Source organism: Cryptomeria japonica, chromosome 11, assembly GCF_030272615.1.
Source record: "Cryptomeria japonica chromosome 11, Sugi_1.0, whole genome shotgun sequence".
Taxonomy (NCBI): Eukaryota; Viridiplantae; Streptophyta; class Pinopsida; order Cupressales; family Cupressaceae; genus Cryptomeria; species Cryptomeria japonica.
Genome location: NC_081415.1, coordinates 217,616,001 through 217,760,179, shown reverse-complemented (window position 1 = coordinate 217,760,179; position 144,179 = coordinate 217,616,001). Strand labels below are relative to the sequence as shown.

At 35.8% G+C, this 144,179-nt stretch overlaps 1 protein-coding gene and 1 long non-coding RNA gene across 7 annotated transcripts; one reads left to right on the top strand and one right to left on the bottom strand.

Moving 5' to 3' along the window:
- The first annotated feature begins 54,919 nt into the window (after positions 1–54,919).
- LOC131063818 (probable LRR receptor-like serine/threonine-protein kinase At1g56130) lies at positions 54,920–132,417 on the top strand. 6 transcript variants are annotated; one of them, XM_057997769.2, is made up of 25 exons: positions 54,920–55,895; positions 57,069–57,218; positions 57,319–57,487; positions 58,058–58,129; positions 58,339–58,410; positions 58,630–58,701; positions 68,079–68,150; positions 90,279–90,350; positions 90,467–90,538; positions 102,540–102,611; positions 102,758–102,829; positions 102,921–102,992; positions 105,978–106,049; positions 106,197–106,262; positions 122,555–122,620; positions 122,884–122,928; positions 123,211–123,275; positions 128,928–129,304; positions 129,594–129,789; positions 130,013–130,195; positions 130,334–130,452; positions 130,646–130,856; positions 130,960–131,197; positions 131,507–131,666; positions 131,770–132,417. In XM_057997769.2, the coding sequence occupies exons 2-25, from the start codon at positions 57,119–57,121 to the stop codon at positions 132,154–132,156; spliced, it is 3,102 nt and encodes a 1,033-aa protein (XP_057853752.1). In that variant the 5' UTR covers positions 54,920–55,895; positions 57,069–57,118; the 3' UTR covers positions 132,157–132,417. The 6 variants fall into 6 exon arrangements, with proteins under 6 accessions (XP_057853752.1, XP_057853751.1, XP_057853749.1 ...); XM_057997768.2 differs by having other exon boundaries at positions 57,059–57,218; XM_057997766.2 differs by lacking the exon at positions 54,920–55,895 and having other exon boundaries at positions 56,841–57,218.
- Positions 132,418–132,963: 546 nt separating this feature from the next.
- LOC131063819 (uncharacterized) lies at positions 132,964–136,189 on the bottom strand. The gene is made up of 2 exons (XR_009111166.2): positions 135,908–136,189; positions 132,964–133,393 (listed from the first exon to the last, which is right to left on the bottom strand). It is a non-coding gene; the product is annotated as an uncharacterized LOC131063819 (long non-coding RNA).
- Positions 136,190–144,179: the final 7,990 nt, after the last annotated feature.

The window sequence follows — 144,179 nt, the reverse complement described above, 5'->3', positions numbered from 1 at the left end:
GATGTTCTGATAGGTGAAATAAAAAAATTCATTGGTTTGTAGGTCCAATAGCTAGAAGGTGGAATTTTTATCAATCAATCTAAGTATGTGAAGGAAGTGTTAAAGACCTTTGGAATGGAAGACTGTAAACCGGTTGGAACACCTATGGTTACAAGTTGTAGATTGTCTAAAGAAGATGATTCATCCTCAGTGGATGAGAAGGAATATAGATCTATGGCTAGGAAACTTCATTATGTTGTTCATAGTAGACCAGATATTGCCCATGCAATTGGTTTAGTAGAAAGATTTCAGAAGAGCCCTAAGGAGACACATATGACAACAGTGAAGAGAATATTCAGATTTTCTTAGAGGGACAGTTGATTATGGATTGTGGTATCCATATAAAGGCAATTTTTCTTTGCAGGTATTCACTAATTCTGATTGGGCAGGAAATGTGGATGACCGGAAGAGAACAGCCGGTGGTGCATTCTTTCTAGGTGGAAGACTGGTATCTTGGACCAGTAAGAAACAAACTTGTATTTCTTAGTCTATAGTAGAAGCAGAGTATGTGGCTACATCCATGAATTATACACAAGCTATATGGATGAGACATGTCATGGAAGGATTCTAGTAGGATATGTCAAAATTGGTGATCATACATTGTGATAACACTAGTGCTATAAACATTTCAAAGAACCCAATATTGCATGCTAGGACTAAATATATTGAATTGAAGTATCACTTTCTGAGAGAAAGAGTACAAGAAAACAAAGTAAGATTGGAGCATGTGTCAAGTAAGGAGCAATTGGCTGACATATTTACTAAGCCATTACCTAAGGCTACCTTTGAATATATCAGAGGCAAGCTAGGGGTTATACCCCTACCCAAGGTCAACTAAGAAGATGTGATGCTTCAATCCAGTGGACTTCTTGAATATCTTTCACTATGGATTGATGAGAAGTGGATTACTCCTCATGGGGAGCAGCAGAGATGAAGCGGTGGAAATGAAGAAAGAATATGCCTTTGAACCTTTGGCATCGCTATCAAAGGGGGAGAAGAACAATGATAGGGAGAAGTAATGCAAAGGAGGAGAAGATCAAGTGAAGCATAGATCAGTACAACATGGCATGATGAGTTCTTGGTATTTGTCATTAGTTGATTGTTTTGGTTTTGTATTCTTTTAGTGTTTCCATAAATGCCAAAGGGGGAGAATGTTGACATATTGGCATAACTGATAGAGATGATGATGTACCGGTAAAGGATGATGTTGATATGATGATATATTGATGGATTGTTGGTGATGATATATTGAAGGATTGTTGGTGATGATATAATTATGATATGATTCTCTATGATCAGTTATTTGTGTTGTCATTGATGGCAACCATGTTTGTTTATGTTTGGTATATCATCTAAGTTATCTAAGCCTAACTTGTAATGGAATGACTGTTAAGTTGACAATGAACTGGTAAGGAGAAATAGTGAAGCAAATGGTTGTGGTAGAGATCTGTATTGAGTTAGGTGTTGTGGTTTGGAATGTATGCTTATGAGATTGTAATGAGTATATGACTAGAACCACATCATATTCGGAGAATCGGAAGTCATGTTTATAATTGATTGTTGTATATTCAGTGCATGGTTTGAGAACCGATAACAAGATCTTTAACCGGTGATATTTTATGGTTTGGCGGTAAATCTTATCATGTTCATTACTTAGTGATGATGTGTTAGAAACCATGTGTGATGATAAGATTGCATTTAAGCATGTACAAGGAGTGAATTTCTTGGGAAACAATGAAGTGCTTAGTAGAATGCGATAAGGGTTTGACAACTTATCAAATCGATGTGCGGTGATGTGTTATGATCATTCAACACTTGTAATTGTATTGAAATTTGTTGCAATGATTTGTATGATGATCTGAAATGATTTGTAATGATTTGATATGATCTATGATGTAAATTCAATGTATTTTGAATTTGGTTAGGGTTATATAACCCACCTAGCTATAAAGTGTATTTAGGTCGATTTTGGGAAAAGATTTTGTGTCGGTGATCAGAGAAGGAGAGTGTGTCGAACCAGATTGAGATGTTTGCATGTGTAAAGAAAATCTGATCTAAAATGGATCTGTACTAGCAAGCAGAGAGTGCATTGATTAAATCATTTACCTGTTGTTTCCTAATAGTTGCAACAATATCAAAATCCCTTCACTGGGTGACTCATTAACTTGGGTTTAAATCCTTTAGCAAGGTTACTCCTAATAGGGTGGAGCTCCTAACAAAGCAGAGGTTAAAATCCCTTCACCGAGTGACTCCTAACATGGTCTTCTCTTAATCAAGCATTATTGTAAAGCTCCTAACCAGGATAGGCCTTTAACAAGGCGCATTTCAAAAGAGTGCAAATTTTGTGGGTACCAATTCCCACTATGGTTTTTCCCATTTGGGTTTACACGTGAAAAATCTATGTGTTCATATTGTGGATGGATTGTTGAGTTATCTATTTGATGTATTTACTATGTTTCTTAATGACGAACATTTAAGTAGCTACCGGTAATAGTTTGGTAAATCTGGTTTGAAGACTATTTGATCAGCTATGGATACTAGTTTTTGAGAAGTGTTTTCAGATTGGTGAAAGATTTTAGTTTAGTGTTATCACTGATTCACCCCCCCCCCCCTTCTCAGTAATAATTGGATCCTCACAATAACACCTTAGTCTGCTTTCCTCTTACTAATTCATCACAAAATATGCTTGTCAGTTTGATGACTAGTGGTATATGTCTCACAAAGCCCTTTTTTCTTACTTTAACTAGATTATCAAAATTTATATGGCCTAATCTCTTGTGCCACAATGAGGTCTCATCCAATTGTCCCATCATGCATTGGGACTCAAAGCATTCCTTCAAATTGTACACATTTTCATATTTCCTTTTTCCTTCTGCTACAATCTGTCTGGTACTCTCTTTTCTTATCTAGAAACTAGTAGAGTCAAAAGTGAATTCGTATCCTTTATCACACATTTGACTTATACTAAGTAAGTTATTCTTTAAACCTTCCACATGATATAAATCATGTGCCTTCAATTTTCCATCTATATTCAGAGTACCTTTTCCTTTTATCTTGATGGAAGAGTTGTCTCCAAATCTTACTGAACCTCCATTCCAATCTTCTTAATAAATTTCTTTTTCTCTAGTCATGTGATTGGAACATCCACCGTCTACAACCCACAAGTTTCTTCTTTTTACATACAAGGCAGTTTGCACAATCATACTTGATTCTACATTATTTTTGTCCTTCTCAATCCAAACCGGGTTGGCTTCTTTCTTCTTGTTTGCTGCAATTTCATGCTCTCGTTTTGCTAATGGTTTTTGATCTGATACTGACTTCTTTTGCTTGGTTGTTCTGAGTTTGCAATGTTTTGCAATGTGCCCAAACTTTTGACAATTATAACATTTCACATTGATATCAAATGATGAATTTGAAAACCTATTGTAAGATACCGGTAAACTTTTTTTATATTCATAACTCCTATGACCTAAATCATTACACTGATAACACACAACATTCATCTCCTAGAGTGCAACAAAATAATTTCTACTTTCAAAACTAATAGGGGGCTTATCATCAATTTACAATCAACAATTTTATGTCCAAACTTATTACACTGGTAGCAGTAACCATGGAATTTGGGTACATACCAGTCTTGTTGCTTTGGACCGGCAAACCTTTGTCTAACCAGATGTATTCCTCTCATGCTACTGACTCTATTTAATCATCCATAATCTTACTTAGGCTTTCCTTTATGATTTTCATTTTGGTATAATGTGTGACCCTTCTATTCAAGTTCACAGGATGATTTCTTGTAGCTTCAACATAGGTCTTCTTTCCATTATCTTTGCTGACTGTAAAGGTTTGTTTCTCTTTACTATCACTTGAGGAAGTGAATTGTATCTCCTTGCCAGATGTGTCTTTGTTGTTTGAGCTTTGTCCTTCTTCAAATCCTATACGATCGGTGTCTTTTGAATGCTTCTAATTGCTCAACATCTTGTCTAAGGCTTCAATGCTTCCCTCATACTTGCTTCTCATCTTCAATTCATCCTTTCTCTTTTCAAGATCCTTTATGAGCCTTACAATCTCTTCTTCTAACTTCTGATGCCCCTTCTCCTTCTCTAATGCACTAGATAATGTGACCTCACATATCCTTTTAGCTTCTTCCAACTGGAGTTTTAAATCAGATATTGTTTTCTTGGATTCCTCCAAAGATTTCTCCATCTATTCTTGTTCCTCTACAACACTATGCTTAACCTTTTTGAGTTATTTTTCTTGCTTTACTTAACTCATCAAGGGAATTTATGATCTCACCTTCTAGATCCACCTCAACTTCAATATCTTCATCTTCATCATTTTCATCAATCGGTTCATCTAGAGCCATAAAGAGATTAATTTATCTTTCATCCTCACAACAGTTATCTTTTGGGGCACTTTCTTCATCTGTGGCATCATCTTCAAAAGTGTACAAGTTGTTCTTCTTTTGGTAGCTTCTTCTTTCTTGCTAGTAGACCTTCTTCTCTTTATTCTTGCCCAAGGGTATGTTGGTGCTTTGTAGATCCTCTCCACCATTCTCACCATAGGAACATTTTGAAGTAAAGTGTCCAATTTTACCATAGTTAAAACATTTGAGAGGTAGTTTTCCTTTATACTTACCGGATCCTCTTTTGAGATTCCTTACAGAGTTTTCCACCATTGTATCTGAGTCTTCACTATATTCTTTATGAGTACTTTATTCCTTACCCTTTTTAGTGGAGTTGAAAGTAGCCTCTTTCTTGGAAGTTCCTTCACTAGTTGTCCTCATCTCATAAGCTGTTAGGAAACCGAATAACTCATCCATTGAAAAAAATTTTAGATCCTTGGCTTCCTCTATAGAAGAGACCTTTGTATCATACTTAGATGTGAGTGATCTAAGTACCTTTTTGATAATAACTTAATCATATATATCCTCTCCAAGACCTCTGATGGTGTTCACAACTTCATCTTCTCTCTGAAGATAATCTACAATCTTTTCTTCATCTTTCATCTTCAAGCCTTCAAGCTGACCTCTTAGTGTTTGCATCTTTTCCTCCTTGACCTTGACATCTCCTTCAAATAATTTGTGTAGTTTATCCCAACTCTGCTTGGTGGATGACCAGTGCATAACCTTAACAAACTCATTATCAATAGCCCACCATGAATAGCATGTTTATCCTTTGTATTGTTTTTGTACTCCTTCTTAGCATCTGGATTTCTAGGAGGAACACTAGGGACAATATATCTATTTTTAATAGACATCCAAACATCAAAACCTAGAGAGGACAGATAGGTTTCCATTCTTCTTCTCCAAAAGGCATAGTTGGTTCCATCAAAAATGGCGGCTTTGGAGGAGGAGGATTCATCCCTTGCCATTGTCTTCTTAAACCATAATCTACCCAAGCTAGAGAAAGCTTTAACCAATAGGGAACCTAATGCTCTGATACCAATTGTAAAACATAAGATATCACTGAGAGGGGGGTGAATCAGTGATTATAAACAATTTTAAATTGTGTGTGTGCAACTAGTAAAGTAATGAAAACACTAATATTAAATCTCACACAAATAATGCATCACACAACACCGGATATACAAGGAAAACCCAATGTGGGAAAAACCTCAATGAGAAATGCTACTGGAGTCTACTACTCCAATCCAGCCTCACAATGGAATAAAAATTATACAATAGTTGAAGGCATCAACCTAAGGAGCACCAACCCCTAGCAATTTATGGGCACCAACTCAAAGGAGAACCAACCCCTACACAATTTTGAGCACCAAATCAAGGAGCACCAACCCCTGCACCAAGCACCCACTCAGTGAAATACAATGAGATAAAGCAATACAATAATCTACACCTTGTTACAAATGAATTTTGTAACACCTCAAATCAATTTTCTCTACTAGTTTATCTCTTCACTTCTTCTTTGCTTCAGTCTTACTGGTTCAGACACTATTAGTTTGCTTGACTGTTAACTCTGTGACAACTTACCAATTATTCTATTTCTTACCGGTTGAACCTCTCTTACCAGTTGAACCTCTCTTGTCGGTTCTCGTTCAAATACTCAGTCATTTCAATCTTTTCTACCAAACTCAGTCTGATCAAGTCTCTATTCACTCAAAAACCCTCTTCTCCAACAACTGGCATCAACAACAACACTAACTTAGATCTTCAATCTGCATATTTATATTCAGGTTTTCCAGCTAAAATGGAATTCAATCTTTATGCACCTAGGGTTTTCTTCATGGACCCAATCCGTATCAAATCAAATTGGATCTCATCTCCGAGATTGACAACCTACAATAAATCAAACAAAACTACCATATTTTATTCTTCCAATACACATTTTCAATTTTTAGCAAGACATCGGCCCTACTTTTGTCAGTCACAATAATGATCTAGTTTTTTCCTTCTCCAAATCCGATCTACAATCGGACGTCCTTCATCGATCATTGCATCACAAATCTATGCCTTTCAATCTACTTTGAGCCGCAAGCCTCTGCAATCAATCTGTGATTTCCACAGTCAACATTAATGCGGACTTAGTCGGCAACTACCTCATCGACGCATCATTCACCAACCACTGCATATTCACCACCTGGAGTCCACGTGTTATCATTGTCGACATCCCACTCCATTGACTATGTCAGTTCAGGATCAGTCACCAACCAAAAACACCCTATCAGTATTCACCTTATACTACTAGTTCATCTTTCCCTACCGATTATACAATAACTGGTTAACCTTCAAGCCATGCTCTTCTTTGTTTAGTTGGTTAAGATAAAATACCTTTCCACTGCATGCAACTTGATGCCTTGTTCCTCTATGTTCTTCCCATCCCTTCCATGCTTACCAATGGACATGTTTACCGGTTGATACAACACCTACCTACATACCAGACCGGTATCCATTCTTCTTCATAGAGTTCATATCAGTCAATTATAAGTGTGCTCTTTAGTTCACCAAACTTGATGTGGTTTCAATCACAGACTTGTTCCAATATTATGAACAAATATTTTGAACTATAACACTTGAATCCTCTCCAATCATCTGTACCAGTTGCAAGAAACACCTCTTTGTTAGTCCAACCAGTGCCGAGAGGGGAGGGGTGAATCAACACTATCAATTTTTCACAATTAAAGTTTTTAACTCAAATTTGTACTAACTTAATATTCATCAATATACTTAATTACTGTAGAATAATATGCATGCATGAAAAGATATACAGTGACACCAAGATTTATCTCGTGGAAACCCAAATGGGAGAAAACCATGATGTGAGTAGGATCTCACAAAATTTGTATTCTTCTAGAGTACGCTCGATGAGGAGCCATCCTTGTTAGGATATTACAAAGACATTGTTAGGTGCCACCCAGTTAAGGGATTTTGTTTAAAGCCTATTAGTGCCTTTAACCTATTAAAGGTAGCCTGATTAAAGGACTTAAGAACATCAATTAAGATGTCACTCAGCTAAGGGATTTTACAAAGGGACCTGTCAAAGTCCACCTAGTTAAGGGATTTAAGTTGCAATGGTTAGAAAGAAACAAAATGATGATCTGTTTAATTAGCTACTGATAGCTTGATTAGATTAGAATGAGAATTATACTCTATCCATACCGGTTGTGTTTTCTCTGCACAACATCAGTTTTCTACTTATACCTTCAGCTCTGCACTCTACCGATCCTCTGACCTTTGACATTGCACTCTGTCAGTCCTTTGTCCCTCGTCTCTACACTTTGTCAGTCTACCTCATACACTCTTTGCTCTGCTAAATCCTTTGAGCACTTCCTCTCACTCTACTCTTTACTTTGGATTGCCTTCTATAGGATTTTCTTTTTGCAAATTTTACAATCAAACTTTTTTGAAGGAACTCAAAAATACTTTATACATTTTCTATTGTCACCTTCAGGTGTTTCCTCAATCAAAGCAATCACAGATTTTAGAGGATTTCAAATCCAAAATCTCCCACTCTTTCTCTGTGTTCCCCGCAACAATTTTGCCAACTGTTCAACTAATTCTACCACCGCATCCCCCAAAAATAGTGACTTCTGGGTTGAGTTCAGTCATTTAAATGTGAACTAGAAAATCCACAAGTAATCATGGCTTGGCTACATGATAACTGAAGTTGACTTCACCAACTTTTAGTTTGGCATAGACATGAACTCACCAACTCACTTTTTTCCACCACAACTGAATAACCAATCATCGCTTTGAGATTTATGGTGATCACCTATCTTCCTTTTGCCTTACCGGTGTACCAGTATACCACTGTGCTCTATATTACCGTTTATCCTTTGATTGTCGGTTTGTTGTGCTAGTTGCCAATGAGGTTCTGGTTTGCATACAACCTCAAGTCTTCTTGCCTAATTCACCTTTGCTACTGAGATACACCACTCCATAGATACCACTTCACCAGTCAGTGTTAGACATCAATGACAAATCTTAGCTCATATACCGATTCTCTAGATTGACCGGTTTTGTCAATGCCAACAATCTCCCCCTTTGGCATTGATGGAAACACTTCAGAATCTGTCTTATCAGTTGCATGTACTTTCTTTATTTCTTTATTTATTTATGTACCGGTCATTACTTCTACTCTGAGTAATGAATATCTCCCCCTAACACCGGTAATACTCTGTTTCAGCAGCTTCAGCTCAATCACTACTTACCAACGCTCAAACACTATAATCATATCTCCCCCTTTGACAACAATGCCAAAGATGTATTTTAGTACACTTACAAGACTTCTCCCCCTAACCGAAGTATTCCACACTTATCAATCTAGTCTTAGAATTGTTTTTTGAAGAAATCAAACCTGATTGATATAGAGCCATTTTTACTTAGTTTACTACAAGTAGGGGCATAGGCCCCAACTTACCTCTGAGATATTCAAAGGTATCTTTTTGTAGTGGCTTGGTGAAGATATCAACCACCTTCTCTTTTGTTGGTATATACTCCAACATCACTTCCTTTTCTTGAACTTTCTCCCTTAGATAGTGATATTTGATAGCTATATGATTTCTCTTGGAATGCATCACCGGATTCTTGGATATGTCAATGGCATTGGTGTTGTCACAATGAATCACTACTGGTCCAGTCACCTTTTCTTGGATGCCTTCCAATAATTGCTTGATCCAAACTATCTATGTGTAGTTGATTGCAACAACTACATACTCAGCCTCAGTTGTGGATTGAGATATGCAATTTTGTTTCCTGCTTGTCCAAGATACAATCCTATCTCCAAGAAAGATTGCACCTCCACTAGTGCTCTTTCTATAATCAATGTTCCTTGCCCAATCTGAATCAGTGAAGACACTTAAGCTAAATTCTCCCTTATGTGGATACCAGAGACCATACTCATCACTCCCCTTGAGGTATCTAAATATTCTCTTGACTGTCACCAAGTGAGTCTCTTTTGGATTTGTAGAAAATCTGGCAACCAAGCCAACAACTTGTGCTATGTTCGGTCTACTGTATACTGCATACTGTAACTTATCGATCATGGACCGGTAAAGTGTCTCATTAACTTCATGAGCCTCATCATATTTAGAGAGCTTGCAACCTATAACCATTGGAGTTCCAATAGGTTTGCAATATTCCATTCCAAAAGTTCTTAGAATTTCCCTTATGTACTTGGTCTGACTAATGAAAATGCCATTCTTTAGCTGTAAGACTTGCAGACCAATAAATAATTTTATCTGGCCAATCATGGACATCTCAAATTCTTGCTTCATTTGTTCTACAAAACCTCTGCTTATCTCATCATCTCCTCCAAATATGATGTCATCTACAAATATCTTAGCAATTAGATGTTTTCTTTCATCTCTAGTCTTTAGATACAAGTTACTATTATCATTGGTTCTTTTGAACCCTATGCTTAATAGATATGAGTGCAACCTCTCATACCAAGCTCTTGGTGCTAGTTTTAGCCCATATAGAGCCTTCTACAACCTGCATACCATATTTCTCCATCTTCATATGCAAACCCTTCTGGTTGCTCTATGTATACTTCTTCCTCTAACACACCATTTAAGAATACCGATTTAACATCCATTTGGTAAACTTTGAAATTTTTGTAAGCAGCATAGGCCAGTAAAATTCTGACCCCTTCTAGCCTGGCCACTAGTGTGAAGGTCTATCCATAGTCCAAACCTTCTTCCTGAGCATAGCCCTTATAGACTAATCTTTCTTTGTTTCTTATCACTTTACCGGTTTCATCCATTTTGTTTCTAAACACCCATTTAGTGCCTATCTCATTTTTTTTTACCAGTATGGGCACTAGAGTCCATGTTTCATTTTTCTCAATCTGCTCCAGTTCTTCTACCATGGATTTGATCCAATCATCATCTTTTAGAGCCTCCTTTTCTGTTTTGGGCCCAATTATGGAAAGCATACAAGAATTCTCTCTTTCTCTTCTTCTGGTTAGTACTCCTGCATCTTTGTCACCAATGATATTTTCAGCAGAGTGATTGTTTTTGACATAATTTGCTAATACGGTTCATTTCTTAGAGCTTCTTCTATCGGTTGTGTAGGTTCTACTTCACAAGCTTCTTCATTTGCCACTTCAATAGGATCCTCTTCATCAGGTTCCACTGGTACAATGTACTCGAACCCTTCATAGTCCTCTGGTTCACTCTTGCTATCCTATTCATTTTTCTCAGAGTGCTCATCTACTCTGACATTTGCACTCTCTACAATCTTACCGGTCCTTTTGTTAAAACATCGGTATGCCTTACTCTTTCTAGAGTAACCTAAGAAGGTTCCTTCATCACTCTTGGGATCAAATTTTCTAGAGTACTCATCCCTCTTGATATAGCACCTACTTCCAAATACTTTGAAATAATAGACATTAGGTGAGTATCCACACCATAATTCATAGGGATTTTTATTCGTCCCTTTCTTTACCTGTATTCGGTTCAAGGTGTACAGAATAGTTCTCACTACTTCTCTCCAAAAAATATGTGGAATATCCTTCTGTGTCATTAGAGTCCTTGCACAATCAATAAGAGTTATGTTTCTTCTTTCATCAACCCCATTCTGCTGAGGTGTTCTGGGTGCAGACATGTATCTCATAATCCCTCGTTCTTCATAGTAATTCATGAACTCTTGAGAGGTGAACTCTCCTCCTCTATCTGATCTCAGACATTTCAGATTCTTACCGGTTCCTCTCTCTACTCCAGCCTTAAAGACTTTAAACATGTGAAAGGCTTTAGATTTTTCTTTCAAGAATACAGCCCACATCATTCTTGAGAAGTCATCCACAAACAACATTAAATATCAGTCTCCATAGAAACTCTTGGTTCTCATACGACCGCATAGGTCTGTATGAGCTAATTCCAACACAAATTTAGATGAAAAAGATTTTTTATTGAAACTAGACCCGGTCAACTTTCCTAGTTGACACTCTTTACACATAGCATTTTCAGGTTTCACTATATTAGGCATACCTCTGATAGACTTCGTCTTACTGACTTATGTTATGCTATCAAAGTTAACATGACACAATCTTGTGTGCCACAACCAACTATCTTCTACCTTTTCCATCAGACAACTGCCTATGGTGGTGTCTAGGTGAAACAGGTTGCCTTTAGACTGTCTACTAGTAGCAATCAGACTTCCTGATTTGTCATTTATTTTGCATATTCCTTCATTGAATTCTAACTGGTAACCCTTATTGTTAAGTTGTGCAGCACTTAATAGAATATATTTTAGCCCTTCTACCCAATAGACATCTTCACAATATGACCTATCATTTAGGGATATATATCCCTTACCTTTAACTGCACAAGGAGAATCATTTTCGAATCTCATAGTTCCTCCATTGCAATCCTCCATGATGAGGAATTTGTTTCCATCACCGGTCATGTGGTGAGTGCAACCACTATCAATTACCAAGTCTCCACACTGGTTTAAACTTGAAATCAGTGCCATATCACCTCCCTCTGTGTTATATTCCTTAACTACCACAAATGCAATTCCATCTCCATTAGATCCTTTTGATTCTTCATCAGTGACTCCTTCTTCTGCAAGATAACACTCCTTCTTTCTCTTGTCCTTGTAGCTTCTGAAATTATCCTTCCTATCTCTATCATTGTCAGGACATCTGGAAGAAATATTATAGGAGAAGCACTTTAAGGGTAATTTACCTTTATACTTTCCTTTTCCTCTTGGCAATCTTCTTTCCAATAGAGCTTCAATTTCATCTTGTTCCTATTGTTCAAATAATAGATTGTCACTTTTATGAGAATGACCGATTCTTGTAGTACAACTACTTCTTGTTTCTTTTCTTCTCCTTGTTGGTGCATGCATCATGGAAGCTTTGAAAGAAGCATCAATCTTTGATACACTATTTTCATAGTTGCTCAGTTCAAAAGCAGTCAACTTATCGATCAGTGAGTCAAGTGATACATTAACTGTTCCCAAGGATCTGAGTTTCGGGATTGCAGAAACCCTTATAGCATATTGTGGTAGCAAGGTTCTCAAGATTTTTCTAACCACATCATCCTCTTCAAGATTTCCTCTAGCACTTTTAATGAAGTTTACTATATCCTTTATTCTTTTTCTATACTGCTCTATATTTTCTCCTTCCCGCATCCTCATCTCATCATTTTTTCCTCTCAAGCTATCTACTTTAGCCTTTTGAACATGAGGATCTCCTCCATAGACTATCATCAGCTTATTCCACATATGAAAAGTTGTTTTCAAATCTTGAACCTCAACATATTCATTATCGAAAATAGTGCTAACAATCAGATCCATAGAAACAGTAATCTCTTGCCTTTCCTTGATCTGATCTAGAGTGAGAACCCCTGAAGGTTCATTGTACTCTGTGATTACATGATTCCAGTAATGTTCTCCTAGGGATCTTAGATAAATATTTATTTTTCCACACCATAAGGTGTTATTCTCCTTAGAGAACTTAGGACCCTCCTTTCGCATCATCTTGGATCTTTCCTTAAGTTGTTAATCTTCTTCTGAATCTAAGGACCTGTGCTCTGATACCAATTGTTAGTCCCAACCGGTGCTAAGAGGGGAGGGGTGAATCAACACTTTATCAAATTTTTACAATTAAATTTTTTAACTCAAATCTACACTAACTTAATATTCATCAATATACTTAATTATTGCAGAAGAATATGCATGCATGAAAAGATATACAGTGACACCAAGATTTATCTCGTGGAAACCCAAATGGGAGAAAACCACTGTGTGAGTAGGAACTCACAAAATTTGTACTCTTCTGGAGTACGCCCAGTGAGGAGCCATCCATGTTAGGAGATTACAAAGACACTGTTAGGTGCCACCCAGTTAAGGGATTTTGTTTAAAGCCTATTAGTGCCTTTAACCTATTAAAGGTAGCCTGATTAAAGGACTTAAGAACATCAATTAAAATGTCACCTGGTTAAGGGATTTAAGTTGCAATGGTTAGAAAGAAACAAAAGGATGATCTGCTGAATTAGCTACTGATAGCTTGATCAGATCATAATGAGAATCATACTCTATCCACACCGGTTGTGTTTTCTCTGCATAACATCGATTTTCTGCTTATACCTTTGGCTCTGCACTCTGACGGTCCTATGACCTTCGGCTCTGCACTTTTTCCCTCGGCTCTAAACTCTGTCGGTCTACCTCATACACTCTTTTCTCTGCTAAATACTTTTAGCGCTTCCTCTCACTCTACTCTTCACTTTGGATCGCCTTCTACAGGATCTTCTTTTTGCAAATTTTACGATCAAGATTTTTTGAATGAACTCAAATAATATTTATACATTTTTTGTTGTCACCTTAAGGTATTTCCTCAATCAAAGAAATCACAAATTTCAGAGGATTTCAAATTCAAAATCTCCCACTCTTTCTCTGCGCACCCTGCAACAATTTCACCAACTATTCAACTAATTTTGCCACTGCATCCCCCAAAAATAGTGACTTTTGGGTTGAGTTCAGTCATTTAAATGTGAACAAGAAAATCTGCAAGTAATCATGGCTTGACTACATGATAACTAAAGTTGACTTCACCAACTTTTAGTTTGGCATAGACACAAGCTCACCAACTCAACTTTTGCCACCACAACTGAATAAGCGATCACCGCTCTGAGATTTATGGTGATCACCTATCTTCCTTCTGCCTTACCGGTGTACTGGTATACCACTGTTCTCTATATTACCAGTTCATCCTTTGATTGTTGATTTGTTGTGCTAGTTGCCAATGAGGTTTCGGTTTGCATACAAACTCAAGTCTTCTTGCCTAAGTCACCTTTTCTACTGAGATACACCACTCCACTGATACCACTTCATCGGTCAGTGTTAGACATCAATGACAAATCTTAGCTCATATACCAGTTCTCTAGATTGACCAGTTTTGTCAATGCCAACACTCTTTGTTCTTGTTTACCAATTGACAACAATTTAGCAGTTATGCCAACAACAACTTATTTGACAAGCTTGTTTACCGGTTGACATCAATGACAATACAATACCAATAACAAACACTCTAAAGTGGTTAATTGTAGGTTTTCGACTAGTCCAAGCTTGGAAAGGAGTTACCCCCTTCACAACTTTGTGAGGAACTTGGTTTTGGATGTAACATGCACAATTGATGGCCCCTACCTAATTCTAAGGTGCCAAAGACTTGGACTAAGTCATACAATTGGCCATCTCATTTAAGGACCTATTCTTGCATTATGCGACACTATTATGGTAAGGATTGTATGGAACTATGTGTTGCATATTTGTACCTTTTGAAGCATAAAATTGTTCAAACTGATTATTAACATATTCACCCCCATTATATGTACGCATAATCTGAATGAACTTCCTAGATTGTTTCTTTGCAAAAGATTTGAAATCTAAAAATTTCTCAAATACTTCAAACTTTTTTTTGAGAAAGTAAACCCATGTATATTTGGAAATGTCATCAATAAATGTTAAGACATATCTAGTCATGCTGAAAGATGGTTGTAGAAATGGTACTACCAAGTCAGTGTGTACCAACTCCAATAGCTGTGTAGCTCTTCATGCTTTACCTTTATCATACTTCTCCTCGGGATACTTACCAAGAATGCATCCCTGGAAAACTCCATTAGAAAATCGAATAGAAGGCAACCCTAAAACCATGTCCTATTGACTGAGTTGTAGCAAGTAATGGTACTTCAAGTGGTCAAATCATTGATGCCACAAACAACTCACCTCATCTACAAGAGTGAGTAACACTATCGAAGAAGAGTCGAGAACAAAGTGAGAAAACTAATATAATCTAGAATGATGATCTACTTTTCCCACAACATTGAGTAACACTATCGAAGGAGAGTCGGGAACAAAGTGAGATAACTGATATAATCTAGAATGATGATCTACTTAACCCAAAATGAATAGTAGACCCATTATTCATTTCACTGATTACCACTACATCTACTGTGAACTCAACTTGCTTGCTAGAAATAGTGTGAGTGATTTGATAAATAGATAGGAGATTATTTGATAAAGATGGAACATAAAGGACATCCTCTAATGTTCCTTCACCCACATCAACAGATCCTCTCCTATGCACTTCAATAGGAGTGTCATCAACCATTAGGATGGAAGGCATAGAACATGGCTCTAAAGAGGTGAAATCATCTTCTGAAGAAGCCATGTGGTGAAAAGCAATTATCCAAGAATTAGGTTGTGAAGCAACAACAACTAGGGCCTTACCCTTTCCTTTCCCCTTACTCTTATCTAATTTCTTTGAAGATCCTTCTGATGAACTCTATTTGAATAAATCAGGCAGCTTGATATTATTCTTTTCAAGATGTGAATGGTGATCAATTTATTTCTTTAAACACTTATGTTCATCATGACTAGGCCTCCTACAAATTTAATTTTTATACATTCATCAAAATTTGAAGCAAATTATATTTTTATACTTTAGACTATAATATATACACATACAAAAAAATTGATTTTTGGTTAGTTTTCTAAAAAATTAGGGAGAAGTATAATCAATTTTTTTTTCATATTAAAAGCAGCTTGTAGGCAACAAAACAAGGGTGTTAACCGTATACAAAATCAGGTTGAACAAGCCATTAACAATAGTTCAGAAGACCAATACTAATAAAACAAAGGCTAAACAAACCATTAATGACACATTAGCAAAAAGATAGGATCCCAACTCAAAAGTGGGAAGAATCACCCACAACTCGACTCAAAAGAGTTTTGGGGGAGGGGGGGCAAAGAATCACCATTTTTCCTACAACAAACAATAATCTGAGAAATACTACTATTAGAAACATCATTGCAAGTGAGATCAAGGGGGGAAATCGCCTCAAAGTGTCTATCAACACCTAAAGCAAACTGTTGTTACAAAACAAGAGCTATAGGAGTAAAAACCTCAAGGCCAGAGGAGGCCACACTAGTAGGAGTAGGATCCAAGGGGACAGCAAAGGCCACAACAACACTAAAAGGCACAACCTCATCTTGAGAGGAGTCATCATCGGCATGTGAAGAGTAATTAGAATTGAAAGCATTGACAATCAAATGATCAACATTCACATCTTTCCACCAATTTGTAGTACCTTTATGACATGAGAGAGAACAATTTGTAGCTAACTGGCAAGTTGAGAAGCATTTGTGATAGTGAAATGAGAAGCCCTCATAATCTAGTGATTGTGTCCATGGTCTATCCCCAACCATAAGAACCGCATCCCATGGGAGAGGCATAGTGATGTCAATGTTAATTAGAATGCAAGCAAAAGTAGACTCCTTAAGTTAGTTGGGATTCTCCCACCTTTTTCTCAAGGTTCCTCTCTTATAAATACTTGAGGGGGTCTATTGTAATTGATATCTTTTGGCAATGTAACAAAATTTTGCCATTTTGTATGTGCACTCTAAGACTTTGAGCTTAGATGTAAATCAAATTGCTTTCGATAAAAGAGGCAAGTTGTCTTGAGACTTTGTGCCAATTCAAGTTGTTATGTGATGATATTCTTTGGAGTTGATTGTGATTTTTATTTTATTGTTCAAGAGGGATTCAAGGTCAATCTTGCAGACTTTGAGCTACTTATTGCATTTGGAGTTTTAGATTGGTTTTCGGATTTGACACTACAGACTTTGAGTTGCTTGTCACATTTGAAAATATTGTAGGACGCTCAAGCTAAGGGGGTAACTTGTAGATTTTGTGTTGCTTTTATTTTCCATGTTTGTGCATAAGAGGTGTGTCATGTAGTTAGACTTTGAGTTGCTACATATTGTGCTTAGTTACCATAAAATCATCTATAAAGGTTGATAGGACAGTAGAAGTGTTGAAGACTTTGTGCTTTCATTTCTATTTTCCTATCCCGAGGAAGTGACGAAAGTCTTTGTGCTTTCATGGAAACTTTGCTTCCCTTTATTTTCCAAAAATCCTACAAAAAAGTCTCCTTTTTGTATTTGTTGTTATTTATTTCCAATTGCTATTACTTTTCTATGAAGAGAAAAGAGTATAGTTTATCTTGAAAGAAGAAGAAAGACTTGTCCCACCCATATTAGACTAGTTTAGTTTGTAGATAGGGGGAGCCTTCCCTAAATTAGGAGAGTATCATACTCACACACTGTGGTTGAAACCACAATTTTGCACATCCCCCAGGTGTACAAAATTTTCAACCAATAATTTTTGGCGACTTTGCTGGGGACACGAATGTATTTGAAAGCCTCGCACTTTCGCTTGAAGTCTAGTGTCTTGTTATTTTGGGTTTCTGTTGAGCAAGAGATTTGAAATATTTTGTTAGGATCTATATATACATTTTTTGAACCATTACATAGTAGATTTACCCATCTGAGTCACCATTGGTGACTCCGCTGAGATACGATATGCATCCAAAGGCCTCACCCTTTTATTTGAACTATACTGATATCCTATTCATTGAAATTTATGTTCTTGTAATTTCTCAATCTCTCACCAAGGACATGTAATATGGTTGTTCAAGGTCCTTGGGGGAATTATTTTGGTCCATTAAATTTGACTCCACCTTTGCATGCTCAGCCTGATGGTTCATGGAAGAACTTTCCCAAGTTCTTTGGAGATGGAAGTCAACATCTCGATGAGCACATCGTTGCCTTCTATATGGTGTGGTTGGTGTGGAACATGATGATGTTTCAATGAGACTTTTCATTGAGACACTCCAAGGTATTGTTACAGATTGGTTCTACCACCTCACGCCACAGACCATCACAAATTGGGCTACACTCATAACAAAGTTTGAAGAGAGGTTCAAGCTTGTAGAGGACATGCATGAATTGTTGGCTCAGCTAACTTAAATGAAAAAGGATTCACATGATCCCATGCGGGATTTTGTGGCTAAATTCAACAAGTTGTCTAACAGAATTCCAACTGTTGCTCAGTCTACTGCAGAAAATTTGAAGTTCTTCTTCATCAACGCTCAATTGCCTAAGGTGAGTTTCTTGTTGAGAAGGGTTGTTCCAAGAGACCTTGCAACAACACAAACCTTAGCAGTTAAGGTTGAAGATTATCTTATCCCTGCTGGTAAGATAAAGATAAAACTAAATGGGTCTAAAGAAAATTCTTTGTTGGGATCATGGTCTACCAAGAGAAAAGATCCCACGGTGTAGAGGTTTTCTAATGAGTTGATTTCCCTCAAAAGGAAAATAGCTCAAGGTGTATTCTCTTCCCCTTATGAAGAAGACATTCTAATGAGGCCATTTCCAAATATTGCTCCTAGTTATGTAACTAGAAATCAAGACAAGTTCCTTCCTTCAACACCAGAAAATCTTACTCTTGAGGCATGACCAACAAATGTAGCAGTGGAGGATTCTGAATTTGAATAAAGTGATCTTGTTGGTCTCTTCCAGGAAGAGGAGGAAGCAGACATAGCTGGCGACTCTCAAATCTGGTCTGTGTAGTTCCATAAAGTTGATGAACAAAAATAAAAGACCATATTAGATACCATGGACAATACCCAACAACAAGTTGAAGGCCACTTTTCAAAGGCATTGGTAAAGGATGGCAATCATCATATCATGAGATATCTAAAGATGAACATGCATGAAGGAACCATTTAGGTTGAATAAGATGAGAAGACTGCATCTATATTTCAAGGTCATGAACTTGAACATATTGTGCATAAAGATAGAAAAGAACTTGATGAAGATCATTTCACAAACATAATAGAGGAATATATTGTTCAAGTCTTGATGACAACTCTCCCAAATATGAACTTTGTGAACAACATGTTGAGGTATGAAATGCAATCATGTTTTCAATTGACTCACATGAAAAAACTCATTCTTTTTAGCATGAGGTTGTAATTGAAGAAGCATTTGATAAAGGTATAATGAGCAAGAAGAATTTTGTTTTTGTCCCATCAAGAGAATGTCCTATCAAACATCTTTCTTGGTTGGAAGCCAATGAAAGCCAGAGGTTTCACTTGTTCCTAAACATGAAGATACAGTTGAGAGTGAGGCCAAACATAGATTGGTAGCTAAGAAAGAGTAGTCTGGTTTCAAAAATCTACTTTGGAGAAGCAGCACATATGATTCATTTCAATAGGAAGGTCAATTTTTTCATCTTTTCCAAGGAGTTGTGCATCAAGTTCTGGTACACTTGTCCATGCTTCAATTGGTTGTGGCTGCTCATGATCATGCAAGGTACCATAAGATATTGAAGAAAGGCAATTATTTTGTTGAGCCAGTGAATGGTTTCATTTGAAAGGTTTTCATTGTGGCTAGTTTAGGATAGGTAGGTTTCTGTTTTCAATAAGTGTAGTTGCACAAGTTAGCATCTTGTTTTAAGTAGTTTCTTTCGTCAGTCATATCATCCTTCTTGTCGTCTGTGTATTTATTGCTTGACTCTATAACCCAATGGATACTAAGGTACTTAGAGTTCTGGATCCTACTCCCTTCAATAGTTCCAACAATCAAAGGAAGTTCCCTAGTCAAAGCCAACTGTTGACCTCATTTTTGAATTTCCAAAATGCGACAACCCTTACAAAATTTTGGTTTAAATGTGTTGTTTTTATCTCCAACGCATGTTTTACAATGTAAAAAACTCACATTTGTTAGTTTCAAATCATTGGGGGTGTCTTTTCCATCATTGTACAAGTTTTGGTAAGTTTTGGCCTTCATTTTCCTATCTTTTTGTGCAATTTCGGGTTTTAGAGTAGTCACTGCAAGTTGCAGATTTTACTCTTAAGGCATGCTTCTTTTGGAAATTTTTTTCTTCTTATTGAACTGGACTTATCTTCGGTTCATCTTCAATCTGCGTTTCAAATTTCATCGTGTTTTGAGTTTGTTTGGTATGTTTTTTATTCAAATTCAGGTTTTTTCCTCTTGACTGCTAGTGGGAAATTTTCCTTCTTTTGCAAGTTAGGAGTTTTCTTTTGTTTTTGTGTTGTAGGGGTTTTTTCAAGCAATTAAAAGTGAACTTTATAACTTGTAACTTTCTTTTTATTTTCTCTTTTCCCTTTTTGTCTTTTAAGTTGTTTGTAGGAACTTTTTAGACAAATTACAAGTTAAATTAAAGATACAAGTTTAATGAGAACTTTGAACTTCACATAAACGTTCCTACTTTGTGCTTTTAAGTTGTAATAGGGAATACAAGTCTTTTAAAGTTTTTAAAGTGATTTTATGTCTTGTGTCTTACTTGTAATGGGAATTTTATTTCCCTATTACAATTTTGTATGTTTTTATTCCTTTTAGTTGTTGTAGTAGGGGTTTTATTGTCCCATTGCAAGTCTATTTGTCCTTTATTTTGTGCTCTTCTTCCCTAGAAACCCGAAATTGCTCAAGTGAAGGAAAAGTAATGCAATTTAAAACTTGTAGAGGGGTTTTAAAAACCCGATTGCATCTTTGGAGGGCACATTTGCTTCTAGTTTGAAAGGAAGAACCCGACCTACATTTTTGCTCCCACAAATCCAATTTTGGTGGCATTCTTCCCCTAAATCCATTCCACATTCATGCTACGTTGTTAAGAATCATTGCTTGTGCCACGTTTATCAGCAAAAATAGTTTTATGAAACACGTTAGGTGTTTTTGAAGGCATTTTTGAAGGTGTTTTTATTGGTTCTTACCATGTCTTGGAGCATGAGATTCACCCACCTTGCCACATTGCAAAAACATCTTGCATGTCCTCCATTAATGAGTGTTTGCAGTTAAATCTTTTTCTCTTTCATAGCCATTTTTTGTGGAAGGGTTTAAAGGAAAAACTGATTTTTTTTGTTAATTGCAATCACAATGTGGTGGCTTCCTTATCTATTATAGAGCATTTCGGTTCTTCCCAAACTCATTTGTTTTGGTCTAGGGCATTCTTCAAGCAAGGTTCATTGAATGCAAGGTGTAAATGTGCAATATTTTTCCCTCTTTCATTTTTCCTATTTACTTGTATTCAGGTTTTCAAAACCCGATTACAAGTAACCATGGTAATGTTGACCTTCCCCCTTCGATAGAAGGAGTTAATCTTCTTTTTACAAAATTTATAAATGTTGAAGAATTTCCATGAGACTCATTTATTTGATTTCGGGTTTTACAAATCTGATTACAAGTTGAATTTTTTCCCTTTTTCCAAGTTATCAAGCTAAAAATATTCCTTCCCATACATGTACATGGTAATCCAAATTTGCCATCTTCTCCTTCATGTCAAAATACCATTCCCACCATTTCATCCACTCATTTCACACCTTCATCCATTTTTCCCATTTAAAGTCTACCTGTAGTCAAAATTTTAAAACCTGATTGCAGTTGTGTCTTCACTTGCAATCAGCCTACCAGAACCCAAACTTGGTACAAAATGCCCTCAAAAACACTAAAAAATGAGTCTTAAAGGTCCAATTACAAGTGCAAACTTGTAGTTACCCATTACACATATGAAGTTGCATGTTTATCCTCCACAATTATAATTTAATGCTCTTATTTTTCCACACATGTAATGCAGTCTCCAAAACCCAAAATTGAGCTTTGGACCCACTTTTGCAGTCCCTTTGTCTCACCCATGTCAGTCCTGTTTGCACACGCGACCTACCAAATCAATAAATTAAGGTATGGGCCTTATTTTGCAAGTAGATTCCAAGATTGGAGGACGACACAAAGAAAGAAAAACAACATGACAAAGCCACACAAGGAGATGGATAAGTGATATGAATGTTTAAGAGCATAGAATTCTTTCAAGACAGAGATAGGCTTCTTACTTCAGCTTTGCAAAGAACTTCTCTCTTGAAAAGCCAGTACTACCCCAAGCAAGAAGATAAGATTGAATTTCATTGGACAAGTACACATATATCATTAAGGATGTAAGTTCTTGTTCTGATTCGATAAGTCTTCACCAATCCTGAATATCACAAAGTGTGAAACATCTTGCAGCAACATGAACATTTTCAAAACAGAGGATGATGTAGTTAGAGTCGTGTCTTTGAACACATAGAATAGTTTCAATTATGTATTTGTAATTTTGTTTTGACAACTTTACTTGTAAAAAACAATTTTGTAATTACAAGTTTATCACTTGCACTTTTGTGATTACAAGTAAGCTACTTACAAGTCAATTTAGAATAGGACTTGTAATTTTGAATAGATCTTAATTAGTAGTTGGAATAAGTCATGGTGGTTGAGAGAATTTCTCAAGTTAGTTGGGATCCTCCCACACTTTTCTCAAGGCTCTTCTCCTATAAATACTTGAGGGGGTCTATTGTAATTGATACCTTTTGGCAATGTAACAAAATTCTATCAGTTTGTATGTGCACTCTAAGACTTTGCGCTTAGATGTAAATCAAATTGCTTTCAATAAAAAGAGGCAAGTTGTCTTGATACTTTGTGCCAATTCAAGTTGTTATGTGATGACATTTTTTGGAGTTGATTGTGATTTTTGTTCTATTATTCAAAAGGGATTCAAGCTCAATCTTGCAAACTTTGAGTTGCTTATTGCGTCTGGAGTTTTAGATTGGTTTTCGGATTTGACACTACAAACTTTGAGCTGCTTGTCACGTTTGAAAATATTGTAGGATGCTCAAGCTGATGGGGGGATATTGTTGGTCATTGCTACTGCTAGGATATGTTGTTGTCATTTATGTCAACATATTCCTAAGATTTTCTCCGGTGTGTTTGGGAAGATCTTATGATCCGGTTTTGCATTATTCTTTTGTTGATCATTATTTTGCAAAGTTCAATATTTCCTCTGGTATATTCCGGTGTGATCAGATCTTGTGCTGTGATTTTGGGATATTGTTTGGGACGGTCTTTTGTATCTTCATTTCAGATGGTTCATGATATGGTTCTTTCCAAGCTATCTTTCTTCATGATAGTTGTTGATTGGCCGTGTTCTTGACTTTCAAACATTGACAGATGAAGATTTGATAAGTGGTATTGGTGCTGTTGTTTTTGATGATTCTAACGTGCTTGTTGGTGATTCCTAGTCATGTCCTATCTATTTTTATGATCCGTATTGATCATTGTGCATTTATTTGTATGGTTTCTATCAACTGGTGATGGTTTTCATGTTATGCGGTATTCCTAGTGGTGTAGCATGTTGTGGTTGATCTAGGCATGATTTTCGGTGGAGTTGTGTATTTGGGAATTTGATTTAGGTCCATGCTATGCTCTGTAAATCATTATATTGGTTTGGTGGTCGATCTTTGTATTGTGTGATGTAATTTTGAAATTGTGAGTTGAGGGTTTAGTCGACCTTGTTGTCAAGGTTGATGATTTGTATAAATAGTGATGGTGTCATGTATTTTGAGTGTCAAAGTTGTGTCTGCATTATCAGATAGTGGTGTATGTGTGAACAATAGATTTATCCTTTGGTTAAGTATTGAGAGAGATTGGTGTTGCAGAGAAAATATTTGTACTTAACCAGAACTATAATCAGGCATTTGGAGATGTTATTCTTTCATTTCATTTCTTTCGGATTGTAGTCTAAATCTTATTGTAAGTCAGTGAGACTTCCTTGAGGGTTGTAGCTTTCCGAGCCATTATATTTGAGCAATGAGTTTGAGGTAGTGTGTCTAAATGCATGTGCATTCCCCATTGTAATATTTTCACATACTACTGCAAAGTATCATCTTACTGTGGGTAGGTTCCCACTGTGGTTTTTCCCTTAACCGGGTTTTCCACATCAAAATCTTGGTGTTGTGTGTTGTGTCATTAATTTACTTATTTCTATTATTGTTGTGGTTTATCAGATCATTTTTTGTAGTTGAGTTTCATATAACCAGTGAAGACCGATTCAACCCCCCCCCCTTCTCAGTCTTCCTTCTTGGTTGCTACTAACAATTGGTATCAGAGCTAGATCATCGGGAAGTAGCTTGACCACTTGAGGAGATCCGGGATAGAAGCTCAAGGTGTTATCTTTCAGGACAATCTAAGATTTGATGGAAGTAACTATGCTATATGGAAGAACCAGATGGAAGTGCATTTGAAATGTCTTGGTGAAGATTACTGGAAGATCACAAAGAATGCTTATATTTTTCCTCAGAATGGACTGTTTAGTCCTGATGAGATCAAGGAAGCTGAACATAATATTAGAGTGAAGGAAGCATTTCTTAGTGCCCTGACTGATTCAGAGATGACAAATGTGATGGGACTTCAGACTGCACATGAGATTTGGAAAAACTTTAAATCTTGTATGAAGGTGATAAACAAGTGAAATTTGCTAAGTTGTAGAGTTTAGAAGGAAAGTATGAGACATTGAAGATGGGAGATGATGAGAACATATACTCTTTCATGGATAAGGTGAATGACCTCGTCCTAGGTATCAGATGTGTCAGTGGAACTATTGAAGAAGATGAAATAGTTGCTAAGGTGTTGAAATCTTTGCCTCCTGCTTATAAACATAAGGTTGCTACTATTGATGAGATCGAGAGTGTGACTACTATGACAAGAGATGTGTTGGTTGGAAAGCTCGCTGCATTTGAGCTAAGTAAATTTGGAGAATCACATGGAAAGTCTGGGATGGTATTTAGAGCATCAACATCTGTATCCAGTAAGAAGAAGTATGATTCTGATGAGTGTAGAATATATAGATATGAAAGAGAGAGAAGAGAGATGGAAGAGCAAGAAATATAGTTGGATGAGCTTGAAGCATTGATTGCTCGAAGATTGCCTAAAGGAGTTAGTAAGTATGATGAAAAATCGTCTTTGAAATGTTTCTCTTCTAATTAGATAGGACATTTTGCTTCTAGATGCCCGGAGAGAATGGCTAAGTATGACATGCATAATAAGTTTGATAAGCATGATAGAAATGATATATATGAGAAGCATGAGAAGTATGATAAGCCTTACAAGTCTAACTAGAAGTATAGGAGCCAGAAGAACTATTATTATGTTGCAGATGAAGGTGTTACAGATGAAGAATTAGAAGGAGATGAAGTTGTGTTTATTGTCATTAAGGAAGATAGACTGGTACCTATTAATTCCACAAGTTGTTTTGTTGAGGAGAAAGCTTTAGCTGCTAAAGTTGAAGATAAAGATGAATGGGTGATTGATAGCAGTTGTTCACATCATATGACCGGTGACAAAAGAAAATTTATAAGCATGGAAAGGTATGATGGTGGAATAGTGAGATTTGGAGATGACAAACCCTGTGTGATCCAAGGAAGAGGTTTTATTTCTTTTGATGGTAAGCATAACACTGATGATGTCTTGTATGTTGAAGGATTGAAGCATAATATTTTGAGTGTTGGATAGATGGTTGATAAAGGTTATGATCTACAATTTAAGGATGGAAAATGCAAGATCCTAAATTCCTCCAGTGTAGTAATTGCATCTGGAACTTAGACAGAAGGTAACATTTTTCATTTGAATGCCTATGAGAAGAGTTGCTTGATTGCTCAGATTGATGAGAGTTGGTTGGGGCATAGGAGAATGTGTCATGTAAATTTTGATTCAATGATTAAGATCAGTTCTACTCAAGTTGTTAGAGATCTGCCTAAGATTGTTAAACCTACTAAACTGATATGTAAGGAATGTCAGTTGGGTAAGCAAACAAGAATTTCTTTCAAGAGCAAACAATATACATCTGATAGATTACTAGATATTGTGCATACTGGCCTATGTGGACCTACAAATATAAGAAGTGTGTAGGGTGATAGATATTTTATGCTGCTAATTGATGATTATTCCGAGATGGTGTGGGATGTCTTTTTAAAGGAGAAATTAGAAGCATTGGACAAATTTAAAATATTTAAAGCAAAGGTTGAAACTGAGTCTGGACTAAAGGTGAAGTGTTTGAGATCTAACAGAGGTGGAGAATTTTGTTCTGGTGAGTTCAATTCATTTTGTGAGAAGTGTTAAATTCTGTGAGAAGCTAGAATTGAGCCAGGATCTGATGTCGGTCATAGATCACATGCAACTCCAAGCAACGGATGATCGAAGATCAAAATAGCTGAATGAAGATAAATCTGATATGAGAGAAAAATAGAGATAAAGAAGAGAATTTAGAGAAGACTCTCACCGAGCTATCACTTCCCTTGTGAAGGTGAGAGTATATTTCTTATTATATAGAAAAATAATAGCATATACAACCAAGAGGTGCATTAACTCCCACCTCCATAAAAAGTGGGAGGTTTTACCTACTACCCCATAAAAGGTGGGAGGTTTTTACCTACTTGGTAAATGCCAAAACATGTGGCATAACCTCCTTACATGAAGACAAAAAAGGAGTTATAAGAGGTGGCACATAAGGCCAAAAGAGGGTGAGAAACCCAACTACCCCATAACCCACTTAGGAAATGACAAAATAGTGGTTATGAGAGGTGGCACAACAAGCCAAAAGAGGGTGTGTAACTCAACTACCCATGTGAGGTGGAGAGTTACACATGTAGCTAATGTATTCCGCCACGTGTCCTCATATTAACCACACCTAATAACCTAAGAAAGCTTAATAATATATGTGTAGGAAAAATAAATACCCCCTAACATAAGGAAAATAAAAAAACCTACACTAACACCCCCCCTTAAGCGTAGCTTAGGTGGGTGAAAAGATGGGTCCCGGCAAATGAGACCATGTTAGGTACCCATGTACATAAATATCCCCCCCAAAAGAAGAAGCTCCCCATAAGAGGAATAGACCCCCCCTAAATAGAGAGAGAAAGAGTGAAGGACTAAGAAGCCCCTCCTAAAGTAGACACCTTTTGCATCCCAAGCAAAGATCGCAAATGAAGGAACTTGCTTTCGGTGAAATGTTTGGTGAAGATGTCCGCAGTTTGCTCCGATGTAGAACAATACTTAAGATCAATGATGCCTTCCTGAATGAGCTCCCGAATATAGTGCATGTGTATCTCAATGTGTTTCGTCCTCTGATGATGAACTGGATTTCTTGAGATCTGTATAGCACTCTGATTATCACAAAAGATGATGGTAGGCTTTCTAACTGGAATACCAAACTCAGTAAGAATATTTTGAAGCCAAATAGCCTCAGTGGTGGCATTGACTGCCCCTCGATACTCGGCCTCTGTCGATGAAAGAGCAATTGCAGACTGCTTCTTGCTCGACCAACAAACTGGACCAGAACCAAGTGAGAAGCAATACCCAGAAGTAGACTTGCGATCCTGAGAATCACCTGCCCAATCTGAATCCGTATATCCTACCAAGTCAATATCCACACCTGCTACATACTGAATTCCATAATTGTGAGTACCCTGAATGTAGTGGAGGATCCGCTTAGCTGCTTTCCAATGCAACTCATGTGGCTCCTGCATGAATCTAGAGACCATGCCCACAGCATAAGAAATGTCGGGTCTCGTATGAGTCAAATAAATGAGGCTTCCAACAAGCTGTCGATATAAAGTGCCATCAACCAAGGGTGAAGAGCACTTAGCCTCAAGTTTGACTCCTGACAAAAATGGAGTAGGTGCAGGCTTACAATCAGCCATGTGAAATCTAGAGAGCATATCAAGTGCATACTTGGGTTGTCCAAGGAAGATTCCTGAAGATGATTGAGTGATCTCAATTCCCAAGAAGTAATGCAAAAGACCCAAGTCTGACATCAAAAATCTATCATGTAGAGCAATTTTCACTGCTTTGATGGTGGATGAGTGACTCCCTGTGAGTAACAAGTCATCAACATAGAGAACTAGAAATGTGAGAGTTTCATCCTGTTGCAGAATGTATACATTCGGATCAGAATGGCACCGAGTGAAACCAACTGTCAGAAGGAATGAGTCCATCTTGGCATACCAAGCTCGAGGAGCCTGTTTGAGGCCATAGAGAGACTTTCGAAGTCGACACACAAGTGAAGGATCTTGAACAAACCCCTGTGGTTGCTCCATGTAGATTTCCTCCTGAAGGTCACCATGAAGAAATGCACTCTTCACATCCATCTGATGAACTTCCCAACGATGGGCTGCAGCTATAACAAGAACAAGTCGGATGGAATTCATCTTAGCAACTGGAGCAAAAGTCTCAGAGTAATCAACCCCTGGAACTTGGGAAAAACCTTTTGCTACCAAGCGAGCCTTATACTTATCAATCGACCCATCCGCTGCAAATTTTGTTCGATAGATCCACTTGCATCGAACAAGTTTCCTTCCCTTAAGAAGAGGAACTAAATCCCATGTGTGATTCCTTTCCAAGGAATTGAACTCTTCTTGCATTGCAGCATCCCACTCAGGAACACCTGAAGCTTCTCGAAAGGACTGTGGATCAGAAGCTGAAGCAATGAAGAGATGTGGAGCTTGCTGAAATTGTGACCTTGTTCTTCTAGTATCTAATGGATCACCAAGCCAATCTCCTGCTGACTCAAATGTTTGTCGATCCCAAAGAGGCACTGAGGCTGGAGAGTCTGGGGGAGAATCATCAACCTCTGAATGATGACTATGAGAGGAATGTGAATCCTCATCATCACTGTCACCATCTGAAGTAGAGGAAGAAGACTCCTCATCAAAATTAGGAGGATTAAGATCCTCTGAAGAACTGTCATGATAATGCAATTTCTCCAATGTGATAGTGGATGGAGAGGTGGTATGAGAAGAACTAGAAGAACTCTCCTCAAAACGAACACTCCTCTCAATGAACAACTCATGAGTAGTGGGATGGAGAAGCCTATACCCTTTGACATCATCTGGATATCCAACAAATATGCAAGGCTTACTTTGCGGATCCATAGCCTTGCGTTTTTCAGCCGGAATGTGTGCCCATGCAAGAGAACCAAACACTCTAAAGTGTTTAACTGTGGGTTTTCGACCAGTCCAAGCTTGAAAGGGAGTTACCCCCTTCACAGCTTTATGAGGAACTCGATTCTGGATGTAACACGCACAGTTGATGGCCTCTGCCCAATACTGAGGTGCCAAAGACTTGGAGTGAATCATACAATTAGCCATCTCCTTCAAGGACCTATTCTTTCGTTCTGCTACACCATTTTGTTGAGGACTGTATGGAACTGTGTGCTGCATGTTGATACCTTCTGAAGCACAAAACTATTCAAACTGATTATTAACATATTCATCCCCATTATCTGTATGCAGAATCTTGATGAACTTCCCAGATTGTTTCTCTGCAAAAGCTTTGAAATCTAGAAAATTTTCAAAGACTTCAGACTTTTGTTTGAGAAAGTAAACCCATGTATATCTAGAAAAGTCATCAATAAATGTCAAGACATATCTAGCCTTGCTGAAAGATGGTTGTGGAAATGGTCCTGCCAAGTCACTATGTACCAACTCCAATAGTTGTGTAGCTCTCCAAGCTTTACCTTTATCATACTTCTCCTCTGGATGCTTACCAAGAATGCACCCCTGGCAAACTCCATCAGAAAATCGAATAGAAGGCAACCCTGAAACCATTTCTTGTTGACTGAGTTGTTGCAAGTAACGGTAGTTCAAGTGGCCAAACCGTTGATGCCACAAACAACTCACCTCATCTGCATGAGTGAGTAAAACTGTCGAAGGAGAATCAGGAACAAAGTGAGAAAACTGATATAATCTAGAATGATGATCTGCTTTTCCCACAGCAACAGTAGACCCATTATGCATTTCGCTGATTACCACTGCATTTGGTGTGAACTCAACTCGCTTGCCAGAACTAGTGTGAGTGATCTGATAAACAGATAGGAGATTAGTTGATAAAGATGGAACACAAAGGACATCTTGAAATGTTCCTTCACCCACATCAACAGACCCTCTCCCATGCACTTCAACAGGAGTGTCATCACCCATTAGGATGGAAGGCATAGAACATGGCTCTAAAGATGTGAAATCATCTTCTGAAGAAGCCATGTGGTGTGAAGCACCTGAGTCAATTATCCAAGAATTTGGTTGTGAAGCAATAGCAACTAGGGCCTTACCCTTTCCTTTCCCCTTACTCTTATCTATGTCCTTAGAAGATCCTTCTAATGAACTCTGTTTGACTGAATCAGGAACCTTGATATTATTCTTTTCAAGAAGATTTGAAAGGTGATCAATTTGTTTCCTTAAACACTTATGTTCATCATGACCAGGCCTCTTACAATAAGAACACTTGACCTTCTCCTTCTTAGGTTGTTCACCTTTTGATGAAGAGGTCTCATTGTCTGCTTTTGAAGTAGCAGATTTCTGATCTTTCTTCTTCTCTCCTTGGTTCTTTTGTTTCTTATCTTGCTTACTAGACCCTTTATGTTCTTTTGTGCCTTGATTTACAACTAAGGCATGTGACTTAGAGGGCTTTATTGTACCCATTTGAACCAATTTGTCCTGCTCCCTAGTGAGTTCTATAGCAAAATCATCTAAAGAAGGCATTTTGAATGTGGTACCTAGGGCACATTTGGTAGCATAGAATGTAGAAACAAACACTGAATAATTAGGACCAAGCTTAGAAAGAATACTCAAGATCAGTTGCTTATCATCTTTCTTAGTTCCACACTGTTCCAACTGCAATCTTATAGACTTAAGTTTAGTGAAGAAGTCTTGTATAGTATCAAAATTGGTTGGATTCAACCCTATGAGTTCATTCTCCAATTGATGACCTCTTAGTTCATCCTGCTTACCAAAGAGGTTTCCCAAAGTAGTCCATACTGCATTTGGTGTAGTAGCAGATTCAATGTGAAAAAGAAGGTCAGGAGAGACTGACATGCACAATGTACCAAAAGCTTCATCACATTTATTAAACCATTTAATCTTTTCTGCAGCATCTTGAGGTTCAGTTTCAAGTCCCATAGTAACACGATGATATCCATGTCTTTTCAGATATATTATCATCTTAGATTTCCATTCAAAGTAATTATATGGTGTTAAAAGTGGAACTGTAGATGCATCCATGATAGCAGAAAAGAAGATTGCAAAGAGTCAAGAATAGTGCAAGAAAGAAGACACAAGAGACACCCCCCCTTTTCACTAGTCTTTGAAATCACCCCCCCCAAATATTACAAGGTTGGCACTTTATAATTAGTGCATTTACAAGGCTTTTATCAGATTACAATGCTTTCTAAGGCTTTAATGGCCAAAATAGAAAGTTTAAATACATATAAATTTAACACAAAATCTGAAAAAATTAGCCTTACAGCTGCTCAATGTATCTTAATACCTTTCCAACAACTATTCGTTTTTGTAAAATAGAGTTGTGAGAAGAAAGATATGATCTCTAGAAGGGAAAAAAAAACATGCAGCTGATTCAACTTGCAATATCTAAAAAAGAAGGGTAGAATATTTCAATAAGACTTGCAATTATGAAGAGTGCTCATTTCCAGCTTTCCGTCAAGTACTCTGATTTTTTTTTTTTTACTGTGTTCTCCAAACTCTGAATTTGGTGAAATAAAAGTCACTTATGATTTTTACAAGCCTTCTGGACACTCTGGAAATGCTAAAGAAGCCTCCAATATTACCAAAAATGCTGCAATCACCCAGATCTCAAAGAACACATATATAAAACCAGATTTAACTAGAAGCTTATTTTCCTTTAAACTGTTCTGATTCTCCAGATCACACGAAAATGCAGGAGAAGAGCATACTTGGTTTTTAAGAAAAATATTAGCTATCTAACAATCTCAAATCTCTCAAATAAATCAGAAAAGCAATGAGCTATACTAGACAACACGGCTCTGATACCATGTTAAATTCTGTGAGAAGCAAGAATTGAGCCAGGATCTGATGTCGGTCATAGATCACATGCAACTCCAAGCAACGGATGATTGAAGATCAAAATAGCTGAATGAAGATAAATCTGATATGAGAGAAAAATAGAGATAAAGAAGAGAATTTAGAGAAGACTCTCACCGAGCTATCACTTCCCTTGTGAAGGTGAGAGTATATTGCTTATTATATAGAAAAATAATAGCATATACAACCAAGAGGTGCATTAACTCCCACCTCCATAAAAAGTGGGAGGTTTTACCTACTACCCCATAAAAGGTGGGAGGTTTTTACCTACTTGGTAAATGCCAAAACATGTGGCATAACCTCCTTACATGAAGACAAAAAAGGAGTTATAAGAGGTGGCACATAAGGCCAAAAGAGGGTGAGAAACCCAACTACCCCATAACCCACTTAGGAAATGACAAAATAGTGGTTATGAGAGGTGGCACAACAAGCCAAAAGAGGGTGTGTAACTCAACTACCCATGTGAGGTGGAGAGTTACACATGTAGCTAATGTATTCCGCCACGTGTCCTCATATTAACCACACCTAATAACCTAAGCAAGCTTAATAATATATGTGTAGGAAAAATAAATACCCCCTAACATAAGGAAAATAAAAAAACCTACACTAACAAGAAGCATGGAATTAGAAGACAATTATCTACTCCTATAACCCCTCAACAAAATGGAGTTGTTGAGAGGAAGAACAAATTGTCTTGGGTGCTACAAGGACTATGCTGATTGAAGGGAATGTTTTGAAGATCTACTAGAGAGAAGCTATTGGCACTATTGTTTACACATTCAAAAGAGTTCATATTAAAGGTGATATTGGTAAGACCCCTTATGAGCTATGGTTTGGTCATGTTTCTACTATGAGATATTTTAGAGTATTTGGTGGCAAATGTTATATCAAGAGAGATGAGGATATAGGATAGTTTGATGCTAAACATGATGAAGGAATTTTCTTGGTATACTCTACAAAGAGAAAAGCCTACTGGTGCTACAATAAGAGACAGAAAGATAGTGGAAAGTGCAAATGTGAAGGTGGATGAGAACCTTGCGAATGAGATCAGAGCATGTGGATATGATGATGGCCTACATATTATTCTAAACCCTATTCAGATTGAAGAACCTAAGCAGAGTGATCCGCTAGAGAAAGTTAATCCAAATGTTGCTACTATCGGTGAAGAAATACAGGAACCTAAAAATTAGATATATCATAAGACTTTGAGGTATGTAAGATTAATCATTCTAAAAATCAGATTATTGGTGATGAGAATAAAGGTGTGATGACTAGAAGAAGGTTAGTTGTTGAAGAAGTATGTTTGATTTCCAAAGTTGAACCTAAAGATATTGGTGAAGCTTGTAAAGATGAAAGTTGGATGAGAGCTATGGAAGAAGAATTAAATCAGATTGAAAAGAATAACACATGGGAACATGTGCCTAGACCTAAGGATAATAATGTTATAGGTACTAAATGGGTATTCAGGAATAAAATAAATGAAGCCGGTGAAGTGGTCACAAATAAGGATATTCTCAGAAAGAAGGAATTGATTATGAGGAGACTTTTTCTCTAGTGGCCAAATTTAAAGCTATTAGACTATTGCTTGCATATGCTACTTATAAATATTTCAAGGTATATCAGATGGATGTCAAATCTACCTTTTTGAATGGTGAGATAGAGGAAGAAGTTTGCATTAAGAAACCTGATGGATTTTTCATTATCAAATGATGGGGATATGGTATGTAATCTGAAGAAAGATCTTTTATGGATTGAAACAAGCCCCTAGAGTCTGGTATGCTAGATTAGATAAGTATTTGTTGAAATTGGGATTTACTAAAGGTGTTGCTGACAGTGATTTGCATTTTAAGACAGAAAATGATAACATCTTGATTGTTGAAGTATTTGTTGATGATATTATCTTTGGTGGTGATGATGACTTGAGCATGAAGTTTCTGGTGATATGCAGAAAGAATTTGAGATGCCTATGATTAGTGAGATAAAAAATTTCTTAGGTTTGTAGATTTCTCAGACTGGAAGAGGTACATTTATATCTCAACTTAAGTATGTGAAGGAATTGTTGAAGAAGTTTGGGTTAGATGAATCCAAACTGGTTGGAACTCGTATGGTGACTGGTTGTGAATTGTCTAAAAATAATGAATCTCCAAAAGCTAATCAAAGTTTGTATAGGTCTACGGTTGGTAGACTTCTATATCTCACTCAAACTAGATTGGACATTATGCATGTTGTGTGAATGGTTGCTAGATATCAAGTTGATCCGAAAGAGAGTCATGTCACTATAGTAAAGAGGATATTTAGATACTTGAATGGAATTGTGGACTATGGTTTGTGGTATCCGAGGAATGATGATTTCATACTATGTGCTTACACTAAGGGTATGTGCTGGATCATGGTGTGCCAAAACAGGCCCTTAATTGGCAATGAAATTTTAGAAAAATCAGAGTTATGCAACTTGACATGAAAATTTGAATAAGTTGTGAACATTATTTTAAAAATATGTAAGAAGAGAGTATAAAGAAAATTGAATGTAGTTTCTAAGGTACTAGTTGTTTTTTGGAAAGAAAAAATCCTATTTGATGAAAATTTCAAATTTCAATGCAGTGGTACTAAAATTTCAGGAAAAAACTAAGAAGTAGATGTATGTCTGACCACCCTAATCACAATCAAATCTTAATATTTTTTTATAGTATTTATAATATAAGTATTAGACTCATGTTCGGATATGACACGTATTTTGTTTTAATTTTTTATGAATTAAATAATTATTTATGATTTTTTTACTACAGCTTTTCAGAAATTCAGAAACTCCTATGTCTAACCACCTTAACTTGGTCAAAACCTTATGAAATTTTTTTATTTTTTTTTCCCTATAGTAGACAAAGCATAGGATGTGATGCATATTTCGGTTTCAAAAAATGTTATACCGTTTGAAAGTTATGAGTGTTTTTCAATCAATATATCAATCGGGACTATTGTCAGAATTCAATTAGAAAATAAATAATAATTATTTACTAAAGTCGAAATAAGACAAGCCTTATATTGTTGGAAAGCTGGGAATGTCCTTAAAAAACCCTTTTCGTTTTATCAATTTTGGCTATGAAAAAAGTCGTCAGCCACCAGTGTAAAGTTTGGAAAATCAAGGAATACTGAAAAACACATTTTTTCAGTTGACTTTCCAGGCTTGTCACTTCCAAGCCTAATACCAAAGCATTCCCGAGTCGAAATTTGAAATTTGAAAATTTGAGTACAAAAATTGGATATCAGATTTTATTTGATATCCGATTTTTGTATAAAAATTTGCGGTCCCCAAAGAATTTCCCTTTGCCACCATTTATGAAGTAAACTGCCACATGGTAGAAATCCGATATCCGATTAAATCGGATATCAGATTTTATTGGTCATATTTTAGAGAGAGAGAGAAGGATAGGGAGAGAGGGATAAAGAGAGAGAGAGGAGGAGAGAGAGAGAGAGAGAAGGAAGGAGAGAGAGAGTATATGACCCCTAACGACACAATTTGGTGTCTTAAGGGGTCCTATGGTGTTGTTAGGGGTCATATGGTGTCTTGGGACACCATGGGACCCCTTAAGACACCAAATCATGTCGTTAGGGGTCATATTGTGTCTTACGACCCATAACTATGACCCCTAATGATAGTTATGTGATATGGTGTTCCATGAACCCTTATGACCTCTCAGGACACCATATGACCCCTAATGACACCATATTGGGTCGCTTTGGGTCATATTGTGTCCTAAGGGGTCATATTGTGGTCTATGACCCCTTAGGACACCATATGACCCCTAATGACATGATTTGGTGTCTTAAGGGGTCCTACGGTGTTGTTAGGGGTCATATGGTGTCCGTAGGGGTCCTATGGTGTTTTTAGGGGTCATATGGTGTCCGTAGGGGTCATATGGTGTCTTGGGACACCATAGGACCCCTTAGGACATAATATGACCCCTTAGGACACAATATGACCCAAAGCAACCCAATATGGTGTCATTAGGGGTCATATGGTGTCCTAAGAGGTCATAAGGGTTCATGGGACACCATATGACCCCTATGAACGCCATATGACCCCTATGGACACCATATGACCCCTAACGACACCATCTGACCCCTTAAGACACCAAATCATGTCGTTAGGGGTCCTATTGTGTCCTACGACCCCGTAAGACACAATATGACCCCTAATGTTATGATTTGGTGTCTTAAGGGGTCGATTGGTGTTGTTAGGGGTCATATGGTGTCTTGTGACACCATAAGACCCCTTAAGACACCAAATTGTGTCGTTAGGGGTCTCATTGTGTCCTACGACCCTGTAAGACACAATATGACCCCTAACGACATGATTTGGTGTCTTAAGGGGTCCTATGGTGTCATATGGTGTCCCATGAACCCTTATGACCTCTTAGGACACCATATTGGGTTGCTTTGGGTCATATTGTGTCCTAAGGGGTCATATTGTGTCTTAAGGGGTCCTATGGTGTCCCAAGACACCATATGACCCCTAACAACACCAAATCATGTCGTTAGGGGTCATATTGTGTCCTATGACCCCGTAAGACACAATGTGATCCCTAATGACATGATTTGGTGTCTTAAGGGGTCCTATGGTGTCGTTAGGGGTCATATGGTGTCTTATGACACCATAGGACCCCTTAAGACACCAAAACATGTCATTAGGGGTCATATTTACACCATAGGAGCCCTTAAGACACAATATGACCCCTTAGGACACAACAATATGGTGTCATTAGGGGTCATATGGTGTCCTAAGAGGTCATAAGGGTTCATGGGACACCATATGACCTCTATGGACACCATATGACCCCTAACAACACCATAGGACCCCTTAAGACACCACATCATGTTGTTAGGGGTCATATTATGCCCTACGACCCCGTAAGACACAATATGACCCCTAATGTTATGATTTAGTGTCTTATGGGGTCCTATGGTGTCGTTAGGGGTCATATGGTGTCCATAAGGGTCTTATGGTGTCTTGGGACACCATAGGACCCCTTAAGACACAATATGACCCCTTAGGACACAATATGACCCAAAGCGACCCAATATGGTGTCATTAGGGGTCATATGGTGTCCTAAGAGGTCATAAGGGTTCATGGGACACTATATGACCCCTAACAACACCATCAGGCCCCTTAAGACACCAAATCATGTCGTTAGGGGTCATATTGTGTCTTACAGGGTCGTAGGACACAATAGGACCCCCAATGACATGATTTGGTGTCTTAAGGGGTCCTATGGTGTCGTTAGGGGTCATATGGTGTCCATAGGGGTCATATGGTGTCCCATGAACCCTGATGACCCCTTAGGACACCATATGACCCCTAATGACACCATATTGGGTCACATTGGGTCATATTGTGTCCCAAGGAGTCATATTGTGTCTTAAGGGGTCCTATGGTGTAAATATGACCCCTAACGACATGATTTAGTGTCTTAAGGGGTCCTATGGTGTCACAAGACACCATAGGACCCCTAACAACACCATAGGACCCCTTAAGACACCAAATCATGTCATTAGGGGTCATATTATGTCTTACGGGGTCGTAGGACATAATATGACCCCTAACAACATGATTTGGTGTCGTTAGGGGTCATATGGTGTCTTGGGACACCATAGGACCCCTTAAGACACAATATGACCCCTTAGGACACAATATGACCCAAAGCGACCCAATATGGTGTCACTAGGGGTCATATGGTGTCCTAAGAGGTCATAAGGGTTCATGGGACACCATATGACCCTTATGGACACCATAGGACCCTTAACGACACCATAGGACCCCTTAAGGTCCACCAAATCATGTCGTTAGGGGTCATATTGTGTCCTACGACCCCATAAGACACAATATGACCCCTAATGACATGATTTGGTGTCTTAAGGGGTCCTATGGTGTCATTAGGGGTAATATGGTGTCCATAGGGGTCATATAGTGTCTTGGGACACCATAGGACCCCTTAAGACACAATATGACCCCTTAGGACCCAATATGACCCAAAGAGACCCAATATGGTGTCATTAGGGGTCATATGGTGTCCTAAGAGGTCATAAGGGTTCATGGGACACCGTATGACCCCTATGGACACCATATGACCCCTAACGACACCATCGGACCCCTTAAGACACCAAATCATGTCGTTAGGGGTCATATTGTGTCCTATGACCCTTTAAGACACAATATGACCCCTAACAACATGATTTGGTGTCTTAAGGGGTTCGATGGTGTCACAAGACACCATATGACTCCTAACGACACCATAGGACCCCTTAAGACACCAAATCATAACATTAGGGGTCATATTGTGTCTTACAGGGTCGTAGGACACAATATGACCCCTAACGACATGATTTGGTGTCTTAAGGGGTCCGATGGTGTCGTTAGGGGTCATATGGTGTCCATAGGGGTCATATGGTGTCCCATGAACCTTTATGACCTCTTAGGACACCATATGACCCCTAATGACACCATATTGGGTCTCTTTGGGTCATATTGTGTCCTAAGGGGTCATATTGTGTCTTAAGGGATCCTATGGTGTCCCAAGACACCATATGACCCCTAACAACACCATAGGACCGCTTAAGACACCAAATCAAAACATTAGGGGTCATATTGTGTCTTACAAGGTCGTAGGACACAATATGATCCCTAACGACATGATTTGGTGTCTTAAGGGGTCCTATGGTGTCGTTAGGGGTCATATGGTATCCATAAGGGTCATATGGTGTCCCATGAACCCTTATGACCTCTTAGGACACCATATGACCCCTAATGACACCATATTGTTGTGTCCTAAGGGGTCATATTATGTCTTAAGGGCTCCTATGGTGTAAATATGACCCCTAACGATATGATTTGGTGTCTTAAGGGGTCCTATGGTGTCACAAGACACCATATGACCCCTAACAACACCATAGGACCCCTTAAGATACCAAATCATGTCATTAGGGGTCATATTATGTCTTACGGGGTCGTAGGACACAATATGACCCCTAACGACATGATTTGGTGTTCATAGGGGTCATATGGTGTCTTGGGACACCATAAGACCCCTTAAGACACAATATGACCCCTTAGGACACAATATGACCCAAAGCGACCCAATATGGTGTCACTAGGGGTCATATGGTGTCCTAAGAGGTCATAAGGGTTCATGGGACACCATATGACCCCTAACGACACCATAGGACCCCTTAAGGTCCACCAAATCATGTCGTTAGGGGTCATATTATGTCCTACGACCCCATAAGACACAATATGACCCCTAATGACATGATTTGGTGTCTTAAGGGGTCCTATGGTGTCGTTAGGGGACATATAACCCCTTAAGACACAAAATCATGTCCTTCCCTCTCTCTCTATCTCCTTCTCTCTCTTTCCCTCTCTCCCTCTCCTCTCTCTCTCTCTCCTCATATCTCTCTCTCTCTCCCTCTCCTCTCTCTCTCCTTCTCTCTCTCTCCCTCCCTCTCCTCTCTCTCTCTCTCTCTCTCTCTCTCTCTCTCTCTCTCTCTCTCTCTCCCTCCTCTCTCTCTCTCTCTCTCTCTCTCTCTCTCTCTCTCTCTCTCTCTCTCTCTCTCTCTCTCTCTCTCTCTCTCTCTCCTCGTCTCTCTCTCTCTTTCTCCCTCTCTCCCTCTCTATCTCCCTCTCCTTCTCTCTCTCTCCCTCCCTCCCTCTCCTCTCTCTCTCTCTCTCTCCCTCTCCTCATCTCTCTCCCTCTCCTCATCTCTCTCTCTCTCTCTCTCTCTCTCTCTCTCTCTCTCTCTCTCTCTCTCTCTCTCTCTCTCTCTCTCTCTCTCTCTCTCTCTCTCCCTCTCCTCGTCTCTCTCTCTCTCTCTCTCTCTCTCTCTCTAAAATATGACCAATAAAATATGATATCCGATTTAATCGAATATCAGATTTCTGCCATGTGGCAGTTTAGTTCATAAATGGCGGCAACGGAAATTTTTTTTGGGGACCACATATTTTTGTACAAAAATCCGATATCTGATTTTAGTACTAAAAACCAAGAAAAAAAGGGTTTGTGGGCCATTCTGTAGATTCCAACGGCTGACAGTCTGGGTCCTATGTTTTCTATCGAGGATCACGGGGTTTCAGACAACTAGAGACAAATTTGTGCTTTTGGGAGATTCTTAAAGTGAAAACTTACATTTTCAATCATGAAGGAGCATATGTGTGGAGGGAAATGGGGAGTAGTAGTCGTCAGAAGTCTAAACGCAAAAGAAAACTTTCAAATGACCAAGTTGAAGCGTATAGAGAAAGAGATAGAGAATGTCATAGGAGGAGAAGACAAGGTATGTTAAATATTGCTAATATTACTTCAACTAAAGAGGAAATTGAAATTGAAAATGTGCCACAAGTTATTGAAAATGTGCCACAAGTTATTGAAAATGAAAATGTAAATTTTGAAAGTGAAAATATTGAAAATTTTGAAAATGTTGAAAGTGATAATGAAAATGCTCAACATGTGGAAAATTTTGACATAGGAGGTGAAAATGTGGAAAACTTTAACATTGAGGGTGGAATTTCCTCACCAAGTGAACCATATGTAACACCTAATTACTTTAGAAATGAAGACCCTCTCATGGATGAAAGACAAAGTCCAAATCCAAGACCTTCAAGAACCCCAAAATGGTTATTTGAAATCGATGAGAACATTATTGTGAATCTTGAAGGCAAGAGGTCAACAAGAACCATTTGGTTGTGGGCTATGAAAATTTTCAACCAAAATTTTAGCAATAACACATTGACCGAGCAATGCCAACTCTTTGTTCAATTGCTAAAGATGATAAAGATGAGACCATTGCTAAACAAATTGAAGATTCGTATGAACAAGAAGACGGAGAGAAATTCTATTATTGCAAAAAATCTATTTGACGCTCTCAATTCTATTGGAAAGAATACCAAAGAAAGAGATAAGAGAGCCGCTCGAAGAGTGATTACAACCTCCTTAGTAAGCCATCAATTGAGGAAGGCTCGTTAAATGAGACAAACTTGTGTTGATTTTAACATAAACCGTAAAACTTTGGATAGAGCACTTGCACGAAGACAAAGACTTGATGATCCACTTCAACAAGATACATGGGCATTTGGTGGGAGGCTTCCACAAGTTGATAGAAAGTTGACTGACAATGTGAAGGAAGAGATTCAACAATTTTGGCACTCTAATTCTAGAGTGTCACCCAATGTAAAGGACATTTTGAAATTAAGAATCGGCAACCAAGACCGCACACCGCATCCCAAACATTTCTTGGAATCAAGCCAAACAATGTTGTACAAATTTTTTTGTGAATTACCTCCAACTTTGCAAATATCATAAAGGGCCTTTGAATCTTTGAAACCATTTTATTGTGTTCCTCTTAAGATTAGCAATTGTTAGAAATTAGGATCTTAGAATACTAATCATTATAAACAAGATTATAAAATAAATGAAATATGAAACATACATGCATAAATGTACACATTACACAAGATATACATGGGGAAAACCCTTTCGGGTAAAAAACCCCATAAAGCATCATTTAATTAAAACACTTACAAATATAGTCTATCATAAAATAGACATGAACCTGGGGACACTCCTCCAATACTTCCACATGGCCAATAATACCTCATATGCATAGTGATACAACTCACCATAAAGCTCCAAATTCACACACCTCTCAAATGAGAAAGAACCTTCTTAAATATAGGAGGAAGGGTGACTTCACTAGTCACACCTTTTCAATAACCCCCACTCATAAATAATTAATAATCTAATAGTTATTAGATTATAATTATTTCAAATGGGATATGCTTATAAAGCATATAATATATAAGGTTTTATAACCTTATATTAGAACATTATATATAAATGTTATAAGGATGCAATCCCTAATAACATTATGTTCTAACAGCAATACCTGTTGTTGCAAGTACCATGTGGAGTTTTCAATGTACCATGAAATTTTATGTCATATTCGTTCTATGATGCATACTAATGAGATGTTGCAGGAGTGTGGTGCAATGCTATTTCCGAGATCATCAAGAGACTTGCAAGATCTATTTTTATGCCCTAGAGATGATGGCTTCTATTTCTATAGAAATGATTTTTTGAATGAGAAGTGCTCAGAATGCGGTGGGTTGTCAAAGTTTGTTTCATGTTTTCATGAGGGCAGCGAACATGAGTTTGGAAATAATTATGTTGAGAAAAAAAGATACAAGACAGTGAAATATAATTTGAAGAGTGGAGGTGAAGGTTCTAGATGTGAATTAGTCTCAAGAGAAGTGAGTACTGCTGATTTTATTTTGGATTTTAAGGAAAATCTTTTCTACAAGTATGCAAGGCACACCCATAGGTCTCAGTGGTTGGATCAACAGTTCAGGATGTGTAAGAACTCTTTCCCGATTGGCACTATTGTATCGGTGGTTGATTTTGCAAAGAACTATACATTGCAACCACAGAATGAGGTACAGTCTCAGTACTACAATTCAGTCCAGATTGCTATTTTTGTTCACATTACATATAGACATGCTCCTAATAGTACAAAAGAGGACAGGAAGATAATCAGGGAGTATCATTTTTATACGAGTGATGATAGATCACACTCCCCCAAGTATGTGCAACATTCTTTCGAGAATTTTTTTGAGTTCTTGCATGAGAAAGATATTGCAATTGACCGACATATAATATGGTCAGATAACTGTACGGGTCAATTCAAGAATGCCTGTATGTTTTATTGGTTGAGTAGAATGCATGTGGATGGGCGTATACCTCATATTTGGTGTTTTTTTGAGGTAGGGCATGGGAAGGGAGAGCATGATGGAGTAGGTGCATGTTTGAAGAGAGCCCTAGTTAAGGAGCAATTGAGGATTTCTTGTGCAAATTTCTCTGATGCACATTCTATTGTTGATTGGTGTAGTTCAGCATTATCACATGGAGGTACTCTTGATTCAGTAGTGAGCAGATTCTTTTGGTTGGTTGAGGAGGGAACAGTGGGAGATAGATTGGATTGTCAAACAATTAAAGATTCTTCAAAGATGCATTCATTTCTCAACTCAGATGCAAGTACATGGACCATTTGGACACGAGCATTGGGTTGTTTTTGTTAGAGTTGTCTTTAGTGTGATTGGGATTAGTGCGATTCAAGTGAGTGGGTTGATACGTGGGTTCCCCACTATCTAACTCCTTTATCTCAAACAATATCCTTGTCAAACGATGACATGGGAAGTTCACTTGAGTATGATTGTCTATCAGATCTTGTACAACTAGGACATGTTTTTGCAGTTGTTGCACTACAAGGGAATGAAGAGAGATCAGAATATTGGTTGGCATGATGTGTACAGGGAAAACAAAAGCTAACACAACCAATGATAGATGATGATGGGTTCACATATCCTACAAGTTCAGTTGTTGTTGTGGGAACTTGGTTGCGAACATACATGATTAGAAAGAATGGCATACCTGCATTTGAAGACTATGAGAGACACAAAACCATTATAATGTATTCACACCTTAGTATAGCTACAAATGTCAAGTTTTTGAAGCATTAAGAAAAACCGAAGACCAAAGAGCTATGGACAGTGACTATTGTTGATCATGAAGCAATAATGGATACTCTTAAACAAAGAGATGACCCTTCAGGCACACTTGAGTAGTAGGTCTTTAATGGTGCCTTATTTTTTTATCATGCATTTCATTTCAAACAATGATCATTAAACCTTAATGTTCAAGTTTGTTACGTGTATATTAAGGATGTGTTCAAAATGCAGGTCTATTGATGAACATTTTTTTTGGGCAACATGGTTTTTGCATGCACATAGTGAGTACACTCGATATAATTGGAAGGGACATATTTTTGCAACACCACTTATGTTCATCCATGAAATTTATGTGTAGACTAACAATTCTTAAAAATACAGGTTCATGCTAGCTCATTCGTCGTTGACAAGGCCCTCTCTTGGTGATGGTACATATTCCTTTGTGCATTAATGAGATTAAATTGTGGGTCTTGTTGTGTTTATTATCATGAAGATGATTCAAATGCATGTGGCCAGGACACATCTGCAGTGGATCAAATTGTCATGACAGATGATCTATTGAATCAAACATTTGACATTGACTAGTCAAGGTGGTCATCGAACTTTCACTCAGGTAACCTTGTCTATTTTTATTCATTAATGGTTTATAAAATAAAGTCAGTTAGATTTTGGCAATTGAATAACATTCTTTCATTTTCAGACGCTGACATCAGATGCACCTAATATTCTCTCCACAATGGAGCATGGTGTTCTCTAGTAGTAGCATCTTTGATGCTTTTGACAGTAGTATGAGTCAGATTAGTAAATTTCTATTTTGATGCTTCCCACAGGGCTTTGCAACTTCACATTGTGAGTGTGCCCCTGTTACAAATGAATTGTACTTTAATCGGCATAGATGGTCTATGATGGCTTTTTTGTAAGACTATATGGTTTTATTACATATATTGTACTTTAATCAACATATAATAATATCCAAGTGGTGGTTGGCATGAGCTTGAATATGGTAAGTTGCATGCATCTTGAAGTTGAATATGATATGTTGTATACATCTTGAAGTTGAACTTTGATTAGACTTTGTCAGCATTTGATGAATCATAAATGTCATTTCATTATTAATCTTGTGAGTGTGAGGTGTAGGAATAATAACTAATTGAGAACATCAATTCAAATCCATAATATAGAGTATACTAATTTATTTATTGCAGTTTAGTGCATAACTTATTTATTTTTTCTAATAATGAAATAGGTACAACTGTATTGAGATAAAATGAAGCTTTTCTCTCATATGAAGATGTCACATTGGCAAATTGGTCTATATTATAGTACGCAAGACGTAAGTAAAATCAAAACGCTCTTGTCAAATCCTTCCAAATTCTATGTTAATGTGTGACTCGTTATTGTATGCTGGGAGAGGGAAGAGTGTGTGGCTTCAGGGTACAGTTTTGGACTTGAACCATATTGCATAAATCTCAAGGCTTCAACTTGATTATCATTAAAGGTTTTTTATTGTTTACAAAATATTCTTTCATATCCCTTCATGGATGTCACATGTGTAGGGTATGACCCCGAGCGTTCGATCGAGTGGGGGGGCAAAATAGGAGCATGCGTAGGGTAATAATGCCTAACTAGACATGTCGGAGCCGACGGTTTGTCATCGCAATGAGAAAAAAGGAGAAATCGGCCACGCAACAACATTCCATTGAGTGAGACTAATGATTTTTTCGCCAACCGAAAAATTGCTACCCTAATAAAATCGTAGGGCAAATTGAAAAACCGAGATAGGCTTTCGTAGGGACCCCTCTCATGGCTTCATAGGTTCAAATGGATTGTTTGCAGGTGCCACAAATTCTGAGTTAGGGCCCGTTAAAGTTTGACAATTTTGAGCACTTAGGGCGCTCAAGGGACGACGCTGGTAGGGTATGACCCCGAGCGTTCGATCGAGTGGGGGGGCAAAATAGGAGCATGTGTAGGGTAATAATGCCTAATTGGACATGTCGGAGCGGACGGTTCATCATCGCGACGAGAAGAATGAGAAATCGGCCATGCGACAACATTCCATTGATTGAGACTGATGATTTTTTTGCTAACCAAAAAATTGCTGCCCTAACAAAACTGTAGGGCAGCTTGAAAAATTGAGATAGGCTTTCATAGGGACCCCTCTCATGGCCCCGTAGGTTTAAAAGGAACTTTCACAGGTGCCACAGATTCCGAGTCAGGGCCCGTCAAAGTTTGACAATTTTGAGCACTTAGGACGCTCAAGGGACGACACCGGTAGGGTATGACCCCAAGTGTTTGATCGAGTGGGGGGGCAAAATAGGAGCATACGTAGGGTAATAATGCCTAATTGGACATGTCAGAGCTAACAGTTCATCATCGCGACAAGCAGAACAAGAAATCGGCCACGCAACAACATTCCATTGAGTGAGACTGACGATTTTTTCGCCAACCGAAAAATTGCTGCCCTAATAAAACCGTAGGGCAACTTGAAAACCAAGATAGGCTTGCATAGGGACCCCTCTCATGGCCCCATAGGTTCAAATGGTTCATTTGCAAGTGCCACAAATTTCGAGTTAGGGCCCATCAAAGTTTGACAATTTTGAGCACTTAGGGCGCTCAAGGGACGACGCCGGTAGGGTATGACCCTGAGCGTTCGATTGAGTGGGGGGGGAAATAGGAGCATGCGTAGGGTAATAATGCCTAACTGGACATGTCAGAGCTGACAGTTTGTCATCGCGACGAGCAGAACAATAAATCAGCCACGCGACAACATTCCATTGAGTGAGACTGACGATTTTTTCACCAACCAAAAAATTGCTGCCCTAATAAAACCGTAGGGCAACTTGAAAAACTGAGATAGGCTTTCGAAGGGACCCCTCTCGTGGCCCCTTAGGTTCAAACAGATCATTCGCAGGTGCCACAGATTCCAAGTTAGGGCCCGTCAAAGTTTGACAATTTCGCTCAAGGGATGACGCCGGTAGTGTATGACCCCGAGCGTTTGATCGAGTGGAGGGGGGAAAATACGAGCATGCATAGGGTAATAATGCCTAATTGGACATGTTGGAGCTGATGGTTTGTCATCGCGATGAGCAGAACGAGAAATTGGCCACGCGACAACATTCCATTGAGTGAGACTGACGATTTTTTCACCAACCGAAAAATTGCTGCCCTAATAAAACCGTAGGGCAACTTGAAAAACCGAGATAGGCTTTTGTAGGGACCCCTCTCATGGCCTCGTAGGTTTAAACGAAATGTTCATAAGTGCCACGGATTTTGAGTTAGGGCCCGTCAAAGTTTGATAATTTTGAGCACTTAGGGCACTCAAGGGACGACGCTGGTAGGGTATGACCCCGAGCGTTTGATCGAGTTGGGGGGGGAAATAGGAGCATGTGTAGGGTAATAATGCCTAACTGGACATGTCAGAGCTGATGGTTCATCATCGTGGCGAGCAGAACAAGAAATTGGCCACGCGACAACATTCCATTGAGTGAGACTGACGATTTTTTCACCAACTAAAAAATTGTTGTCCTAATAAAACTCTGAGCGTTCGACCGAGGTGGGGGGCAAAATAGGACCATGCATAGGGTAATAATGAATTGTATCAAGTATTGTTCATTAAATGAATTGTATTGTATTGTTCATTAAATGAATTGTATTGTTCATGAAATGTATTGTTCATTGAATGAATTGTATTGCATTGTTGATTAAATGAATTGTATTGTTCATAAATTGTATTGTTCATTAAATGAATTGTATTATATTATTCATTAAATGAATTATATTGTTCATTATAAAAACAATACTTACGATGAAATGAAATGAAATGAATTGTATTGTTCATTAAATAGCCATTATTAACCATTGTTAATTATTTGAATGAAGATTAAAGATTTCCATGATAACACCACGCACAGATGAGCAACAATTTATATGATCGAATATCAACTTCTGTATAAAAAAAAATGTCAAATGATTACAAATGTATGTCCATACACAAATATGGCATAAATGCCAACTGAAACAAAATGTATGTCTAAATACGTGAATGTATGTCCATATACATAATATACATGCCAACTAGACATGTAAGCATCCCAAAACTATCTATAACATCCTAAGCTGCTGATGGATCATCAAAATCGATCCTCTTCGCCACACTGCTCGGCTCTGAAGGATCTTGCACAAGAAAAACAAACCACGATTAATATTAGTTATATTATATAATTCACATTCGAAAAGTTAACATAAAAATGAACTATAATTGAACTATTCATGTTTATCTCATCTCCACGTTTTCTCTTCAACTTTGTAGGACTCTTGATGTATGTCTTCAATAGAGGAGGTATGTTTTGAATATTTTCATAAACAACCTACATATGTTCAGAAACATGACATTGATACAAGTTAGCATATAATTGTCACTGATAATAACAAATTATATCTACTAATCAAAAAATAAAATAAACACACATCTACTCGAGGCATCTCTTCTTCTTCTTCAGGTATACTGGGTGTAGTCATCAAGGATGTGAAACCAAGGATTCTCTGTATATATACACAACAAGTATATGAAACTATCAATCTATGTCTAGACATGTATAATCACTATAAGTTATTTAAACTATTCATTCAATCATATTTGCATTCAATTACCTTTCCCTTGTCTCCAACTACACTACCAGATCCTAAATCACACTTCTCCGCACTCATGATGCTTGTGCCCTACAAGAGTAAAATAAGATATACATGCAAGTTACTACATAATCTAATTAATACCAATATAAATGATGAGCATGTATGTACAATAAAATACAAACGACTAGGTGCAATAATATATGTACCGTCAAGATATCAAGGCCAAATGAAATGGCCGACAAGGTGCCCTCCTGAATTTGTCTCAACTCATCCTCAGTCATCAATTATTTAATAGACCATGTAAATAAAAATTAGTACTTAATATTATCTAATTTATAAATATTTAATTAAAATATAACATGAACTGTGAAAATACAAATCTTACCACTACATCATCAATGTATGATGACGGTGCCTCCTCGCCTCTAGCATGTGAGGACTCCCCAGGGTATCCTCTAGTCTGTGTAATAAAATCTAGTGCATCATGCACCTCATGCACCTCATAATCTGCACTGTCCACAAGATGATCGACGAGCTGTCCTACTGGACCCAAGCATATGTGCCCACACATGACACAACTATGGGGCACACATATGTGTGGAGTAGAGGATGACGTGTCAACACCACCGGATACACCGCTACCATCAACAGTAGGCTGAGCTACTGACACGGCCTAAGAAACCAAAAGGCTACTCAAAGAGTGAATAACCGATATGGTCCGTGAAGCCGCCTCACGAATGATATCAGGATGTTGCACTATAGGTGGGGGATCAACAGGAGGAGGGGGGACATACGGGCCTTGGACTACTCTGACTACCCCAGGTCTATTTTGGGGCATACCTAAACCTACACCCTGGAAAGGTTGGATGTCAAAGTAGTTCACATGTTTGTGTAAAACAAACTCAACATACAATTTTTTTATAAAATAGAAGGGGATATCAAGATTGTTGTTGGGTGGTTTGTCGAAAACCATCCACCAACGATCCCAAAAGTTTTTCACAATCCCATCATTTGTGCACCATTTAATAGAAAGTTTTATTTTTTGGGGATCTATGGGCTGACCAGTATGGGGATTGACAAACAATGAGACGATTTTGGCTTTGGATATCTCAAGATCCTTGATATCCTTATACGACAAGCCATCTATATATTTTTCCCTCATAGAATCTCACCACAAAAGGGCGGCATTGTGCCCCTCAGTCATGGTTTCCATACTTTTTATGATCGACATGAGAGGATCAAACATTGGGTTTAGACAAGGGATCCTATGATATACTTCTGCAATCCCCCTTAATTCATTCAAATTTTGTGCAATCAAATCCTAAATTGAGGGGGGGGTTTGGTAAATAAGGGTTTGGTTGTTGTAGTTGTTGTTCATCAGTGTTTTCATTGTTATCCCCCATTTTTTACCTAATTGAATGTAAACAATTAAATTTAGTTAACAAACTTAAACAATTAGGTATTTGATTTTAAAAAACCTACTTTCCATTAAAAAAAACCATATTTTCAATGAAAAATCAAATAAACATTAACAAAAAATACAAAAAATGAATGAAAATGATTCAAAACGATAAAATTCTTACCTCTGAATCTATCTTTTAGTAATTTTTTGTCAAAAAACTGGATATCGGATGGAGCGGATATCGGATTGTGATGAAATCGCGCGGCCCGTGAGTTAAAAATGACTCACGGGCTGCCATTGTCAAAATATAAAAGTCTCAGAAAATCGGATATCCGATTTTTATACTTAAATTATTTTTAAATAACATATATAATATAATATAATAATATATAATATAATATAATAATATATTATATAATATATTATTATATTATATAATACGTATTATAATATTATATTATATTATAATATAATATAATATTATAATATAATATTATAATATAATATTATAATATTATATTATATTATAATATTATAATAATATATATAATATAATATTACATTATATATAATATAATATAATATTACATTATTATGTTATATATAATATTATATTATATTATATTATATTATATATTTTATTATATAATATATAATATAATAATAGATTATATATTATATAATATGTAACATATAATATATTTTTTAAATTAAAATTACAAATAAAAATCGGATATCTGATTTTCCAATTTGCATAAGTAATTACCAGGCCAAGGTGTACTGACACCCAGGCCAAGCAAAAAGTCAACACGGATTTTCACATTTTTAGGCGAGTGAAGAAGGCTATTTTTTTCACATCGCCACTTTTTGGCCCCCCTTGATCCTGCACTAACCCCTAATGCAGATTGGACTGGTGATGTTGATGACCAGAAGAGCACTACTGGTGGAGCATTCTTTTTGGGTATGAAGTTGGTTTCATGGGATAGTAAGAAACAAGATTCTTGTCCTTATCTATTGTTGAAGCTAAGTATATTGCTGCTGCTAGTAATTGCACTTAGGTAGTTTGGATGACACAAATGTTGAAAGATATCATAATTGTCTATGATGAGCCTACAATCATATATTGTGATAATTATAGTGCTATTAACATGTCAAAGAATCCGGTTCAACATTCAAAGACAAAGCATGTGTCAATAAAATATCATTACTTGAGAGTGAAAGTTAATGAAGAGAAAGTGAAGTTATAGTGTGTATCTACAAAGGAATAGATAGTTGATATTTTTACTAAGCCTTTGCCTGCAGATACATTTGTCTATTTGAGAAAAAAATTGGGGTTATCTACCCCTCCTAATGAGAAATATATGCATTGAGTTGCACCAATCTAGCAGACTTCAGAGCCTTATCTCTTTATCTAGGTTAATGAGTTGGTGTTGCTCCTCTAGTGGAGTAGTTTGTGTTTTAGGGGGGGTGATTCTTGAGATTCGTGTTTCTGTTTTGGGAGAGAGAGTTTGTTTTTCTTTGGCATTATTGTCAAAGCGGGAGAGAGATCATGATGAAAAACTGCTTTATCTGCCTTGACCTTAGGGGGAATTTGTTCGAGATATCTTATTTCTTTGCATTGACCATTTTTCACATGAATATGTTGCCATCAATACCAAAGGGGGATATTGTTGGATATTGTTGGTCATTGCTGCTACTAGGATATGTTGTCATTTATGTCAACATATTCATGTGATTTTCTCCAGTGTGTTTGGGAAGATCTTATGATCCAGTTTTGTAGTTGTGTTTTGTTGATCACTGTTTTGCAGAGTTCGGTATTTCCTCTGGTATATTTTGGTGTGATCAGATCTTGTACCGTGATTTTAGGATATTGTTTGGGATGGTCTTGTGTATCTTCATTTCAGATGGTTCGTGATTTGGTGCTCTGAAAGCTATCTTTCCTGACAATTGCTGATTGGTTGTGTTCTTGACTTTCAGATGTTGACAGATGAAGATTTGATAAGTGTTGTTGGTGCAATTGTTTATGATGATTCTAACATTCTTGCTGGTGATTCCTACTCGTTTCCTTTTTTTTTTTATGATCTACATAGATCATTGTGCAATTTTTTTATGGTTTCTATCACTCGGTGATGATTTTCATGTTATGTAGTATTCCTGGCGGTGTAGCATGTTGCGATTGATCTTGGCATGATTTCCAGTGGAGTTGTGCATTTGGTAATTTGATTTAGGTCCATGCTATACTATGTAAATCATTATATTGGTCTGGTGGTTGATCTTTGTATCGTGTGATGTAATTTTATAATTGTGAGTTGAGGGTTTATTCAACCTTGTTGTCAAGGTTGATGATTTGTATAAATAGGTGATGTTGTCATGTATTTTGAGTTTCAAGGCTGTGTATGTATTATCAAAGAGTGGTGTATGTGCAAACAAGAGATTTATCCTTCTGTGAAGTGTTGAGGAGAGATTGGTGTTGTAGAGAAGACATGTATGCTTAACCAAAACTATAATCAGGCATTTGGAGATGTTATTCTTTTAGTTCATTTCTTTTGGATTGTAGTCTGAATCTTATTGTAAGTCAGTGACACTTCCCTGAGGATTGTAGCCTTCCAGGCCATGGTATTTGATCAGTGAGCTCTAGGTAGTGTGCCTGAATGCATGTGCATTCCCCATTGTAATATTTTCAGATACTACTATAGAGTATCATCTTACTATGGGTAGGTTCCCACAGTGGTTTTTTCCTTACCAGGTTTTCCACATCAGAATCTTGGTGTTGTGTGTTGTGTTGTTAATTTTCTTATTTATAATATTGTTGTAGTTTATCATATTTGTTTGTTTAGTTGAGTATCATATAACTGATGAAGACTAATTCACCCCCCCCTCTCAATCTTCCTTCTTGGTTGCTGCTAACACTAAGGGGGTAACTTGCAGACTTTGTGCTATTTTATTTTCTATGTTTGTGCATAAGAGGTGCATCATGTTGTTAGACTTTAAGCTGCTACATATTGTGCTTAGTTACCAAAAAATCATCTACAAAGGTTGATAGGACAGTAGAAGTGGTGAAGACTTTGTGCTTTCATTTTTGTTTTCCCATCCAAAGGAAGTGATAGAAGTCTTTGTGCTTTCATGGAAACTTTTCTTCCCTTTATGTTCCAAAAATCCTACAAAAAAGTCTCATTTTTGTATTTGTTGTTATTTATTTCCAATTGCTATTACCTTTCTGTGAAGAGAAAAGAGTATAGTTTTTCTTGAAAGAAGAAGAAAGACTTTCGTCTCACCCATATTAGAATAGTTTAGTTTGTAGATAGGGGGAGCCTTCCTTAAATTAGGAGAGTATCATACTCACACACTGTTGCTGAAACCATAATTTTGCACATTCCCCAAGTGTACAAAATTTTCAACCAACAGATACCAACAACCAAAGGCTTCCAAGAATCATTCACACAACTTTAAAAATGTTTCCACTTTAAAAATTGATAAAAAATTATCTATTTGTTGAAAAAATATTTTTTAAATTAGACATAAATACATGGTGGTAACTAATTTTTCACTAAAATGATTTTTAAAATACATTAAAAAAAAAGTTAACATTTTAGGGGGAGCACGCTATATGCTATGCTATATTTTTCTAACAAAAATAGGATCACTTTGTGTGTTGCCTCTATTTGAACCCCTAAATTTCCACCATTTAAAAAGAGAAAAATAGTTTAGAAAATAGATTCAATGCACTATGACTTTTCTAGTTGCATCTTCAAATTTTGAATGTAAATTTCTTCAATTTCTCATCTAAGACTAGTTTTTAGTAATTTCAAAAAAAGTGGCCACTTAAAACCCCCTTTTGGTCCCCCGTTTCCATGCACATACCCTTAACAAAGTTGTAAAGATCTATCGTCATTAGCTTAGACGTCATCCACAAATGATCCAAATGGAGATTAAAATATATCACAATGAATATCTTCATTTATTTCCATGTTATATATTCTTACATGTTAGATGATTGATCCATATAGAGATAAAACTATGTCTCAAGTCTCTCACCAATTTATGAATATATAATAATATAAAAAAATTAAAATTCAATTCATCTAGTTGAATTCACCAATTACAATTATTATGTTGATGTCAACCTTCAAATCAATTTCCACCGTACACATTTGTTGAATGTGCCTACCTAACCAAAATATTATAATTTCAATGACATCAAGAGTATTGAAAGACTTAGGAAGGTGGTCAAAAAGAGTGGCTAAGAGGTCTAATAAACCAAGGCTTTTGGCCAACCAATTTTCATCCATGGCTGGATGAATACAAGTTACCAATGAAATCCTCTTGCTTAGCCATGTTTATATTTCTTCTTGTTGGCTTACATCTAAAAATTTCTATAATCAGCTGGCCTAGCTAATCAAAAGTTTTATCTAGGCTAATTGGGGAAATAAGAAAAGAATTCCTGCTACCTCATGAGTTAACTACATTTAGAAAAAAGATAGAGAGAGCTTGGAAATTACTGATTTTTATAGTCAAGGTATTTTTCTTTCCACTAAATGGATTGTAAGAGCCTTGGAAGGAGAAACTCCTTGGAAACATTTGGTTCATCATCATATTCAATCTACAACTATTCGATGCGCTTGGGACTTGATCAATTGGAATGACAAGCTTATTCTTGCTCCTTTTTCCCAAAACCCATAGATCTACAAATTCTTACTCTATTTGAACTACTTAGAAGATTACATCAAAAATATTATCATGGTATGATACAACTCTAAGTCGTAGCCTAAATTTTGCCGCCTCTTTCATTTGGTGCTAAATCAATAAGATAACACTCCTCTTACAAATATCAAAACCTTAAATATACAAATGTTTTAAAAAAAGATATCCAATTTTTTTGTGACTTGTGAAACCCCATCAAGTTTAACTAGAAATATTAGCAATAACTCAAATCACAATTCAATCATTTCCCACCTAACAAGTTTCGTCTTCCAAAAAAATCCAACTTGTTACTCCATAATTTTCTTAGCTATTGTCTACCCCTTTCCATAATAACTTCCTAGAAGTGGTCCAACAAGCAAAGCGTCCAATTATTCCTTCTCAAAATTGTTTATAGGCAGCTACTTCCCCAATCGCTTCAACTACTCTAGATGGAACAACCTAGACCCTCAAATTTGGATGTCCAAAGTTGGCAAGTTGGCACTTAGTCCCAACCGATGGCTTTGAAAGTCCACATTAAAATGCTTATTGGTGATCAACTTTCCTTTCTGCCCTTCTATGCTAAAAATTAAGTCTATTAAGCATATTTTCTAGCTTTGGCCCATGCCCACAACTTATGGTGCTCTCTTTTCCCTCTCTAACTTGATCTTGGAGATCTGCGTTTCTTGGATTTTTCTCCCACCACAATCTCATTACCTTGACCTTTTGACCTTCGGATTAATGCTTTGAAAGAATTTTCCCTTGCATATCATAGACTTGTAATCTATTCTCTAGGCTAATTCTAATCTTGAAATAACTCTAGTTGATCTGCAAACTCAAATCCAGTCATTTGAAGCCAAAATTCAAGATACTGACTGGAAGCCAAAATTCAAGATACTAGCTCCATTCTCTCTGTTCATTACAAGTCTCACATTTACGACCTGTGTGCTACAGATGACATTTATGGTGCAATCTATACAGACAATTTTGATCTTCGTGCTTTGGAGGATTGCTTTTAAGGTGGATCAATAGGAGAGTAATGTATTTCTATCCGTGGTTCTGGATGCTCCCTGCCATGAGAAAGTGCATGAAGTGGATTTTGTTCTTAGTAGGACTAAGAGAGAAAACTCGGGGAGGAGTGGAAGTTGTACTTCCCTACTTTGTATTGCATTGGTCTTGAATGTTGTTAGCAGGTTTGCTAATATGTACATGTGCATCTTGACAAGAATGATTACAGGGAAAGATTCGGCAGCAATAAGAGTGTTGGTCTGGTTGTTTTAGTCATCTGTTCTTTTTCTTGGGATTGTTAATGGTAGGCACCATTGGTAGGAGGTCTATATCTTCTATCTTTCACACCATGGTCCATACAAGAAACAATGCAATTAACATTGAGAGGCTAACTTCTTTGGATCCTGAAAGAATATATTCTACAACAGTGAAGGTGCTACATGCCTATTTGGTGAAAGACAACACAATCAAAGGCCATCTCTTTAGCTTGGGAATTCAGACTATTGATCAGATTGAAAGTAAAGATTATCTTTTCAGATCCAAACTTACTCTTGCTGCAAACAGAATTTTCCACTGTAAATTTTCTAAACTATCTTGCTCTTCTACAACTGTTCCTATACAATGTACATGTTGTCCATATTTTCTGTGTTAACTATACTCTATTTCCTCTTAGAAGACCCAAGTTTTTTTATAACTTCGTAGGTTTGTTCCAATTTTTGCTAGTTGTAGTCTGATCGGCTACCATGGTCTCCATTCAGAGGTTATTTTCAGTTTCTGTAGTGCATTTGAACTGATTTTGTAAAACATAACATTTATTGTACGAATGTAAACTTTAATAATAATAATAAAAAAAAAAATCTTGCATTTCACAGATCTTTGTAAAGAAATAATTAAAATTAATTAAGAATAGATCTTAGAGAAAACCGTATGGTCACTTCATCTAATTTCGATCAATAAGATATGAGAGACTAACCTGTAAAATATTAATAATAGAAGATATTGTCTAGATTTGAAACAAGAAAAATATATTCATTTCATTGGTTGATTGACTCTTTATTCAAGTTTAGGTGTGTATTGATTATGTGAATATATTCATTTCATTGGTTGATTGACTCTTTATTCAAGTTTAGGTGTGTATTGATTATGTGAAATTTCAATACTTTAATGTGAACCTTCCAATGAATATGCACGTTCCACGTTTGCTGAGTGATACAGTTTACCTAAACGATGTCATTTCAATCACATCAACTTTAATAAAAAAATTGACATTTCAGCCAAAATTGTTTTGATTACTATAAAACCCCTACCTTGACACAGATGTATTAAAAATATAATATAAAAATCAATCAAACCATATCACGAGACTGTCATTTCAATATTAATGAAGTTAACATCTCATGACACAAAAGTCGTTGCCGCACAAAGAATAATGAGCCGAAATTGTATTGATTGTTATAAAATTCCTACCTTGACACAGATGTATTAAAAAGAACCTTATCACAATATATGATATAGAGTTTGCGATAGAGATTTCCAACCTCCCCACTAGCCAAAGTGGTGGAAAATTTCACGTCTAGCATGCAAAAGATGCATACTGTTTCTTTGAAAAGATTTTCTCTCGACTTTGAATTTTGAAATCAAATTACGTCAACAAGAAGCTAAAACTAAAACATCAAACTATGTGATATTTTTACAAATCTGAATTAGATTTCCTTTCACTGATTCAAGTATTGGGTAGTCTATAACAGCTCTGATATCAAGGGAATAACTGAAACCCAACATTAGTTTTGCCTCCATCATGTCAAAGATTGAAGTCCCAGCTTCATCAGTTTGGTTTCTCTGTATTGGATGTTTGCTACAGGCAGCTCAAGTAATAGCAGTCACAAATCCCATTGAAGGCAAGTTCACTTGTTTAGTAGTATGTTGTTTAGTAGGATGTTGTTTATTGCCTATTCCTTTCTGACTCTCTGACATGTTGTGTTGTGTTGAATTAAACAGTTGCTGCAGTAAGATCACTCTCTGAGAAGTGGAGTATTGGTTCATCTGCAACATGGAACCTCACAGATCCATGCTCTGGCCTGGCCAGTTCTACTGCAAAGATAGGAAATCCTGGCATCAAGTGTGACTGCACATACAACAATGGATCCATCTGCCATGTTACACAAATGTAATTCTTGCAGTAACCTTGCTGTTTAATGAATTCTATTCTTAATTTTATAAATTATTAATTTTTATGAACCAACTGCAATTTAAAACTAGGACCTTCTATTAGTAAGATGAGGCCTTACTGGTGCCTTTGCAGTCCCAAGTGTGATGCTTATCCGAACAAAGCAAGCGTTTTCCCAACTCTTCAAGCAACATAGATCATATGTACCTAGTATTTTATTTGGAAAATCTTGGTTGAGGTTGTAAAATTAAAAAGGTGAAGATTGGGTTTTAAAATAACACTCAGCCGGTTTATTTGGTGTCTAAAACTTTGAGAAATTTTAAGAGAAAATTGTTTTTAATTCATCATATTAATCAAATCAATTGAAAAAGAAAAAGAATTTTTAATGTCTATTAGGTTAAATATTAAATAACTTATGGAACAGTCAGCCTCTACATCTTTGACTTCTCCAGTTCAGTTATTTTTCTATTCAAGATGATAATTAGCTGCCCCAATTTCTTTTACAAAGTGAGAATGAATAATTTGAAGTGTGCTCAATACTAAGCCGTTGAGGACCTTTTCTTCTCTCAGGAAGGTCTATGCATTGGATAAAACAGGAGTGCTTCCAGAAGAACTAGCTGATTTGACTTACCTCTATGATCTGTAAGTTTTAAGCTTCTTAGTTAGTAAGTATCTTCTACTTGTTTGGATAATAAAATGATATTGCCCATGTGCAAATATTAATTTGTGAAGGGATATATTAAAATATCTTAGATTAAAAAAAAATTATGTAAATTGATTATATTATCTTAGAAAAATTACCTTGTTTTTTTAATGTCACTTAAAAGAGTAATACTGTGTTTTGTTGGTAGGAACCTAAACCAGAACTATTTTAATGGTCAAATTCCTACTTTCTTGAAGAAACTCACCAACATGAAATACTTGTAAGGCTTTTCCTCTTCCTCTTCCACTAATGTTTTATATGCATTAGTTTAATGTATCAAATTAAAATTAAAATCAATTTCTATTAGTTAAATTTATTTCATTCATTCATGTCATATGTGTTAGTCCATTAAACATTTATTTATTTAATAATATAACTTTGAATTACATCTTAAGATATCTTGTGTCGCATGTAACATTAAAAATATTATTTTTTATAGGGCCCTTGGCATTAATAACTTTTCTGGAATTGTACCAAAGGAGCTTGGAAATCTTCAAAACTTGATATCATTGTAAGCACTCTCCCTGCCTTGTAGACTCGTGTATAATTCCTCACATGAAAAGTGTAACAATTATATAATTGTTATCAGTTAATCTCCCCCTCTTTCTATTTCTGTGTCTGTCATACTCTTATTTATTTGAGGAAAGTGCAAGCTACTTTGTACAAACATGTAAAAGGTAATTTTTTTTATATATATACACATAAATATGTATATGTATATATTGTGCATACATATATACATGTGTATGTATATGTATATGTATATGTATATGTGTGTATATATGTGTATATATGTGTATATGTATGTATATATATGTATATTTTGAGGAGAGTGCAAGCTATTTTGTACAAACATGTAAAAGGTAAAAAAAATTATATATACATATATAAATATGTATATGTATATATTGTACATATATACGCACTCGCGCACACACACATACACATGCATACATACATACATACATATGTATGTATGTATGTATGTATGTATGTGTATATTTATGTATATGCATATATGTATATATGTATATATACATATGTATGTTTGTATGTATATGCATATATATGTGTGTGTGTGTGTGTGTGTGTGTGTGTCTTGTTCCAACAAAATTATGACAAACAACCAACAACCCATCTTTATTATTTTATTTGTTGATCTTGCTCCTATATACTCTATAATAATAGATTCAAATCATAGAGGACTATTTAGTTCTCCTCTAAGATTCTTTATGATCAAGCTCGTGATGAAAATAAGCATATAATAGTAGACTATTATCAATAATAATTTTCTTTTTTAGGTAACTAACTTGGTTTTTTTATTAAATTAATTACCATATTGGGTAGTGTAAGTCAAATTATGGTTATGAAGGATTTTGCCTTAAACAACAAGTCCTACAAGTAGCATGTCCAATATCAAGGTAGTGGTGCTATTTTGACAAGTCCTCTATACACCAAACAAAAGCATTTTATTAAACACTACTTATGCAATGGAACCATTGCTCTCTTGACTCCTTTATACTCTATTCATTGATTATGTTGTGTGATTATAATTTTATTCTACAAGGAATATTCATGGTAGTATAAAAACTTAAAACAACAAAAAATTGTCTATATTCCAAGTTGGGGAATCCATTGCTAGTGCTATCATGATGAGTTTGTGCCTACACAAATATCTCATGTGTGTAGAATTTTCATATTAATTCTAGTCATGACCAAATTCATTGTGTCAAGTTTGGTCTTCAATGATCCTATCTTCAAGGATTTCTTTCGGAAAAAATATATTATGAAAGATTTATTATGCCTCCCTACTTCCTTATAGATAATTTGCAGCTCACTTCAATATATTCCATATATATGTGAAATTTTTCCTTAGCATAATTCAAGCCTTGGAATGGTCAAAATACATAAAAAAATTCTTTAGCAATTAGAAAATACTACAAGTTTTTACAAAAACATAGATGTAACAATATGATGAGTTACATTGCAAGTTGATTTGGATCTTACCTTAGTTAGGATTCTTTTGATCTCAAAAATATCAAATTCCTTCAAGATGAGATTAGAAATACAATTTATTTCTTCCGTGGAGTTCTATTTGTTTTTTCTTGAAATCCAAGCCTTCTTCGCATCCTACTTATATTCATACTCTCATATCCTTGTCCTTATTACCTTTTTTGCAATACCATTTCATCTTGTAAATTTTCTAATCCACAAGGTGCCAATTCTTCAAGTTTTTGTGGTACAAGGTTTTTTTTTCTTCATCTAGAGTAGAAAGATCATCTATCTAAATGAATAGTGATATACATCCTCATTAATCAATTCAAGTCTAATCTAAAATAATTATCACTCACTTGTAAACCTTAAAGGAACATGTGAATCTTTATTTCCTACGTTTTGAGTTTATCTTCAGTGCTCAAATATAGTATGTACTTGTTCCCCAAATTGCAAGTTATTATCAATCTTATGTTGATCATTATTTCTTTTATTTCTTGTACATTGCTTATGACTCCTTGGGTTTATCTTGCACTTGCAAGTGGATTTCCCTCACTTACTAAACAATGAGACCCTAAAATTTTGTAGATAGCTAAAATGTATATTAGTTATAGTTAAACATTATTTATATTGTGTAGTCATTAAGTCTAGTTATCAGTCATCAATTGATTAAAGTATTTTTTAGTAGTTTATGATGGTTGGAATTCATTGGTGACCATTGAATAGTTTAAATAATTCTCTTATAGTTAGGAAAAATATTGTATTATTGGAAGAGTTTTTCCTATCCCAATATTGTATGAAGAGAACTAATGAATTTGAAATAAGGTCTTCATGGTACCAAGGCTATTATCTTTCGTATCCTTGTCTATGTAATTCATTTATGCATGAGGCTCTTATTTACTCTATCATATATTAAGGCCATCGTTCTATGCTCTTTGTGACTATGATGTGCAATTTCTGCACTTGTTACTTAGTTTTCTTCAAAACATGAAATGTCAATGTGTGTATGGTGAAAAGTGATGATAAGCTATTGTAAGACCATAAAGATCTAACCAAAAACAATCTAGGTCCTACAATGAAACATTCACCAATACCAATAGAGATACCTAAGATTATGCAAATAAACAATAACAAAACAAGAATACCATTCACATGTCAAGTAGGGTTTCAATCTCCATTGTCTCCTATCGCCATTGATCTTGTTTGATATATTTGCTCTCGGATTTTATTTGTGCACAAGAGCTCAACAAAGAATGGATTGTGGTTGTGAAGTCGCATGATTGCTTGAAGACTTGATTACATAAGACATTTGATGATTAGATGATTAGGGTTGATAGTGAAGGAGAGTATCCTCTTATATAGAAGACACTTTAAGAAATGAAGGGATAAGATTAAGAGGTGTAAAGATAAATGGTCGGCTAGGATTAAAGGGTAGGTAGAGAAAATAATTAAATGATGAGAGGGTAGGTAAGAGAAGAATTAAGAGATGAATGACATGTGTCATGGGTAGAAAAGACTAATGAATTAATTAAATAAATAAAGATTTATTTAATTAATAGAGGAAGTGAGATCAATTAAATAAATAAAATATTTATTTAATTTAGGAAAAGAACAATTTAAATAAATAAAAGTATTTATTTAAATGAGGAAAGGCTTAGAAGAGGATTGATGAATTAATTAAATAAATAAGAATTTATTTAATTAATAGAAGACTTATGATAAAATAATTAAATAAATAAAATATTTATTTAATTAGACAAGACAATTTTAGGTGTCTACACAATGATACCATCAAGGCCTTGAATATGCATTGTTCTCTCCACATCTCATTTGATGACTACTTAGGAATTAATCTAAAGGCCATTGTCATGCAAGACTACTATGCCTCATGTTCATAGTGCTCACCATCTCTAACCTTTGTTCTTTATCCTTTGAACATTATCTAGCAATCTTGCAAGCTCACTACATTATTTTATTTCCTAAAAACCTTATTATTTCTTCATGACTATCTTTTCTTATATTTTTCTATCCTCTTAAACATCTACCTCCCTCTCTATTATATTATTTGAGAAAACTATGAACAAGTCTCTCACGCTTTTCTTTCTCAACTTTAGAATTCTATGACCTACTATCCCTATCCTTTTCTATGCTAAAAAATACCTTCTTCCATTAGCATTGTCATGTTGCATATGAATTATCATATTGACTATACCAAGTCTTCTTCATTGTTTTTGTATTTGATACCTTCTACTCAAGAAACCACTACTCACTAATCTTTAAAAAGTATAATAATAGAGATTTGTATGGTAGAAACCCTTATTGTTCTCTACCTTGTACTTTAAATAACACTTTATCCTTTACTATGAAATCTCTTCAAACTTCATTATAAAGTGTCATATGCCTTCTTCATAATGTTATAGGGGTTAACCTCTTGACTATATCATGTATCCATGCATGCCTTTTTTTTTGTCAAACCTTTATACCTTTTCCCTTTGAATTTTTGTTTCTACCTCATAGTTACTATGTGTAGGGCATTTAACCTCATTGACTAGGGTTTTCAAGAGATTTAATAGTGAACAAGATTCAACAGGCTAGGGGTTTCCATATTAACACAAGCTCTTATGGCAGTCCTTAGTCATGTCTCAACTTTTTAAATGGAGATAAAATGCATGCATTTGCTTGTGATAGTTATTCTCATTCTCATCGAGATTGCCACATTTTTAATACTATCATTTTGAGAACATTACCATAGAAACAACAACATGATAGCTTTTTCCATAAGCAAGAAAATTACAAAATGACAAGTGTGGCATTGATACACTATAAATATTTTCAAGTGTCTCTTAGTATCATTAAATTCTTATATGGTTGTGGAAGTGTTCTACATAGAGACAAAAATGAATGACCTTTGTCAACTTCATTTCATATGCATACCTTATCATAGCCATGAATGGCCAATCTGATCAAAAATATTTTTAAGGATTTGATCAACATTTTCATTCATTCGCATTTGTGACAAGCATGTTCATGCGTTAACACCTTTGTAATAGTCTTCATAATAATTGAAAGAGAAAACCACCATAGCTAGATACTAGGTAGTCAATCCTCCTTTGTTTCTTGAGATAGAGTCATACAAGGCCACACAATCCTTACTCATAGGGCCTCATAAAGGCTTGCAAACATTTCTATCCACCATGAATAGTTGCAACCTATTGTGCAAGTTTGAGGAAACCCTAGGAAGACTCAATATATCCTATCAAAACTCAATTTTCTCTCCTTCTAATGTTGTAAGCATATAGAAAAAACAAAATCAAGACATAACAAGAAGACTTTAAACACTTTTTGACAACCATAAAGTATTTGAAATTATTTGAAACCTAAAAAATTACTAGAATACTTTCCCAAAGGTTAAAAGATAACATATAGAATTGATATATGGACAAAGGGATCTTTTTACAAAATTAACCTTGGAGATTTTTTAAAAACTCTGTAATTCCTAGAACCTCAAAACATCTTTTGATGACTATTTCCACCAAATAGTGAAATAGGCTAACACCAACATAATATCTACTACCAAATTTGAGACCTAATGATCAATTATCTTTATTTACAATAATAAATGATGATTGGGGAGATGAGGCCCCTAGACCCCATAGGGGTACGATACACCCTATAGCCCACATGCTCAACCATCAACAATAACCTTTTGTGATTGCAAGGTTGAGACACAATGTTCCTAACAACTGGTGCCATCACAATTTTGACTATTTATCATGCTCACATTTTTATTTAATTCTCTCCTAATATAATTTTGTTTTCTTTCATGACTTTAATTATACCAAACACTCTTTTATCACAACTCAAAAATTGTGTCAATAAATATATGTCTACCATAAAATCTCTACTATTCACTTTATATTCTTCAAATAATCTATCAAGATATTCGATGAAGTGACATCTAGATTCCATCATTTATTATTCTCTTTATAAGAACATGGATTTCAAGGGATTTGGAATAGAATTTGGCAAATTATTTATACATAATTTTTTCCCTCAATGGTGTTCTAGTGTAACCTCAATTCAGAGGGATGATGATGTGAGTATTGAAAAAGAGTCTTATAAATAATTCATTCATTCTATCTTTCTTATCTATCAATATCCTCATGGTTTGTGAACAATTTCTCTTGATTGAGATGGATCCCAACTATGGTCTCTTGAAAGAATTAAGTTTCTTATATTCATCTATCAAAAAAAAAATCATTTTCCTCATTTTATTGAAACTATTTCTATATATTTTACTTGATCAATGAGTTTTTTTTTTTAATTTTCTTTTTTCTTTCCTTTGGTATTATATCTCTCTTTCATGCAAAGAATCAACCATTATGTTTTCCCTACATGTTTGAAAGTTTAAATCTTTTGTATCACTATAATGAACCATAGCTAAAATATCCATATAAATTGCTCAAATCTATAATAATGCAATGAAAATGAACTAAAACATTTACACAAAATACTTAGATCTAAAATACTTATATAAAATTAATAGATCTGTATACATATAAATTGGAACATATTATTTCATTCCAATAGTTCATTTAGAGTTTATAACATGTTTGGCTTCAATTGTTTAATGATACTACAGATTACAATGAGTACAAATATATTTAAAAATATATTTAGAATGATGAAATGATGAAATGCTCAAATCCACTAAGATTGAAGTGAAAATGAGACCTTTATGTGAATTTTCCTTTACCATTTTATCACATTCAAATTTAAGCCTATTAGTGACACTCATAGTCAGTCGTGGTGGTGGGTGAATTCCTTCATTCAAATAGTGAGGTTCCAAGAAAGAGCATTCCAAAAGGTTAGCTTCCAAGTAAATTCTTTCTAGAAGGATGCAATGGTTAGAGGGAGTGAAGGTTGGATTTTTGTAATATTCAGTGCATAGGAAAGAACATGTTTGAGGTTCTATAAACAACAAGGGAGTAGGAGGCCAAGGATTAAGGTTTTAGGAAGTTTGATGCTAGTGAGGAATTGGAGAATGAAAGGAACATATGATATTGTGAGAAGGTATAAAATCCTTCCCAAGGCTAGAAATGGAATCAGACATCCTCATGCTTAGTTTAAAGGACATTATTGTAAATGCAAAATAGATAGCCTTTGCGAACATAAATCCAAGAAGTTAAAACAAAAAAATAAATTACAATAATGTGAAGTTCTCATGAGCTAAACTTTTGTAATCCTTCTCTTTAAAAACTTAATTCAATCAACAACCAATAACTTCCTCTAAAGTCCCAAGATAAGAATGGATCTACATTCACAAGATAACCATGTGATTGGCATTGTCACTTGGGAATTATTTTTACATCGCTATGAAATTATTATTTTCCTACTCTAATACCATATTAAATGGTAAGCACAAAATGTGCAAATTACAACATGGTTAAAAATAATGAAACTATGAACATTTATTACAGAATTAGAATAATTTTACATGGGTTTTATGAGTTTTTTACATAAAATGACTACACCAACCAATAGGAAACTTGTCACGCGGTTAACATTACTCATTAAATTACTATTAAAGTATTACTAACATAGAGACTTTTATTCTATTCAATTATATTCTTATCGTTATTTACTAACCTGTATTCTAATATCTATGATGTAATGTCTCTAAAAAAATCCCTCTTGTAAAATGTGGGTTTCTAAAAACCACAAAAACATAAAGAGGGACAATAGTTACTATGTGTTCATCAATATAAGCTTATCAATTCAAAAATTAAAGTTTCATTTCTTGCTGATATGAATCTCCATACTTCATCAATCTCAGAGAATTTGAAAAAGTGTGATCAATTTGGGAATCCAATTTTCTTAAGAATATGAATCAAAGAGTTCATCTATATTTATCATTTCTACTTAAATATTTTGATGTAAAATATCTTTGTCAACTCACAAAACTCCCCCTTTAATTGAAAAGAAAGACACATTCATTTCCAAATTCAATATATAATAGTTGTTATAGAATGTTTGGATATCATATAAGATCTTTTTATAGATTAAACCACCCAAAATCTATTAACATTAATAAAACACAATAGAAAAATCGCAATCAAAGATCATAGAAATATAATCTGATTGTTAATTTCAATATGGATCCAATATAATTTATTTACAAGGATGCTCAAGAGTGAGCTACAAGTGTATGTGTATAGGATGCTCCACCAAGAGATGTAAATGTGTACAACAAATGTGCAATTATAGCATCACATGTGTAGTACATCTCCACCAAACAAGGAAAGTACAAGTCACATGTACAACCTACCCAAGTAGATACCTACCTAAGTAATCTTATCTTATCGTAGGTGCATATAATTTAGTAAATTAATAAACTAAATACATGAAAATAAATATATACCATTCTGATACACTATCTTCTTGATATTCTAACGTCTAGGGCTTGAATCCTTCTTGAACCATGTCTCTTTTGATTTTACAATTCTACCTCCTTAGGGAAAATGACTTATTGAATGGAAGTAGCCTAATTTCACCTATTGTCTTCACCAATATAGTGATTGGTATCAAATATAACTGATAACATCATAATCTAAACTCTAACAACCACATGCAAATCTTTGATACCAAAATGATGTGTGACTAGATTGGTTAAAAATTATTCAAATCATTAACACAAATATTAGTATTATGATTGAATTGTGTGAATATACATATAATATGTATATGTATGTGTGTGTGTGTGTATACATGCATACATACATACATATATATATATATATATATATATATATATAAATTAAGTATTAGTAATAGTTACCCTAATTTTGGGGGTTGGTTGGTTGTTTGTAAGTTTTGGTTTTTCTTTGCTTTTGTTGTCTCTTTTTTATTCTTTGGTGTTTGGATATGATTCATGATCTATCCTTCTCTTTGTACAAGGTTCTAGGCCCTATCAAAACATTGTTTACTTAATCCAAAGCATACCCACAAGAATAAATACATAAGATATAACTTGGAGAAACCTAGTGTAGGTGTGGGTATCTCCAATCTATCATCATCAATCAATGCAAATTTATAAGCTCACAAGGATATAGAAGATAAAAATCAACCCATCTTCCTTGGTATGTATCTCATTATATTTATTCTATGCTACTATATTTCTAATATGCCCTAAAATATCAAACTTTATCTCTTAGTTATTGTTCAATTCATCTTTAGGACTCTTTTACCTAAAGGATTTTGAAAGAATAATTTAAAAAAATCTGCAAACAACATACCAATCTAATAGACAATACACAAATTGGCCTATCTTTCAATACGATTGTTTTTTTTTGTTTTTTTCTTATTCAAAATAATTGTTTTGAAAAAATCTATTACTATTTTTGGAATAGATTCAATCACCATTAAATTCATCACGTGTTAATTAATATACTTCTAGTATAGCATAAAACCAACGTCTAAGCTCTATTTTCTCAAATAAAAATTTAACATAGAATTTAAAGAAAACATTTCCTAAAATATTCCACTTATTTCAATAGATGCCTTTATAATTCTTCCTTACTCTAAATTAAGTTAGGCATGATCAAATTGCATAAGGCTAATTATTGAGGGATCATAAAATCCTCTTACAATTCCTACAATAATAATAGATACAATAATGGTGAAGTAAATTAAATCATAGCTAGATTTAATCCAAATTATTTTTTTCCTTATATGAATTGCATACATTATATCCTTTATAGAAGAAATGTCATAAACTTTAAGTACATCCTGTTGAAGTTGAATAAATTATTTAAATCTATGTATGCTTCTTTTTTCACATCATTTACAAGAAATTAGATTTACAATTATATTTTTCATGATTATTTCTCAATTCAGGAGTTTTTCATCAAACAATCTTAATGGGACATTACCGCCAGAGCTTGGTAACTTGGCTAAATTGAAAAAATTGTAAGTTTGATTGATTTCTCCTTGGAATTACTTCTTTTGAAATATAACAATGATCAAACTTATGCTTCATAAAATTTGTAAATGTAAAATTATTTTAATGTTGACAATTATTCTTTTTTATTTGATGTTTGGATTTGTGTAGATATTAAAATATATCAATTTGTTTGAATATCATCAAATTATATTCTTCATTTGAAAATTTATTTTATCATTTAAGTTAAGTTTTGAAGATTTTAACTATTATAATATATCATTTTCTACAAATGTTCAACTTCATGCTATAATTTTAAAAATAAGTATAATTTTACCATTATTTTAAACATAAATATTTGAGAAAGAACTGGGGAGGAACATAGTTCAAATCACTTCATACATGATATTTAGATCATGCAGTGATCATGAAATAAAGAGAATTGTTTTTAAATAGTCTTACTAGAAGTCTACTTACAAAAGCATAATAAGTCCCATTATGTAGGGAAATGACAAGTTATCATCTAAATGCATGTACTACCATGCCAAGATAGGAGCATATTCTTCTCAATCAACTTAACCCATATAAATTGATTATCTAATATTATATGTAAATATTCTACCTCCATCTACTCTTTATAGTAACAAAATGCATTTTTTACGTAGAAACTTATTAGCAACTATGATATTATTAAATCAAGATAAAAACTAAATTTATACATTATACTTAATCAAAATAACTAATAATATTTTATATAATCAGCTAATTTTGCATAAAAAATAGACTTTTAGATAGGGAAGGAGGGTACTTGATCCTAGGATTATTGAAGTAAATTTTCTCGTCATCATACTCCCCCATGCTTAAGGTACCATAAGTCATCCTACTTGCTATTTCTTAAATTCGTCCTCTTTCTTGCTATACTCAATTTTATTTCATTATTTATCATATTTTCAATTAGGATCTATCTCCCAAGATTCATTAGTGTGTCCTCTATTATTTCTAGATGAGCAATGAAAGATTCGTCATAATAATGTGTTCAATATGTTCCTCTTTAAAAAGTAACCTTATGTATTTTACTTTCTTTTTCCTATAATAGTTCTCTTTTTCAAGAATGAACACATCCCTCAAAGGTGAAATTTTATCTTGTTCATTTCTTAGAAACATTATGATGAATTTCTAACTATAGGACTCCCTAGGTGATTAGAATGGGATGCCTCCATTAGTGGCATGGATTCTTCTTCTAAGTCACTTCAATTCAGTATTTAAAGAAGGATGGGAAAGTTATTGCACCATTTATATAATGGTTTTAGTAGTAATTTCTTATTTAGTTTCGATAGAAAGAGGGTGTTGCATAGAAACAAGGGTTGATTGGGTCAAGTATCATTTACTCATTAAAAGTGAAAAAGGTGTTTGCAAAACTCTTTTTTTATCTCCTTGTTTGTTTGTGGGTTGGATTCCCCCTCTTTCCATAAGGAAATTATTTCAAATTGTTTAGAATAAACACGACGTTTTCTTGCACAAGAATATATTCTAGAAGTTGGTCATTAGATGTTTCAACTAACTACTTAAATATAGACTATTCAAATGGTGTATTTTAAATAAAGATTTTGTTGTGTCCATGGGATCTTCTCTTATCACTAAAAAGGGTTGCTCCTCCATATCTTGTTGTTTGATTCCAAAAAAGTACCTACTTGCTAGGAGAGATTTATTTTAATTTTCTTAATAACATCAAAGGTTTTACGCATCCATTTTATCTCTTGATTTTGTTGGAGTAATAAGGACACTTTATCTAATTGTTTATTAATTAGGTCATTTAATTACTTTTTCACTTAAGCTAAGCTTAGGTTATTTGTCCTTTTATTTAAGTTATGCTAATAATAGCTTAAATTGTCTCATTCATTACGATTGTGACACTTGGCACATGCTAATTTAATCTAGCCTTTAGGGTTTTGCATCTAGGGTTTCATTCATCCTTTTATAAGGATTCATTCATTCATTGTAACTGTATTTTTCAATATTGTTTGTGAAATAATACATAATTCTTTGATTGTTATAGAGCATAAAATCTTTGCAAGTGATCTCTTTTTATGTGATAGGTGTTTTGTTTGCAGATGATGCTTGGCTCATTTGGTTGATCATCAACTCCTAGATATGGTATCAAAGCTTCAAATTTGTCAAGTTCTTGTTTGCATGCTTGAGGGATCCAATCTTGGGTGAATTTTTTTTGCACATTGGGCTCAAACGGATGTTTCCATTTTGTTTGCAACATCAAAAAACCCTAAGATCGACTGTTGTTTCAACAAAATCTGAGCAGTTGAAAAATTGGGTCAAATTGGTTGAGGGCACAAAAAACAAGGCAAGACCCAGGGTCAGTTGGAAAATCTGAGCACCAAGGAGCAAAACGGAGATCACCATTGCACTTAGGCTCAAAAACCCTAAAATTGCCTGTCAAATCATCAAAATCAGTGACTTTGATTTTTTGGCTAAATTTTCTTTGAGGTTTGTGCACAAAAATCCAGAGTCATACGAAATTGTACAACCATACTATAAACATACCCTCCAGCAGCGTTCAAAAACATTAAATCACATGTTATTTTTCACAAAAAAAAATTTCAAAAATTCATTAACCTTTTGTAAAAACTTTTATGCATTATTTTTTTGAAAAATATCAAAAGGGGACTTGATTTTTTAACAAGGCAATTTTTTTTTATTAAAAAGCTTGTAGCTTTTTTGTACTCCCTTTGTACTTTCCTACAACCAAGTACTAGTCACCTCAGTGATTTGGAATATTCATTTTAGAATATTCTAAATTTGGCATTTTTTCCTTTATTTAACGAATTCAAGAAATTTAGTGATCACCTCTAAATTTGGCAAAGGATGACTATTTTTAGCAAAGAATTTGGGGGAATATTCTAACCTAGGATAGCATATCCAATAACTAATTTTTTACCAATGAAGGTGATTTTTTCCAGGAGAATATTCTGCCGGCATCAGTAGTTAACTTTTTGACCCAGTTTGCCCTCCAAGCCTTAAAAAGCTACAATTGGATTTTTGCCCATACTTCATCATACAGAGTCAAGATCGATCAAACAAGAAATCGTCGGAAAGATTGTTCTTGCATCAATCTACTCGTGGTGGTGGTTTGATCAAATTTTGCACCAATTTTCTATAACAAGCTTCCAAAGTCAGTCTTCCTTTTCACCCTTCCAAGACATAACTTGGTCAAACAGACTCCATTTTTTGACTTCCATATATCGTTGAAAAGCTCTTAGAGTCCTCTATCTAGATCTCAGGTCCCTTTTTGTAAAAAAATTAATTAGGTGCTTAGATATCTCAATATTTTCCTTTTTGGGTTCTTTCTTAGAAAACGTGCAAATCATTTGCTATTTTTGTGATTCAAAACAAGATTTTTTCCATTGAGAGGATCTATATTGTTGTATCAATCCATTTCTCTACTTTTTTCATCATTTTTCATTGATCCAAATCATATTGCACCCCTTCCTCCATTCAACTAGTATGGTTGGAAAAAAAAATGGAGATTCACCTGAAGCATTTGGGTTTATATAGAGTGGCCATGGGTAAAAAACTTAAGCCTATAGGTGTTGTTGAGAAGAGAAAAATGGTTCAATATGTGTGATGAGGCTTTTGGGACATTATGCATGTCTATCTCTAGATCTTCTCTTTCATGTTGAGCCTTGCACGACACCCAATCAAATCTGGACTACATTGGAGTCCATGTTTGGGAAGCAAGAAGCATTGAAGGTATTTTAGTTCGAGAATGAGCTTATTAGCTTGAATCCAAATGAGTTTCATAGCATCCAAGACTTCTTCATCAAACAAGTCCCTCAGATTACAATTGAAGCAGTGCAACATTGAGAAGGAGGATTCTCAATTGATTCTCTCTATTCTTCTCAAGCTTGCACCTAATTATTCATTTTTTGTTTCTACATTCTATGCCACCAAAGATGCACTTGGTACTTGTTTCATCATGCCTTCACTTGATGAGTTTGCTTCTCAACTCACTTAAGAGTATACCAAGTTGGTGCAGATGAATCTTAGCTCTTGTGTTTGTATCATAAACTTCTACATGGTATCAAATGGGTCGATTGAAGTCTTCCAAATCGCAGGGTCGTGTTACATCCACCACAAAGCAAAAATCTTCACATTGCAAAGGAAAGAAATAGAAACAAAAAAATTCCAAGTCACATGAGCAACCCAAGGACACACAATCACATGATTCTTAGATCCGTCTTCCTCTTCTAAGAGGTCATCATCAAAGAAGGATAAGTTGAAGTGTGCATATTGCACTAAGCTAGGGCATGATGAGCATCAGTGTTACGTAAAGAAGATTAATGAGGTGACGCAACTTCTACAGAAGCACAATATTCAACTACCTTCATCTAGTACATCTTCTTCTACCACCTTAGTACCTAGAAATTCTAGGTCATCTTCATTAGCATGTGATGAAGACAAGATGAAGGGTCATGCTCTATTTGCATCCGCACATCAGTCCTCCATTGATTCAAGAGCTTCACATCATATGGCATCATTAGAGGGTGTGTTCTCTTTGGGGTAAAAACTTTATTAAAACTCACAACAGAACATTACAAGGCATACACGGAGCCAAAGACTCCGAAAAGAGTATACAACAACATCGAGTCACAGTCATAATCAACAAAATCCACCATCCTAACCATCCATATTAGCAACAAATATCTCCTCCAAATCCTGACAGTACTTAGGGGAAAGGTGATCCCATCCCTCCACCTTCCAATCACCAACATGTTTCGAAGACCATTTAGCCAACCAATCAGCTGCCCTATTCCACTCCCACAGAATGTGGGCAAAAGACATCGACTCCATCTTTGATCTAATCTACAAAATCTGGTAAACAACCAAACCCAACTGCCAATTAACATCTGATACCTTTTGCTCAATCAACAAATTAATAATAATATGTGAGTCTGACTCACAGATAACCTTACACCAGCCCAAAGCATAAGCCATCTCTAAAGCATACAAAATTGCAAGACCCTCCATAAAGTTATTAGCTTGCTTCCCTTTATAAATAGAAAAGAGGAAAACAACCTTCCCCAAGCAATCTCTACCAACCCCACCAATCCCAACATGTCCAGTATTACCACGAGAGGAGCCATCAATATTGATCTTTAAGAAATCTTTTTGAGGAGGTAACCATCTACCCACTCTTTAAACCCTCTTTTTCCCATGTCTACCTCTTCTAACATAGGCAAAGACTGGAGACAATCCCTTATTACTAAGTCTGCTCACAATATCATCATCCCCTTTGTCAAGAGGAAACATCAGCTCACATTTGGCTTCCATTGTCTCTTGGATCATCCCCACTATTTTGTGGCGTACTTGTCAAACAAATGACCTTTCTTCCTGAAAAATTTTATAGTTCCACTCTAACCATATCTACCATAGTATAAATGTGGGACCTGTACACCACACAATTTGAAGGAAAGAAGTCAAAGTGGGAGGCTTACCCAAACTATTCTAGAACTCCACCAAGGATGAAGCATGAACACAAGGGTGTTTCCAAACTCCCCACCAAAAATGTCAGAGTTGTAAAGAGAATGGACACCAAAAGAACAAGTGCGAGGAGCCCTCCTCACTAGCACCACACAAGACATAGATAGAAGGTCCATGAAAGCCACACTTTCGAATATTATCCCAAGTCAAACACCTATTCCAAGCTAGAGTCCACATAAAGCAATTACACTTTGGCCAAGAGAATTTGTTCCAAACATACTTCCACCAAGGAACCTCCTCCTCGTCTAGCCTTCGAGACATCAGCTCCTGATATCCACTACCAACAGTAAATGTGCCCCTTGAATTCAAAAACCAAGCAAGGCAATCCTTATCCATGATGGAGTTGCAGTGTCTATTAGATATAATGCCATGAAGCTCATCACATTCTTCTTCCCTACCAGCAACAGGCCAGTTAGCATGGGCCTTCCATCTTGCCACCTCCAACTACCCACACGGATAAAAATATTTGAAATTGCTTATCCTAGACCACCCAGCCTCAAGGAACTATTGGTAGAGATTCCTCAAGTTCATATACTAAGAAGTAATGGGAGGGAAACCATCCCAAGAGTCAAACCAAAAGAGTGCCTCTTCCCCCCTCTTGCATATCCAGAATAAACCATCCTAAATTAGTGCTGCCCCTTTCTTGAGTGTGTTCCAAATCACTGAGCCTTTCTCCACCAGGGGATATCCATTGTGTGTTTTGAGCACCATGCATTTCCATAGATTTTGATGGGTAATAACACTTACATTAGTGTTAAGGAAACGGTTCTATTGAGGTTGATGGCGACACATTCAATAATGTTCTTTGTATCCCTGCATAATCTTCCAAACTCCTTTCCATCTACCAAATTACTCATAGTGGGACAAACAAGATAGTTGAGTTCACCCTTGATTCAATGCTCATTAGATATCTACACAGTAGAGAGCTTGTTGCAGTTGGTATTGTTGATCATGCATCTCGATTGTATGAGCTCTCTTATTTTACTCCCATTGAAAATGTAATTCCATTGACTGGTTACACCTCTCATGCATCAAGAGTGCATCAAAAATTTGAGGATAGGTTTGGTCAGTTGAACCTATATGTGCTTCAATCATCCACATTGGTTCCTAAGACTTGTGTTGATCCTCCACCTCCTGTTGCTTCAAAGTTTGGTTTAGTTTAATAGGTTGATTGTTCCCTTATGAGTACTTGCCAAATATTGTGAGGCTATTTGACATCACACATTCTAGACATTGGGGACATGATTGAGGATATTCCATTCCTCCTTGATGGTAGTTTGAACATTCCTATCCTCCTATCTTCAGTTCCTTTAGAGGTTATTCATCAAGTATCTTCACAATTGTTCAAATTTTCTTCAGTCAATTTAGCATATTTTGATTTAGATAGTTGGACAATTGAGCAGTATTCCATGGCACACATCATGAGACTATTTCTTCCATCTACTTTCATGGAGTTGCTTGTGATTTGACCACTTGATTTGTTTATTCCCAAGGGGAGGAATGTAGTTTGCCACTCTTGGATCTTCATTAGCATTTATCCTTGAGCTTTCATCTTCGGCATTAGAGTTTCTCTCTTATGGGGGTGGGGGGAGGGCGCACATACATTGTCTCTTCTTTTCTCTCTTATGGGGGAAATATTGATTATACTTATGTGACCGATTCAGTAATTGGGGGGCATCTTGAGTCCTTCATGCTTGTCATGTGTACTTTCTTTTTCATTTCTTTTCTCTCTTTTGGAGAGGAGTGTTGTCCTCATTTTTGGATTTTCAAAAATGTGACAACCCCTACAATTTTTTGTCAAAAAATGAAGATTTTTCTCTTAAGACACGCTTCTCGAGGCAAAATTTTTGCTTCTAGTTAAACTGGGCTGATCTTCGGTCCATCCTTAATCTACGTTTCAAATTTCATCGCGTTTCGAGTTCGTTTTCCATATATTTCCTTCAATTTTGGGTTTTTTTTTTCTTGACTGCAGGTGGGAAATTTTCCTTTGATTGCAAGTTTTAATTTTCTCTTGTTTTAATGTTGTAGGGAAACTTTAAAACAATTACAAGTGCACTTTATTTAAAACTTGTCACTTGTAACTTACTTTTTATTTCCCCCTTGCTTTTTATGCCTTTTAAGTCGTTGTAGGAACTTTTTGGACAAATTGCAAGTGAATTTAAAACTATAAGTTTAAAAAGAACTTGTAATTTCTTTTAAAAGTTCCTACTTAAATGATTTTAAGTTGCGGTTGGGATTCTTTTTCTTATTACAAGTTTTAATGTTCTTTTTACTTGTAATAGGGTTTTTATTTCTCTATTACATGTTGTATCTCCTTTAAGTCATTTTTAACTTGTAAAGGGGATTTTATTTCCCTATTACAAGTCTTTTTTTATTTTTTTTTTTCTTTTTATTTTTCTTTTTGGGTCGGTAATATAGTAGAAATTTATTAAGTAAAACCCAGGAAAAAGCTTGGTCCTGGCCAAGGGTGGTAACAAACAGGGATACCACCATCCCAAAGAGAAGATAAAACAGAAAGAATCGGGAAAACATGAAATACACTACAGAAACTAGCAAACAATGATTACGAAATGATATTAACTCATCCCTTAGAATGGGAACGCAGTACCATATCAAAGGGATTTTTCTTCACTTTTCTCACTTTTTTCCCTTTCACAGTGTGCCAACCATCTTTAATCCTTGCTACTTCAATCTGTCACTCCATAGAATTAACCTTGTTGATATTATCATGTTCCAATGTACAGGAGGCCCCCTATTGTATCTCCTCCATTTCTTGGGATCCCAGCGGCCTACTCTTCTCCCTTCCTTCCAGAGTTTTCGCTCCTTTATCCATCACCATACCCCTTCCACACTCATTCAAACCCGGTTCCACTCTATCCCTTTTTGTTAGCCCTTCCTGAGGCATAGGATCTGTAGGTGTCTGAATTGGTTCCTCAGAAACAATCTGAGAAAAACTTTTTTGCATCTCATCCTTCTTCTCCACCGTATAATGTTGTTGTGTAACATCTTTCCACCAAGAGGCCACCTTAGGCATCCTTTCTTTGGCACACTATGCAGCCATGTGCCCTGTTTGGAAGCATCTTTTGCATCTAAAGGGGATCCCTTCATAATCTGAAGGCTACACCCAACATCCTTTTGAAGTTTTGATTGAAATTTCAGAAGGAAGCCCATCCGAAACATCCATTTCCACCAATATACAAGCAAAGGTAGAGTGAAAAAGATTTGAAGAACCCTCATCAACCATCAAGAAACTACCTAGCGAGTTTCCAACCGCCTCAAGACAAGAATCAAACCAGAGATGTAAAGGTAGATTAGGCAGTCGTACCCAAATAGGGATCTCGTCAAAAACTTCAGTAGTCGGGAAAAAAGCTAGATGCCAGGGTTTCAACAGAAGGGGGAACTTGTCCTCCCAACACCACATATGATTACACAAAACCTTATTTCTATCGTGAGTCTATTCAAAGACAACTATAAAATACCCTTTTGTTGCAGGGTAAATCTGAACTCTACCATCAAGAATAGGCTCCCATTTATCAGAAATCCAAACATGCAAGTCATGCAGGCTCGGCCATAGGCCTTGAAAACGACCAATCAGCCCTAGTTCAAAAAAAACTAAAACATTATGGTCAGCCTCAACCTTAGCCTCCTCATCCAATAACACCGAAAAAGCCTTAGATGATGGCAGTAGAGCAACTCCCAACACACCAGCCTTCCTATGAGGAGAGCCTTGATTCTGCTTGGCATCTCTCTACGGGAATGAGCCGCACCCCAAAGGGGCTGAAGGAAGAAACCTTCCTTAGCCAACATTCCCCAGGAGCAGCAAACCTAGATCGACTACACTCACCGTCTTCAAAACGAAAATCCCTCTACTTCAAACGTGTAACCAAATGCTCCTTGCGCGGAAAGGATCCTGCACCATTAGTTCAAACATTTTTGCCTTGGAAAAAAGTCGGGCCAGAACAAGCATGGTGAAAAGTGCTACCAGGCAACGAAAAAGAAACCCTAGCCCCTGCCCGAGAAGGTTTCGCACAGCTCCGAAGCACCATTCTTTGTCTTATTTACCTATTACAAGTCTTTTTGTTCCTTTATGTTTTGTTTTTAAAACTTGTAATGGGGATTTTATTTCCCTATTACAAGTTGTTTTGCTCTTTATTTTCATGTCTTCTTGTTATTTCTTTCCCAAAACCCGAATTTGCCTTAGAGAAAAAAATGATGTAATTAAAACTTGTAGAAGGGTTTTTTAAACCCGATTACATGTCTTTGCAAAGCATTTAAACTTGTAAACTTTTGCCAAAAACCCAACCTGCACATTTGCTCCATCAAATCCATTTTTGCTGGTGTTTTTTCCCAAAAATTCATCCAAGATGCTTGTGAAATCATGGGAAATTAATGAATCTTGCCATGTTTTTCTCCAAAATCGGGTAGGGTAAACGCGTTTTGCATTTTGTAAGGCATTTTTTTAAGGCATCAATAGAAGACGTCAATGCTAGTTGTTACCACATTCTGGGGCATGGAAATCTCTCTCTTGCCATGTTTGCAACACATCCCCTATTGCTAAGTGTTTGAAGTCAAATGTTTTTCTTCCTCCAAGCCGTTTTTTGTGGGAGAGTTTGAAGACAAAAACGTTTTGATTTGTTGATTGCAATCATAACGTGGTGGTTTCCGTATCTATTTACAGAGCGTTTCAATTCTTCCCAAGCAAGGATTCGGGGTTTTAAGTGATTTTCCCAAATGGATAAGCTCTTTGAATGCAATTTGTAAATATGAAAGGTTTTTCTCTCTTTCATTTTTACCGGTTCATTTGATTTTGGGTTTTACAAATCTGATTACAAGTTGAAGTTTTCAAGCTGAAAATGTGTCTTTCCTTGTCACATAAAGTTTGTCATTACCAGTTGGTACCATTCTTCCCATCATTTCCCACCATTTCATCCACTCATTTCACACCTTCATTCGTTTTTCCCATTTAAAGTCTACTTATAGTCATCCTTCCAGAACCCGAAATTGGTCCAAAATGCACTCAAAAAACACTTGAAAATGAGTTTTAAAGGTCCAATTATAAGTACAAACTTGTAGTTACCCATTACACATATGAAGTTGCATGTTTGTTCTCCACAATTGCAAGTTAATGCTCTTGTTTTTCCACACATGTAATGCAGCTTCCAAAACCCGAAATTCACTTGTGAGCCCATTTTTGCTTCAATTTATCCCTTCCCATGTCAATCTTGTTCGCACACACGATCTATCAAATCAATGGATTAAGGCATGGGCTTTATTTTGCAAGCAGATTTCAAGATTGGAGGATGATACAAAGAAGAGATGCAACAACAATTCATGGATGCAAATTATTGAATGCTTTCAAGGTAGAGATGGTCATGACATGAAAAGAGGAAGGCAACGCTTTCCCTCCTAAAAAGCCAGTACTACCCCAAGCAAGAAGATAAGGTTGAAGTTCATTGGCCAAGGACACAAAGATCATTAAGGATGAAAATTCTTGTTCCGATTCAAGATGTCTTTACCAATCTAGAATACTTCAATTTCTAGCATCCCGAAACAGCATGAAAATCATCAGAGACAAAGGATGATGCAATTGGAGTCGTGTCTTTGGACACTTAGATTAATTATGTGTTTGTAATTTTGTTTTGACAAATTACATGTAATGTCAAATTTGTAATTGCAAGTGTCACTTTACTTGCATTTTTGTAAAAATGTAATTACATGTAAAGCAACTACAAGTTGAGTTCAATTAGGACTGTAGTTGGAATAAGTCATGGTGGTTGAGAGAATTTTTCAAGTTAGTTAGGATCCTCCCACATTTTTATCAAGGCTCCTCTCCTATAAATACTTGAGGGGGTCTATTGTAATTTTTAATCTTTTGGCAATGCAACAAAATCCTGCTAGTTTGTATGTGCACTCTAAGACTTTGAGCTTAGATGTAAATTAGATTGCTTTCAATAAAAGAGGCAAGTTGTGTTGAAACTTTGTGCCAATTCAAGTTGTTATGTGATGACATTTTCTGGAGTTAATTGTGAGTTTTGTTCTATTGTGAAAGAGGGATTTAAATTCAATCTTGCAGACTTTGAGCTACTAATTGTATTTAGAGTTATATGTTTGGTTTTCAATTTTGGTTTTGTAGACTTTGAAATGCTTACCATATCTGAAACTACTGTGGAAAGCTAAAATGAGAAAATAGCTTGTAGACTTTGTGCTACTTCTATTTTTAAGACTTGTGCATGTAAGGTGAAGTGCATCATGTAGTTAGACTTTGAGTTGCTACATATGTGCTTAGTTAGCAAAAAATCATCTAAAAAGGTTGATAGGAGAATAGATAGTTAAAGACTTTGAGCTTTATTTATGTTTTCTCGTCCCAGGGAAGTGACGTAGGTCTTTATGCCTTCATGGAAACTTTGCTTCCCTTTATGTTTCAAAAATCCTACAAAAAAGTCTCATTTCTGTATTTGTTGTTATTTATTTCCAATTGCTATTACTTTTTTGTGAAGAGAAAAGAGTATAGTTTTTTCTTGAAAGAAAAAGAAAGACCATTGTTCCATCCATATTAGATTAGTTTAATTTGTAGATAAGGGGAGCCTTCCCTAAATTAGGAGAGTACCATACTTGCACACTGTGGCTGATAGTTGAAGACTTTGAGCTTTATTTCTATTTTCCTGTCCCGGGGAAGTGACGAAGGTCTTTGTGCCTTCATGGAAACTTTGCTTCCCCTTATGTTCCAAAAATCCTACAAAAAAGTCTCATTTTTGTATTTGTTGTTAGTTATTTCCAATTGCTATTACTTTTCTATGAAGAGAAAAGAGTATAGTTTTTCTTGAAAGAAGAAGAAAGACTATTGTCCCATCCATATTAGATTAGTTTAGTTTGTAGATAGGGGAAGCCTTCCCTAAATTAGGAGAGTACCATACTCACACATTGTGGTTGAAACCACAATTTTGCACATTCCCCAGGTGTACAAAATTTTCAACCAACAAGGAGTTTTCTCCAATTGGATTTTTCTCTTTTTATCCAATTGTGAGAATTACATTGCTTTGCATTGGTTTGTACATGAGTACATTATCAGGCCTTTGTTATTGGCACTCCTTCATGCATGCATTTTGCATTCATCATTATCTCTTTAGCTTATCCCTAAGTTTATCTTAAGGAGGATGGGGGGTTGGAATAATTAGGACACTTTATCTAATTATTTATAAATTAGATCCTTCAATTACTTTTTCACTTACGCTAAACTTATGTGTTTTTTTTCTTTTATTAAATTAGACTAAAAATAGCTTAAGTTGTCTCATTCATTATGATTGTGACACTTGGCATGTGCTAATTTAATCTAGCCTTTAGGGTTTCATTCATCCCCTTATAAGGATTTATTCATTCATTGTAATTATATTTCCAATATTGTTTGTGCAATAATACATAATTCTCTAGTTGTTATAGAGTATACAATCTTTGCTTGATCTCTTTTGTATGATAGGTGTTTTACTTGCAGATGATTCTTGACTCCTGTGGTTGATCATCAACTCTTACAAATTTTGTCTTCTAAAATATTTCCCAAAAAATATTGCAATTTGTGTTGCATGTGTGGATCATTGTGATTTTTCTTTGATTACTACATGGTTTAATTATTAGCCATGTTTTTGTTAAAAGTGTTGATTGGTCGACTTGGTATGCTATGATATATTTTCAGATTTGACATTCCCCAAGCAATGGAAGTTCCTAGATGTGTATATTCTTCATTGGCAAACTTTATACAAGGAGCTCGTGATTACAGTTTATGGGTTGGATATATTATTGGCATGAGTTCTACTGATGTTTCAAATACCTTAAGATATGGATGATTGAATGAATTAGCATTTTGTTGTGGTTATTTTTTAGTTAGGTGGACTTTTTAGTTGGATGCTTAACAACTAGCTGTGTTTGTTTTTCTAATTATTTTAGAACATTCATATTCGATCTTGTTCTTGGAGGATTTTTTTGAACTTCAGAGTTGTGTTTTGGTGTGGGTTTGAAGTTGGATATATTGATTATTCTATAAAGCTCATGAGCATAGTGGAGTTGTGATAAAAGTTTGTAGTCTTTGTTATCACTTGGATTTGGCATTTGTGTTCATTAGATTAGTGTATATTCAACTTTGGCTTGTTCCTTTTCTTCCATAGGTGGTATGTTGGAAGATGACAGGAGTTCGTAATTGATATGGTGTATATCTAAGATATCATTACAAATATCTTGTTTAAGAATAAGAGCATGCTAGAGATTCATGTGTTTTCATGGATGTCTATAATGTTGCATCTCTTTGTTTGGCTCTTTGCAATTAAATCTTGCTTAAATTGATTGTGGTAAGGTGGCCAACAAGTGGGAGAATGTTGGGAACCAAGGTGTCTCAACCTTAGCCATTCCTAGCACTGCATTTATTTATTTAATGTCTAAATTACATTTTCTTGCTCATCATATTTTATCATCTAGTGTGACATGGTGTAGTGAGTTGTCTTCATGCTGGAAGTTGACATGTGTGACTATGCCACAACATCTAGCACAACCTCGAATAAATGTTCCTAAACATTTCAAAGATAGAAATTCAATCCATACTTAGAACCTTTGGAAAATTCAACCCAACCTATCAAGTAGCTAGGAGTATACTCAAAAGGGAAGAAGAATCCCAAATTGTATCGGGCACTTAGTCTTTGATTACCTAGGTGTGAGCAAATGTATTCATTCCAACTCACAAGACCATTGTAACCCTTAGAATCCATTGTGGCTAGCTACATGAGTTATCCTAACTCCAAAAGCATCTTGGATAGAGCCTCGCCACCAACAAGCATTTATAGCCTCGACGAGGTTATCATTGTAATCTCAAGAAGATTTCTCAACTTCCACTCAAATTTCTTTTAGTTACTTGTAGAGATGTCCACACTCCCAAGGACAAGTATTTTGATATTTCTTTTTATTTCAATTTTCTTTTCCTCTTGATTTTTCTTGTCTTTCTCATTTTTTCTTTTCTTTAGATACTGCTTTCTTTTCACATATTTGTTCCGCACTTTGGCTCGTAAGCAATGAAGCTCACGTGGGTTTGAGAATTACAGTAGTGTTGAAGCATGATTTAAGATTTTTCACTAGCCACGACTTCATCCAAGAAACCACGATGACTTAAGAGCAATTGATTTAATGTGTAAAAATATAGTAATCAAAATATGTTGATATCAAGACATAATAAGTGATTCCCTTCTAAGTCAAGTACAAATCCTAACCAAACGATAAAGTTAAAGAGGGAAAACCTTGGATTCTAAAGAACTTCACAAATAGTTATCTAAGAAATGGACCGAACATAAGATCCAAATTGTATCGGCGTGTGAGAAAACACCACAAATGCCTACCTCACAAACAAAGGCTCCCAGTTAGGACTCTTAAACTAAGCAAACCCACTAACCAAAGAAAACTAAAACTTATAGCAAAATAAACTAGAGCAAACAAACAACCTGAGCCACTCAATAATCCTAAGCCAAATGACTCAAAGCAAATTAACAGTTAGACTCAACAAAACAACTAAACTAAAACACACAAAAAGGAAACCTACCCTAAACTATATACAAGACTCCTAGAACAGACACAACTCAAAGAAGCAACATATCTACATAACTTTACACGATTTCTCAATTTGTGCAACAAGAGCATGGCAAAGATCATCATAGTTCGGAGTTGGGAAAATTCATCCTTGTACTCGATGAAGCTAGCTCTCATAATGTCACTCATATTCAATCAAGACCTCACGCAAAATTATCAACTAAGGTAACTCATTAGGTCCATGATCAATCCAAATGCAAGTTGTTCTTCCTAACCCCCCATCATCAAATTCCTAATGTTCAAAATTAGGAGCAAGGAAAGAGACAACCCGGCATTTCAAATGAAGATTTGTCTATGCCTTCCACCAATGCATCATATGGAAAGGGATCCTTAACAACCTTAGGTGGTCAGCATTCAACACATGTAAATCAAAATCATTCTCATTAATGATCATGTGGTGGCAAAAATCAAATTCATTTGGAAACTTGAAATTGCAAACATGGAACATTTCACCCATTAGTTCCTCTTGAATCTTTTGCAATGGATGTAGCGCCACCTCGAATTGCCCTTCATACTTGGCTTCCTTTATAGCAATGAGTTCGTTATCTTGCATAAACCATGCTTCTTTGTGTTGCTCTGTAAACATATCTTCAAAAACTAGGGTCTCTTTGATTGATTGATTTTCAAAAAAAATCTCAAGTTAATCATCACATGCAATCTCAAGTGGTTCGTCACCTTCGAGTGGGAATTGTTGACCATCTAGTAACGTATCGAGAGGTCGTAGTTGATGATGAGCCATGTTTCTTGCCACAACTAGCTTGTCTTAAAAAAAAATGGCAGTGATTCCTTTTGTACTTCCTCCATGAGATCTTTCAACGCCCCTTCCAATAGCATTGTGGCAATGATGTCTTTCTTCTTCATACTTGGGCTCACTTATGATAATTTGTAATTCTTCATTCAACATGTCAATTTTTTTATCTTCCTCTTCACAGGTGCTTGAAACTTCTTGCAATTCATTCTTAAGAACCTCCTTTTGTAGCGAGAATGAAAATTCATCAAGGATTACTTCTTTCTACAATGGACTTTCCTTCTTGAGGGATAGTTCAACATATTGATCTTTAATGGCTTGAACATCATTCGTTGCTTTCTCAACGTCCACTTTAACGAGTGCTTCTTTCCATGGCATAAGGTATGCAAATTCGATCTCAACTATATTGTGTTGATTGTTATGCTTAATTGTGTTATCCTCACTATTGGATGTTGTAGCAATACCTTCTTCTTTTGATGCTAAGTTGATTGGTTGGAGGTGAGCATTCCATGACTTTTCTATAGTGTACACCTTTGATGTTGCTTCCAAACTCAATTGCACTCTAGCTTGGTAGATAGCCTCTCTACATGGTGAGCATGTGAACTTCGAGTGAGTTATGTTGTGAATCTGACACGAACAAGGCAGCAAAATGTCTTCCACGCACAAGTCCTTCTCAATACTTAACCCTTTCTTGATCATCTCCTTGAACTTCATGAAGAACTCACTTTCACTAATTGGAGGCTCATGTTCTGCTTTTGAGAGTACAAAAGGCTCGTGTATCTTTGAGAATGAAATTTTCCCTTGCAACGCTAATTCCATCCTTGAAAGAAATATTAAACAATGCATCTCATTGTGTCCACCAGTGTTATGAATTCTACAATTATTCCTTGATGCAAATTCATAGAAACTTTGTGGATTTAGTTGTGAATTCAACATCCACCAAATTCAAAAACTATCAACTTGTTGATCATCCGAGCTATGTTGTTGCCCCTCCATTGAGAAACCTCTTTTTTCAATTTTTGGATTTTTTTTTTGTGAAATTTTTCACTAATTTTTGAATTTTTGAAGTTTTTCAACTTTTTTTGGGGGGATTTTTTGAAATAAGAGAGATCTAGCAAATCTCAAATAGAGCTTGAAAGCTCATATTAGTTCTAGCATGTAGTTGATATGAATATAAATTGCTTCCTTCTTTTACAAGTCCAATTGATAGTCCAACGATCTCCTTCCTTTCTTGTGCAATTTGTGTTGACAGCTGCTTCAAAATATGACTTAATTAAGTTCCGACATCAACTACTCAACTGTTCATTCGTTTATGTATTCATTGTCATGCCCTCCTTCTAGTGCCAATTTTGTTGAGCGTTGAGGAGGGTGAAATAAAAAGGCTCGAGATAACTCTTGCAAATATAAATTGATAGGATTTAGAGTTTCGTTGTTCAGGCATTCACGTTGGTCATGCCCTCCTCCTAGTGCCAATTTTGTTGATGTGTTTTTTGTGACACCTTACAACACAGAATAAAATAGTGAGTATCTTATCCTCTCTTGAACAAAATCTTCTCAAAAGCTAAGCTTCGTGATCAAACAAGGTGACTCCAAGGTTCCTATATTCAAGTCTTGACTTTATATATGGATAGACTCGATGTATATATGTGATTGTCGGTAATCCAAGGGGACTTACATTGCAAACTACAACTGGAACATGAAAATCATATGTATAAATCATGTGATGCTTCTTCTCCTAAACAAATTCGAACTCAAAAAAAGGGCAAAAAGGGGAAAGAGTTTAGAGAATCTATGCTAACTCCTAATTCCTAAGAGCAATGACAATAATGAATGATGCTTTGATAGACAAATCCTTCCTGAAACTACTTTCTACTTAACCAGAGATAGCTCACAACGCCATAGAAAGAGTGTGATCTCCTAAGGTAGTAAAAGATCTTCATATTGTAAACAATCCATTCAAACACCCAATATCAGTGCAATCCAAATGAAGTATTCACAATCAAACATAGCCACAATAATAATTAAGCTCAAGCTTACCATGCAGTACAACTTATAATCAACAAGGTGTAAATGGTATGAACCAAAGGATTCATCAAATATCATCACACCTCTTCATCGTAATCAATCAACTTTATCTAGATTTGAGAAGTAACAAGGAACCATGAAAAATGTAGAAACACAACACATGCATCCACCATAACTTCAATGCGAGTATTGAATTGATTTCAACATAAATTGGCAACAATTTCAAGTTTCCTCCTCCTACTCTACTCTACTCTTAACTACAAACTATCGATACACTATTATCTATTGTCTATTAACCTTTACAATGAGAAGACTAAGCCTTATATAGAGGTCTCTTTACAATAAATGGCTCAGATTGATTCTCAAATCAATGGCAGAGATCTTACAATAAAACCCTAATTAGGGTTTGCTACAACAAACTTTTCTCTAGCCAATGAAATAATTACATTGAATTAGACACATGTCCATCTTTGATTATGATCCAATAGGAAATGAGGTTATGTACATAAAATGATATTTTATGAAGCACCATGTGTCAGTTGCTCTACCTTAAATGAGAGGTTCGATGTATCTAAACATGATGATGTGGCACAATCTGATTGGTTGGTGATGAATAGGATGCCACCTCATCATGTAAAACATGTAGATGATCACAAAGTGTGTGTTTGAACAATATCTCTTGATACTAAACATTATCTAGGCTTGATGTGATGGGGGCATATTCCCAAATTGTATCATCTTGGGTGATCAAGCAAATTTTCTAACTTTTCTTAAGTCTTCTGAAACTATCTCCATTCCTTGATCACGTTCACTCTTCTTTACTCTAACTTGGAAATTTTCCTTCTTGTGATGCATTCCCAATCTCAACCTTAGAATCTTGAAATTCCCTACCTTGGATTTGGAACACTTCAGTGGAGTTCCTTGAATGTGGAACATGTCCTTAGTATGATTGAATGCCTTGTAATAATTGTGAAATCCTTTGTTGAGTCTTCATCCTCCTAAATTCGATCCTTGATTCCTTGATGTAGCATCATCAATGACATTCTTGAATATCTCCAATCTCGACTTAGGATCTTGGATTTCTGAAGGGAATTCAAGATAGTCGTAAAATTCCTTCCTTATGTTAATCCTCACACTTGCTATATTGAAATGTTCTCTCCTTCATTTGTAATTGTTCCTCATTCATACTTGTTTTTTCTTCTTTGTAGTATCTATGTTCCTTATGAAGTTTTCCCTCTAAGTTCCATCCTTTGAGGTCATGATGATGCTGATTATTGACCTCATCATTGGCACATGTGAACATGTACTCATATTAGAATGTAGACCTTGTCCTTGCTCTAAATGTGTGAAATATATCTTTGTTGTTTCTCATTCATCCTTGCGCTCCATGCAATTTATTGCTAGCTTATCAACTTCTGATTTGACCTACAAAAAATTGGAATTTGGAAATTCAAGTCTGGAAATTGTTTGAAATCAAGTCTTATCTTGACTTTCTGCATCAAATTCACTCAGATCATGCTTGAAAACTGGTAGAATATCCTCCACAACATAGACTAAATCAGGCTAATTTGCTTCTCCTCTTGGTTGGAAATTTGACTCCTTGTGCATCCTTGCGAAGTTCTTTCAATGCATCAAACCTGAAGGGCAAAGAGATTTCACATCAAAACCTTAAGGAATAAATGAGAATAATAATAGCACTTAACAAATCACTCTTCCTAAACCCCTCCCAATCTGAAAAATCACATTGAAAAAATCAGCATATGTAAATCTGGAAATGTTCCTTCATGTATCATCTTGAAATCCGATTGAACTCCTTGATAAGAAACGATTTAGGCTTTGATCTTCGATCAACCTTTCTGTTTTTTCTTCTCCGAAAAATATGCCTTTCAAATGCTGGAAAAACCTGATTGAATTTTGAATTCCAAAATCTGTTGGCTGATTGTGAATTTGAGAATGCCTTCTTGGTGCGAATTTTCTCTTGGTTTTTGAATTTGGATTGCAATTAGTTGGGCACCTCTCTCTTGCTTTATAGGCCTTGCATCTAAAATTTGTACCTCTTCCTTGTTTTAACCAGCCAACTTTGCCTTAAAGCGCTTTGTCTTTATTTGTTTGCAAAGTAAAATTTGCCTTTTACTTCACTTGTGAAGTCAGCCTCATCCTTCTTCATGTAATTTGGCATTTAAATGATCATTGAAGGAAGTACGCTCAATAAGCCTTCCACCTTTTCTTGCCTTTGTTTTAATTTTCAATTTCCTTGTTTTACAAGGAAGTTCGCTTAAAGCAATTTTAAAATTTCTTTGTTTTATGAGGAAGGTTGATCGCTCAAGATAGGGAAGGTTTAAATTTTCCTTGTTTCACAAAGAATTTTGCTCAATACTTAATCGCACATGATAAGGAGGATCCAAATCTTCCTCATTTTACAAGGAAGTCTCATGATAAAAAGGTTTAAATCTTCCTTGTTTTAGGAGGAACCTTGTTTTATAAAGACGTTTTAATTTCACTCATAATTTACCTTAAAATCAATCTTCAAACTACCAAGACTAAAAGCGCATGTAGGAGGAATACTTTAATTTCCTTGTATTACAAGGAAGATTTTCAAATTCATTCAATGCTTGTTTAATTTCCTTGTTTTACAAGGAAGTTTGTTCCATTTCATTGCCTTAAAATTTCACTTTCTTTTTTATCATCATCCAAATTAGACCAAGGATGAAAATCGAAATGCACAAGATTTTATATTTCCTCGATTTACAAGAGAGATTTTATTTCCTTCAAAATTGACCTCTTAAATTTTCCTCAAAAGTGGAAAATTAATCTCCACAAGAAAATCTCAAATTTCTCTCACTTATCATTTATTCTCCAGGGGTGGAAAATTGAACCTTAGAAGAAAATTTCCCAAATTTTTTCTCACCATGACCTCTAACAACCTTGCAACATGACAACATCTGTCAATTTGATAACTTTTGCAATTTTGCAACCTTGACAACCTTACTTGCTTATGACAACAATTGACAATTTTTTCTACAACCTCTAGCAATTTGTCCTCAAACTCACGAATAGGAATTACTGGCAAGCTAAAACCAAACTAAAACACCTAAGGCACCTAATCTAAGCAAAAAGAGGGGGGCTCCCCATTTACAATGGAGCGATGTGTGACTATGTCACAATAGGTCCACAAACCCCCATACCTTGTGTAGATAGGCATACCACCTTCTAACTGGTACTCGGCTAGTCACATGGGAGTGTCAACCCCTAGTGATTCCTATCAACTCCTAATCTATGGTTTCCATGCTAGTATCACTTAGCCCATAGTTCTGGACCCCTGGTCAAGACAACTAAGCATAAATAAAATCACAAATCATTATGAAAATAATAGAACTTAATTGCTGTTAAATCCAACATATAAGATCTACACATAAATCCATCTACAAAATCCATACAAATCATTAGTAACCCATATGAATATCATTAGCAAGTATGATATAATGTCAAAATACATAATGGATCAAAGAATATACACATCAACTTATATGAATTTAATACATATGATTCATAAATCTAGATGGCAATACAAAAATAACATCATGAACAAGTACAATGAGATACCAAAATTACAAACAGAGCATAGCATGAGGCACATATACTTGAACATTGGGCCACATAAGTTTTGAAATTCATATAATTATCAAATTTCATATCCAAGAGGAAGGTGGGAAACAAGGTTGGATGTCAAATGTTTTTCCTAAAACACGTTGATTTTTTACTATTAAATTATAGTGCACACAAATGCAGGAAGTTTATTGTTGTGTTGAGATACAGTGCACAGCTATGCAGGAAATCCCTCAGTTTTCCTATGTATTCATATTGCAGGCTTATGCCATCATAGGAACTCATGGCTCATAGGACAGGTAGATCATAACTTGGTTCTGGATATAACCCAACTAATGTTGATATGGATTATTTTCCGATGAAATTATTTTAACAATGTAGTCATTCCAATATAACTGCCGGTCCCTTCCTGTATAAATGTGTGCTCAATGTTGAACCTTGATTGATGACGACATTTCCCCACTCATACCTTTTAAGGAAAAATACTGTTTATCATTGATTTCTCCCACATTCTGTCTAGCATATTGTAGCAGGAGATTCTTGATCATGTGGCAGATGTTTGACTATAGTATTATACTAATAATCATTATTCTTGTTGACTGGACAGATATATTGATAGTGCCGGAGTAACTGGAGAGATTCCAAGTACTTTCAGAAATCTACGGAAATTGAAGAGAGTGTGAGATTCTGCTATAATTCTTCGTAGCCTCTGTTCTTTATTTTAGATTTACAGATTTCATAATAAGTTCCACCTGTTGGGAGGGCAGACATCCTTACTTTTGTTTTGGCTTGCAGATGGGCATCTGATAATCTGTTTACAGGTGCAATACCTGATTTCATTGGAAACTGGACTGATCTAATTGAATTGTAAGATTTTTTTTTTCACAATTTAGAATTTATGCTTTTATGTAGATCATTTGGAAATCGGTCTAATGTGATAGTCCAGCGTACACTCATTGTTAGATACCTTCATTTAACAAATGTATGCATGTGCACGTGTGTGTTGACGTAGTCTGGTTTTAATTACCATATTGCATTAAATTGACCTCGTAACCTCCGTTGCAATAGGAGAGAATTTGGAAGAGAAAATTGCTATTGTATGAATGAATGAACAACTTCTAATATTCACAAGGCTAAAAATAGTCTGCAGGACAATTGTCATTTTTTCTTGTGCATATCAATCATTTCTTATATAAAGAGATGATGAGCCCTCCCAACTTCTCAACAATCTCTTCATTGAATAAATTGTATCAAGAAACAGCTGACATGATATTGGCATGTTTGTCCCTAGTATCCTTCAGGGCATCAAACTCCATAATAAAGTGTTTTTCTGATTCCATTGCCCCAGTACTGCAAAAAAATATAAGCCCTTTCTTCCCATGCTTCTTTAGGTCTTTCCCACCACTCTATTTCACATCAAAGTTGATGGGAATTAGTTCTTAGTTGAACAATCAGAATCTTGGCTCTCCACAAAATACTAGCCACTATGTATGCTTTTTGTTAATGATCGTACATGGGGTTAAACTCCTCAAGATAATAATTCTTCTTCCCCCTAGCACTTTACCCCAGATTTTCTTATGGAACTTATCTATAACAAAAACCTTTATCTTTGCTATTTGCAGGACATGCATTCCAGTAAATATTACATTTACTCATCCATTTTCTATTTTGCTTCATCGAAGTCTTCTTTCTTTTGCTCATGGTGTCATTGAAAACAACCTTAGGCCATCTACCTACTTCCATTTGTTCAATTCTTTTTAAAAAACTTATGAAATGCACCCTAGTAATTGCTTCAATAGGCACTGCCCTTGTTTCATTCAGCACAATCTCATAAAGAACTGAACCTTTTATTTTGAACTTACTTGTGATCAAGTGCTTTTGGATTTTCTCGATTTGTTTCCACTTTGAATCTAAGATGCTGCTAACCTATAGCTCATACCCATAGAGCATCACCAAAAGAACTAAAAGCCCAAAAAGAATCTAAGTTGTTTTCCAATATCTACATCTATTCTAAAGAGCATATAGAGTTTTCCAACCTCCTAAATTTCCCTTCTTTTTGCATCCCTCCCAACAAAGGTTGTTATTAAAGTCAATCCCACGATGTGTCTACTCAATTACTACTTTGAAAGTGTTGCCTTCAAAGTAGAGCTTATGCTGGTTTTGTTTTCTATTGTCAGAGAAAATCATGATTTTGATCTTACCTATATTGACTTGCATCCCCATGGCTTTACAAAAATGCTCAAGGGCTCATAGGTGCTCTTGCAATCTATTAGACAATTTAGAAATCAAAATAAAGTCATTGGCATATAAAAGAAGCCTAACCACAAACTCTTCCAAACAAACACCATCTCCACCTTGAAAATTTAGCCATTCTTCAAGTTTGTCAATATATAAACTGAATATTGTAGGGGGTAGGGGGCAAACCTTTTTGACCCCAATATCACTCGTAAATCTTTTTTGAAATGCCTGCCAAAGTTCTGATTTTGAATTTAATTTCCTCACAAAGCCTTTTGATAGCCATTCTTAAATGCATAGAAATCCCAAGTTCTTCCATTGTACCCATAGCTTACCCTTGGGGACCATGTTGAAGGCCTTTTTGAAGTCAACGAAACAACAAAAGGCATCTTCCCTTTCTCTGCCAAACAATTTCAATGATGTGCCTTAAGAATGACCCCATGATCAACTATAGACTGCTTAGGCCCTAAATCCTACTTGACCTTGTGCCCACTTTTCTTTGTCTTCTGCCCATTTGCTGATTTTGTTTTCCATCATACTGCCAAATAAGTTTGCAAACAAAGGGTTGATCATTATGATCTTGTAATTGGAAGGATTATCAACATCACCACTCTTAAAGAGAGGTAGCCCTAGACTGGTAGTCCATCCTCTTGGGAGCCCTTTTTTGAATGATGTTATTGAATCTTCTCATACTATGCAGCACAAGAATTCTCAACCCCCATTTTAGATACTCTGCTTGAAGTTCGACCAAGTCCTTTGCTTTTCCTACCCCCAATTTCTTAATACCAGTCTCAATCTCTTGCAAGGTGAAAAGCTTTGTTGTGGTGTTGAGCTGGGGGGTCAACCTTTGAATCTTGCTCATAAAGTTGTCTTACATAATCGAAACATTGACTAGTTGTAATATTATTTTCAGTTTGTTTCTTTCTTGGTTGTAGTTCTTTCCAAAAGAGCTTGAGGTTTTTTTTCTAAGGTAAATTAGCTCCTCCCACCTTGTGCTCAAGAAATCAGCTTTGCTCTTTCTTAAAATATGCTTGTAGAACTTAATACTTATCCTCTATTTTCCTGACTCCTTCAAAGATCTTGTAATTTCACAATCCTCATCGAACAAAACTTCATTGGAAAGCAATTTGTTTCTAATTTCTTGTTTTTTGCTCTTTTGCACTTCCCAAGTGCTCCTTGAATTATATTTGTTAATTCATAACTGTTGAGGTGATGCAAACAATAACCTCTCTAGTGCTGCCTTGAAGATCATACAATTTTCTTGAGTCAAAAGAATTCTCCCTTTGGAGGAGGTTGCCGTAAACATTGAGTTTTCCTTTCGGTCTGCCTTTTTTCTTTGCCAAGATAGCCTTAAGTAAATTGGTATATGGTCTGATTTTAAATCTCAAAAATACTCATCAATCATGACTTCCTCTATCCTTTCAAGCAAACTTTGCAAGCAAATTGCATAATCACACTTGCCCCATTGTAGGTATTGCATGTGAAATTTCTAAACTTTTTTTATGTATCCAAATCATTGCAAGTAACTAAGTTAAGGTGCCACGCAAATTAAGAAGTTTCTCTCCAAAATGGTTATTGACCTTGTTGTCTTTGGAACATCTTGACCACTAGTGATTTCTCTCTTCTATAAGCCAACTAGGATCTCAGTACTCATTGCAACAAAGAATGTAGGCTTTGTTCATTTGCAGTCCTGGCATGAAAATCTCCCACCAAGATAACTTCTCCCTGCTGAGTAAAAGTTGCAATATCTTTTTTTAGGGCTGCATATGGGTCCTTGTATGATACATATATAAAATGACACATAAATAAAAAGAAAGAGAAAGGTGTATATATGCATATGTTTGTGTGCAATTACAGACACAAATTTGTTGATGTGACAACTTCGTTAGCATTTGTTAATGGATAGTAGAGTTCTCCTTTGACTCAATTTTTCTGCAGTAACTGTGAACCTTGTTCTCTGCTGCACGATCCAATTAAGCAATTTCCGTTATGTAAAAAATGGCAGAGTGCCAAAATCTTTAAAATACCATGCTTTTTTATTTACTTGTGCATATGCCACAACCTGAACACATATTTTTCTTAATGTAACTTAAATAGTAAAAAATACCTTGTCCAAGCATATCCCATGTTTGAAGACAAGGTTTCTTGTGGTGTTTCTTGAATCTAGCTCAAGGGACTTTAAATATATCTACTTATATTGATTGGGAAAAAAAATTGTTACAGAAGTATTAGCAATTGAAAATGATTTGCTGGTACACCTAAGTTACCTAACATTTGGTCTTCACCTTGTGACAACCTAGCTAAATTTTAATTGCCAATGTAATTTGGAAACTTTAGTTATAGCAGAACTAAATTGTAGATTGATTTCCTGTCACTGAGGTAGTAATATAACTAAATGAGAAAATTGGAATCTAGGACTGCATTTTGAAATAAAGGCCTTGTTAAATTTTTGAATCAGAATTATATGGTCAGAAGTACATGATTAATTTTCTTGATTTGCATTAATCTGAAACAATATATATCAATATCTTCAAGATATCGATTAATTCCTTAGATGCTAGTTTCCTTCAATAAATAAATTTGATTATTTATGTTTGCTGGGTGAATAAGAAGAGAATATAATTCACACACATCACATGTATGTACACAGCGATTACTCTCTATGAACCATACAGTATATATATCTCAGGCTTCACACAAATACACACAGTAGATCGTTCACAGAGATAACAGCAAATAACTCCTGAAGATGATGCGGAATATGCACAGCTATATTTTCACGGACATCACATACATATACACAGAAACTCTCTATCGGATATTACACGGTTATATGCAGAATATCTTTCGATGACTATAGACCAAAACTCCTGATCAAGGGAACTATATATTCGACTAAGCAACATGACGAATGAACAAGACATGACTCTTATCGGAAGGGTCAAAGGTAAAGGGTGCAAAGTTAACCCGACAGTCAACCATTAATTTTCCATTAACAAACGAATGCAAACAACCAACAAAAATTATAAGTAGAGATATGAACAAGCAATTTAGTAAACAAAAAGAATCGCATATGTAAGACAGCAGTATCTCTTATTGCTACAATAACATCAACACTCCCTCTTAGCTAGGGAGATATCTTTCCAAATATCCATGTCATGGAGTCTCTCAACATGACACTCACAATGGCTACACCCATTTGTGGAAGAAAGTTCATCATGGAGTCACTCAACATGATATCGTCATGGAGTCACTCAACATGACGTCAACCATGGCTACACCCATTTGTGGAAGAAAGTTCATCACAGCGTGATGTCATCATGGAGTCACTCAACATGACATCCACCATGGCTACTCCCATGTGTGGAAAAACACAAGTACAAAAAATTCATCACGGAGTCTCTCAACGTGATGTCATGGAGTCTCTCAACATGACATCCACCATGGCTACTCCCAGAGGGTGGAAAGAACCACATCTCTGTTTCAAAGATGGACAAGGGCTTTCACCTCAAATTTCTCCGTCTCGGAAAAAAATGCATTAACAAGGGCTTTCACCTCAAATTTCTCCGTCTTAGAGAAAAAATGCATTAACAAGGGCTTTCACCTCAAATTTCTCCATCTCAGAGAAAAATGCATTAACAAGGGCTTTCACTTCAAATTTCTTCATCTCAGAGAAAAATGCATTAACAACAAATAACACAAATTACTGATGCTAAGCCTCCCTTTCAGCAAGGGCTTCAAGTACTAGTATCAACCTACTGACCTTCTTGCCAAGGTTGCCTCTGTTGGTTTGTCAAATTCCCTCAATGTTAATTCCTCCTCTTCGAAGAAACTAATCGACTTTAGAATAAGAAACCTTTTGAATCAACTTTAGAGCTTGGCTCCTTCTGAGATGTCCCCATGGCAATTTCCGCAGTAGAAGCAAGTTGTGTAGGTCTTAATTTGCAATCTCGAGCAAAGTGACCATACTTGTCACACCTGAAACACTGAATGTGAGAGAAATCCTTCTTTTTCGGATCTAGGGCATAATCTGATTCTCTGTCTCTATTCCTTTTTCTTCTTTTGCCTCTTTCTCTAGAAGTATGTGTAGCAAGAACTTGATTTTCTACATCATGATGGTTTTGCCCAATTCCTCTTGCTGCCAACCTAGACTCTTCTTGAACACAATCAGCTCAAAGACAATCAAACTTGGGCAACTTAGATCTCCCACTGATGCTTTGGATGAAGGGCTCCCAAGATTGGGGAAGACCATTTAGTGCCAACATAACGAGATCTTTGTCTGCAATTAAGTCCCCAATGGCGCTCAACTGATCTCTCAAATCAGCAATCTTCATAAAGAATGAGATGATTGAATCTTCTTTATCCATTTTTATATGGTGAAATTGTCTCAAATCAAGGGCTCTGCTGGTGTTGTTGACCTCATACATGCCTTTTAAAGTATCAAACATTTCTTTCACTGACTTCGACTTGGAGATGATCGGTGTAAGAACCCTGTCGGTTCTAACTCTTCTACTAAAACAAATGCTGTCTTGTTTTTGTATTTTCAAAGATTTTGAATAATTTTAAGCAAAAAAATAGCAGTGTGTTAGGTAAGAATCGCACATAAAACTAAATAGACAAGAAATAATGAGCAACTGCAACTATATTATGAATAAGGTAACTACTACAAATAATTCTAATGCTAATTGCATACCCGGAGATCCTTAGCTTATTTTAAATAAAGAATTCTGGAGTTTGTCAGCCAAAATTGGGAAACTGACCAAAATTGAAGTACAAATCTTGAATACGATTTCTCCAGGCCAAATATGAGAAGAATCCACCTAATTATGTTGGGCGTTGGGAATGGTGCAACTAGATTGCAAATTAGGAAGGTGTATCAGCCTCCCAGTCAAAACGTCCCTTTCCTGGACCCCATATGCCAAGCCTAAATTGTATGGCCAGCAACTAGAAACTGTATGACTGCTTATTGAAATGAAATATGCTGCTAAAAGGGGCGTCTAACCTGATTTGCCCTTTCCTTATGGAAAAATCTGCAATATCTTAAATAAAAAATCTTTGTTGAAGCACAATAAGACTCCTGAATGAAGCCTTCAAAATTGCAATAATTCAGCTGATCTTCCACAGCCTCACAATCACAGATCCACGAAGAATTTCCGTTCTCCAATGGCCAAACTTCTGAAACCCTTGTCAAAGAATTCCACAGAGCAAAATAACAAGCAATGTCAAATAATCAATAATAGAGGTTGAATTGTTTGCTTTGCCTTTATAAACCCCAAAAGGCATAGTTCTCCAAAAAGTGTGATTTCCTCTTGAAGGGAGTTAAATACATTTAAAATGTATTTAATATACTTTATGCAACATTTGAATTAATTCCCTACTTGGACGTACCCTTTTGATATTCACTTTATATTATTTAATTGGCCCACTTTTTAATAAAGTTACTAATATAACTTTATAATAACTCCAAATGGCACGTTTCCCAAGAAAGTACACCCAAAGTCATTTAAATGTATTTAATTTACTCTCCATAGTTTAATTTTCTTTTGGACATCCAAATTCACTTAAGTGATTTAATAAAAATCACTTTATAATATTTAAGTGGCTTTTAATTTTAATAAACTCACTTTATGACTTTATAATATCCATATAAGTTAATTTAATAACTTAACCACTAAAATTTTAATATCTCCCTCAATATTCGGTCTTTTGACATGTCGTCTAAAGCGGGGTCAACACTGAATGACCCCCATGTGTCCAGGTGCCCTAACTAAAGATAACACTACTGCCAAATTGACTTACTATAAATAGTAAGTCCCTCAAATAAGTCCACACACTGACTGCAAAGGCCTTGGAACTGAACCCAAGACTGAACTGAAGAAGTGGAATTGCCATTGAGACTCTCTATCCAAACATGTTAGCTTACAAGAGTCAAAATAATTGGCTAATCCCTCGAACTCTGATGCTCACGAAAAAATGGGGACATTACAATTAGTACTAGGTGATTCATCACAGAGTCTATCAAGATCTTCCTAGCTTTTGTGCCATCCTTCTTCCATTGTGTTTTCTCAGTCTCATCGGAAGGCTCGAGCACTTCTTTCTCCACGAACTCGAGAATATCGTTTTCTTCTAATGCAATTAGAACTTTAAACTTCCAAGAGGTGAAGTTAGAGGGACCATCAAGTCTATCTTCGACCTTGAGTCCGTTCACCATTCTTGATGCTAAGATAGATACCCTAAGGAGAAAAGAAGACTATTTTGGTGTTTAACTAATTTTGATCACGATCTTTTCTTAACCCTACTCTGATACCATTTTAAATTTTTGGATCAGAATTATGTGGTCAGAAGTACATGATTAATTTTCTTGATTTGAATTAATCTGAAACAATATATATCAATATCTTGAAGATATCGATTAATTCCTTAGACTCTAGTTTCCTTCAATAAAAAAATTTGATTATTTTTGTTGTCATCATTTTTTAATTTTAAAAAATGTGACAACCCTTACAAAATTTTGGTTTAAATATGTTGTTTTTGTCTCCAAGACACGTTTTATGAGGTACAAAAATCACATTTGTTAGTGTCAAATCATTGGGGGGTGTCTTTGCCATCATTGTTCAAGTTTTGGTGAGTTTTAGTCTTCTTTTTCCTAGCTTTTTGTGCAATTTCAGGTTTCAGAGCATTCACTGCAGGTTGAAGATTTTTCTCTTAAGGCACGCTTCTCGAGACAAAAAAAAATTTGTTGAACCAAAATGATCTTCGGTCCATCCTCTATCCGCGTTTCGAGTTTGTTTGCTATGTTTTTTCTTTAATTTCGGGTTTTTTCTTCCTAACTGCAGGTGAGAAATTTTCTTTTGATTGCAAGTTTTAATTTTTTCTCTTGTTTTAGTGTTGTAGGGAAATTTTAAAACAATTACAAGTGCACTTTATTTTAAACTTGTCACTTGTAACTTACTTTTTATTTCCCCCTTGCTTTTTATGTCTTTTAAGTCATTGTAGGAACTTTTTGGACAAATTACAAGTGAATTTAAAATTACAAATTTAAAAAGAACTTGTAATTTCTTATAAAAGTTCCTATTTAAGTGATTTTAAGTTGTGGTAGGGATTATTTTTCTCTATTACAAGTTTTAATGTTCTTTTTACTTGTAATAGGGTTTTTATTTCCCTATTACATGTTTTATGTCCTTTAAGTCATTTTTAACTTGTAAAGGGGATTTAATTTCCCTATTACAAGTCTTTTCGTTCCTTATGTTTTGTTTTTAAAACTTGTGATGGGGATTTTATTTCCCTATTACAGGTTGTTTTGCTCTTTATTTTTGTGTTCTTTTAAAACCCGAATTTGCCTTAAAAGGGAAAAAAGTGAAGTATTTAAAACTTGTAGAAGGGATTCTAAAACCCAATTACAACTTCCAAGTGCATTTTGCTACTTGAATTTGCAGCTCAAGAACCCGCAATGCATTTTTGCTCCCAAAAAACCCGTTTTTCATGGTTTGAATCCGGTTTTCATGGAGGAATGCATTGAATGAAGGAGGTGGGACATTTTGATCCTCATTTGTTGGTTTATGGGCCACATTTCCTTGCTATCTGGGAGGCGTTTTTTTCGATTTGGAACAATGTTTTTGCCCCATTATGGACGTTTTTCAAACACGTGTTGCTGCATTTTGATCCTCCATAGCAAGGCGTTTCTCCTTCTTCATCCCCAACGTGGATTTACTTCTTGATTGAAGGCGTTTTTCTTCCTCCTTCCATGTCGTTTTTTGTGCAAAGAGTTTGAATCCGAGTTTGTCTTGGATGCAACAAGGATTGCAACGTTTTTTCCTTCATCTTCTATTTAAAGAGCTGATTGGTTCTTTAAGAGATTATTCATCTCTTTCAAGGGCATCTTGATCAAGCAAGTGAAAGTTTTTCCCATTTTGCTAAGTTCTTTGAATGCAATTTGAAGATTGCATTGTTTTTCCCCTTTATATTTTTTATCGGTTCACTTGTATTTGGGTTTTAAAATTCCGATTACAAGTAAATTTGGTAATATTGACCTTCCCCTTTGGTAAAACGAGTTAACCTTCTTTTTACAAAATTTACAAATGTTGAAGAATTGCCATGAGACTTGTTCGTTTGATTTCGGGTTTTACAAATCTGATTGCAAACAAGAGTTTTTCCCATTTTCCAAGTTTGCCATTACCGGTTAGTATCATTCTTTCCATTTTCCCCTCATGTCAAAACCCGGTTGCAATTGTGTCTTCACTTGCAGTCAGCCTTCCACAACCCGAAATTGGTCCAAAATGCACTCAAAAAACACTTGAAAATGAGTCTCTAGCATGCAATTACAAGTGCAAACTTGTATTTTCCCATTACACAAATGAAATTGCATGCTTATCCTCCATAATTGCAAGTTAATGCTCTTGTTTTTCCACACATGTAATGCAGTTTCCATAACCCGAAATTCCCTTCTGAACCCATTTTTGCATCAATTTATCCCCTCCTATGTCAGACATGTTTGCACACACAACCTACCAAATCAATAAATTAAGGCATGGGCCTTATTTTGCAAGTAGATTTCAAGATTGGAGGATGATACAAAGAAGAGATACAACAACAATTCATGGATGCAAATTATAGAATGCTTTCAAGACATAGATAGTCATGACATGAAAAGAGGAAGGCAACCCTTTCCCTCCTGAATGAATGGTACTACCCCAAGCAAGAAAATAAGATTGAAGTTCATTGGCGAAAGACATAAAGACTATCAAGGGTGCAAGTTCTTGTTCCGATTCGAGATGTCTTCACCGATCCAGAATACTTCAAGTTCTAACATCTTGTAGCAGCATGAAGATCGTCACAGACAAAGGATGATGTAGTTAGAGTCGTGTCTTCGGACACAGAGAACAATTTCAATTATGCATTTGTAATTTTGTTTTGACAAGTTACATGTAAAAAAAAAAAAACTTTGTAATTGCAAGTTAACTCATCACTTGCACTTTTGTAATTACATGTAAAGCAACTACAAGTTGAGTTCAATTAGTACTGTAGTTAAAATAAGTCATGGTGATTGAGAGAATTTCTCAAGTTAGTTAGGATCCTCCTACTTTTTTCTCAAGGCTCCTCTCCTATAAATACTTGAGGGGGTCTATTGTAATTGAGATCTTTTAGCAATGCAACAAAATTCTGTCAATTTGTATGTGCACTCTAAGACTTTGAGCTTAGATGTAAATCAGATTGCTTTCAATAAACGAAGCAATTTGTGTTAAGACTTTGTGCCAATTCAAGTTGTTATGTGACGACATTTTCTGGAGTTGATTGTGAGTTTGGTTCTATTGTTCAAGAGGGATTTAAATTCAATCTTGCAGACTTTGAGCTGCTAATTGTATTTAGAGTTATATGTTTGATTTTCACATTTGGTCTTGCAGACTTTGAGCTGCTTATCATATTTGAAGCTAGTGTAGAAAGCTCAAGAGGGAAGATAGCTTGTAGACTTTGTGTTGCTTCTATTTTTAAGACTTCTACATGTAAGGTGAAGTGCGTCATGTAGTTAGGTTTTGAGCTGCTACATACTGTGCTTAGTTAGCAGAAAATCATTTGAAAAAGGGTTGATAGGAAAATAGATAGTTGAAGAATTTGAGCTTTCTTTCTGTTTTCCCGTCCCAAGGAAGCGATGGAGGTCTTTGTGCTTTCATGGAAACTTTGCTTCCCTTTATGTTCCAAAAGTCCTAAAAAAAAGTCTCATTTCTGTATTTGCTGCTATTTATCTCCAATTGCTATTACTTTTTTGTGAAGAGAAAAGAGTATAGTTTTTCTTGAAAGAAGAAAGACTGTTGTCCCACCCATATTAGATTAGTTTAGTTTGTAGATAGGGGGAGCCTTCCCTAAATTAGGAGAGTATCATACTCACACACTATGGCTGAAACCACAATTTTGCACATCCCCCAAGTGTACAAAATTTTCAACCAACAATGTTTACTGAGTGAATAAGAAAAGAATATAATTCACACACATCACATGTATGTACACAACGATTACTCTCTATGAACCATACAGTATATGTATCTCAAGCTTCACACAAATACACACAGTAGATCATTCACATAGATAACAGCAAATAACTCCTGAAGATGATGCGGAATATGCACAGCTATATTTTCACGGACATCACATACATATACACAGCAACTCTCTATCAGATATTAGATGGTTATATGCAGAATATCCTTCGACGACTATAGACCAAAACTCTTGACCAAGGAAACTATATATTCGACTAAGCAACATGACGAATGGACATGACTCTTATCTTAAGGGTCAAAGGTAAATGGTGCGAAGTTAACCCGATAGTCAACCGTTAATTTTCGATTAACAAATGAATGCAAACAACCAACAAAAATTATACGTAGAGATATGAACAAGCAATTTAGTAAATAAAAAGAATCGCATATGTAAGACAGCGATATCTCCTACTGCTACAATAACATCAACAGGTCTCCTATAAGAGGAAATAAAAGAAACTGTTCTCAACTCCATTTGTGGATTTTTGACTAGGGCCTACTATTGGTGTTGAAATTATCTCTCTTCTTGCCTACTATTTTGATGTCCAATCTTTTGTATTCTATGAATTTGGCTATATGTTGACCAATTAGTTATGCAGGAAAATTCAGGGAACTGCTCTCAAGGGTCCAATTCCTTCAAGCTTCTCCAACTTAATGTCTCTGAAAAAGCTGTATGTGTTGGTTTGTCTAACTTTTGGTTTTTGTGTTCATCCTATCTTTGGTTACTTGATATTCAAATGCAAGGAAGTAAATAAAATCATAAACTAGACTCATACGTCCATTCTTTGAGCCATTTTGTGTATTTTTATTCTAGCAGAAGAATAAGTGACTTAACTTCAGGCACTACATCATTGATATTCTTAAAAGGCTTGAAGAAATTAACTGAACTGTAAGTAAAATAGCTAGCAATGAAATGGAAAGTTGGTTGTTTTATTATTTACTTATTATTTACATTTTCTAACATATTATGCGTTGTGCAGAGTCCTGAGAAACAACAAGATTTCTGGAAAAATACCTTCATATGTTGCAGAATTGAGTGAATTGCAGTACTTGTAAGCTAATGTTGCATTATATCACTTTAAATTATTTGTTATTCCTTTTTATCCTTTATTTATCAAGACCACTTTTGTTCACTGATAAATCAGCTAGTGCAGACACGGTAAATGTAGATTCATTCCTTTCAGAAGAGCAATTTGACTGATTTCTTGCAGTGTACCTGTAGGGAGAAAAGTATTACACGTGCTAGGCTACCTACATAAGTAAAACACTAAGATAGACTGCCTCAGAATATGGGTTCAAGAGAATTGAAACTATTCAGGGTCAATGGAGGTCTCAACGATCTCGATGGGTTACTCCATGGCCATCTTCTCCTCTAAGTAATATAGAGATCAAGAATTCCAATGGGGGCCCTGGTTCATGAAAAAATATTGGTCTTTTGTGAAACACTGGTCTCTGGCCTTTAACCAATAACAAATATGGTAAAACGAAAATTTAAGATAAAAGACCTCATCAAGTTCACGTCTATAGCTGATACTTCCAAGTCATCTGCTAGAGCCTAGGATAAAGAGGCTAAAGCTAAAAATAAAACTCAAGAGGAACACTTACTGTAGTCAATTCCCAAGTCTTCCTTGACTTCATCAATATTTTGTGGCATGTACAGTCGTTAGGATTCAATAGCACATCTTCAAACAAAGGAACTTTACCTTCAACTTCTATGGTAAAACTTTTTCGTCCCTTCTCAATGGTCTATTCATAGCAATGGCTTGTGGCTCTTATTTCAACCATTCTTCTTGCTTCCTAATTTCCTCCTTAGGAACTTTCAGCTTTTCCTCTTCCTTTCCTGACCTCCTTATGTAGTTATATAGGCCTCTTTTAGTTGGATACTTCACTTTGAGTAACTCCAAGTAATCATCAAAGGAAATTTTAGATTTGATTTTATTGTACATCCCTGGATACTCCTTAAGGATTCAAGGGACCTCAAACTTTTAGCTTTCCTAGTCCTTTTGTATTTTCATCAATACCTCTAGAGTAGGATCTATATCTTCTTCCCTTTACAAAGACTCCACTTGAAGAAACATTGGTCACTTGTTTTGATCCATATTTTTTACCTCGATTCCCGTTCACTTTGTCTTCAATACAGATCTGCACTCAAATGTTATATTTCTACCCTGCAAACTAGCAAGATCTAAGCTTACTATCTCCAGTCCGGCAACTCTAGGAAAGGGATGATATCAAGCATGTGCAAGGTGAAACAATAATCAAATGACCAATGTGGATGTCAAACCTAGTTGATTAGCAATAATGCAATATTGCAAGCCTTTGTAAATGAAACTGACACTCCAAATAGAAAATTCAAACCCTCGTAATGCTAGTATACATTCCCAAATGCAACGTAAACAGAAGATCCAAATTGTATGTGTGAAATATATCAAATATGATTGTTTATTTATGACTGATTTCTTATGAACAACGATAACAATCTTTCACCGATATTTATAAGAATCCCTTATACACTAAAAATAATCAAATATGAAAGTAGAATTGGATAAGAGTTGCTCGATAAATTATAACAGTAGCAATAAAGATGGAAACATCAATACAGAAACCTTAAATTTGATTTTTATTTTTGACGGCTAATGTAATCAACAATAACATATGCAATAGTATCAACTAACCCTCATAAAATCACCCCTATTAGCCCTCAAATTTAGCACAAGGTATGTAATATGAAACCAAAATATCATGCACTCGCAAAAATGTTGTACAAAAATACAAATCAGACTCGAACAATATTGGCACAATAATGGTACAGTTAAAAAGGATTTTCGCTAAGTGTTGATAGAACGAGTCATGTCCCCTTATTAGAATTAATTTATCTGAAATTTTGAAGCCTATTTCTCATTTTGATAAGGCCAAGGGATAAAGTTAGGGAAACAATTTAATAATAATATTTAAGTTGTCCAGCAACTTTATTTTATAATTTTAAATATTGGGCATTTTGTCAACAATTTGTCAATTTGTTAAATTTACAAAAAACAAATAAGCCAAACATTACAGATGTTCTCTTGGCGATGAATTCAAGAGGTTTCCCTACAATAGAAGGCAGAAGACGAGGAATTCAAGGTATAGAAGTGCACTAAAGGGTTGGAGGAAGACAACATTGAATTGATTGCCCTATAGGAAAAGATAGTAAAAATGTTATTGTAGTGGTATCCCATGCTGGTAGAGCATAAGTTAGAGCATTATTACCAAAAATGAATTGTATGGGATGTGGCTTTTATGAACAAAACAGTTGAAATGTTATTAAGTGGTATCCCATGTTGGTAGAGCATAAACTAGAGCATTATTACCACAAATGAATTGTACGGGATGTGGCTTTTGTGAATTCAAGGGAAAGGGCCCCAATATACCCCACTAAATGATCTAAAAATATTATTGGTAGCTAATTAATATGATGTTATTGTACTGTACATACCAAAAAAATCTTTGCTATGCTTCTTTGCATTTCCATTTTATTTATTTAGTCATAGAAAACATATGCAAAATAACTTAAAGCATCAAATTGTGTGCTATAGATGGCTTGACATTTCACGAACTTGAATTTCTTCTCTAGTCAATTACATAAAAATAAGGTATCTAATGCCTACTAAGGGAATTGGTTCTATTATGTTCTTTTTTTATTGCAAGTGCTTTTATATGTCTACTTAGTTATAATGAAAATAGTTCTCTTCTCTTCAATTGTATGTTAGTTGCTTATCATTTATGGTTGTGATAATTATTTTGGCAATTTTTAGTGTTTCATATACGTGCCCAACCGTTAATCAAGATATCTTGCAATTGATTGACTAAAATTTCATTATGCCATCATAGTTATAACTATTGTTTACAATATGCAATAAGCAATAATGTTGTTATGCAAAGATTGATGGACTAGAAATTTGAAAACAAAAATAGTATTGTTTATAATACATATTTGTGTGTCCTATGAATGATCTTTTTGTATATTTTTACTCATTTTGAACTATTTGTTGTATCAGGGACTTGAGTTTTAATAATTTTATAGGAGAGTTTCCTACTTCACTTCAAAATTTGAGCTCTATAATATTCTTGTAAGTGAATTTCTTTAAAAAAACTATATTTTTCTGAATCATATAAGTATTCATAGGTATTGCATTCCAAAATTATCCTTTTGATCTCATTAGGGTAGTTGATGATGTGGACCTATTTGAAAACAACTCATCTCACATTAATTGCAGGCTTCTTGGAAATAATAATTTGTCTGGGAAGCTTCCTTTGCAAATGAGTTCATCCCTTACATACATGTAATCTCTCTCTCTCTCTCTCTCTCTCTCTCTCTCTCTCTCACACACACACACACACACACAAACACACACATAAAGGTATGTGCATGGATACCTAGCATGCTTGTAATAAGTGCATATAATGTGCATGCATCTTCTCCTAATTATCGGGTTCCTCAAAAACAAGCAACAAATTGCAAAATTCTATTTTGAGTTTTAGTTCTAGGCCGAGACAACTTGGGGCTCACCCTAGGTCCCACCTATACGTTAGTGGATATTTAATTTGAATAAAAATATGGGTATTTTACTCTAGGCCTACCTAGGTCCAACCTAGGTTTGCTCGAGGTTCTTCTTGGGCACCTTGGGTAGAGAAGGACCGTACCCAAGGTGCCCAAGAAGAATTTTAGGCAAACCTAATTTGGACCTAGGTGGACCAAAAGTAAAATATGAAATTTTGGAATTCTAAAAAAAAAAACATACTATTTAACTAACCCTAATTTTGAACTAAACTGCTCACATTTCACCCATTTTGCCTAAAGTCACTCAAATTATACTCATTTCACAAATAGAAGAGGCCAAAATATTATATTACCTTCAAGTTGTCAAGTTACCATTTTTATTCATTATGACTCATGAGTACTACTATATGCATTAACAAACAAATCCATATCTGAACTAAGGAAAAAAAATCTATCATATTGCATACTAAAATGTTGAACTGTTTTTTTTTTCCTTTTTTGGATTGGTTAGAGAAGATTACAGAGATGCAAAAAGTGTTTCTCACAATAAACTTATTTGGAGCAATGAATAATAAAAATACGCTTTCAAATATAATATTGTAGCAATACCTGTAACCAGAAATTATTTTCAGATTTATTTAAAAATTTAAAGTACAATATTTTTTCAAATCTTCAAATACCCAGATGATGAAATTACATTAAAAAGAGATGTTAAACATACCCAAAAAATGTGAATTATAAAACACCAAATTAGCACCAAGAACCAACAAACAGGATGCCCTAGATGGATGTCACACTTTGGGAAGACCTCTAATGCCGGTGTTTTGAATATCTTCTAAAAGTGCAAGTCTAGGAATCCCCATAAAGCAATAAATCCACCTCCAAACCCTAGTTGCCTTCTTTTGAACTCCCACACCCTCATAGGAAACAGTAGGGCCAACAAAGGATTTGTATGGCCAACAAAAAGGGAGGATAAATCTGCTCCAAAGTCTACAAATAACCTTAGTAATTTCCCTTCTTGATATCCATCCAATATGCTCTAAAATTTGTGCTCAAATCTGAAGATTAAACTAACTGTGAAGCCCAACTATGATTCCTAGATGAAATCATCAATAAATCCTCCAGATTAGATCTTTCACTAACGTAGAGGATGTTCCTTGCAAGGATTTTCATCCTCACAAAACCATAGGATGGACAAGTTCAACTGGCCAAGTCTATTTGCAAAATATCAAATCCCCACATCCAAATGAGCTCAAAAATTGTCCTTTATAGACTCTCAAAAGCCCACACCCAGCCAAAAGGATTACTTTTAATTTGATAAAAACTTCTTATGTCTCCCAGAATTGGCACTCACCCCAATAAAGTCATCTTATTTGATATTTGTCACTTTGCACTTTTAACTTGGGCGCCCATATAGTCAAATGTTAAATAAATTAAATAACGATAAAGTTAAATATTAAATTTAACTTTATAACTTAATGTTACTTAAATTAAATACATTGGACCGCATTAAAACCCAAAATATCAAACATCCAATGTATCCACTAAATTTCCCAAAATAGAAACACTGTCAACTGACCAAGTCGGTGTCCAACCTAATACTTACTAAAAATAGTATGGGAAAATTGTCTAAAGCCACTCCAAAAAAAGGTGTAATGCAAATATCAACTACCTGAGCTAAAAAAAAACACGTCACTTTCAAAATCTAAATCAAACTATCCTCATGATTCCCCTAACCCTAACTCATTAGCCTATGGGAACCCATTGAATAGGCTGAGGTCCACCATGCTAAAGTGCTTAAGAAGGGGACATTGCATGAACCTATACCTAAGCCCAAACCCAAACTCGTAGCTTAGATCTTCTCATCGATTGACTAATGTAGATGCCTCAAGATGCTTGCACATAAATAAAATTTAACATGCATTTGGAATGCCCCTACCACAAGGTCAATAGTGGCATTTTAGGAAAAGTACAGTAGGCATATGTGTAATGTTATATCTTTAATCGGCACAAAGAAAGTTGGTCTAAGGGTTGTGTTGATGTGTTTTTGTGACACTATGCAAAACAGAATAAAATACTAAGTATTCTATCCTCTCTTGAACAAAATCTCCTCTTATGCTGAACTTCGTGATCATACGAGGTGACTCCAAGGTTCGGATCGTCAAGTCTTGACTTTATACATGGATAGACTCAATGATTGTGATGTGATTTTGTTGGAATCACAAGGGGGACTTACGTTGAAGCTGAATGTTTGGATGTTGCTAGAAGGTGGAATTTCGCTTGACTTTAAAACATAAGGCAAAAGAGATAGGGTTTATGGAGCTAGTCTAATCCTAGGATGTAAGAAACTATGAATGATTTAGTGAAATTTTACCATGCTTTGTTTCGCCATGCAAGGAACAACTAGGCAAAGCTGGTGCGATCTTCTAAGGACAGCAAAATGATGTTCAAATTACTACCAATGGCATAGATACCATCAATGTAATGCATATCACTGAGCGAGTAGCAATCGAAGTTGAGCTCATGTAGAGAGTTTAGTTGACCACACACAATACTTTACAATCAACAAAATACTAGTAGTATGAACATATGAATTCCACCACTAAATCATTCACAATAGCTTTCATCCATCTAATCGACATGAAAATAAATGAGAAGTAGAGACCATGCAAATATTGAATCAAGTTATGAACACATGAAATTCACCATATCTTCAATGAAAATGATATGTTTCTTGCAACGAAGTCTTGGCAACAATCTCCTTTTCTCCTACTCTACTCTACCTGCTATCTAACTATTGTCTGCTACTGAACTATTAACCTTTACAAATGAGAAAACTGAGCCTTATATAGATAGCTCTTTACAATGAGTGGCTTGGATTGATTCACAATCAATGGCCGAGATTACAAGATGAAAACCCTAATCAGGGTTTGTTACACCCATTACATAGCATTTAATGCTTGACCAATGATAAAATTACAATAAATAGGACACATATCCTTCCATGAAAATCTGACCAATGAATGACGAGGTTAGGTACATCGAACTTTGTGCCCACATGTGGTAGTTATCTACCTCGTTGGATGTGTCAAGTGCATTGAATCTGGATGCCTTGACTTGGAATGATGTGATTGGATAGATGATGACTAGGCACCACCTCAGTTACTTGCTTCTTGTAACTTATCACAAGTGTTTGTGATTCGGGCAATATCTCTTGATACTCAACATCTCCTAGTGTCATGATGACTGAAATGATGGTGGGAGATATTCCCAGATTGCATCGTCCTCTAACTTGATCACCTTCACTTGAAGCCTCCATCTTGGATTACTCTTTTGCTATACTGGCGATAATTTCTCGGATTTCCGGAGGAAATTCAAGATAGTCATAACATTTCCTTCATCAATAATATGATGTATATGAGTATCTTAGTTCTTGATCTTGCATGCTCATTGTTGTCTTTTCATCCTTCATTCAATGGCATCCTTGAAGGTGTTGATTATTTATCCTTGAAACATGATTCCTTCACTTGTGTTTGCTCTTTCTCCTTCTTTGTAGTGTGTTCCCTGTCTTGATGTATATTTCTTGAGTGCTGATCCACCTTTGCCTTATGAAGACCTTTATTTTGACCTTTGTCCCTTATGTGGACTAGCTCCTTTTGACTCGCTTCCAACCTTGAACCAGAAAAGCAAACATAAATTAATTAAGACTTCAATCTTTGAGAACAATTCCCTTTGAGCTCTGATTTCTGATTTCTGATCCCATCCTTCCCTGGTCTGATCTAATTCCTTGTTCTCAGTCTGAGATTTCACTTCTTCTTGAGCTCCTTGTATCAAAACTGAAAGATTGGTCACAATATCTTGCATCAAACATCAAGAGAAACACCTAAATAATTAAGTGCTTAATCTAGAAATGGCAGTGATATGAGGACTGATTTCTGATTTCATGTTCTCTTAAGTTATGATTTTTTTATTTTTGAAGGTTTGATCTTAACTGTATAGGCCTGATTCCTATTTGTTTGCCCTTGGTCGTGGATTCAAGGGGTCATTGGAAGTGATACCCAAGGTGTTTGGTTTTTTGAGCCTTAACTGGAAATGATGATGAGAAGGCTGTGGTTTTGGTAGCTCACTAGAAGTGAAGGTGAGGCAAGGCCGGGCTTTTGGTCCCCTACTGGAAGTACTATATACTTGGTTGTAGATTTGAACCCCAAGTGGAAGTAGTAACTTATTCTCTTGCCTCATGAAAGGAATCCTCATCTTCATTAAGGTGATAAGCCTGCAACATATTCTTCATTGTCTCTCCTCAAGCCGGACTTTTAGAGTCCAAGTGGAAATACCTTAAAGTTGGTCGGGGTTTTGGGCATATACTGGAAATGAGCTAAGGAAGTTCGAGCTTTTAGGGGGCAGTGGAAGTGCTTCAAGGCATCAACATTACTTGCTCAATGAATCATTCAAGGCATCTTCATTCCCACTTGGTAGATTTTACCAGCCTTAATCAACATCTTCATTCAGAAAACATTAAGTGTTCAACTCCACCAAGTGTTGATCTCAACAAAATGAAGGGCATGCTCATCCTAGCCAGTCTTTTCATAGCCAAGTGGCAGTTAATGCCTTATAGCCGAACTTTTGGGCCCCTGCTGGAAGTGAAAGGGAGATGGCCGAGCTTTTGAAGGCCAAGTGGAAATATGTTAGGATAGCCGGACTTTTGGCCATGAAGTGGCAGTTGATGCAAGATGGCCAGACATTTCAAGGGTAAGTGGAAGTGGGTTCAAGATAGTCATGGATTTGAAGGGTAAGTGGAAGTCTAGGGATTTCAGCATGGGGTGGAAGTGAGGATGACTTCTCCAAGTTATTGATCTTATGAATCCTTCCACCCTTCATCAGACTTTCCTTTGCTTGATCATTTGACTTCACCTTCAATATGATGCTAACCATCCTTCAATTTGCTCCAAACAAGCCTAGCATGCTAAGGAGAATTTCCCCCAGACTGTGAATTTGAGGGTATGAAGGAAGTTTCCTTGATTCTAACCTAGGGAATCCCACATGCTTGCTTGATTGCTCTCCACACTTAAGATTCATTATGTCCTGACCTAGAGGTTGCATTGCATCTCTTCACAAGCAAAAGGTTAAAGAGTAAAGAAACTACTGCCAAGCTAGATGACTAAACTAAGACAACTAACCTACAAGCAAAAAGTGGGGGTCCCCATTTGCAATGGGGCGATGTGTGAAAACGTCACAACAGGTTGGTTACTACTTGAATTCCAATTGAGGGATACAATGTGTGCAATCAAAAGAACATAAACACCAATGACATGGCTAAATACAACCAAGAAACTTGACCTAAAACTGCTGATGGATTTTAGTTGAAACTGGTTCTTTACAGTATCCCTTTACTCGTCATGGGAGCAATCTCTAAACTACCATAATTTGAAGACTATTTACTTTTGTTTTGCAAGGTGAAAATATTAAATGAATGAGATGCAAAATTTTGGACATTGATATAAACGAAATTGTAGATGGCCAGGTTTTTTCTAGAACTAGAGGAAAATATGCTTAAGGTCTAGTCATTAAAATCCCAAAGCATATAAATTCCATGCTGCTCCAAAAAGATCCAACCTACTTACAAAATTCAAACATTCTAAGAACAACATTTTAATTTGGAGGGTGGAAATGGTGCAAGATAAAAATATTCATCCTACATTACCCTTCATTCCATCTCCAATGCTTTATTGTGCAAAATTTTGTCTTTGGCAAAGATCAGAGGGCAGATTTTCAGTGATTGAACAAGGATGTAATATCCCCTTCTCAAGCATAATCAATTTGAGGACAATTACCCTAACTTCCAAGTTTTCCCATAGGCTAATCTGTAGGCAAGGGAGAACCCCAACTTTCTTGGAGAGCACAAGATTAATCAGGCAATAGTTTTGATCATGGCAGTTAGTTCAAGTGATCTTGGTAAGCCTCATGATGCTCTCTAAATGTGATTCCATCTTTTTGGGAGCTCTCCACACTTTTTGGAGAAGCATGCTATTTTTAGACTAACACCAAATTGCCAGAATTCATCATCCCAAGTCTTTAAATACATTATGGAGGGTGCTAGGCACAAGGAGGACTTTTTCTCTCATATAGGATTATTATTTAATTTTAAAAAAACAGAGCTTTTGGAGGGAAAAGAAAAAATTATTGTTTTATTTACTTCAAATTGTTACAAAAGGAGGTTGTAAGCTCATTGTTGAGGTTAGACATGATATAATATTTGCTTCTTCATTTGAGAGAATCTATGTTCATCTCTATTTTTATTGAGGATGAAAACCTTCTTGATAATACTGGCTTTGAGAATGAAAGCCCGTAGCTAGTCTTAGTGGCTTCATCTAGAAGTTACATTTGTGCATGTAAGTGAAGTATTTCCAATTTTACTGTTGAAGATGAGGATTTTTGCTATGTTTTGTTTTGTTGGTATAATTATTTTATTGATTCCTCGATTGAGTGATTTTTAGAGGTTTTTACTTCCAAGTTTGAAGGAGTTTTGCTAATCATACTCTTCAAGGAGTTGAAAGGTTGTACTACCTGCCTACTGTACCACTCATGGGGTTATTGCTGGTGGATTTCATTGGTTAAAATATGATTTGTTATGAGTTTTTGTTGTTATCATTGGTGTTAAGGAAGATAATACCAACTTCTATGAGTGTGGAGACTGTACTACTTGTTGGATCATACCTATGAAGGTGTGAAGAATAGACATCAGGTTGCTGCCCTTTGTTTTTATTTTTTGGTATGTGTTGACGTGTATTTTGTACACAGCCTAACATAGAATAAAATACCTAAGGGTATCTTATCCTCTCTTGAGAAAAAGTCTCTAACTGCTGAAGATTCGCATAAAGGATCAGTTAGGATGACTCCAAGGTTCCTTTTAGTAGGGTCTCTACATGTGGATAAGCTCGCCGTGGTATGATGTGATTTGCTGGAATCACAAGGGGACTTACATTTGGTGATTGAATTTCCGATCTACTTTGCTAGAACACAAGCTCTCACTAACTTAGATTTGAAAAAAAATGAAAAAAGGATAAGGGCGAAGAGAGGATCTAATCCTAATACTAAGAATGTAGGAGCAATGACTTGATTTTTGATGAAACTCTAACTAGATCTTGTTTTGACATCAATGGAACATCTACACAAGACTAGTGCGATCTTCTAGGGAAGCTTTATGATGTTCAAATCATCACCGCAGGCATAGATACCATCCAAGTTGATGCATATCAATGAAGAGGCAACAAATTGAAATTGAGCTTAAGCTGAACGATTCCAGTTGACTACACAAGGCAAGTCTGCAATCAACAAACTGCTAGTAGTATGGATATACGAATTCCACCATTAATCAATCACGTTTCCTCCATTCATCTAATCATCTACCATCTAAGATTGAAGACTCAACAAGAAACCATGCAAATTGCAAGAAAACATCATATTTCACCATTACTTCAATGAAAATGGAGTTTGTTTACAATCAATGGCAACAATTTCTTGCCTTGTCCTCCTATTCTACTCTAATTGCTATTCTATCAACTATATTCTAACTCTCTAGCTATTGCTAATTAGCCTTTACAAATGAAATGCCTGGGCTTATATAGTGCCCACAATACAATTTGATGGCTTAGATCAATTCAAGATCAATGGCCAAGATTCAACAATGAAAACCCTAATTAGGGTTTGTTACAACCATTACATAACATTTAATGCTTGACCAATGACAAAATTGTATTGCTTGGACACATGTCCCTTCTAGAAAAATCGACCAATGGATAGCCGGGGTAGGTACATCGGAGTTTGTGCCACCTTCCATGAGTTAAGTACATTGAATCTGGACATGCTGAGATGGACCTCACTGATTGGAGACGTGATGACTAGGATGCCACCTCATCTGACACTTGTAACTTTGGTAAATATTCAACTTGATGTTGTTGAGAAGCTTGCTTTAATTAATTCATCTAGAATTATTTGCTTCTTCAACGAGCCCTTGTTCTAACTCCTTGTGTCCTTGATGTGCAGGATGATGTACCTCGCCTTGGAACGCTAGATTGAAAGAGGTCGCCCTTGGCTTGGCTTGATCGTCCTGGCGAAGACCGTCCTGGCGAAGATCGTCCTTGATCCGGCTTGATTTTCCTTGAAGAGATCTCCATTTGATGCCTACACAACATTTCAAAATTAGTACCATGATTTTGCAATGAATAGCATAGATTAAATTAATTTTTAGGAAACTTCATAATAAATCCTTGAGTTATTATTTCCTAAAAAACGATTGAGCTAAGGGAAAACAAATTTTCAAAATTCAAAATTAAGGCAATGACGATCAAAATTCGAAATTAAAACAAGAGATCTTGCCATACCTCACTTAAGAGCTTAACTCTAAAATGCAAAATGAAGAAAATTGCCTAGGCAAAATTGACGTTAGATCTCTCTTCAACGTGATCTCCTTTTTCAAAATAGCAATTTCGCCACCTTTGATATGTCCTTGACGTGATCTCCTCTAAATGATCTATCTTTTATCAATTTGCTCCAGTGAAAACTAAGTTCGCTCCCCTTAGATGATCTTGGCGCCTTCCTTTGCTTGAAATGACTCTAACACACAACTCGCACTTCTCCTTCCAAGATCGCATGTAAGATGGTGGAATGATGATGTGAAAATGAAGTTTTCACCTTCCCTTTATAAGCGCTTACCATCACAATTACCTTAAGGCCGACTTGTGTAAAAAATAAGGCAATTTAAATGATTTTTAATAAATAACAAGGCCGACCTTGACAAAATAAATAAATACTAAGCGCTCCATAATAATTAATTAATTTGCCATCGTTTTTTAATTAATGAACTTCGATTTTTTTTTTTTTACAAGGCAAAATAATTAATTAACATTTAAATGCAATATTTAAATGCTAATAAATTGAGTTTCAAAGCATATCGAATTTTAGCATTTAAAAATAAATTCAAACAAATTTGTTTGAGCGCTAAATTTTGAAGATGAAGGATACGTACCTCATCGCCCTGGTCCTTGACTGAGGGACAGGAGCGATCCATTACCTTGGTCATGATCCTTGCATTTTTTACGTCCAAGGTCTTCATTTCTACGTTGAATTTGCCATTTTCCTTGGGATCTTCGAACTTGATTGATTTATCCTTGCGATTGAATGTCCTTTTGTGGTGATATCGCCCTGGTCCCTTAGAGAGGGACAGGAGCGATCCATGTGTTTTCTCCATTTCAAGCACAAATTGGTAATATTTAACGTCCATCTCCCTTTGTATCGCCTTCCAAATGACGTTTAAAACCTTGTACAACCTTGTTTTGACGTGGTCTTCAAAGGATTATAAGTGTTTTGGCAAATATCGCCCTGGTCCCTTGGAGAGGGACAGGAGCGATCTCCATGTCCTGGCTCAAATTTGCAAACACTTGATCTTCGTTCTTCGTTCATTGTCTTCCAAAGGACGCCCTTTACTTCGCCAATCCTTGCATTGTCTTGATTTTGAAGGAGCATGAGTGTTTTTAATGAAATCGCTTTGGTCCTTGTCCAAAGGACAGGAGCGATATAGACTCCTTAGCTTAATTGATAACATTTGGACGTTCCAAACTTTGATATATCACTTTCAAAAGACGCCTTGAACCTTGTATGACCTTGTGAAGCCTTGTCTTAACGTGATTTTTGAGGGATTTGGCTAATATAATAAACATCGCTCTGGTCCCTTGGAGAGGGACAGGAGCGAACTTCAAGTCTTTGGGTTCATGCTTGCGTTCTCCAACTTGCAATTGTCCTCATCATGTAAAACGTAGTCTTTTTGATCCCCTTGGTCGCTTGACACTTGCTTAACTTTTGAAATCTATGCCTTTATGGAAATATCGCTCTGGTCCCTTCCTGAGGGACAGGAGCGAATTAGATGTCTTGGTGCAAATCCTTCATCTTTGGCAATTTTTGATGCTTTGCGCTTGATGGAGATGTCTTAAAATGTCTTTGCCACCTTGTTCTTCGCCTTGAAGTGTCTTGAATTTGGAGGAAAAGGCAACATAACTAAGATATCGCCCTGGTCCCTTGGAGAGGGACAGGAGCGAATTTGTACTTGTAGTCTCCATCACACTTCGCCAGCTTCCAAATTTATCTTCAACGGTCTCGTAATGTTCCATTCCATTCATCCATGCCTTGGGTTTGATTGTAATTTAGCAAGAAATTTGTCTTAGACAAAAATCGCTCTGGTCCCTTCCTGAGGGACAGGAGCGAACTTGGGCATTTAGGTCCCTTGTTGACGTTTCATAATCTTCAATTTATCTTCAACGGGCTCAAGTCACATCTTTTCTTGCCTTCAAACATAAAACTTGTTTGATCTTTGCCCAGATCGTACCTTATGAAGAATTTCGCTCTGGTCCTTCAGTGAGGGACAGGAGCGAATTTGACCCTCTAGGCAAAAACTTCATCATTTCATTGTTTTTGATCAAGTCTGGATGCTCTATCATGCTCATTTCGTCCTTCACCATGCCTTTGATGTCTCGATTCGTCCAAACAAGGTCAGGAATGGCTCAACTAAGCATTTTCGCTCTGGACCCTTGGTGAGGGACACGAGCGATTCGCCTTGGTCCCTTGGAGAGGGACAAGAGCGCTTTTCGCTCTGGACCCTTGGAGAAGGACACGAGCGAAATTTGACTTTTCGCACTCTCTATCAGGATAATTTTCATGGAATATAACATTTAAGTATAAGTTCTTATACTTTAAGTTATATTCCATATATACTTTCAGGATGTTTGAGAGTGGTTTCAGACCTCCAGGAGTTATATTGCAAAATCTAGTTTTTGGAGGTTTTTCAGTTTCCAAACTTAGTCAAATTCAGGATCAGGGCATTCCAGACTTAGCCAAATTTTCAGGACATTCCAGACTTAGCCACATTTCAGGACTAGGGCATCACTCAAAATGCAAAGGCTAACTAACAAAACCCTAAAAAACCTAAAAAAAAACAAACCCTAAAAAGCAAAAAACATGGGTCCCCATTTGCAATGGGGCGATGTGTGAAAACGTCACAACAGTATGTTTGGTGGTGCCTAGGACTCCCTTAACTCTACCGCCCCTATATGCATTGAAGAAAACAGTTTATAATATTTTTGTGGAGGTTTTGATGGGCTTATGCAATTGTTGTACCTGGCAAAGAAACTTAATCTCAAACCTGCAAACCTTTGAAAATATCTACCAGCCTGATATGGAGTGTTGATTTTTGGTGTGTTTAGAGAGCCTTGGAATATGTTTTAGTAGATGTATCAGTTTGGGTGTGTTGATGTGCTTCTGTGCAATTGCTATGCTGGTTTGGGGGTTTTTAGCAGTGCCGTATTTTATATTAAAAGTGTATTTGGTGTCTTTACAGTGTGTGTGAGGCATCCTCCCTCAGCAACATCAGACATTTAGTGGATATGACCTCTATTATTGATTTGAGTGATTTCAATGCTCCATTATCTTGATAATTTGTTGCAGCATATTGTTCAATTTGGACTAGATTATTATAAGCTCTTATTTGCAGTCATTACTCAATGTTTAATCTTACATCAGTAGTAAGTTGATATTTTTAATACCCTGGATGGTAGTACCACCAATAGTTCCATATTTGCATTTTAATGAAATTGCACACTCCACTAAATAAGGATACATAAGGATGGCTTGCCTCCATGTGTGCCTGTCTTGTTGTAATTGCACACTCTGTTGAAAAGGCGAGAAGTGACTCTGCTTGTTGCAATTGCACACTCCATTAAATAAGTGAGAAGTTATTGTGTTTGTTATAATTACTCATTCAATTAAATAAGCAAGAAGGGGTGGTGCCTATTTTACTTGTAATTGCACACTCCACTGAATAAGCATAGAAGTGTTTCTTTTCAGTTTCATGCATCAAGCACACTCCATTGAAAAAGTGTAGACTCAACTAGCTCTACCACCTTGTGTGCTTTAGTAAATTTGATCACTTCAGGTGCTACTTTAGATAATTGGGTGTGGTCCTATACATCGTATGATCTCACCTTGTTGATCTCAGGAATTGGGTGATAAGATAGTGATAAGGGCATTGCATTGTAGCTTTGATTGAGTTGAAAATTTCAAAGAAAAATGGGGTGATTATTTCAAAGGAATGTATTAATTAGATTGTATAAGTGAAGTAGAAGTCCATCTACAGTACTACATTAATTCTTTCCTTTGTAGATTTCCTTTAATATATAATTTTCTTACGCATGGTGCGCTTATCTATAGAACCAACACTGTTGAACTGCAGTAGGGATTTTCTCCACCAAATCTAGGAACCTTTGGCTTTCCTGCAGGAAATTCAATCTTATGTCAATCTATGTCTTTGTCTTTGAAAATCATTATTCGCATGGACTTCAATTTGAAGCTACACTTCTTCCAACTTTCCAGGACCAACTAGTTGTCAGACTATAATTATGTTACCACTTTGTGCAATTCTATGTTTTCAATAAATGGTTGTGAACCCCTAGTATGTGCCACTTTCTCCTGAATTTATGGTGTCAATCAACTGATTTACTTCAACATGGTTTTCCTTTGTTGAACAAGATAATTCACACCTCTTAAAACCTATGCATCCTTATTTTCTTCGAGTAGAAAAAAATTTCTTGGCTTGACATCCTTAAATATCATTTCTAATACATATGTTAAAAACACTTTCACAAACTCACACTGGGTACAATTGATCCATTTATCATCAAAAGATTTACTCCCTGTTGATGTTGTTCCTTCGAAGCCTCTATCACTCTCCACTAATGTAATCCACTTTTTCTTTTGAGCCTTGGCTTATATCAGCAGGTCATTCACAAGGAATCTCGGAATAAGGGAATCAATGGAATCAAATTAAGGGATGTAGATTGCTTTCTCCTCAACTTTCTGTAGAAGCACAACTATTGTCCTCAAACCATCACAGAAATTGCCATTTATCCTTAAGGAAAGTGATTTGACCCAAATTGGCACCTAGCAATCCAATCCTCCTTCCAAATGGGAGCCTCGTCTGCATAAGTCCTACTGGTCAGAAGTCTTGTTTTCTCTTCGACAATCAAATATGCATTAGTTATAACTTTATACACACTATAGATTAATTTAGTTGATTCAAATCATGTGGAATGTGGGGGGTAGGTGGCAGCAAGGGGTCTTGTTGTTGTGTGTGCTTATAGATGTAGCTGCATACTAATCAATGGAATTGCCTATGCACAGGGTAAAATATAGGCAAATTAATATGATTTATATCTTGTTACAAGTTGATGGCAAAAAAAGTGTAGCAAGCATGTGGGAATCTTGATTCAACTACAGTGCAAATACATATTAATTTAATTTTTTTGAATATAGCTTTTGTAAAGTGAGTTTCCTTTGTTGACCATCAAATGAAGGTGGACCATAAATATTGGTCTCGTTCAAGTTATAGCTACTTTTAACTTCCCTGGTTACCTTCTGATCAGAATGATCATCATGGCAACAAATGAAGTTAAGCAACCTACTACGTAGTTTCATCCTCCCCTGCCTCTTCTCTTGGTACCTCATCAATGTACTCCACATAATGCGCATTTGCATGTACAACTTCTACTTCCCCACGAACATCCATTTGCATCAACTGCATCTCTATGTTTCCCAAAGTATAAACCACTAACACTACTACATCATTCTCCTCTACTGCAACCTCTCTCTCCTCTTTTTCTCTACCACCTATGTGACACTCTACTTCATCTTCCTCAATAACTACAAACAAAACAATATCAAATAAAACATTGGATTCATCATCTAAAGCTCCCATCTTCTTTTCTTCTTTTCTCTTCTCAGTTTTGCTCTTGTCTACTTCAAAATATCCAATATTACAACTATTTCAAATCACTTTCTATCCTTTTCCAACTTCCTTCTTTTGAAGCACTTTTTTTCCACTCTATGAATAAAAAATTCACAATATTTCCCAAGGCCATTCCAGTCTTCCTTGTTGAAGACATCTTTCACACACTTTCACACCCAAACAAACATAAAGAGTCACAAACTTAAACAAACACCCTCTCACACCAATAGAATCAAAAGGCAGGCAATGATTTCTTATTTAATGTGACATTAACACTTATAGAACTATTTTAGCCTTTAGGTGTGTGTTGGACCTTATAAAAGCCCCTAGAATTGGTTCATCTAACTACATTTTTATCTTTCAACTGCTGCCTTGATGCAGAGCAGGGGTATGAATGATGTAAAAATCTCAATCACCAACTTGGAAGGGTATTTTGACCATCACGCAACGTACTTCCTTCACAAACCACCATTAGTCCTTGTAGCCCTCTTGAAGGGTCTATTCCCCCATAACTTTGAGGCATGAATGATAATCAGAATGTAAGACCAGTTTCAGATACCCTTTTTGGCCTTATTTAACATATCCCAAAATTAGGGTAGGTTGTTTTGTACGGATAGACCCTAATTTTGACTGTCCTATTTCTTGACCCTAAGGCATGGTAGCAGCAAATTGGGTTTTTCGACCATAAAATTCAAACCAGACATGATACCAAAATTATAAACACAGTTCTAGATACCCATTTGAATATTTTATAACATTTCTTGAAATGGGTAGGGGGTGTTTTGGAACATAGGACTCAAATTTGGACTGTTCTCCCTCAAATTAGGCCTGCTAGGGTTTCAGACCTGCACTTACAAAAATGATCATAACCTCTGCAAATCTTTCATGAAATTGAACCAAACCAAAAGCAAATGGAACTAGATTCATTTATCCTTCTTTTCCCATTAGTTTCAAGCCAATACAAGTCCGTACAAGGACGTACAACATGCTGCAACAGGACTGTTACAGGGAAAATCTGGGATTACAGCCACTAAAACATTCATAACTTAATCAAAACTCAATGAAATTGAATGAAACAAAAAGGTTAAAAAAGTAGATTCGATGGTATTGCATCCCCAATCGTTTCCTGATCAATATCAATTCATACAAACACATACAATGCAAAGAAACAACAGGGAAATGTTCAGATTTTCAGAAAACAGAGATATTTCATTTTTACAACTTCAAGATTTTCAATAATCACCATCTCCAACAACCTCCAACCGTGGAATTCGAGTTGGAGGCCATATTTATACATTTTCAATCAATTCCAACTGTTTTGTAACCCCTTTTTGATTTGCAACCCCTTCTTGATTAACAAAACCACATTAAGACACTTTTGACAACTTTTATAATGACAACTTTTACATCTTTTTGCAAGAGTTTACAACATTTGATCCAAACATCTAAATTTATTACCAAAGACTCCTAAGGACCCCAAATGGTCACACAAATTTGAACATATTTGTATGCTAAGGTGCCCCTGCACCACGGCTTTCTAGTTATAGGATATTCTCTTTGCTCAAGCTAAATTAGGCTGTACTAGTACATGTGTTCAAATCAACATATAAACCTCCAAAAGAAGTAACTTGTTTTTGTATGAAAACTACCATAAATTGTTTTTAAGTTATATAAAGCGTCCAATAGAAGTAACTTGTCTTTGTATGAAAATTATCATAAATCATTTTTAGGATATATAAATAGCATAGACGTATCAAACAATTTCATTAGTGAAATGGTTACTAACTAATACAGGTATGAAGCTATTTAAGAATAGCATAGACGTATCAAAACAATTTCATTAGTGAAATGGTTACTAACTAATACAGGTATGAAGCTATTTAAGTCCTTTGATAGAAGGTGTTTCCTTGAATGAAAGCATTTTATCTCGCATTAAGAGCTCTTCCTCACATTTTCAATATATTGAGATCGATCAAACAACCTTTCTTTCATATTTTATTCTTTTACAGAAGATGTGTCAGCTGTGTTTTTTTTTCCATTTATATTTGCAATTGTTGATATTTATGTTTTTAGATTGGATCATGGAGCTATTATCAATGTACTGAGATTTTTTTTCTATTTATAGAGAATTAGGCTTGTGTGGGCAAAAGGCTCAAACTATTTGAGTTTCTTTATTTTGTGAAATCTCAGTTTTGACTTTTACCTATAGTTTGGACTTACTTTAGTATTGATGACCTATGTCCCAGAGATCTATCTTACAATCAATTTTCAGGAGCTCTTCCAACCTGGTCCAATAGCACAACTTTGAAAGTGTAAGTCAAGAGGGAGTGCATATAGCTTTATTGAAACCAAGTCATCAGTTGGACTATTCAAGCTCGTTAGATATGGATTTGAAATAACTCTACTATTCTATTCCTTTTCCTGTATTAAAACCATCTTTTTACTTTGATCTTTGTCTAATATGTGCAACTTATTTTCTGAGTAAATGTGTCTATTGTTGGGAAATATATTCAACAAGGTTCTTTCTACAAGTTTTATTGTACAACATATGAAATTTGAATTTCACTCTCTGCAGAAATCTGGTTGGAAATTACTTGGAAATAAATGAGACAAATAATGGGTAAGAATATCCCCCTTTATTGTCATTTTTTATTAAAGAGTGGAGGAAATATTGAGCAAACATCACAATCGCACTAGTTCACATTCTACCACAAAAGGAAAATTGCTAGATTATTCTTCTTTATTCTGATATATTAAGTTATATTGTGTATGAATCCACAAAAAATGCAGTTAAAGCTTAAGCCTAAATCTGTTTAGTATATTCCTAGATATAAAGTGTTCCTTTAAATTAGCATGAAGCAGCACCATGCATTCAAGTCAATGGCCATGTTGTTGACTGCAGACTTGCCGCAAGCAGACTGGCTTGCCTCCAACGGACTTTTCCTTGTAATAGAGGAGCTCCACGCTGTAAGTTATTCATGTTATTTTAATTTAAGTATAGCCAAATGAATTTTTCAGAGGAGCTCCATCCTGTAAATAGGAATTTACACCTAGCAGGTGGAGATATTATTTTTCGGAGTTGTTTTTAATATTAACAGTAAAAAATTACTACTATGAAAGCTAAAGTACTGTAGTAAGAAAAAGATGATAATATCAGATTTTAAACCAGTCCTCCGAATTCATGTGCAAAGGCCCAGAAGACAAAAATCGGAGCAGATACCACAATTTAATAACACCAAATACAAGGTCAAAGAGAAAAAACATTAGAACATAAAACTTCTGGTCCCTGGAGCAAAACAAACCGCTTGAACAGACAAGAAACTCTTTCACTTTGTTTTTCCTCAGTAAACTTGTTAAATACTAACTACTTAGTAAACACTTGAACTTGATGATTTTTAATGCACTGGGAAAAATAGTATTAAGCCTAGAATACTGTTCAACTGAGAATGTAAAGCAAATATGGGACAATGAAGAGAAAATGAAAATACATTATATTTTTAATCTCCTAATCTCATTTGTTTATTAAAAAAGTGAATGTACAATTAGGTTAAAGTATTTCCATAGATGGCACATCCTATAAAATTAAAACTAAATAAAGACTAAATCTAAGCTCTTCTTTGAACTAAAATCTATTCTATTTCTAATTGTAAGTTTGTCCATGCATCTATTTCCAATATCTTAATGGAAAGCCTCAACACTCCCTTTCAAAAAGATACAGAAACTTTATTTACTTCCCCTATGACAAAAAAATCTATAGACTCAAGAATAAGAATAACTAATCCTCGAAGTCTTGATGAAGAGGCATCCACTTGTTGATGAAGCTGACAAAACTCTTGGGTTCTACAAACAATTCTATCCTATAGCTAAGAACTCCTTTACGTTCCATCAGATTTTATCTCTTTCTCATTATATAAAAACCCAGCTTGGCCATGGCTGTTGTTCTATCTAAAATACTTATTTGAGCATATATAAACTCTTCTTCCGTTATGTTCTAAAGTGTGCTTGTTAGACCCATCTTGTTTGGATGTGAAGTCGACACTCTATCTTCAGATGATTCAGCTTCAGACATTTCATCTTCCTAGCCCTTCAGATACAAAACAGTAAACAAAGAGGTTTTTGGATGCTTCGTCTTCATTGATGAGTCTTACATAAACTGGCGGTGGACGCTTTTCCTCTGCACATATTATGAGTATCTTTCAGAGATACTAGACTGTTCTGTACAGTTTTGTATTGGTGCAATTAATCAATAAAAGGAGAAACCAGCTTTCCCATGGATGTAGCCATTTTGGTGAGCAACATTTAATTTCTAGTCTCTGCGTGTGTTATTTTTGTGACTTTGTTTATATTGCTGTAGATTTTACGTGTTCATTTATCCGTCTTAATTTAGCAATTGCTACTAGAGTCAAAGACAATTGGGAAAGTTGCTCGCAAAGAAGGAGAAATGGAGGAGATAGACAAATGGAGAATTGAGAAAATCTTGGAACATAATTTTGGAATGTGGAAGCTGCAGCTCAAAACTCTTTTAATCCAAAAGGACCTTTCGATCACACTGGAAGGAAAATTGAAAAAGCCAACTACAACGTTGGATGAAGACTGGGACAAACTGGATCAAAAGGCAGTGGCTACAATCATTCTCTCTTTATCCAGCAATGTCTATTAGAATCGTATGTGATGGCCTCTGCATCGAACAAGATTTTCTTGATAAAGAAATCTTACATTTTAAAAATGCAAGGCAATACCTTCATAAATCACCTGAACAAGTTAACACCTTGAACAGTTAGTTACTTTTTGTAAGCATCATACTAAATGAATAGATCAAAGCTATCTTGTTGTTCTGTTGATTACCTAATAGCTAGGAAGGAGTTGTTATGGCTATTAGCAATGCAATATCTGGTAAGAAGAGAAGCATGCTTAAATTTGATGATGTTGTTAGTGGGTTCTTCTTAGCAATGACATGACAAGAAAAAAACAAGGTATTTCATTGGGAGACGCTTTGGTGACCAGCAGTAGAGGAAGAACACAGGAATGAGGGAAGGATAATTAGAGGGGGAGATCAAAATCTAGCAAAAGATCAAAATTCAAAGGCAGAAAAGGCAGTTGGTATTGTGGTAAGGAAGGCCACATGAAGAAAAAATGTTGGTCATTGAAGGACAAAAAGGCTGAGAACCAGTTTAAAGAAAATGAGGCTAATACAACTTATGAAGAAGATGCATGTGCTCTTACTCTGTCTACAAGTGATGCTACTGCAGATGTTTGGGTACTTGACTCAGGAGCATCATTTCATGCAATTAGCAAGGTTTACCTTGACGATGATGAGCCTTGGAGTATCATTGTAAGGGAGATATTCTACTAAAGATTAAAAATGGCAACCGTTGGTTGCTAAAGGATGGTAGATATGTTCCTCAACTCACGAGAAACCCGATCTCAGCTAGGTAGTTGGATGTGGTGTTATGTTTGATGCAAGTGTGTGGAAGATAATAAAAGGAGCACTAGTGATTGCTAGAGGATGTGAATCTGGTAAATTGTACATGCTAGAGAGTCAAACAAATGTGGGAGCTACAATGGTAGTTGCTAGTAGTACAACAGAGGTTTGGCATAAAAAGATGGGCCACATGAGCAAGAAGGGTCTTGAAATCGTGTAGAAAAACAAACTTCCAAATATGAAAGCAATAGATATGAAGTTATACAAGCATCGCATATATGCAAACAAAAGAGGACAAGATTTTCTACCAAGGAACATGAGAAGTCAAAACCTAGTGCCTTCAGATGTCTTTGGCCCTTCAGAGGTAGCATCTATTGGTGGGTCCACTTATTTTGTTACTTTTTCTGATGACTGCACTGGTAAGCTTTGGAGTTTACATGATGACAAAGAATTCTGAATTTTTTTGTATGTTCAAAACTTTTCAAGGTACTTATAGAAAACCAAACTGATAGTAAGATTAAGTGTTTGAAAAGTGACAATGGGGGTTAAGTATTGTTCGAAAGAATTCAACCAATATTGTGTAGAGAATGTCATTCAAAGAATCAAGATTGTTCCTCTTACACAACAAGAGAATGATGCAGCAGAAAGGTTAAACAGAACCATTTTGGAAAGAGCACATAGCACGCTCTCAAATGCAGGACTAGGAAAATAGTTTTGGGTTGAGGTTGTACCTACAGGCTACAACAGTATACCTAGCCAATAGAGGACCATCCTCTCGTTTAGATTTTGAAGTTCCAAAAGAGAAGTGGTTGGGTAAGAAGATTTCTTATGATCATCTATAGTTTTTGGGTGTGAAGCTTTCATTCATGTCCCACAAGAAAAAAGAACAAATCTTGATATGAAGTCTAAAAGGTATATTTTAATTGGATATGGAGACAAAAAAAATATGGTTACAAGTTATGGGATCCAATTACCAAGCATGTCACACAAAGTTGGGCTTACTTCATAAAATTGTTGGCAAGTATAGAGGTAGTCGAATGAACAAGCTCCTTGTCTTTTGTATAGATATATGTGCTCAATTATTTGATTTCATGCTTTATTATCAATCTGTCTGTACAAAAGTTATAAATTCAAATAAATAATCCTTGACCATTCACCTTTGAATTGAGTCAAAATGATCATAAAAGTGGAAAATTGGTTTAGGTGGCATCTGATAACATGCCGAATGCTATGTAGCTATCTATCACATTGCTTTTCAATGATATTCTAAAATAGCATGTACTTGGACTCACTATTTTTCTATTAATTTTAAGTAGACTCCTTCACACTCTCATCACTTCATAATATAACTCATTGCCATTTCTCTCCAAGACCCATACTCAGAAACACCACCGATGTTATGAAATTGCAACAAGCTCCTGCACATCCTTCAAAATGATCATAAGAAAAATTAGGTCCGATACCTCAACGAACTCATTACACTTGGCACATTATAGTTCCATCTACTTATAAGAAACAGGCTTTTAGTTCATCTTATGTGAAATGGCCTTTCTTAAGGTCAGAAAATTGTTGGCAAGTATAGAGATAGGAGAAAAAGCTCCTTTTATTTTGTATAGATATATCTTATTATGTGGGTGCCATTATCTGAAACATATGCAACCCATTTGTCTTTATTAGTATCCTCTAATAACCAATGAGCGCAATTGGCAGCACAGTACATCCAAAAATATGGTGGAGTGCCTCGCCATTAAAATCTTTTCATCTAAGTTGCAGGAGATGTCATAGTAGATCCCCATTTCACTATTTTACCATTTCCAAGACAAAGGAACCTTTTAGAAGTGCCCTCAAATGTCAGGGAGTACCCAGAAACATCTTGAAAATGGTCTGGGACATTGTGGATACCACCCAGCATTTCAAGGCTATTTTCAAGACTTTCCACCTGTTTCCTGGGCATTTCTCTCATTATCATGTGTTATTCATCATGCCTAACTAAAACATAAAATATTGAATTTGCAAAGTGACTGCCTAAATATTTCTTCTCTGTGTTTAGTCATCATCCCTAGCAACAATTCCCAGCATGAAGCAAGGATCATTCTTAGAAGTAGGCTCAAAGGAAATTGTTGGGCATGCAGTTGAAAAGCATGTGCTGTCATCAATGCAGTTACAAGAAAGAAAAACAGTGATGCCTGCCTAGAAGATTGTTGAGCCAGTATCTAAGATCCATTTGAAGTTAGAGTATGGGGAAATCAAGGACTACCATTTTTAACTTCCACATGCTCTTTCACTCCGATCTTTTACACAACTGCCAAACTTCTCTTTCTGCTTCAACTGAAAACTGGGACAAGGATATGGGTTGCTGGGATTCCCAGATACCTCTGAGACATTGGAATTCACACATGCAGAGGCAGACCAAGGGACTTTCATCCTCGATATTCACCATGACATTTGAAGATCTTCAAATTCACTTGTCATGTCTGAGTAGAAGAAGCCTTATAATATACATATCCATTTTGATTTCAGTTTGATGATCTTTCAGCTCATCAAAAAGGGTTCTGAATACTTTTTATTTGAAGCTATTCTATATGTTGTCATTTTCCTCTTTATCCTCTTTGGTTAAAATTCTTCTGTCTGGAATTAGTGAACAACAAAAATATCCAGAGACTTCTCTATGGAGTGCATTTCAGGTCTCATTCTAGGATTTCACACTTACTAAAAAGGAATTACACAGGGTATATTAGTATAATATTATAAGGCTTCACGTTTCACATTCCTACAGACTCCAAATAAATAGACTTGCAGGACTTGAGTAGAACTGTAGGACTTTAGTACTGCCAGAATCTCCAGAGTTGCAACCACAAGAACCAGATACTTATTTTTCTGTGGCACAAGAAAATAAATATAAACCTTGAATCTTCATCTTTACTTCAATTGCTTTCTCAATCCAGAGGATTGGTTAGGAGGAGGAAGAAGAAGAAACATTCTAGAAGGAAACTGGCCAGTTCTTTCTGGCAAACAAAACAATTTAAAAGATGACAATGATACATTGATACTATTTCTTCTTATGAATGATATTTAGTTAGTTTTCTGCTATAATAAAGTTTGTTCCTCACAAGAAAGAAACAATAACCTTTTGTGTTCTTGTCCAAAGAGTTCTGGAACATATTGTTGATTTTACATATTTACTTCTAAATTTTCAGATTCTCAAATTGCAATAAACAGTGGTGGCTTACAAAAGACTTCCCAGCTAGGAATTGATTATGAACGTGACAATGAAACACTTGGTGTTGCCTCATTTTATGTGAGTGATAATAAAAGGTGGGGAGTCAGCAATACTGGAAATTTTCTGGACAATTCCGCAAATAATTTTTCAGAATCTAGTCAATCTCAAATTACAAATACATTAGATACAGAACTCTACCAATCGGCACGCTTATCTCCCAGTTCGCTAAGGTACTATGGTTTAGGGCTTGAAAATGGACCATATACAGTAAAACTACAGTTTGCTGAACTAGACATTCTAGACACTGAAGGCTGGAAGAGTCTTGGAGAACGCATTTTTGATGTCTCTATTCAGGTATGTGTAACCCATTTTTCTGACGGTTTGAGTTCTATTTCCTTTTCAAAAAAGTGTCCATGTATTTCCTCCTTTTGTATGGGGTTAGGGGGGCACAGATTATTTTCTGCAATGTGCCCATTTATGGTCCTTTGCTTTTTGCCAAATGATAAGTATGAATGACATCAAAAGCATTAGTATGACAGTCATAATGCATGCAATCTCATTTGGATTCTTTATTTTCTAATTTGGTAAATACTAGCTCTGCATGGTACCTCAGTTCTACAACTTTTGTCCCCTGATGCTGTAGGGAAATAAAGTATTAACGAATTTCAACATCCAGAAGGAAGCAGGAGGTTCATTTATAGCAGTTGATCGAAATTTCAGCACAAATGTGACTGAAAACTTCCTTGAAATTCATTTTTTCTGGGCTGGGAAGGGAACGTGCTGTATTACAAAACAAGGAACATATGGACCTTTAATATCAGCCATAAGTGTTACACCTGGTAAAGAAAATGGCAGGACCTTTATCCTACTTAATTTAATTTAACAAAGATATAAACAAAACATGTTTCTGTTGGGGATGACAGAACTGTAGAAAAATGAGCATTGTTTTACTAGAAAGCATTCTTTAGCAGTTGTCTGCAAACTTATATACATAATTTACAACATTAAATGCATTGCAAACCCTAGACATTTTTACTGCTGAATATTTTATTGTGTGTGTAGAATTCAAGCCTACCGTTTCGGATCTTCCACTTCACAAGTCCCTTCCGAAGAAAATGAAGACTGGAGAAGTGATTGGAATTGTTCTCAGTGGAATGAGTGTTGTTTTGACATGTCTTGCTTTTATCATTTTCTTGTGGAGGAGAGCCAGAAAATCCTTAGAAGCACGTGGTCAGGAACAAGAAGGTAATGGCAAGAGCTTTTAAGTTTTAGGAGGTGAAATTTCATGAATTATAGTTATATCTTTCTCCCAATTGGGATGACCTTAATTTGGTAGAATTTGGTGATGGTATTGATACCCATTACATCTCACTTCTTTATCAGCACTTAAAGGAATCCACACAAAACCATATATTTTCAGTTATGCTGACTTGAAGAATGCAACAAATGATTTTCATGAAAAAAATAAATTGGGCCAGGGAGGCTTTGGTATAGTTCATAAGGTATGTTAATATGCATTCCACTATTTGTATTCACTTGTTTTACATTTGTGTACACAAATAAATTCTATAGAACATGCATAACATTCTCCATAATCTATGTTTATTTTTTCTTGTGGCTCATACCAATTCTGTCTTTGAATTTCCCCATTAAGTTTATCTGATTTTTCTTGTACTAACTATGTCATTATAACAGGGCATTCTTCCAGATGGTAAATTAGTAGCAGTGAAGCAAATGTTATCTGAATCTACGCAAGGGCAGAACGAGTTCATAAATGAAGTAGCTGCAATATCTGCAGTGCAACATAGGAACCTTGTTATATTGCTTGGATGCTGTGTAGAAGGAGAACATCGGGTTTTGGTCTATGAATGTGTGGAAAACAACAGTCTTGCACAAGCTTTATTTGGTAACTATATATATCCACACCAGTTACCTTGATTTGTAAGAATTGTTTTATATTGATTCACAACATAACAACAAACACGAGTTTCGTGTGTGCTAAACCACAGGCAATAAAAGATCTCAAATCCAGCTGGACTGGCCTACTCGGCACAAAATCTGCATTGGCATTGCCCATGGGCTTGCTTACCTTCATGAGGAATCCAGTGTCCGAATAGTGCATCGAGATATCAAATCCAGTAACATCCTGTTGGATAACTCTCTGAACCCTAAGATTGCAGATTTTGGGTTGGCTAAGCAATTTGATGAATCCAAAACTCATATCAGTACCAGAGTTGCTGGCACCATGTAAGATCAACTGAGTATTAGATTTCAGTTTTCTGAAACCTACTAGAGATAAAGTTTCCTTACACTCCTTGAAAAACAATATAATGTTCTGATGTTATAAGATACTATTTGAACAAGATATTCTTCCTGGTCACAATCTTCTTCATCCGTCACAAATGTTTTCTTTTTTCTTTTTTACAAGTATGAATGCAATTCTGTTTTGTGGGGCTGATTCATAAAAACTACTGTAGATGTTGAAGCTTTTGAAAACAGTTGGAAGTTACCCTGCCTACTTTTGCATGATCTGATTGTAAGTGCTTGTATTTGAAGAGGATATCTGTCTCCAGAGTATGCAATGCGAGGTCACCTCACAGAAAAAGCTGATGTTTTCAGCTTTGGGGTTGTTGCTTTAGAAGTGGTGAGCGGGAGGAGAAATAACTGTGATAAAGAGACAAACTTGTCGCAAGACAGTGTCTGTCTTCTGCAATGGGTATGTACTAGTGTAGTAAAGTTTCTTCACTTACGCAGTAATTTTAATTCTAGTCTACAGTGTAGACATTACTAATGGCCACCATCTACTGGTCAAATTATAGGTTTGGCATCTGTATGAGCAAAAGGGACTGCTGGAATTCATGGATCCTCAACTAAGAACAACATACATAGAAGAAGAAGTCCTCAGACTAATTGCAGTAGCCCTTCTTTGCACACAAGCTTTGCCTGCAAAACGCCCATCAATGTCCCAAGTGGTAGCAATGCTGACTGGTGATGTAGAGGAAATTCCTGTTGCTTCTCGCCCTAGTTACATCACAGAGTGGCCATCCGACCACCAATTGACAGCTCAAAATTCTGGAAGTACATCTACAGCAGTATCACCACTGCGGAGAAGCACAGAGATCATGCTACCTGCTGCATTGTCCTCACCTGGAAATGAAGATATGACTCCATCAATGACCCACAAGGCTTTAGGAGATAGCCAGTGAATACTGAACTCAAGAAACAATATGGAGACCATGTCTCTACTAATCTCCCCACATCTCCTAGTGACTATATTTAAATGTAATGTAGCAGTGCCCTTATTCATAAACTCCCATACAATATCTACAATTGACGTTCAGGGTATCCCACCTGATTATAATGCCAGTTAATCTTGAAAATTGGGAGTAGGGAACGATTGTTGTTTTTCTATGTTTGGTTCTTCATTGAATTAGATAGTATGTCAATACTTGTTATTCAGTAGTTTATTAGTGAGCGTTGTGGATGAGTTTTCATCATCAATACTGATTTGAAAGATCAAATTAAATTTAAAATTTCCGGTTTGCTTTCTACAGTATATGTATGTACTGAAAGCACTTTACATAATTCAGACAGAAAATGAACTCAATGTAATGTAATCTTTAATGTTTACAAGTGAGCAACTATGAAAAATGGAACTAAAAAAAAAAATGTAACTGAAAAAACAGAATGAAGTGCCTAATGCATCTCTAATATGAATACAAATATGAAAACAAAGATATACAGATTCTTATACTTCGAATGCAGCTACACCCACATATTTCTATTTGTGCCCATACATGCAACCATAGTTGAACTACTCGCCAAAACCAAAAACTCGCCAAGCCCCAAAAAAAAAACTCGCCAAGCCCCCAAAAAAAACTCGGCTAATACTCGGCAAAAACTCCGCAAAAAACTCGGGAACTTTAAAAATTGCGTAAATTTAATTAGAAATGCAATTTTTTTGCAAAATTCAATAAGAAGACGCATCCCATGAGTCAATAATTGAGAAAATAAAGAAACAAGCTGAGTCTAGATGTATTTAAATGCAAAGAGGGTACAAAATCGCATCCTCATGAGGAATGCTGATGGCTGGAAGCAAAATAGTAAATAGTTTTTGTAGAACTAAAAGTAAATAAATCAATACAATTACATCTTCCTCTTCCCAGCTCTAGTAAAAACTAGGGGAAAGGTAGAACTAGAGGGTCTAGTCCTAGATGTCTGTTGTGGGGGTGATTGTGCCTCCTCACTCAGTATGACTGGCTTAGACTGTGGCTCGTCCTCCATCCTGGATGTAGCTCTACCTCTAGTTGCACCTGGCACTAGCAATGACTCCTCATCCTCCTCAATGTCATCCAGTGTGAAACCAAATCCACCCCCCTCCTCCTCCGTAACCTGTCTCTCCAAATCATTGATGTCAACCTCTGTAAACAATGGAGGCTGCTCCTGCGATGTACAATCACTGTAAGGATCTATATTATCCAAATCAATTGGATCAACCAGTGCTTCCTTTACCTTCCTTATGCACAACTGAAGATTATATTGCACAAAGACTAGGTGATTGAGGCGTTTTTGAGCTAACTTGCTCCTCTTCTTCATGTGGATGGCCTCAAACAAGCTCCAATTGCGTTCACAATTGGATGAACTACAAGGCTGACATAAGATTCTGAGGGCAATTTTTTTTAGATTTGGGGTATTTCCACCCCAACTTTGCCACCAAGCATTTACAAAATAAAATTAGGTGGAGAGTAGCACCCCTCACGGGGGTTTGAGGGTGAGAAAGAGAGGGGTAGAGAGATAGGTCTAGATCTTGGGGGAGAGAGGAGAGAGTGAAATGGAGAGTGGTAGAGAAGGGGATAGAGGAAGAGTGATAGGGAGATAGATAGGTCTAAAATTTAAGGCAGATAAAGTGAGTGAGATAGAGAGAGCAAGAGAATGTTGATAGGAGCCTACTGATTACTGAAATTTGACCAAGTCTGAAAATTTAAAAGATCTTCTAAAACCTAGAATTTGCATTATAACTCCTAAAGATCTGAAACCACTATGAAGACTTATACTTAAATGTTATATTTCATGTATATATTCTGATGAAGAGAATGAGATTGACTTAAAAAAAAAAAAAAAGATAATTTTTTGACATGTTTGGGCCTCTTTTTTTAATGCAGCCAAGTTTTTTCTAGAAACTCACTGAGTTTTTGTAAAAAACTCAACGGCGAGTTTCTTCTGCAAGTCAATGGCGTTACTACTTGCCGGCCAGAAAAACTCGCGAGTTTTTAGAAACTCACCAAGTTTTAGGCGAGTAGTCTAACTATTCATGCAGCTATAAGTATTTGCATGGTTATCCTTAATATTCAGATGTCATTCAAAATTAGTACAGTTCCAATTATATGTAATTATGCAAAACCAACGTCCATTTCAAACTTGTACAATTACTCAACACATCAAACTCTACAACACATTAGAATTTGTTTTTATTCTGTTGCCAAAATGGCACATTTAACACTTTTGGGTTTGTTAAAATTGAATGCATTAGTTTCAATTCCAAAAATATCCTTAATATGGCATTCGGCTTGAAAGCATATTTAGCTAAAAACTTACTTAAATTGGTAAAATTGTATTTTCTCTGACAGCGGGTGGCATGAAACATTGAAGGAGATAATGGACTTGGTATATTTAGGGAGGTAAATAAAACCAAACGAATGAAGAGCTAGTGAAAACAAAACAGTTAGCATTCGTCACTGGTAATTATATGGTAATTATAAGGTGATTTTGGCCTGGACAATTTTTATGAATCACATCATGCTCTAGTTTTAGAGACAGCATTAAAGATTATATTCTACCATTTTTTCTGGAATTGGAAATAGTTTATAATCTATTGATATGTAAGTGTTTTCAACAAAATATTAGAAATTAGGTAGTTAACCAGTTTTCATGTTATGAATCCAAGTCCCTTTGATTTATGAGTTTTATATTCTATTTAGATTGATCGTGATAATAAAAAAATTAAAAATTGAGATAAACTCAATATTGCCACTTATTTCTAATCCTTTATAAATTCAATCTAATATGTGTTAAGGGTACTCTATTAAAGATAAAGATGTTGAGATACTATTAAATATAGTCTTGTAATTATTCTTCATTGCAATAAGAAAGAAAGCAATGATTTTAATTGGTTGAACTCTTTAATTTAGATGTTTTTCCAACATCATTCACAAAATTAGGTATTTCAAAATTTCAAATGACTCCACAGTGATCTTACAATGCTCAATACAAACATGTTATTACATAGATTTAATGAAATTAGCAGACTATCAGATTAACTCAATGAAATAGATATTGCTAATTTTCTATTTGTATTAAAGAGGATTGACACTTGAGTATGCATACTCAAACTATAACATGAATAGGTATAAAAATCAATTACTCAGCAAATGGACAGTATCAAAACTACAATTGACAAATTGTTACCACATGAACCAAGACATAGAATGGGCACAAGAAAGTAGATCTCCTGAGAAAATAAAATGTCGATAAACAATCAAGCAGGAAATTTTTGAACTGCTTGAAGCTAAATCTTAATGCTAATAAAATGCTTTATGAAAATAACAGATAAAATTTTCTTAATAAATTTACAGTCAAAATAAAAGAAATCAAATTTCAATAAAGTCTATATAATAGGATACTGTATACAATATTATGAAGACTAGGATCAGTCACTAAAACTAGAAATGATTTATTAAAACCAAAAAGCAATATTGAACTCTAAATAAATTATATACCCTTTCCTCAATCGATAATTTAGCATCTAATTCATTGAAAGGAACAATTTAAACTTGTAGTTTTAAACAAAGCAATAACCATGAATTAAATCATACTCTACCCTGCTATTAACAAATCGCACATATCTTTTCATTGCCATTACCATCATGTTTTAGTTCTGCAGATATTTTCGTTTCTTACCTTTTTATAAATTTGTCCATTTTCAACTCAGTATCACATCAGATTTCAACTATGAGAAGAATTCTCACGCCGCATCATAAACGCTTCACATTTTTCTTTCCCGAAAGTCATTTCACGGTAAAAATCTGCTTCTTCACAGCAGAGGCCAACTTCTGTTATATCCTATTCGTTGCGTTCGAAGGGTAAATATTTTTTCTCGAGAAAACAAAACAAATTAAATCCCAAATGATTTTTTCTGTTTTCTCAACAAACTGCGCCTAATCTCATCTTTCTACTTAGGTTGATTAGTTGTATTGATATTTATGTTTCACTTTAGTGGAGTGTGGAAATATATTTATAATAAATTCTGTTTTTATTGTGTTTAAATATTTTTTTTTATGGAGGTTCAGACCTGTCTTTTATGATGTGGGAGACTTGCATTCAGCAAGACTTGATTTCCTGGTGGGTTCATTTGGAACCATTCAACTTCACCAGTAGACCAAGGATCCATTGACGTTTAAATATATTTAAAATAGCTAAGGATAATATATTTTTTATTATTTTAAATTATGAAAAGTAATGTGATCAAAAATAGTTTTAAGTCAACAAGTAGTACTTGATGTTTTAATATTGTAATAGAAGTAATAAATGCAATAAAATAAATATCTAGGATTTTCATTTGTTTTAAATATTATTGTTTCATATCAAACAAATTAATGTATGAACACTAGAAGGGAGTAAAAAATGAACGGACCAAATGATTTTGATTGTCTTGCGGGCATTAAGAAGCATTGCCAACCGTATTTAATTTTTATTTTTTAATTTTAATAGTCAATGTGATTTGAATTATAATTTTAACCTCCAATTATATGCATTGTAGATTAAAATTAAATGTATTGTAATGCAGAAGGCGTCTCTTTATCTGAGATGGACAACATGACACGTACGATCAACGGTTGACAATTCTTCTTAATCTCTACAAGACAATTGAAAGCATCTGATTTGTTCATTTTTTACTCCCTTCTAGTGTTCATACATTAATTTGTTTGATATGAAACAAATATCTTTGACAAAGCGAGAAAGAAGAACAATTAAGTCATTTTGTTTGCACACAGTTTTATACAGAAGATATTATTAAAATATATGCAATTTGTCCGACAACGGTCCTCACGTTTTTCACGTCTTTTTTTACTTCTCAACTGCATGCCTCAATTTTAGCGATGTCCTATGTATTATGATTGAAAAAAATGCTTTGATATTTTCTTATTAGTACTTGTCGTTAAGCTAGTACTATTGGGATGCACCTAATTTTCATTAACTCGTTATTATTCAATTGGTTTTCCACCAATTATATCTATGAATTTTTTTATTCAATCTAATTGACTCAAATAATTTGCATCTTATTACCAGATTTTAGGGATCCACTTTCTAAAATTATTTTAAAATATGTATCTAAAATTTTCCTCATGCAATTTGATAATCTAAAAATATATCTTTGATAAATATATTAATATGTATTTTCTATATAGTATATAATTAAATTAAATATTAGATAAAAAATGAATAAATAATTTTAATATATAAATATAATTAATATATTCAAGTCTATATATATACAATAATATAATTAAAATTATTATATTAGAACTAGATACATTTTTTATATTAATAGAAAATCAAAATTAAATATGTTAATTATATAATCAATGAATAATAAAATTAAATATATTAAATTATTAAAATATAAGAAAATTAGATATCAAGGTTTTTATAAATAATATAAAATTATGCATATTATTGACAGATATTTGTTTTATTTATTTTTAATAAGTAAATAGCTGCAGAGGGGCAACACCCTTGTATTAATCAAAATAGGAGAATATAAGGCATGGTTCAGTGAGAGCGGTAGGGGGAAAGAACCAGGAAGAAAACCCACTACCCTAGCTCTATTCCTTATACAAAAAGAAACCAGCAATGGAGGCTGGACAAGTACAAAACACCAGTCGACAACCGCTGGAAGTAGATAATAGAACCGGCCAGAGGTCATTAAACAGAAAATAATAACCAGAAAATAGAGAAACCGGAGAAAGGTGACACAACCGGAATGAATGGGAGTCTTCAGAGTCATCGTCCACAGGAGCATGAGCCGCATCCAGGATTATAGGGCATTCAGTGCCACAGGTAGAGTGAGTCGTTGACTCAACCTTCTCCCTAGGGAGTCGGTAGTCATTTGGGAACCACTCCTCGCCAGCCCAAACCCCCAGACATTACCATCAACCAAATCTCCATTCTCCAGAATACCAAATCCTTCTGCACCCGCTAACCCATCATCTCAAAGATATTTTTCCCTCCATTCCGATGTGAAGCCATTTTGAATGTCTGCTGCCTTTAGCAAAAATTCAATATTCCTGGTAATGGCAGGCCAGGTTTCTTGAAGAGCATCAAAGTCCAAAGAGTTCACAATCACAAACTTTCTCACCTTCACCCCGTTTCCCAAGGACATATAGTAATTTTGGGGAAGCGGTATTCTCAAGTTGGCATCAATATTGTCCAACGCGGCATCAATTTCCCCCAGCAGGTGGTGTTTAAACACCATTTGAGTTAAAAGCTTCACTCTCTACTTGCTAGTCCCCATGTATATCACCATTGCAAGGAAAAAGGCCAGGATATCGGCATTGGCTTTGTACCTGTGATAAGCCATAAGGAATTCCTTCCCCGGTATCCTTTTAAGGTTGTGAAGAATAAGAGGGTGTCGAGAGTAGAGGACCTCCTACAAACATTTGTCAGTGATTTCGCCCAGGAAGGCCATCTGTCGACAAGTAGCTTCAAGGAGAATTGGGGATTCCATAGCAAGTCACCGAGTGAAGAATGCAAATGTTTGATGGGAAAATGAGGGCACTCCATTGTTGAGTAGCAATTCATCAAACTAGGGGATACGAGCGCCAGGCAAGTAGTTCATGCCTATTGAATACACACACATGTGAAGTGACAGTGTCCAAACAACTTCTGAGCCAAAGTTCATCAACTTAATGTTGACCGTCTTTATCCATCAAGTAATTATATGCATATTCTTATAGGATCTAGTCGTAACTAGATATAAATTAAAAGTACACACATGTCCAATTGCCACAGGGCGCAAACCGACACAGACTAATAATGACGGCAGAGAGCCACGTCTCGGTGGCAAGAAGAAACCATAACTGGTGAACAAATCAATCGGTCGATCAATCCACCGAGAGCCACAACCATTAGGTTAGGTAAAAAATATAGAGGCAACCGAGGAGGCAAACTGGTTTGCGCCACAACCGGTAGTTCAATTGGAGAAACATCTCAGTCAGAAGGAGAAATGGAGAACGCAATTGGCAAGTAACTCAACCGGTGAGCACCACCACCAGTGAGATAGTCGGGAGTCCATATCAATCGATGGAGGCAATACTACCAATTAGCACCACCACCAGTAGGTTAATCGGAGAAACATATCAGCTAGAAGGAGAAGAGAATCAGTTGAGACCACAACCGACAAACTCAACTGGAAAGCACCATTACTGGCAAGATAATTGGACCATATCAACCGATGGAAGCTCATCTAGGATAACAAAATAGACAAAAAGACCCAATCAGAGTGCCAAGGGGGCTCACCATCGGCAATCCCCATTTTAGAGAGTCTGTCAACCTCTCCATTGCCTTCCCTATAGATGTGGCTAATCTGAAATTCATCAAAGGTGACTAGCAGCACCAGAATTGGTTGAAGCCACTGGTTAAGGCACCAACTAGGGGTGTTGTTGTAGCGGACCGCATTAACCACATTTAGTGAGTCTCCCTCCAGATGAATTCTCTGCACCCCAAGCTCCATCCCTAGCTGCAGTCCTCTTAAAGTCGCTATGAATTTATCTTCGTTGTTAGTGGCAAAGTTCCAATCTTTTTAGAGATTTCTTTTATACAAATACCATCAGAGTTCCTCAATATACACCCAATACCACTTTGACCTGGGTTTCCAGCAGAAGCACCATCAAAGTTTACCTTAAACCACCCAGGCTCTAGCGCTTCCCATTTAACACCCAATCTTGGATTGACCTGATCCACCGGGGATCCTTTGCCAAAAAGCGGTGGAATGAGCAGATTTGGAAATGCCAACTTAATCTTCCAATCCTAGTCCGTATATATATTTTTCTTTAATGATTTGAATTGAGTAGCCTCATTTAGGAGCTCAGTCAGATGGTTCTCAATTTTCCCACATAGAGACGTTAAGCTTATCTCTTTATCCTGGAAAATGTTGTGATTCCTTTCTTTCCAAATTTCCCAAATTAGAAGAGATGTAAAATATAAAGTAAATAAAAAAATATAGCTTTTCCTTCTAGTTTAGGCCATTGTAGAAATCACTCATCCAGCCCTGATGGAAAGGGGCCAAATATTCTCAATTTTCCCATGAAATGCCACCAACAGTGACTAGGGAACTTGCAGTGGAGAAGTAGATGATTCACAGTCTCTTCTTGCTCTTGACATAAAATGCATCTACTAGGTCCATTGATGCCCATTGAATAGAGTCTTTCTTTAGTTAGAATCTTTCTTTAACAAGCCAGCCAGGCAAATGAACTCGCTTTGGGTAGGAGATGTCAATGCCAAAAAAGATTAACAGGCCAATCTTTTTTGTCTATAGTTGCTTCTTTTAATTTGTAACCAAAACATACCTTGTATTTACCATTATAGAATCCGCACCACCTAATAATCTCCTTTTCAAGGGAAGGGAAAATAACCCTTTTGCTAAGAATATCGACAAACAAGTCTTTCTGATGCTGATCCAAGTCCAAGGCATCCAAGGAGTTCCATTTCCACTTACTAATGCCATTTTCTTGGATAGGGTAACCATAATCATAGATATTGTGACCCTAGAGGCGACAAGTTTCTACCATAATATGTTGCAGAAGAAGGGTTGAGACATAAGGCAGCTTCACCAGCCCAAGAATCAATCCAAAAGGAGGCATCCCTTCCATTCCTGACATCCCAGGTAACCTGATCACTTATGATTTCCCTGCTTTCAACAATAAAATTCTAGATGGCCGAACCTCTGGGGGGGTTGTTTATAGTGAGAATCATTTTTGGCTCTAGGGAGTCCAAATATTTATGTTTTGGAATCCTTTCCCATTTTTGTTTACCACCACTACAAATTTCCCAAACCAATTTAGCACCCATAGCTAAATTCATAATCGAAATTTGTCGAATGCCAGCACCCCCTGCCTTTTTTGGTTGGCAGATCTTTTTCCAAGCTACTAGAGGAAATTTCCCTTTGTCATCTGAGCAATTCCAAAGGAAATTTCTTATTATAGAGATCAATTCATCTTCAATTGCCATCGGTAATCTTAGACATTCCATGGAAAAAATCGGTAGGGCAGAGAGGACCGATTTTATCATAGTGAGTTTCCCAGCAGAGGATGACCACTTGCCTTTCCAAGTGGCAAGCTTGGATTTGCACTTATCAATAAGATTCTTCCAATAGCAAGTTCTATTACTACTAATGAAGAGGGGGGTTCCAATAAATTTCCTTGGGAAGTTTGCAACTTTGAGATTAAGAATCCTTGATAAGACACCTTGCAAGTTAATCAGAGTGTTGACAAAAAACACTTCAAATTTGTTCCAATTGATTTTCTGCCCGAAAGCCATATAGTAATCATCGAGGCATGATTTAAATGTCCTTGCCTCTCTCCTACAAGCTGAGCCAAATAGAATGGTATCATCGACAAATTGCAAGTGAGTCATTTTTTCAACCCCTATTGCCACATTGACTCCAATCCATTGATCATCTTGTTGAAGAGCTCTTATTGATTGACCTAAGGCTTTAGCCATTATGATAAACAAAAATGGTGACATTGGATCACCTTGTCGTATTCCTCTTGACATGGAAAAGAAGCCATGAGATAAGCCATTAACCAAAATAGAGAATTTGGGGGATGATAAACAACTCGTGACCCATGTGATCCATTCCTTGCAAAAACCAAATTTATTTAATACATCAATTAAGAAACCCCTGTCCACCATATCATAAGCTTTCAAAATATCCAATTTTAAAATCATGTAGGAATCCTTGGTTTTCCTAGTCGTGTGAAGCTTTTCATGGGCAATGATAATGCCTTCCGCAATGGATCTTCCAAGGGAAAATCCACTTTGTTCATCCGATATGATGTGTTTAAGGAGGGGCTTCAATCTGTTGGCTATGATCTTTGTTACAATCTTATAGACCATGTTGCATAAAGCAATGGGCCTAAAATCACTCATCTGTTGAGGGTTTTGCTTTTTCGAGATTAAAGCCAAAAAGGTGTGATTAATAGCACCTAACATAGTCATTTTCTTTCTTGATTCTTCTACTGCTAGGTGTAGATCTAGAGTGATGATATCCCAGAATTGCTGGAAGAAAGTTGTAGGGAAGCCATTAGGGCCAGGAGTCTTATCAGGATTCAGCTGAAAGGTAATTTTCCTTACTTCATCAATTGAAATAGGAGTAAAGAGAGCTGCATTTTGACTATCAAATATTATGGATGGGATTGAGTTAAGAAGTTTGACTCTTGCTTCATGATCATTCCGGTGACCATCATTCATTAAAGATTCAAAGAATCTTATAGCTTCCTGTGCAATGTCCTCATAGTTCCTGACAATGTATCCATCTGGTCTCTTAATCTTTGATATTTTGTTTCTATTGCGAATGGAAATGGCCGATCTATGGAAGAATTTGGTGTTTCTGTCACCCCCCTTAAGCCATAACTCCCTTGATTTTTGTCGCCAATGGATTTCCTCACACTGAAGGATTTCATTTAGATCAGATTTGAGGGATTTTTCTTTGTTAAATAAATCCTCATTCATTCCTAAAGTAATAACAGAATTGGTTATTTCTTCCAACTTAGCCTTAATTCTTAATTTCTTCATATGAATATTCTTGAAATGGCTCATATTCCATTATTTGATCTTAACCTTAATATACTTGAGCTTCTTATTGAGTATGAATAATCTCGAGTTATTCCCTAGAACTGGTTCATTCCACCAAATAGATATAAGATCATATAGCTCAGGCACTCTAAACCATATTTTCTCAAACCAGAAAGGAGTACCTCCCTCCGATTGTCCCTTGGTGACCTCCAGATAGATCGGGTAGTGATCTAATCCAATAAGTGGGAGAATCGATGACTCTAATATAAGAGTTTGTCCTAGCCAATCACCAGTAACAAGAAACCGGTCTAGTCATTCAACAATATTAGTAAAACCCGATCTCCTGTTCGTCCATGTGAAAATTCCATTTTTAGGAACAATGTCTATTAGGTGATTCTTCTCAACAAATTCCAAAAAACTCCTTTTGGGTCGTACCAGTCCTCTGAATGCCCCCACTTTTTTCATTTCCAGAAATGATCGCATTGAAGTCCCCAGCAACCACGCAGCTGCCTTCAGTAATACTGCAAAGTTTGATGGCTAAAAGATCCCAGAGAGCATGTTTATCACCAGTAGAAGATGGTCCATAAACATTAAAAAGATTGAAATTCTCATTCCTTCCTAGGATAGTTACCGGACAATGTTGCCAATACTTATCTTCCCCAACAAGAGAGATCCTAGCATTCATGGGATTCCAGATGATTCCCAAGCCACCAGAGGCTCCATCCGATTGCCTAAACAAACCATTCCACTATTTCCAAACTCTCATTTTTGCATCAATCTCAGCCTTAATCCATTTAGTCCCTTGTAGTAGCCAAATATCTCCTTTGGTGTCATCAATCCGGTGCTTAATCAAGCGCCATTTGTTAGGTGCATTGATGCCCCTGACATTCCAAGATAAGAGTTTCATTTCTTCTAGGGAAGGGTGTTTCCCTTCCCTAAATTAAGTTTGGTTTGACCACTAGCTACACCAGCAATTACTAGCATTATTTTTTTTGACTTGTGCCCCCGCATTCCTTTTGGCTTAAAGTTTGGTTTGTCAATGGTTGAATCCAACTTCCCAAAACCTTTTGTGGAATCCTCCAATATAATATCAGAGTCAGGTTCAAAGTCTTCCTCCCACTCCGAGGAGGAAGACTTAATTTCACCATCTTCCAATTCAATACCCAGGGAAGAGAAAATCTTATCTCCCATCTCCCCCATATTTCTAGTAGTGTCCTTTTCCTGAGTGTGAATTTTGCAATCTTCAATTACCAGCTAACTCCCAATCTCAAGAGGAGAGGGTGGTAGCAAATCTGCTAGTTTCAATATCTACCTGTAAGGTTTTAGTCTTTTCCAGAAGCATGAGAAGATCTTGTTGGCTCTCACTTTGATCAGAGGA

What these genes read in the sequence shown, in the direction of transcription:
- LOC131063818 (XM_057997769.2), top strand. Translation starts at nt 57,119, where the DNA reads ATGTCAAAGATTGAAGTCCCAGCTTCATCAGTTTGGTTTCTCTGTATT. An exon ending in TAATAGAGGAGCTCCACGCT is followed by an intron (nt 123,276 to 128,927) that starts GTAAGTTATTCA and finishes CTAAATTTTCAG; the next exon opens with ATTCTCAAATTGCAATAAAC. An exon ending in GCTTTGGTATAGTTCATAAG is followed by an intron (nt 130,453 to 130,645) that starts GTATGTTAATAT and finishes TCATTATAACAG; the next exon opens with GGCATTCTTCCAGATGGTAA.